The sequence below is a fragment of the Rattus norvegicus genome, chromosome 1 (genome assembly GCF_021556685.1).
Source record: "Rattus norvegicus strain SHRSP/BbbUtx chromosome 1, alternate assembly SHRSP_T2T, whole genome shotgun sequence".
NCBI lineage: Eukaryota > Metazoa > Chordata > Mammalia > Rodentia > Muridae > Rattus > Rattus norvegicus.
In genome coordinates, this window is record NC_141534.1 from 257087223 (window position 1) to 257209118 (window position 121896).

Below are 121896 nucleotides of genomic sequence, written 5' to 3' on the forward strand. Positions count from 1 at the left end.
ATTATATAATGTATTACATATATTAATTTATATATTATTATATTTTGCGCATACACAGATATTTATACATACATATAGTGGTGCACGCCTTTGATCCTGACACTTGGGAGGCAGATTTCTGTCAGTTCAAGGCCAGCCTGGTCTGTATAGTGAGTTCTAGGACAACCAAGACTACATAGAAAGACCAGTCTCAAAAGTTTAACTTAATTAAGTGTATGTGTGTATTAGGGGTATGTAGATGTGACTGCATTGCTCAGACGGGACAGAGAGGACATGGGATCTTCTAGAGATGGAGTCACAGGCAGTTGTGAGCCACTTGACGTAGGAGCCGAGAACCAAACTCAGGTCCTCTGCAAGAGCAATGCATGCTCTTGATGACTGAGTTGTTTTTCCGGCCCCTCCAATCTACTTTTATGTGTCTGTCTCAGTATAGCAGTTCAGTGGGTCTCCCGACTCCTCCTCCCAGCCTACCTCAAGTGCCAGTACAACTGGCCCAGGAAAAGGTATGCCAAGGCTCTGACATCTACTTTCCAACGGGGACCTGACTCAGTAGGTAGAGGCCCAGATCCCTATCCTGTAAAGGGACAGTTCTGAGGTTCAGCCTGCATGCTTCCTCGGAGCATGTCTGCAATTGTGCTTCAGCTGTCTGAGGCGGCAACCAGCTCTCGTCTGTTTTGTTCTTTACCCCTGCTCCCTGGAGACACCTCCCAAAGACTCTGCCTTTACCCAAGTCCAAGTCTTCAGCTCTGACTTTACGGAGAACCAAGTGGAGAGTGATTGCTAAAATTGGGCCAATCGCTAGCCTTCTTGGAGACAAGTCACCAGCGCCTGGTCACAGGTTAAAGTACTAATAATGACTTGGTATTCCAAGCCCTGAACAGCCCAACTCACTTTGCAATCCCATCCTCACCCTACACACCACCAGCTGCGCCAGATTCCAGTATGAACTTGACCATCCTCAGGCCTTCATGCATACTGGGAATTCGGAGCTCCACCTCCTGCCATCCGGAACTGATTCAAGATCTCAGCAAACTCCAACCATAGAGCTCTATGGGAGTTACAACTGAGCCTAGCTCCCAGCTGTGCCACGCTCCTGTTTTCAGGTTGCCTCTGTGCTGTCTGATTCTGCAGCATCTTTCCTGGTCTCCTTTTCTTCTACTGCTCGAATATCCACGACTGGTCCAGGCTTCTGCCCTTGACGCCTCCTTTTATTTGTTTGTCTTCGAAACAAAGCCTCAGGTGGTCCAAGCTAGCCTAGAACTTGTTCTGTAGCTAAGGATGACCAGATGACCGTGAATGCCTTTATTTATTTATTTATTTAGGGTCCTGGAAAGATGGTTCATCGGTTAACAGCACATGACTGTTCTTCCTTAGAAGAGTTCCAATTCCCAGCAACCACGGTGGCTCACAACCATCTGTAATGGGTTCTAGCGCCCTCTTCTGGCCTGCAGGTGTACATGCAGATAGAGCACTCCTACATAAAATAAAAATCATCAAAAAATTATTTACTTATTTTTATTATATGTGCATTGGTGGTTTTCGTGAATGTATGTCTGTGTGAGGGTGTCAGATATGGGAGTTACAGACAATTGTAAGCTGCCGTGTGGGTGCTGGAAGGGCCTCTGGAAGAACCACTGAGCCATCTCTCCAGCCTTCGACCATGACCTTCTGATCTACCTGTTTCTACCTCTCAAGTGCTGGGATTATAGGCCTGTGCTACCACAACCCACTCACCCCCTCTTTTGTGAGGAGACAGAGATTAAAGCTAGGGCTTTGTGTGTACAAAGCAAGCAGGCTACAAGCTCAGCCTCTTTCTCTCTCTTTACTTCCTTTAAAGAGTTATGTAACATTTTAATTGTTATTTTTTTTAGTGTGTATGCATACCTGCATGAGTGTGTGTATATTAGAGCAAGGTGCCTTCAGAGGCCAGCAGAGGGCATCAGATTCCCTGGAAGTGGAGTTGCAGGCAGTCATAAATCACCCGGTGTGGGTTCTAGGCCCTGAACCCAGTTGTCTGCAAGAGCAATAAATGTTTTTAACCACTGAGCCATCTCTGCAGCCCCTCTTTTCTTCTTTAAATGTTTTTTAACATTGACGGACAGACTGACTGATTGTGTGCATGTCATAGTATGCATGTGGAGGTCAGAGGACAGCTCTCCAGAATTGGTTCTCTCCTTCCCCTGTATGGGTCCTGGGGATTGAACTCTGGTCATCAGACTTGGTAGCAAATGCTTTTACCCACCAAGCCATTTCTGTCCCTTTCTTTTCACCCTCTGACCCCCAGAAGTTCACAGTCCTCCTTCCTCAGCCTCTTCAGGAATACAGACATGTACTACCATGTACTGCGCTGGATGTGCTTGGGTTTGGGGCTTGGTTTGGGTTGGCTTTGGGCTTTTGCTTGGACTTTAGTTTTCGATTTGTTTGTTTTGTTTGCAGAGCTAGGGAAGGAACCCAGGGCCTCATATATGTCAGGCGTGAGCTCTGCCACAGAGCTACATGCCCGCCTTCCTTTTATTCCTTGGTCGGCACACACTCCCACATTCCTGATGCCAGCCGTGCTCTTGTGTTTCCACGCTGGTTCTCTCTGCCGAACTCCAGCCCTGTATTTAGCTGCTCAGTGGACACATCAACCCTAACGTCCTAGTAACTTAGACGACCCGTGTTCAAGACTGAGTTGTACTCAGCCTCCTGCCTGCTCTCAAGCCAGTGAGCTCCTTTAAGGAACCACTGACTGCTTCTCTGTTTAGAAACTCTAACATGCGTTTCATCCTTCTCCCCTTCCCAAATCCTGCTCATTCTATTTAATCTAGCCCCTCTTGCCTCTTAGCTCAGCCCACAGTTTCCTCTCCCCTGCATCCTCGAGAGATCTTGCCTCTGGCCTTGCTCCCCCAACCCTGCTCCACACATCAGCTCAACCCATCTTTTTAACATGCATATCTTAGAGTTATTTCCTATTTAAAGTTCACCTTTTTTTCAGCACCATCAAGAGCAGCGGTTCTCAAACTGTGGGTCACAACCCCCTTGGAACCCAGTGACCCTTTCACAGGAGTTACCTAAGGCCACTGGAAAACACAGGTTTTTCTTTTCATAACAGTAGCAAAGTTCCAGTTATGAAGTAGCAACGAAAATAATTTTATGGTTGGCAGGTCACCACAACAGGAGGAACTATATCAAAGGGTCACAGCACTAGGAAGGTTGAGAACCATTGATCCAGAGTCTTGTCTGCTCCAGGATCTGCCCTCCTGAAAACCCCAGCTTCCTCTCAGGCTACATATACTGTTGGATCTGGCCACAGTGCCTACCTATCCTGTAGCCCATGTCCATAAATCCCTTCTCTGCACAGAAATTGTAGTGTCTTTGAAGCATCTCTTCTGAGAGCTTCCAGAATGGTGCCACCAGAGTAATCCGTACAGTCTATGGCATTATTTACCAGTCTCTTCTGTGGCACTTCGGACTTGCACATAAGGACCCCGACTCCTTCGTCTTCCTGCAGCTTTATGCCTGGTGCTGTCAGCAGTGCATTCAGTAGTATCTGTGCAGCTCCCTGACAGAGGGAAGCTCTTACCCACACGACGACACACATATAGTCACTCTGTTACTCATAGCTCCATGGGCTGTGACAGCCACCCTCTCGCACACCCCGGTTGCGGCATACGAGGAGTCTCTGACAGCCAATCACACGCCTCCAGCGTCGCATTCCTACAACAGATACCAGCCTTCACCCACATACCCACCTCCACATCAACCCACAGTCACACCCACGCAAACATGCCTCGTTACAAACTCCCACATAGCCAAATACACAAGCACACAGAGCCCTGCATCCACTGCTCCAAACACCTCGAGGGCACACTTCGTCTCCAATTGTGAGCAATTGCTGTTGGTTTTTATTAATCTGCAGACTCTGTGTTTGCCAGTCCTTCTGTCTCCCCCTCTCCCATTTCCTCTCTCTCTCTCTCTCTCTCTCTCTCTCTCTCTCTCTCTCTCTCTCTCTCTGTCTCCCTCTTTCTGCTCCAAGGCAGGTGAGCGCATCAATTTTCTCCTCGTCTGTGGCAGTTAAATTAAATGGAATCGGCCTGATTGCTGAAAATCAAAGGGAAGGCTGATAAAGCAATTAAATCCCTCTAATTCCTCGTCCTGAAAGGTGCAGTGGCTCTGAAGCTAATTAACTTCATAATGAAAATCCTTCTTCACCCTCTCAGGTTCTTCTCCCCGGGACTTCTCTCCTCTCCTTCTGGGGAAGAGCTGGCTACTGAGGAAGCGCTGGATCAGCAGCATTGAAAGTCAGAACCCTGGAGAGGTCTCCAAGGCCCTCTTCTGCTCCTGTATTCTCTGCTCGCCCCATCCTCACTTACCTGCCCCTAAACGCCTAGCACCCCTTTTCCTATACCTCGCTTGCCTCTTAAGATTCCATTCATTTCTAGCGTCACACCCAAGGCACCCAGCACTACCCCGACACCAACTCCACCCCTATTCTCAACCTACCTCCCCACCAGTCCTGCCCTTGCCCCAAACGCCGAGCCTCTTACATCAGCCAATCCCAGCCTAACACCCAGCCTCAACCAACTGAAGCCCATTCTCCCACCAGCCTGTGCTACTCTACCAACCATAACTCTGAGCACCTCTTATCTGGCAGGAGCTATAGAGAGGAGCAAACCTCAAGCCCTACCAGAAGGATTTCTTAGCCCAGAGGCAAAAACAGACTCACAGAAATGATAATCACTCTATGAGCTACTGGGGGCTTCCAAAGAGAAACTGTTCATTTATTCAGGGTAATATTACAAAAGGCCATAAACTCAGCGTCTTAGAAACAAAAATTGAGGGCTAGGGTTATAGCTCAATTGGTAGGGCATTTGCCTAGCATACACAAAGACTCGGGTTCAATTCCCAGCGCCATTTAAAAAAAAAACCCTAGGTGTGGTGGTAGTACATGCCTGAAATTGGTGGATGTAGGAGAATCAGGACAAGGTTAACCTAGTCTATATCAAATGTTTGAAGCCAGCCTGAGCAATGTGAGACCCCATCTAAACAAACAAACAAACACACCCTTAAAAAAAAAAAAAGGCAAGACTGGAGAAATGGTTCAGAGGTTAAGAGCTCTGCTCTTCCAGAGGTCCTGAGTTCAATTCCCAGCAACCACACGGTGGCTCACAACCATCTATAATGTGATATGGTGCCCTCTTCTGACTTGCAGGCATATGTGCAGGAGGAACACTGCAAACACAATGGATAAATCTTTTTAAAAAGTAAATAAATAAAGCAGAAATTGATTCCTCATGGTTGTGAAAGCTGAAAGTTCATGCTCGAGGAACCAGCAGCTTGTGGCTAGTAAGGGTCTGTTTTTTCATAACTGGTAACGTCTTGCTGTGTCCTAAAATGGTGGGAGGGGCCAGCTAAGCGGGAGTTCCTCTCCTGAAGGTTTTCCCAAAGGAGCTCTACCTGCTCACACAATCTCTATAGGGGTCAAGATTCCCACATGAATGCCAGAAGGCACTCATATACAGTCGGACCAATGCACAAGACCAGCAGAGGGGCCGTGGAGGCTTCTGGAGGCACCTGGGGAGTCTACCACATGGGAGTCCCTAGAGTCAGGTCATTGGGTCCTCTGGGCTGATAGGAAGAAGGAGATGGTGTCAAGGGGAAGAATGGAAAAATCTGGGAGCTGGAGGGAGTGAGGCTGAAGAGGGCTTGGAAGTTGGTTTGGAAAGGAATCATGAGGCCCGAGAGGCCTCGCTGAGGAGAAAACAGGGGCCAGCCAGAGCCAGGTCATTGAGAGCTTCAAGGGCCCTACCCAGGAGCCTTGGTTTCCTTCAGTACCGGGAGTTAGAGAAGGATTCGTAAGTAGGAGCAGGGCAGCGGAGAATCAGGCCACCTCACAGGCAGTCAGGAGAGTCCATAGCGCACTGAAGGAGTAGAGCAGAAAGGAACTGGGGGGGGGGGGGGGTTGGGGGGGGGAGGCAGTTATTCACCACAGCAACCTCCGACGATCTATCACATCTCTGTTGATTAATACAAAGAGAACTGGAACTCCCAAATCTGCACTCCCTGACCCAGAGCCTGAGATCCGCCACTGATCCAACATTTCCACGCGATGTCTCCCTGTCTCACCCAACATATTCAAAACCAAACGCAACATATTCAAAACTCAACCTTGGTCCTGATCCTTCTCCACCAAGTAATGAACAGGACCGTGTTTCTACTAAAGACCGAGGCTTCAGTCCTGTCTCTCTCTTCTCTTCTGCTAACCCCCACCCCCGCCCCCACTCCTTCCAGTCAGTTTCCGTTCCTCTTCATTCTGTCTTCCCTCCAGTTTCCCTCCCTCTTCCATTGCACAACCCCAGTAATTACCTTTCATTGTCTCACTCTGTGGGTTTTTTTAAAACTGATCTTCCTGCTTAGGTCCCGACCATCTCTCACCCACCCTTCAGAATCATCTGAAGAGGGGAATATGCCCACAGCAGTCACCTGCTTAATACCTCCCCTTCAAGATGGCCCATACACACAGTTTCCTTGAAGAGTGAACTCTTCAGTCAGCAGGCAGGGCCCGCAGCCTTCAGCTACAGCAGCAGATTCTTACACTGGAACTCACAAAATGCTGTCTGGACCCATGGTCCTCTATCTCTACCTGGAATGGTCTCTCCAAACTCCACTGCATCTGGTCTCCTCCACGGTCACACTCAGCGCACAGCATTCTACTCTCTCTTGGTCAGTGTGGTGACATACACCTTTAGTCCCAGCATTTAGGAGGTAGAGGCAAGCAGATCTCTGTGAGTTCAAACCCAGCCTAGTCTAAAATCCCTTGCCAGCTGGGCTACATAGTGAGATTCTGTCTAAATAACAAATTAACAAGCAAATGAAAATGTAAAACTCTGGCGGCTGGAGAGAGGCCTCAGCGGTTAAGAGCACTGACTGCTCTTCCAGAGGTCCTGAGTTCAATTCTCAGCAAGCACATGGTGGTTCATAACTATCTATAATGAGGTCTGGCACCCTCTTCTGGTGTGCAGGCATACATTCAAGCAGAACGCTGTATATAATAAATAAATAAATAAATAAATAAATAAATAAATAAATAAATAAATAAACCTACCTACCTTTAAAAAAATGTAAAACTCCACCATCTCTCAAGATTCTCTAAGACCTTTTTTTAACTTTGTAAACTTTATTTTTATTTTATGTATGTGTGTATTTTGCTTACATATGTATCTGCAATACCATGTACAGTGTGCCCAGGGAGGTCAGAAGAGGGTGTCTAATCCCCTGGGACCGGAGTCACAGTATTGAGCCAGTATGAGGCTGGTGGGAATCGAACCCCTGTCCTGCGGCAGATCAACCAGTGCTCGTAAACTCTAAGTCATCTCTTCCACTCCAATTGTTTCTTTAAAAGTTTTGCTTGAGTCAAGTATGACAGTGCATGCCTATAATCCCAACACTCCAAACGCTAAGGCAAGAGGATCCAGGGTTACTTGAATGACACAGAAGGTTCTAGGCCAGCCCGGGGAGCATGTTAAGACACCTGTCTCCAAAAACAAGCGATTTGGGGGTTTGGTTTGGTTTGGTTGGGTTTTTTTTTTGTTTTTTGTTTTTATTGGTTTGTTGTTTGGTTTTTGGTTTTGGGTTTGTTTTGTTTTGTTTGTTTTTTGTTTTGGTTTGTTTTTTGTTGTTTGTTGTTTGTTTTTTGGTTTGGGGGTTTTTTTGTTTTGGTTTGGGGATTTGTTGTTGTTTGTTTGTTTGTTTTGCTTTCAGCTTTTTCGTGCCTTTTAAGCATTCTAGTTGAGCAAGTATTTGTTTGTAGAAAAAAATGCTTTAGGCTGGGATATAACTCAATTGCAGAGCACTTTCTTAGTATGTGCAAGGTCCTAGATCTGATCTCCAGTGAAATGGGACAAGAAAAGAGAGGAATATATTTGGTGTTTGTTTCATTCTCCTTTTGTAAGAAAGAAAATTTTTTTATTATTTTTATTTATTTGAGTACACACTAGCTGTCTTCAGACGCACCAGAAGAGGGCATTGGATCCTATTTACAGATGGTTGTGAGCCACCATGTGGTTGCTGGGAATTGAACTCAGGTCCTCTGGAAGAGCAGTCGGAGCTCTTAACCTCTGAGCCATCTCTCCAGCTCCCAAAAGAAAATGTTTTAATGCAGCTGAGAACCCTCTTCTTCGAGGCTCTCAGCTCCCTTGCTGGTCCTCTCTCCCACCTCCAGGGTGAATGCCATCCTTACTCGCTTGCACACCTGTCTCCCTTACATAGTGAGGCCTTCCTGACGAGGACCTATAAGCACCATGTTCATGTTGCCTGGTACAGTGCTTGGCTCATCAAATGTGCCCTATGTTTTTCTTTTCCATTTGGTGCTGGGGTTCAAATCCAGGGCCTTTGGGAATTCTAGACCAGCCTCTACGACTGAGATACACTGCTATCCCATACCCACACACCCATGGCTACTGGGGGGGGGGGGGAGTTAATGAACAAGTGGCTTGAGAAGAAACTTGGAGTTTCTTTAAATCACAGCATCCTGTGGGGATTAGAGTGTTGGGGATACTTGCCCTTAGAGAAGAGGCCAGCAGCCACTGTGCCCACCCCAGCCCTGTCACACTCCCAGCCAACACCACTAGATCTTCCTGCCTCCTGATGGCTTGAAGGAATGATAAGAGGACTTCTCAAACGTAGAGGGCTATCCTGGGGGCCTATGTCCCCACCCTAGCCCACCCCTGATATGCACCTCTAGGGACCCTCAGAAGTCAGACACAAGGAGAGGAAAGCACAGGGGTGAGAGAGTGTGAGCAGGAGAGATGAAACGAGGGAGAGAGGCAGGGAGGGAGGGAACATAAGAAATGAAAAGACTGAAAGACTGTCCAGGGCAAGGTACCACGAAGCCACAGAAGGAAAATGGGAACAGTGGCAGCGAGACCCAAAGGGAGATAGGCAGTAAGACCGTGAGGCTAACACAGTAGTCTCAGCACACAAAGCCAGGGCTGGAGGAGTTGTGGGATATGGATCATGAGGAGGCGGGAGAGGAAAGAGGGCTCCCAACCCTCTGCAGGTGCCAGCCCCTATTTCCAGAGCCAGCGGGCATCACCCAGCAGGGGGTAGATGAGGCTGCAAAGTGAGTGATGGGCGCTGATTTGGGCCCAGATTCTTTGCTTGTGGGGGCTGGCACAGCTTTAAGACTAGAAAGGCCCTGGGTAAGCAAATCAAGCAGGACTGGTGATGGGAAAGAGGCAGGTTATCTCTGTGGGAAAGGCCCTGGCACTTTTCTATGAAGCACAGGGCCTAGAACTGAGTTAACCAGTGATTTGTACCTAAAGCCAGGAGATCTGAGTAGGGACACCGTGTAAAGCCTAAAGAAAGTGCTTAACTATACATTCCGGCACACATACACACAGCATTCCCCCAGACCAGCGTTCTCACCTAGAACCTTTAGGAGATGGCTGGCTTCCCACACTCAGGAATACTGTTTGAGCATGCACTGTTGTGTACAACAATCTGAAACCTTTGAACACTCAGCCATCGCCCTGCACAGCCCTCACCTTGTGCCCCCACCCCCCAGATCCACTATATACACACAGCCACATCTGCCTCATCCCTACCTAAGCTTAGACCCATTCACACCCAGAATCACAGCCTCTCCAGACCCAAGACATTGCCACCAGCACCACTCAGACCCTCACAGCTGCTCAAAGTGAAAGGGGATCTGCACAGACGTAACTTGTCACACAGGCACATGACAGTTTCCAAGACATTCTCCCATGGACCCACAAGGAGACACACACACACACACACACACACACACACACACACACACACACACACGAAGTTTAGCAAAAGTGACAGGATAGCCAGCCCCAGAGGTCTGGATCTTAGTTTTGAAAAGTACAAAAGTCACCACTGGGTTACTGAAGTCACAGGGTTAGCAGCATGAAGCGGTGATAGTGAAGGAGTCCGGGGCTCTTGGGGATAGTCCTTCTGTCCCCTTTGACTCAGGCCCCACCCACACTGTCTTCAGAAGTCTTCTACCCTGCCAGGGTCCGGTCCCCCCTTAGTCTGTACAGTCACCCCCTCCCTGGCCCCTTTCCTGTCAGCTCATTCTCTTTCCATCTGCAGCCTTTCTTCTCCCCCCCAAAGTCCCCCATCCCCACCCCTCCAGCCTTGGTGATAAAAGAGCCAGATTGGAGCGGGTGCCATGCAGCTTCATTCCCCACCATATGGGCCCAAAAGCCAAATCGTCAGCTAAGCGATTAAATCAAGTATGTCGAACAAAATGTTATGAACTGACATTATGGGTATATAATTTTATGCCATTTGTTGCCATCTGTTTATCTAAACGGCCCCCATTCCACACAGACGTACAGACTCACACCTTTCCTCCTACCCTGCATTCAGCAAATTCCCCACCCAACCAGGGCCAGAGGTCAGGGACAAGAAGACATGGCCACAGAAGTTAAAGAAGTGAGATATTTAGGATTCTTGAGAATCCAAGCGAATTGAGGGGGAGGAGGGCAGGTTCCCTGATTGTCTTGGGTAGAAGAGTGGGGGTCATTACTACTCGCTGACCTGAGGGGCAAGGCCCGTATATAGGTAGGGGTTGACATGTCAGAGGTTATGACCATAGAGACTACGACTGGGACCCCAGCTCGAGACTGTGGACGGAAGCCAAGGAATGTCATTGGCAAGCATCCAGCATGGCACGTGACACCTGTGTGGGAGTGTGTGTGTACAGGGCTGGCACAAGAGTAGCAGCTGTGCGGAGCCAAGGCTGTGGTCATTTCTCTGCCCTGCTTGCTCCGGACCGAGATTCCACCCAATACCAAAGCACAGCTAGGGGTCCCAAGAAACTTCAGCCAGATTCTTTAACTGCTCACCATGAGACCACAGGACAGGTGTCATGCCCCAAAACAGGCAGCACTTCCTGTACTCCCAGCCCCAAGTAGCTTTAATTAAATGGCCCCCTGATGACAGGTCTGTATTCTCTGTGAGCTTAAGCATGAATTCCTAGTCACGGATATTCCACCACTTTCTCCTTCCAACTTCTCTGTCCTCCACTGGAGTTTTTTTGCTTATCTATCCTGGGTCTAACACCCCCTCTGTCCTAAGTGTCTTTGACCGCCTGGACTTCTCGTTGGGTTTCGTCGTTTCTCAGTCTGCTTCTGACTGACTCTATGTTGGTGTCTGGCTTGGTGCAGACACAGGCCTTAGAGGGGGTGAGGAGCCACGATAAAGTAAAATGTTACACACAGGGACACAAGTGGTGAGCGATCAGGTGGTTCTGGGGGCATTAAAAGTCGTGGAGCTGTGCCAAGAGCGAAAAGGAGGGGTGGCTGTGAACCAGGAAGTGTGAGGAAGGTGCTGGAACCTCACTGTCCATATTGAACTTGCCCAAAGAGATGGAGGATAAAATCTCGAGCTTACACCACATACCACACACACACACACACACACACACACACACACACACACACACACACACACACACACGCAGAGCGGATCTCTGATGCACATCCATACCCACTCTGGAAGACCCATATAAGGACCCCCACAGCGATACCTTCCAGATTCACACTTCAGAGCCAAGGACAGAGTCACCAGTAAAAAGTAGCTCTGCTCTCTGACCCAAGCCCTGCCTCCCCAGGTCCGCCTTACAGGGAGGGCTATGTGCTGGTGTGTGAGCCCAGGCCTCCTGAACTCAGCCTCCACTTCCACACACAGGACCACAGGGTTACCCGGCATCAACAGAGACCTAAGTGTCCATCACCGCTATGGGAAGAGATTGGCATCAACCGGGAGAAAGCCAAAAGTGAGAGACAGAAGGCCAAGAATAAAGCAGATTCAGGCAAGAGAGGCCTGAGGCTGCACCCAAAGACTGAAAGAGAAAGAGTTGAGGAAGCAGAGGCACTGGCCAAAGGACAGAAGAACGAGAGAGACAAAGAGAAGAAAGAGACTCAAAGGCCAACCGGGAGAAAGAAGAACCGCAAGCCGTGCGAGGGACGCTGCGGGCGGGCGAGCGGGAGGGCGGGCGGGGGCGCCCGGGACGCGGGAGCCGGGCCTGCGCGGGTGGCGGCAGCGGCGGAGGCTGGAAAAGCTCATTTTGCCGGTAATTTACTCTCCTGCTTTTGGGCCGCTCCGCCTGCCGCTGCCGCCCGCCCGGGCTGCCTGTTCCAATATTAGATATAAACAAGTAAACTGTGTAATGGATCACATTAAGCAGGCCTTGCGTCTTGAGGCAGGATTTAATTTGCATGGCAGATTAGCTTGTCTTCCCAGCAAGGCACCCCGGGGCACCCCGAGCTGTAATAGGATCCCGCCTCTTAGAGCCCATTAAGTCAATTGAGAGCGCCTCCTAATCTCCCTCCCCGCCCTGCACCAGAATCCCCTCCTGCCGGACTGGGAGGGACTTGTGGTGGCCAGACCCCATCTTGTCACCCTGGGTGGTGCTCCATCACAGGCCCCACCTCGCCCTTAAAGTGACAACCCCAAATCCTATCCGCTGCCCCTTTCTAACCTCGTGCCTTGGCGCCTAACCTCCGAGAAGTTTCCCTCTTCACATTCCCAACATACTTGAGCGAAGGGACCACTCTCCTCTCACTTGGTCCACACTCCTCCAAACCTGCCCAAACTTCAAGCCAGCACCCCGACTTTCTTCCTCCCCTCCCTCTCCCCCATCCCCCACCCCCGCCCCCGCATGGCTTCTAAACCTTCCACCAAAGAAAAACAAAAACAAAAACAAAAAACTTCTGAACTGATGTCAAAGTCTACAGTATGTCCTATCCTGCTCTTCGATTTCTCACAGAGCGTCTATCTGTTTGAGGAGGCGCCTTTGCCTCCAGCGATAGTTAGCTGTCAAGATGGAGGTCAGAGGAGGACTCTGAACCTGCTTGGAAGCCAATGCACGAGTCACAGTTTGGTTCCAAGCTGGGGCTAAATTGAGTTGTGATGATAGCCCTCATCGGGGGCGGGAGGGGGGCGAAGGGCCTTTAAAGTTTAGAAGTAGGGCCCACACTTGACCATGAATCCTCAAAGGAATCCTTTTAAATCAACCCCACTTTGAAGATATGGCTACTAGCACTCGGAGGAGGGAAATGACTCGCTCGAGGTCACACAGATGGGAACGGACAATTCGGGACTCAACCAAGTCTCGAGACCCTAGTGCAGAACATTGTGATACACAGTGGTACAGGAATCAGCCCCGGGAGTCCAGAGAAGAACGGGCAAGTCTGAAGGACTGCATCAGGGTCTACACCAAGATCAAGCCGTCCACGGATGCCCCACTGTACAGCAAACCCACCCTTCCTACTGGATGGACTGGGCAAACAGCGCACCCCATGGACTCGGTTAACAAGAGATGCTTCTGAGTGGACTTATTGGACCAAACAGCTTGGGACTGGAGGCGTCAAAGGTGATTTGTGGTAGATGTCGAGAAGAACTTCCAGTCTGTGGGTGTACCCCACTGTCCCCACCCCTTAGTGCTAGAGAGATGCTGAGATGGATGGGCTGGGCTGAAGAGTAGGCTATGGAGACTAAGAGCAGGGAGTGATAGCCCAGGGTGTGTGGGATGGAGCCAGGCTCCAGGAGAAGGGTCAGCACGGCTCTGCTTGGCTCACAAAGGGTCCTTGTTGTGGGTAATGGGACTCCCCTGGCAGCTTTATTTGCTGTCAGTGGCTTTTATTAAAGTCTCCAGTTTCAGACCCTCCAACCTCCAACCATTGTATGCACTCCCCGTGGGCCCTGCCCCCCAGCCCCCAGTCCCTGGCTAAGCTGACTCCAAAAAGCCTCCTGCCCTGCCCTGCCCTGCCCTGCCCTGTCCTGCCCTGCCCTGCCTCCCACCTCTACCTCCCAGGGTGAGAGCAGAAAAGCTGTCCACTCAGAGGGAACATCTCAGCCTTTACCCTCAATACCGAAACTGTCTCCAGTCACCGTCTGTTGGGCTGGTACTAAAGGTAGAGGTGGCCGGAGAGAACTCACAGTGATATACTCATGCGTGCACATGTATGTGTGTCCTTGAGGGGTTGCGCACCCATGTGTTTCCTCAGCCTGAGTCTGCACGAAGTATGCTAGAATGTATACTGCTCAGGAATTGAGAAGGAAGTGAGCAGAGACGCTACAGTTTGATTCTCTTAGCATTTAGGGAGACCTGCTAGACATCTTGATTGGAGGAACCCACCAGACCCCAGATCAGTTCTGGAATAGAAACATTAAGGGTGTTCCAGTCCAGACTGCCATCTGGATCCCGTCTCCTGCTCCTTTCTTTCCTGTCATAGGGGTAGAAGGAAGCAGGAGGAGGTAGCCCCAGCCTTGACCTTGGGTAGGTAGGCTAGGCGTCTCAGATACACTGAACATCTGCTGGAAGTCTCCCAGCACTTCACCCAGACCCAGGAATGTAGTGTAGAACCCCAGGCTTGAATTCCCAGCCCAGAACCCAGGCAGCTGTGGGAGGCCTGGTCCTCAGTCTTCTAGACAATACACCTGGGATTTGAGAGTGAAGAGCCTTAGGCCAGGCTCTTCAGCAAAACCTCCTGAAGCAGAAGTTTGGGATGTACATGAGTCGTTGGTCCCAGAAAGTCTTTACAAAGCTGGAGAAACAGAAAAGTAACATGGAGGGAGACCCAAACAGTCCCAGGTGAGGCCTGGGGTGGGGGTGGGGTTAGAGTGGGGGTTGGGAGAGGTCTCGGGTCCCTACTGAGTTCCACTCTGCAGAACCAGATAGGGAGATGGCTATTTCTCTTTGTACCCCGCTATATGAGATATGAGGTGGACATTGTGCAAAGTCTCTTACTGTGTGTGCTGTGTGCTGCGAACCGTGGGCAATCTTGTAAGAATGTGCACGTGCGTGCATGCACATCCGTGTGACTGTGAGTGTGTAGGTGGGAGTTTTGAGTGTTTGGAATGAGTCAGGATGTCAATTTGCACACTAGTGTGTGTCTCTTCTGGGGGGGGTCCCGCTCCGGGAGGATCAGTGCTGTGTGTTTAAGTGGAAGGTATCTGTTTTGGAAGGTGAATACATGTGCTGTCAGCTGTCAGTTGTACATACGTTGGAGTGTGTCAGAGAGGGGGAGGGCCAGAGGATCTACAGCCCTCCCCAGGGTCTTCTAAGCTCCTGGCTCGACTTGTGCCAGGCCATTTGGGGAGCGCCCGTGCTTTATGGTGCGCGGGTGAAAAATGGAAATGCTAATAAGTAAGTCGTTAAGTTGTCTTGCAAAAATGTTAGATGATAAATTGGGTAATGTTATTGTTGAAATGAAATATGTAAAATAAATGAGTTATTTATTTCTAATAAATATTTTGTTTACGATATATTTGTAGGGATGTTAATTATTTTCCCCCTCAATCGGGGCAACTTATAAATTCTAATAAAGTGCAGGCTGTGGTGAGAACAGTGAGGGTAGTGTTGGCTCCTCCAGGCTGGGCTGGTCTTCCCCCTTGATAGATGTCATCAGGACTCTGCTGTCCCTGGCTTCTCCTCCGCAGAGCATAAGGGGGGGACAAAGAAGGAAGCCAGACTAGGTGAGGAACTCCTGTGAAGGAGCACTTGGGCTGCTGAGGCAGGAGGATAGTGAGTTTTAAAGACTGCCTATGTTACATAACAAGACCTTGTCTCAAAAAAAAAAGAAAGAAAGAAAAGAAAAGAAAAAGAAGAAGGGGATGGAGAAGGAAGGAGAGGGACAGAGAAGCAAGACCGGGAAGAAGATATATAAACAGGGTCTCCATGAACAGATGATTAAATATCCCCAGGCTGGGTCCTGCTCCTTGACTAGTTGATCAGGCTCTGGGCTGTTCTGTCAGCATGGGAACAAGCCTCCTGCAAACAACAGTAAATACCAACAGAAATCAAACAGTAATCCATGTCACTTACACCTACCTGTCAACAGCACTGAGCCCTCACACTAGACTAGGTGCCCTCAGTGACCCTCACTCTCCCTTGTCCCTGTCGGGGATGCCCAAAGAGGCAGACACTTCATCCACACTGTTTCAGACCCCCACCTCTTCCCAATTAAACTTTCTCTTGTCTTCCTTGGAGGAAGCCTACCCTCCCCCTTGGTCCCGCCTCTCCTCCCTCAGCCCTTTTCTTTCCACCCCTCCGCCCGCCCCCCCATGCCAGACTGTCTAGGACTGAAGGTGTCGGTGGCTTCTTCAGGGTAATCCTAGCTGAGCCCCTTGGAGAGCCATCTGACCAGAAATCTAGCAAGACCCAGGCCTGGCCCCTAAGGCTGGCCCTTGGGCATGGGGGTGGGGTTGCACATTCTCCTTCAGAACAAGCTGGCCCCTGCAGGCATTATCTCCCTGTGGGTAATAAAACTGCTGAGGCAGGACCACCTGGTGGGCAGGGACAAGCAGCACAGGGACCCGGTGGAGGACTGTTCTGTCCCTGCCCTAGGGGCCATCCAACTTTCCCTCCAGTCTGCTCACCCAACTCCTGGGGCTCTTCAGTGAGTTCCCACGATGAGCCTCTAGGCTGACCGGATAGACTCAACCACTTAGAATGTCTTCCTCTGGGGTAGGGAAGACTTGGTGTTCCTGAGCGTTCTTTAAAGTTGGGCCGGGGATTCATGCTTCCTAGACTGAAGTCCCCAATGTCTGTCAGAAAGGAAGACCTGTCACTCTCTGCCCACCTACCTCTGTACAGCCTGTGTACATGTATGTGCACATGCAAATGTATGTGCCAGGAGCCAGGTTTGTGGGAGGATAGAGAGACCTTTGACCTTGATAAAGAGAAGGGAAAATAACGTCAATCAACAGGCACATGTCACACACATGGCCACATTCACAACTCCCACTCGCAGAGACAGGCTTGTACACAGGACAGCTTTGTGAGTAAGAGTACCAGTGTAGTATGCATTCAGTCACAAAGCCCCAGTCCCATATAACCAAAAGTCCTACAGATGCTCCTTGTGGAGAAACTTGAAACAGGTCCAGGAGTTGGGATGACCAAACGAAAAGGATATGAAATCATTGCCAATCCACCGACATAGAGGTAGGGGGTGTTGACACTGTGAGAGGGCGCCCCCTGCTGGACAGAATAGCCATATGCGTTCCCTACCTCAACCTTTTTCCCTTAACTTCATCCCACTTAATACTGAAAGCATTTGTGTACTCAGTATACAAGTCCACCACACAATGGATGAGGTCCAAGCAGGCGCCATAACTCTAGGTTCTTTTCAAAATATGTAAAATGTTTGACCATCATGTGTTTAAACTGTATAAATAATCCACTGGGTTTTAATAGGACTCTTTTCTATGGATCGGCAACAAAGCATGAAATGTGGTATTTTCACCATGAGTAGCTGGGAAATTAGTCACCTCTGTCCATGAAGCTCCATGGCCAGAGACCCCCATGCCATCTTGCCTCTGCCTTCATTCCACCTCAAGCTACCCTGGGTTCTTCAGAATGCTACCCCTTCAGCTTCTGCCTTCCTTGGCTCTTAGAAGAGGGAAATTCCATGTAGCCCCTGACTGAGAGCAAAGGTAGGGAGCCTGTACTCCATTTCACACAGTCTCCGTCTGAGTTCAGAGCTCCTCGCGTCCTGAGTTCCAGGAAATCCTGGCCCCAAGTTTTAGATGAGCAGTTAGGGAAGTTCATCTGGGACAGGAGTGTTTGTTGGTTTAAGAATAGAAAGATTAAGGGGTTGGGGATTTAGCTCAGTGATAGAGCGCTTGCCTAGCAAGCGCAAGGCCCTGGGTTCAGTCCCCAGCTCCGGAAAAAAAGAAAAGGAAAAAAAAAAGAATAGAAAGATTAAACTAGTCGCCATTTTCTCCAGACAACCTAGGCTGTGGCACACCTAAGTCTAGGCACGGACAAGAATAAGACCCATGAACCTATAGAGGAGGCTTCTCAGCTCACTACCTCAGCTGACAGCAGAAGGTGCTGAGACAGGGGAACCACACTTGGATACAGGGGAGGTGGGCTCTGGGACCTAGAGAAGGCAGCCATCAAAGGCGGGCGCTCAGTAGATGTTACAGATGAAAGACTCAGAGAGGAAAGGTATGGGCCAGAAACTATCCAATGTCCAGGAAAGGCTTTCCAATCTACCTCCAGACATCTCCTGACTCCTGATCCTTGGCCCCACCTACCACCAAGCCCTACAACCCCAAAACATCTCTTCCCTGCCTCAGGGTCCTGTCTGGAAAATTGAACAGCCCATGCCAGTGACCAAGGACCTAGGAACAGAGCTAGTTGGCCCTGAGGCAATCAGTCAAAGCCTGGTGAAACTCAGCCTCCAAGTTGGGCATGGGCCATGGGGGAGGGGAGGTGGGCCTCCTTCCATCACCAAACCACTGTCCACGTGCTCCGCATGGAGCAGGGCCCCTTCCTTTTCTGCCCCCCTGCCCCTAGCCCTAGTTGAATAAAACTCAGGGGGTTAGGGGAGCTATTCATGGAACCAGAGAATGTGTGAGCTGCCTAGCAGCCCCCTCTCATTAGGGGACCCCCGTCAGGTGGCGCTCATTAACTTCAAGTTGTCTCTTGTTTTAAAACTTGAGTGAGGGGGCAGGGTGGCGGGCACATTGTCTGGCTACTGCCCCAAAGAGATTAGGCACCCAGGGGGAGGGGGCAGGCAAAGGCCCTTTAATTAGTTACTTTGAAAGGTTCCCTGTCCTCTTTCTCTCAAGGTCCCCCTCCTAACACCCCCCACCACGGCTGGGCCCAGCTTCGAGGGGGGACAGTCTTTTCTGCTTGGTAGAGCTGCCTGGTCACTGGGCTTAAATCCGTAGTCTTTGTTCCTGCCTGGACAATGGGCCCAGGACATCAACCACAGAGGCCAGAGAAGAAGCAGGACCATCTCCTATGAGGTTGGACCGGGCTGAGGCACTGTATCCTGGCACCAGGGCACAGCAGGAGCTGGACATCATGGACCCTTTCTTGGCAGACAGGAAAAGAACAGGCGGGACGGTCGGACACACACACACACACACACACACACACACACACACACACACACACACTCTTCAGTCTCAATGCCTAGCTTTGGCACAGAGTAATAGGACAGCCCTCAAGCCAGGGTCTTTTACATAAGGATTTTCCACGCAGGGCAGGATGGGGGTTCCTAGAACCAAGTTTGAAAATGGGGAAGTCCTCTTCCTTTCTATAAAACAGAAGCAATGGCCTGAGTCCGGCAGAGCTGTGTTCCAATTTTTCTCTGCTATCCCTTAAAAGGAGCTGCCCCAGCCTCTATTTCCCTCCCCATTAAATGAGAGCACTAGAGGCAGACACAGTGGCACACACCAGTAGTCCTAGCATACGGGATGCTAAGGGAAGGGTAGTGAGGCGAGGCTGGCCTGGAATATATAGTGATTTCCAGGACAAACAAACCAGGGGCTAGGAAGATGGCTCAGCAGGTGAAGGCACTTACCACTAAGCCTGACAACCTGATTTTGATCCCCAGTTTCGGGCTAGAAGAAGACCAATTCCTGTGAGTTGTCCTCTGACCTCCACGTGTCCACTGTGGCACATGACAAGGCCATCACGCAAAAAAAAATGTAAATAAAACAAACAAAAAAAAAAAAAACAGACAAGGGCGTGGGGTGTAGCTTAGTCAGCAGAGTAGCTGGCCCCTGGCACTCGGGAAGCCCGGGGTTCCATTGCCAGCACGGCATAAACCCAGATGTGGTAGCACACACCTGAGATCCTAGGACTCAGCGGTTGGAGGAAGAATCATTGGAAAGTCGAGGTCCTCAGCCTCAGTGTACATTTGAGAGTAGCGTGGGTGAAACGAAACTCTGTCTCAAAAACAACGTCAGTAGCAGCAGTTTTAAAAGATGTAGAGGAGGGGTTGGGGATTTAGCTCAGTGGTAGAGCGCTTGCCTAGCAAGCGCAAGGCCCTGGGTTCGGTCCCAAGCTCCAAAAAAAAAAAAAAAAGATGTAGAGGAAATCACACCTTCCTCTTATGTCCTGAATAAGCCGTGTAAAGGCATCTAGCCCAGTGCCAACATTAATATTGGATCGCATCCTTGTTTTCCCCATGTATGGTTCCCTAGCAGCCAGATTTTGACCCCATACCCTTGGCTTTAAGGGGCCACCTTATGGGACCCATTCTGCTTCTAGGCACTGGTGGCAAGCATGAACTAGACAGGCAAAATGCCACATTTGGAAAGGTTTGCAGGACAGGAGTAAAGGGGAAGGAGGAAGCAAGAGGGGGGTGAGCCAACAGAGGGGTGGATTGAACAGGAGAGTATTTCTGCCTGGTCAGGAGTTGTCTGGGGAGGGGTGAGGCTGAGTTGCAGGAAGAGACGGTGAATTGCCTGGGTCAGCAGATTAATGGTACTAACGAAGTTTCCAAGAGCATGGTGTGTTGGGGGGTTGGGGGCGCCCATGTGGAAAGGCACATGACAGGGGTTGATCAGGCTGTAGATGAAACAGAGAGAGCTTCCTGGGCAGCGGAGGTAGGAAATGCCAAACCCAATTATGCCCCAACCCTTCTGGCCTCCAGATCCCTCCTTCAGAGAGCCTGGAAGAGGCTGTGACCTCTCTCTGTGGGTGTGTGCTCTCCCTGACGCGCACACTACGTAGATAACGTAGATAATAGATAACGCTGCTCAGGAGAGTCGGTTATGTTCTGTGTGCGCAGGGGCAGACGAGTAAGGGCAGACATCCGATAGGGAGGGATAGCCTCAGGATGTTGCTAGCGTTAGCTTGTGTGCTATCTGCGCGCACGCACACACACACACACACACACACACACACACACACACACACACACACACTTTCGTATCCACATCATTTGCCTCTTCATTGTTATCCTCGTATTCCCCCCACCCTCCACCCCCACCCTCCACCCCCCCACCCTCCCACCCCCACACTCCCCACCCCCCACCCCCCGCTAAGCTAAGTGTCTTTGTCTGGCCAACCCCTGTGTCACAATGGAGGTAGCAGAAGAAATTGAGGAGTGGGGAGTCTCTCCTCCACACATCTACTTGGGGCCCAGCCCTAGGTTTTGTTCTGTCAAGCCATTTAGGTGACTAATTCTCCAAGCAGATAACTGAAAATCTATCAGCCTCTGGTTAATGGGAGTGTACCCTACTTTCGGGGAAGCCCTCGCTTACGGAAATCATCAATTATGCACTGGTTCCTTTCAACTGCCCAAGTTTGTTGAATGAATAAGTGTGGCAGGCTGGGCACCTGCTCCAGTCTAAAGACTCCACAAAGGATATCAAAGAAGCAGATCAAAGGGTGAACAAACATCCCTTACAGGACCTGGGGAAGCCCTTGGTTAAAAATCAACAGTTGAGAAGCGATTGAACATAAGATAAGGGCCTGAACTCATAACAGCAGCCGAGAGCAGTGGCCTGCACTCCGGGGTCCTTAGGGACGATCAGGTGAAATGGTGAACCACAGGCACATGAAGGCTTGGAACTGACTACCTCATGAAGAAGAGCAACTCCCTTACAAGGGGTGTGTGTGTGTGTGTGTGTGTGTGTGTGTGTGTGTGTGTGTGCGCGCCGTCAGCATCGGGACCTCCAGACACAGGACAGAATTCACGTCCTCTGCCATGTGCTGAGTGGTGTTGTTATACTTATTAGCAGTTGTGTCTTATCATAAAGTTACTTTTCCTTAAATATGTAAGAAAGGCCGCTAATCTTAAGAGTGAGTTCTAGCCAGCCTATTCTCCTGGGAAATGAGTTCCAGTTTTATAGCAGAAGAGTGTAAGACAAGTGCATGATCGAAGAGCCCCAGACATGAACAGGAGGCCCTGTTGGAAGTTCATCTATGACACAAGGAGCTACCACCATACTGCTAGGATCCACACAGTGTCCTTTTGTGGGATCAAACTCCAAAGGTACCTCCATGGTCCCCTTTGGAGAATCTAGGCTACTCCCCTTCAACACCACTCTCACAGATTCAGTCACTGGGGCTCCTGACTCTAAGATGGCTCCCTCTTCCCATGACTCCCCCCATAGCTACCCTGTGCCCCCACCTCAGTATGTCCATGAGGGAGACAGCTCCTCTTGGGGCCAGCAAGCTTTTGTTAACGTTATGTGAGCCTCTAGTGACAAGGGCCCTGAAACCCAACTCGGGCCAAACTCATAAAAGGGGTCACTGTCTCTTTAATTAAGGTTACCTGTTTGGAGGTTAAAGACAAACCCGTTTGATGGTGCAGGTGTGTAGAGGTGGGGGTGGGGGAGAAGAGTGGAAAGGGCTGGAGGGAAATGGAATTCTATCCTTGGAGGGAAGCAAGGAGGGGCCTCTGGAGGGGCAGACTGGCTGACTGGACTGGAAGGTCTGATGGGGGAGCTGAGGGTCCCTGGTGTCGGGAGGACCAGGAGGGAGGAAAGCAAGCAGGAGCAGGGAGCCTAGGGGCCCCAGGGCAGCTGGCTCTGAGGCTCCTCAAGCATGCATGCAGTCCAGGCCCAGTGCCAAGCCTGTGCGTACCACGGCGCATACTGTGTGCCCTCAGCCACCCCGCCCAACATTATGCCTCGCTGACCACTCCCCTTGCCCGCTCTGGGATTCCCCCCTCTCCCACCCCAAAAGTTCTCCTTTAAATGAGGGCCCAGGGCCTAATCCCATCTCCACACAGAAGCAACTCCATCACAGTTTAACATAAAAAGATCAGCTGGTATCGACCCGTAATTTGGACCCATGCCACGCTATTGGCAGGAAGACAGAATAAGTTAGGGTGGCCATGTTTCAAAAATTCTCTGTGTGCACTCAATCACAGCCCAGGGAAGGCGGGCGGGTGCGTAATAACCCAGCCGCTCTCTCCATTTCCCCTGTAGATCAATGCTAATACCGGGAGGCCCCGGAAGATGGATGGAACCGACAGGAACCTTGAAATCCCGACACGGGGGCTGGTGCCTCAACCGATAAAGGATTTCATTGCCACTGGGGCAGGGACATCAAAACCCTTGGGGTTGTGAGGGGACAGTCTGGTGGGGGACAAAGAAGCTAGAGAGGGGGCAGCCTCTCTCACTCACTCACGCTTACCCCATCACTTTCAAGCAAGCACACCAGCACTGGATACGCCTTGGCTCCCCACTGCCTGCCCAAAGCGCTAACACCTCAAGAAGTCCTTGGCTCTGAGGGGGCACTCATGAGGGGTCTCAGACTCACTCACACACACAGGTAGATCTGCTGCAGTGAGACACATTCACTCAGAAGCATCCACACCTGTCAAGGAGAGACACCGAAACGGCAAATGCCCCCACGCTACCGCCTTTTCTTTCTTCCTTCCATCCCTGCCTTCTTTGTGTTTCCTTCTGGTGTTGTTCAGAAAACTGCTGGTGGATGAGAAAGTGGAGGCCTTTCTAAGAAGTAAACTAGGAAAACCAAGGCATCCGGGCAAAAGCTATCACATGCTGAGGTGAGGGCAGGGGTGCCAGCTCCACCGGACATCTCAGTTGCAGACCTCTGGACCTGTTTCCCCATCTGTAAACTCAGAGGTTTGGCTGAGTCGTTTCCTTGCCCACTCCTCTCGGCCTTCCTCTTTCATTTTAAAAAGTTTCATCCTGTAACCCCAGGCTAGCCTGGAGCTCCCTATGTAGTCCAGGCTAACCTCAAACTTCTGGTGATCCTCCTGCCTCAGCCTCCTGAGTGAAGGGATTATAGGATCATGGTCATATGTCAACACTGCCAACTTCGAACATTTCTAAGGCCTTCCAGATCTGACTTTGTCTATACAGACACAAATACAATATCACCCACAAATACAGGCAACCCCAAAGCTGGCAACTTTTTTTTTTCCGGAGCTGAGGACCAAACCCAGGGCCCTGCGCTTGCTAGGCAAGCGCTCTACCACTAAATCCCCAACCTCGGTTTTAATTTTTTTTAAGTGGTAGATTAAAACATAAAAGTTGTACCTATTAATGTGGGGTATTAATGTTCAGTACAAGCATTGCTGTAAAAATGTTTAAATGCACGTTTATTTCCTCAAAAAGTTATCATTTCTATATGATGAAAAGGTGTAAAAATTGTTCTAGTTTTTTTAATGGAACATATATATGTGTGTGTATATACGTATATTTACTGCTACACTCATTAACTTTTTAGAATGGCCTGAAGACACACGTGAATGTGCACACACACACACACACACACACACACACACACACACACACAGTGGAGAGAGGGGATCCTTTTCCACAAGAGATGCTGGCTCCCTACCTTTCCCAGAGAAAGATGCCAATCCACCTCCACCCCTCAAGCCTTCTAGGCATCCGCCATCTGGGACAAAGAATCGGGAGCATGTAAGAGATACAAAGAATTGTCAAGAGTTGGAGAGAGAGGGAGGAGCCGAGGCTGAGACTGGTGCCCGACATTGGTGTCTCTGACTTGCTGTCTGATTTCCTTCCACCCTCTGCAGGACAGGAGCCATTTGTATGGCCTGGCACTGACATCTTGTGGCCACTCCTGAGGATTGCAGGCACCTCAATGAGGCCCTTGGTCACTGAGAGGGGAGCATGGTCACAGTTTGGTCAGGGCTGCAGGTCCCATCCCTAAGGGCTTTACCCCATGCTTAGCTCAGAAAACACACAGGGGCCTGGCAAGGACCTCCGGAGGGTCAGGTGACAGAACTGGAAGCTACAGTGAGGAAAGGCTTCACTTGGTAACAAAAGGGGCGGGCGGGAGGGAATGCTTATGGGAACTTCAATCTATGGCAGAGACAGAAACTGTGTCCTTCCGTAGCTGCCACGGAGCCAGGAGCGGAAGCTGAGGGAGTAGATGCGGCTTCCTCTGGGCAACCCCGCCAGAAAGAGAAGACTCAGCCCTGGCCTCATCCATGACCAGACTGCAGGGGAGTATTTACCCCACTTTCAGCCTTAACCTGTTGCAAAGTGAGACAGGAAGGCATGGCTTTGTCCTGGCAGTGCCTCTATTCCCGAGGAACAAAAAGACTCAGCTCCTTGCCAGTGTGGCCATCACGGCCTTCCGCTCAAAGCACTAGTCTAGAAATCTAAAAGGAAGCTGGCTTCTATCATCAGCCTAAGGCTGATGAGAAGGTCGAGGCGGAAAGCTGGAGTACAAAGGTTCCCGGGAACCAGCCTCCTCCATTCAGTGGAGATCTAAAGTAGGGACACACAGAGGTAGCCATGATTGAAGCAAGGTCTGACCAGGGACTCCAGAAGTCATGCTTCCTCCTATTCCCCAGAGCCCCCTACTGCCTCTGGAACCAAGGCTCAGGCACCTAAAAAGGTGACAAGCCATACCCAGGCAGAGGCCATGAGTTCCCGGCCACAGAACCCTGGAGGTGCTGGGGTGATGAGTTTGTTGTAAATTACAGACTCATTAAGAGAAGGTGTGAAGGGCTCAGTAACAGCTTTCGGGGGGCCACGTTTTCGATTTCTTGTTCAGTTTGTTTATTGCAATTGTTCCTGTCTCATAAGCTTATTGCAAAACCAATAAAAATGATCTATTCAGAGAGGGGAACTGCTCTTTTGACTAGTAAGCTGCCACTTAGCAGTAGACCCCACCCTTCCCCCTTCCCAATGGCTACAGACCTAGCCTGGTTGACCAGCTGTCTCCTGCCTCAGGGTCAGCAGAGGGTGCCAGATTCCTGCTCACCAGAAACTGTTTCCACCTGCCATGCAGCCACCCTGGGCTAACCTCGGGCCTCCAACCTGGCCCCATCACACCAATGACTGTGTACCCCAGCCCTGCAGCTCAGCTCAGTTACATGGGGGTGGGAGGTCAGAACAGGATCCAAGGACAGTCACGGGAGCTTAGAATTTCAAGTGGAATTTTGCTGCTTCCACACTGTGCCTCGGTGAACCTGTGCCGTTAGCATGAGCTTCCGTGCCATGAGCAGCCTTGGAAGCTAGTAGGGTTAGCTAGTAGGGTTCCGATGCTCCCTAAAATCAGAAGTTCCAGCTTTGACCTTGACAGAACCAAAGTCACAATTAAGGTAACGGATATAGAAACCTTCATCTCAGGGCTGGAGAGATGGTTCAGTGGTAAGAGCGCTGACTGCTTGTTCTTCCACAGGTCCTGAGTTCAATCCCAGCAACCACATGGTGGCTCACAACCATCTGCAATAGGATCTGATGCCCTCTTCTGGTATGTCTGAAGACAGTGACAGTGTACTCACACATATGAAATAAATCTTTAAAAAAAGAAAGAAAGAAAGAAAGAAAGAAAGAAAGAAGGAAGGAAGGAAGGAAGGAAGGAAGGAAAGAAAGAAAGAAAGAAAGAAAGAAAGAAAGAAAGAAAGAAAGAAGGAAACCTTCATCTGAGCCAGGCCGTAGTAAAGTAGGCCTTTAATCCCAGTTCTCAGGAGGCAAAGGCAACCTGGTCTACAGAGCAAGTTCAGGACACCCAGGGCTACACAGAGAAACAGAGAAAGCCTGTCTCAAAAAAAAAAAAAAAATCCAAACAAACAAACAGAAGAAAGAAACCTCCGTCCTAAGGTAATTGGTTCTCCCAGCTTCAGAAATGACATCTGTTGCAGTTGGTGACTATAATAGTCAGACACATCTCAGATTTCCCTGTATTGACGGTGGGGGTCGGGAGCGCCAGGGTACAGGAGGCTCAGAGAAAACCCAACAGACCTCTCCACCGCCTCACACAGAACTCTACTATGTCAGAGTGGGAGACTTGTACGTCCCCACCCCCCTCCATTCTGCTCTGTCTCAAGTTCAGAATCAAGGTCAGACCTGAAGTGACTTGGCCAAGGTCCCACAGTCAGTGGCAGAGTTAGGAGGGGACCCAAGGTAACCAACTTTTGCCTTGTTGTTCTTTACAAAACTCTGCTGTCTTCTACACCCTGCTTAGGTCAAAGAGTACGGTGTCTTTCCCCAGTCCCTGCAGCCACCACAGCCCCCGGACTGACCTTCCCTCCCACCAAGGAAGGACAAGCTTCTCACTAAAGCAAGATTGGTCTCTTTCCCCAAGGCCAATGCACTGTCTCTCTCCCAGGGCCTGGAAGAGGGAACAAACCTTGGGAGAAGCATTTGGACCGTCTCTACTACTCCAAGGAGATAGTAGACGTTGACCATTCTTTATCTCTCTGGTGGAGGAGGACATGGGGTGAAGGGGAGGCAATAGGCCACTGTTCTCAAAAAGCGAAGCATCTCAAGGACGTGGTATATCTTCAGAGTCCCAATAACATTGTCCCTTGACCTCTGTGGATTTGTTCATACCAACAAACACTTCAAATGGCCCTACTATGTTTCAGTGCTCATCTCAGCACATTACTTACCCATTTGTTAATTTCATCTTATGTGAACTGAAGCTGGGCGTGGTGCCACATGCCTGTAATAGCATCATAAGGAGGCAGAAGCAGGAGCATCAGGAGTTCAATACATGCCTTAACTACATGGAAAGTCCTAGGCCAACCCTGGGCTCCATGGCAACACCATGTCTCAAAAATAACTACTGTATGCACATTAAACCATTCAGTCCCCTGGAACTCAGTGTGGGGGGCAGTGGGGCAGGGACAGAGGACGATGGTGGGCCGCCTGTTCTATCTCTCTCTGCCTTATTCCCTGAGACAGGTCTCTCACTGACGCTCCACAGCTGGGCTGGTGGCCAGAAAGCCCTAGTTAAGACCAGAGGGGTTAAGAGTGCTTTCTACTCTTGTAGGGGACCTGAGTTCAATTTCTAGCACCCACGTGATGGTTCTACTTCAGCGGATGGGATGCCTCTGGATGTCTTCACGTGATGTCTTCAGCTGCCCTCCGCAGACACAAACATGGTACACACATGCATGTAGGTGAAACATTCACACACTCCTGCCTTGGCCATCTTCCTGTCTCTTTTCCCCACACACATACCTGAAGTGCTGGGGAGGCTTTTCATGTGGGCTCTGCGTATTTGAAATCATCAGTCTCTCCAACCCAATCTGCACCCCCCCACACACACACACCAAACCTTAGATTTTATGTGGCTCTTGTCCGTGTACCTCTAATACATCTGTATCTCTTCCGTTGGTGTTTAATGTTGGTTTACTTCCTAGACTAAAATATTGACCCTGCAGGGATGGGGTGAGGGAAATTCCCTCTGCCTCTTTATTAGCATGGTGGAGAAGAGACAGAGTGATTGGTTTTCAATTCCTGCTCAACCAGATCCTAGCTGTTAAGGCCTGGGGCGAGCTGTTTAGGCTCTCTGTGAGTCGGTGGGGCTAATAACAGTATCTGCTTAAAAGAGCAAGAGGCTTTAGTAACTCAATCAAATGATATAGCATTACTTAATAAATTAATATTTATCTCAATCCTCCTGTCTCAGTCTCCCTACTGATCAGGTTTCAGCAGAGTGCCCCCCCAACCCCCGTGCCCTTTTGAAATTTCTAGACTGTATAAAAGAATTGGGGCTCGGGGCTCCTGGTGGATGATGGAGTGAGCTACCCAAGAGTCAGGGAGGAAATGCTGACCGCTGATATGTTAAAAGGCAAGTAAAAATGTCTCAGGTAACAGCCCTCTCAAGAATGTGTGACATCCTGGGACCACAGGTCTCTGGGCAGGCCTGTAAACCACGACCTCTCCTTGAGCCAGATGAGGCAGATAAGGGAGTTTGTTTACTTTGCTAAGGGCTAATGTGGATTTCCTGTCTAGATGCAAAGTGCCCCAGAAAAGAACTGAAGTTCAGAGTTAATTCTCTGTCCTGCTAAGCCTCCAGAGAGCTGGTGGGAAGATATCTGCGTAGCAGGCTTTGGGAGGACACATTCCCATCGCCTGGGAACCTTCTCTTCACAGCCAGTACAAGGACTGGGGGCTGCCAGTGATAGGGAAGAAGGAAGATTCTGAACATTCCAGAGAGATACAATGTCTTTTGAGTCAGCACAATTCTTGTTTACCATAATCTGGGTCACCTCTGCCCTTGGCTTCTTCGAAACCCACATTTCCTACTTGAGATAGGCAGCCTGGACCTCAGATACCTCCCATTCCATTCCCATTTAGAGGAGGTTTTCTGCTTGGTTCTGGAAGCCAGGGGTGAGGGGATGTGGTGCCAAGAACCCACGGCCTCCTGGCTCCCTCCCACACAGCAGCCTGCACTGACGTCTCTGAGAAGGCCTTTGATTAAAGAGACAAGTGACTTTGCCCATTCTATTGATCAGAATAAATTACTAGGAACTAATTTATGGGCCTCCCCACTGCCGATGACATGGTGGATTGTGCGCTATTGGTCAGTAAATTGGATTGTCAGGCTAGATTATTGGTTCGTATACAGTTATCTCTCATAGCAATATCAGGCAGCTCAGGTAGAGGAGTGAAATCCTTTCTCTGCTGCCAGACGCCAAGATGTCAGGCAGGAGGCCTTCTCCTTGGCTGCCGGGGAGGGGCGGGGTGGGGCGGGGAGGGAGGGAAGAGGAGGAGAGGGGAGGAGAGTTGAGCGAGGCCTCTGTGCAGGATGCTTATTAATTAGTGCAGCATCACAGCATTAAAAGAACATTAGTGTGGAATCGTCTGCAGAGTGATGGGAAAATGACATTGTGGGCCTCCTCCTGATTCTCCAGCTACGGCTCTGCTGGGTAGAAGCAGGGAGGGGGTTGATGAGCAGACAGGGGGATGGGAAAGATAAAGGGTGAGGGGCAAAAAGGGCCACGGGGAGGGGAAGGGAGAGGAAAAGCCATATTTGCTGGGAGTTGCAAGCAGAGCGGATCTGCTAAGTGCCAGCGTCGCTGAGCCACGCTGGGGAAATGGAGCTGCCGTTCTGCTCAGTACATCACAGCCAACGATGAAAAGTTCTAGAGCTGGGATTTCTCAGGCAATTTGGCCAGTGATGCATGGGGCAGTAGATCCTCGCGCACTCTTCCGTGCTTCTGCCAAGCCAGCAATAACAAAAACTTATTTTTTGCCAGGGAAACGGGTATGAGTCAGGCAGCCCATCAGGAGTAAGGGGGGCTTTACCACGCCACTGCGATTTGTACCGCTCCACTGTTTCCCCGAGCTCTAAAGACCTGCCAGGAGGAGACAAAGGCGAGACAATTTCGAGTTCATAGTCCTGTGTCCTCGAAGCATAACAGCGTGCCATAGATGGGGACTTTCTGGGCCCGTAGGTTGCAAAGTCAGCGGTCTTTCCTTCAAGCCCACTGAGGAGGGAGAAAGTGGGGTGAGGGGGGTGAGCGGAGAGCTGGGGTGCGGCTACAGATTCCCCGGTAAAGGTTCACCCCCCAGCTCCAACCTCACAGGAGCGTGGCAGAAGGAGCCCAGAGTGCAAGAACGACCGGAAGAGGATGACAAGCAGGAAGGAATTTGGAGTATCAATCTAGCCATGATTGATGAAAGCATTACGATTTCTAGTTAAGACCATCTGTGCCCTCTCGTCACCACGGACTGCCAGGGTCTTTCCCACCCACCCAGACCCCTGAGCTATCCAGTCCCTGAAGGGCGGGATTGAAAACCCCACTTAGTTCTCTCTCTCTCTCTCTCTCTCTCTCTCTCTCTCTCTCTCTCTCTCTCTCTCTCTCTCTCTCTCTGTGTGTGTGTGTGTGTGTGTGTGTGTGTGTGTGTGCATGAGCCCTGAGGAGGCCTGTACCTCCTCTGAGGCATGATGGGGAACACAAGCAACCTGTTCCCTGAGCTTCAAGCCTCAGGGCAAACGGTCCTGACTTTAACTATCCCTCATCTGACACTGCCAGTGACCCAGCAAGTAAACTCCTGTGGGGCAGGGACCCAGGGTTCCCAGCTTGCTTGAGACACCCCCTGAAAACCGCCCGGAGGAAGACTCATTATTATCTACAAAGGCATCACTATCATTCCTCTTCTTGGTGCTGTTGAGCATGCTGGTTTGAGTTTTGAGAAGAGACTCACACCTTGAACCAAAATACTCTTCAGTTTCCAAAAAGATAGAGGCTTCAAAGGTGAAACCTGCTGGCTAAGCCCTCTGGGTGTCTTTTATGCCTCCCCCCTGGTTACTCTGCTTTCTGAAAGTTAAACTGTGGAGCCTGCCTGATGGGATGGCTCACTGGGTAACTCGCTCTTGCTGCCAAGCCCGATGACCTGAGTTTGTTCCCCACACAGTAGAAGAGGACCAATTCCCACAAGTTGTTCTCTGACTTCTACATACATATGCACTGAGTACCTCCTCAAGACCCGTGTGCGTGAACACACACACACACACACACACACACACACACACACACGTGCACATTAAACAAATACATTGATGTAAGTTTTTTGTTTTTTGTTTTTAAATTCAATTGTGGCCCTCAGTATCTCCAATATGAGTTCCTAGCCTAATTGTTCTCCTATTCTACCCTCTGGCGACAAACATGAAGCCAAAGAGGAAAGATCGTCTATGTCAGAAGAAACAGGAATAGATCCAGACTGGGACAACACCCCGTCCTCTTGCCTGACTCTGCTATATCTCAGCTTTCATTACAGCAGCCATACGGAAATGAGTTCACCAGGGCCCAGAGCACCCCAGCCTCCATGATGGAAGATTTTTACAAAGCTTGGAGAAAGAAAAGTAGGCCCACTGGCCGCTCTATAAATTAGAGACTCATTAAGAAGAGGCAGGAAGGGCTTTGGAGGCCTGAGCCTTTCGATTTCTTGTTGGGATAGTTTATTGCTATTGTTTCTATTTCATACGTTTATTGCAAAACCAATAAAAATTATCTATTAAGAGCAGGAACCTCATCTTTTGACTTCTTGGTGGAGGTTTCTACAGAATAAACTTTAACTGGTCCAGCATAGCTGCGGGAGAGAAGCAAACTCTGTGGAGCCACACCCTTCCAGAGGCCAGCCAGGCACAGAGCAGGAGTGTCCAGACCAGGGCTGAGGGAGGGGACAGACTGGGGAGGCCACACAATCAAGACTCTTCTACAGAGCCCCTGTCGGCCGGATATGTATTTACATCTGTTGCTTGGTGATCGCAACTCAACTCCGGATCTTCACAGTCCTACTCCCTCAGGAGAGGAAACCTCACTTGGAAGGAGGAGGTGGCCAAATGCTTAATTTATGGAACTCTTCTTGAAATGAAATTTTGTAGGGATGTTTCCAAACCAGATGAATAAGAAGATGTCCAAGGTTCCAGGAGGAAGTGAGAGCCGAGAGCTAGCGTCTGTTGTATCTTGCTCTGCCTTGCCAGGCTCTACGCTCCCACCCTTGCTTGGTTTACTTTCACACCCTTCATTAAGACCTTTATTTATTATTGGTGTGGATGTGTGTAGGCATGAACATATGGAGGTCGCAAGACAACTCTGTAGGGACGGTCCTCTTCCTCCACCTTTGTGTGAGTCCCAGGTAATAAACTGGTTCACCAGGGGTGTGAGTGCCTTTACCTGCTGGGTCATCTTGCTGGTCCCTGTACCTCCAATTTTTAAGAAAAAAAAATGTATTCTCTTGGGCTAGGGATGTAGTTCAGTTGGTAGAGAGCTTATGTAATATTCATAGAGGCTGAGTTTGATCCCCAGCGCTATATGAGCATACATGGTGGGGTGGCCTGAATCCCAGCACTTGGGAGGCTCAGGCAGGAGGATCAGAAGTTCAAGGTCATTCTTGATTAGGTAGGGAATTTGAGGACAGGGATATAGGAGACCTTGTGTCAAAATAAAAGTAAGACCTTTTTAAAATGTGTATGTTCTCTCCATGTTATTAAAAGGGACACTGAAGATGGCTGCATAAGAGATGTAACAAAAGACAATAGAACCCCCAGCCTGGGAACACTGGTTCTAGAAGTAGTGGCCACCTCTCTGTTGAAGGAAGGATAGGGCATAGGTATTGTCCCTGTGGGCCTCTAAGGATACCCTGGAAAAGGTTCACAATCAATTGAGGGGAAACCCACCCAACCATGACTCAAGTTCGAAGTGGCCTGCAGAGTTCCCAACACCCCTAAATCTAGTGTGAAAAAACCACAGAGGCCTTCAATAACTGCTCTGTCAGGTCACAGGATGGTGACTAATGGGCCTAGAGGAGGAGACTGTGAAAAACACTCTAGGAAATAAATTTGGGTGATTAAATTTCAAGGCAGTTCATGGAACAGCAACCTGAGGCCTAAACTAAGCCATCAAGTTACTAAGAGAATCAAGATTTCACTTCAACCACACAGCTGCCTGGGAACCAGACCTGAGCCTGCAGATTATTAGTGGGACATGAGAAAGGTCCTCCCACCAAACTCCTGGTAAACCGACACCTTCCAAACCTCCCTTCCAAAAGACCTGCTAGCAATAAGCCAAGTCCTTACCGCCTTCCATGGTTACCATGGTTACCGTGTCACCTTTAAAGTAAAAAAAAATTAAATAAATAAATAAACAGACAAATAAATAAATAAATAAAGTAAAAACGACTGCTCACCCGTGTAAGACAGTTAAAAGTGGGGAAGGAGGCTCCAAGTGGGCACATCCAGAGCCACATGCAAATTTCTGAGATACTCCCAGGTTACTAAAACAGCAGAGGAGGCCCACATTCTTCGACTTCTCTTCTGTTTCAACTGAATGCCTTGTACTCTGATTGGATCTAACCCCCCCCCCAAACAGTCATGGTCTAGCGGCAGGGATGTAATCCACCCCCACCCTCACTACAGCCCCAAGTGCTGTTAAGCCTTGCAAGTAAACATCGCCTGCCCTGCCCCAAGCTGAGAGTCCCACATCTGACGCTGTCCCCATCCAGTTTATAGCCCAGGGTGCTTCACTTTAAGTTATTTGCTGCTTTGTGAATAAAGCCAGGTGGGGAGAGCTGGAGCCCCAGCAGCCCCTGCGCTGGAAGGGCCCCAGCAGCCTCTGCGTGGACCGGTCCAGGCAGGAAGACCTTATCAACTGCAGCTGTTTCCATCTTTCTCTTTCTCAATTTTCTTCCTCTCTTGAGAGTTCACCTCTCTCTGCCCTGGCCCCACCAGCTGTTTCATGCAAATCCTGCTGAGACAGCTGCTAGCCCGGTCCTGCTAAATTTGCAGGGGCCCTGGAGCCCCCTCGGCTGTCTTGGCCCAAAGCTGGGCAAATCTCTGGCGTCCAGACAAGGTTGAGATTGTTCAGAAAGTACTTCAATAGGAAACCGGGAAGGGAAGGGGTGGGAGAGAGACAAAACCCCTGAATTACAAAAGGAGAGAAACAGACAGTGCACAGAGCACAGATTTTTTTTCTTCTTCTGAATAACTCTCATCGAGTCCCCGAAAAGTTTGCTGCAAGAAAAAGGAGGCTAGACTCCAAGAGTGGTGGCCCAGAACTGATATCCTGGTTACTCGGAAGGCCGAGGCAGGAGGAACACAAATTGAAGACCTGTCTGGGCTGAAGACTGAGTTCAAGGACAACGGCCTGGGAAAGAAACTTTTTCACAAGACGTCAAAGAGGACTGGGATTATAGCTCAGCCATAAAGCAATGGCCTGGCACACACAAGGCACTCGGTTCAGTCTCCACCGCCAACCTCCACCTCTGCCCTACCCCAGAAAAGGAGGGAGGAAAGGAAGGAAAGAAGGAAGGAAGGAGGGAGGGAGGGAGGGGAGGAAGGAAGGAAGGAAGGAAGGAAGGAAGGAAAAACATAAGGGTAGGAAAGGAGAAAAAAGAAAGGTAAGGGGTTGGGGATTTAGCTCAGTGGTAGAGCGCTTGCCTAGCAAGCGCAAGGCCCTGGGTTCGGTCTCCAGCTCCAAAAAAAAGAAAAGAAAAGAAAAAAAAAAGAAAGAAAGTGGATGTGTCAAAGTGGCAACCAAGGCCCATTAGGGGAGAATTGGTGGAGAAATTTAAAATCTCTGGCCTGGCTAAGGGATCACCCCCCAAAGAGCAGGTCCACCTTAAGCCATGCTAAAGAGATAGGTGGAGTAATTTACTCTTTCAATAAAATAACAACATACTTTTCTTCCCCAGAATCCCTAACCACTACCACAGTAGCTTATGCAGGGCCACAATCATGAGGCTGTGTTAGCTTGCCTGCCTTTTGAAATTATTCAGGGGGACGGGGAAAGTATATTTTCTTTTCTTCTTTCTCCGTTCTAAGCATGCTTTCCCTAAGACTCTGGGTTTCCTTACTCTAAAGCCTCCTAGCGAGTGGCTGTCTGGCTGACCTCTGCTTGCCTTCAGGAGCACGGCCTCCACCCTCCCCCTTCTCTCCTCTGTTCTCCTCTTCCTGGCAACTGCTGAGATTACAGCTTGCCTGCCCGGGGCTTCTCTTTTGTCCTCAAGCTACTGTCTGAGTCTGTTCTAAGTGATTTTATTAAGAACCTTAAGAGAGAGACCCCCAAGTTCCCTGGTTGTCATCTGGCAACCCAGATGAGACTCCCCATAATTCCCAGTAACAGATATTTTTTGGATACCCAGAATTCCTTGCTCCCCACTTTCAGTTGTTTGCGGCTTGACTACAGAGCATGCTCATACTTTAGCTTCAGCTAGAGGTCAACTCGATTGCTAGAACCTGCCATGCAGGCTCTTCTGAGGATCTGGCCCCAGGTCTGGGATTTGCTACAAGCCTGCTCTGTAGCCTGGGTGGGAGTATTCTCCAGGCCTCTGTAGAGAAAGGTACTTCTTTGTCCCCTTTCTCTACAGGCTTCTGTGTGTCTCTTCCGGAGTTCAGTGAACCTAATCCAACTACGCTGGCCCCAAGGATTTGTGTACATTTCCTTCCAATTAAGACCTTGGGTTCACGGTCTGCTTGGGTGCTCTAAAGGCAGCCCCTCTAATGCCTGTGCTGTCCCATTCAAATGCCCACTGAGCCAGACCGAGCTTCCTATATTCTGCCAGTCTCCTGGACTCTAGTATTTACTCGCTGCTAACAAGAATCCAAAGCCCTCCTCTCAGAGAAGCTACAAAACAGTGAGGCATGCCGGGTAATACTCTTGTCATCTCTGGATAGAGGCTCAGTCAAGTTCTACTTCCACATGGCTCTTATTTCTAGGAAACACCTTGGCTGGCCAACCAGCACCTCGGTCTCCTTTAGCAAAATGTTCCCCAAACCTGTCACCTGTACATTCCCAGACAACTAGATTCTACGAAGCCAACTTTAGAGTCAAACCGTGGTTTCTCTCATGTCTTAGCTGAATAGCCCCAGTCAAACCATTTTGAGGGAATGAATGTTAACCAGATTCCCAATAAGCAGACAGGGAGATGGGCCACAGATAGAGAATAAAGATAAGATGGCCAACTTCTGGCTTCTTCTTGACCTTCGACGAAGGCTTGGCTGGGTTGTTTGTTTGTTTGTTTGTTTCTTTCTTTCTCTCTTTCTCTCTTTCTTTCTTTCTAGGCCTCCTTGCTGGCAGATTGATCTAATAAGTTCAAGGCCAGACCAGGATATGTTTGCCCAAAAGTTGTACCAGGCTCCCTGGCTTTGTTTAAATTGAACAAACCTAACTTAGAAGACAAAGATCCCCTCAAAGACCATTTAAAGTCCCCAACCCTTGAGGAGAGACCAGATTTCAGGATTCCCCCCTCCCCTTCTTTTCAGTGGCTCTTCCTGTGTGCCATATTGTCTGTTTCTTTGTTCCTAACAAAGACTTTTTCAACCGCTGATGTATGTTGTGTCTGAGATTTTTCTTGCTGCCACCTGTTACATTCCAGAGTTTTTCTGCCTTTTTATATGGGGGGTGGGGGTGAGATAGGATTTCTCTGTGTGTTCCTCGATATCCTAGACCAGACTGACCTCGAAAAGTGGACCCTATCAAGACCTCCAGATGGTAACAATTTAACCTAAACTGCTTATAAGAAAATGTTTCCAGTTATTTTGTGTGCGGGAGTCAGAACAAATCTCAGAAGCCATTTCTTTCCTTTCTCCAGTGGGTTCCTGTGATCAAACCTGGGGTGTCTGGCTTGGTGGTGAGCTGCTTTACACACTGAGCCATCCTGATGCCCCTGAACTAATATTTTAATGAAATGTGATTAAGTGTTCTGTCTTCCTCATAATTGATGTGGGAACTTAAATGCCATCTTGAAAAATCACCTAGCATTTTGCCTTACACATAACAGGAAGATTAAAAAAAAAAGTTGATATAAATAATTTTTTTTTTTTTTGGAAACAGGGTTTCTTTGTGTAACAGCCCTTGCTGTCCTAGAATTCTCTTTATAGACCAGGCTGGCCTCAAAGTCAAAGATCCACCTGTCTCTGCCTCTGGAAAGCCGAGATTAAAGGTGTGTGCCACCAAACCTGGCCATAAATCTTTCTTAAACAAACTGGTGTCCACTGAAACTCGCTTATATTCTGTTTCCTGTAAACTCTGCCACCACAGAGCAAAGGCGATATCTTCATAGAATCATTGAGATCCAAGTGGTAGTCTCATGATAAGTCAGTAAATTCAGTGTTTCAAACTTGATTAATACTCTTTCACCCCTAGGACCGGGGCTGTTTCTTGTTGCCCATAAGATGCTTTCTGTCTATGGCCATACCACCTTGAGTGTGCCCGATCTCGTCTGATCTTGGAAGCTAAGCAGGGTCGGGCCTGGTTAGTACTTGGATGGGAGACCGCCTGGGAATATCGGGTGCTGTAGGCTTTTTGGACTCCCTTTAGGGGTTGGGGATTTAGCTCAGTGGTAGAGCGCTTGCCTAGCAAGCACAAGGCCCTGGGTTCGGTCCCCAGCTCCAAAAAAAAGAAAAAGAAAAAAAAAAAAAAAGATGTTTTCTGAGCGTAAGGTGGAAGATGTCAGACCTTGAACCAGAGAAAATTCTCTAAGTTCATGTAAAGGCTGAAGACGATTTTTCTTCTCTTCCAGCGACTATCTTGAGAGTTCACAGGGAGGCAAGTCCAGACCCTTGTCCAGAGAACCTTCCCAGATGGCTTGGCCACCATCCATATAGCATACTCGGTTTCCTCTAGAAGGAACATCCGGGATTTGCTGCCTGTTCTCCCGTTTGGAACTGATCTACACTGGGCACGGGGTTTACACATAGTGAAATTTAGGATCTACTCGTTTTGCTGCTGGGTGGGAGGTACAGGATTCAGTGGGTCACTGGAGATTTGCGTGTCTCTCCCAGGCTGGGGAGAAACAGCAGTGGCCTAGCAACCAGGGAATCTGCCTAGCAACCAGGGTGAGAGGCAGCCCCTGCTGGAATTGTTTGGAATGGCTGACAAATAAGCAGAGGGGAAGACTCTCCTGGATTTTGTCAAGCTGGGAGTCTGAAGCCAAGAGGAGAAGGGAGATCTCTGGGGATCCAAAGAGCTGTGGGGGAGGCGGGGCAAACATAGAATCCGCAAGTCTGGAGAGGTTACAGCCCCAAGCTAGAAAAAGCCGCAGTCTTTTCCTCGGTGTGCTTAGCAAAAAGGTGGCCTTCCCTCTGCTACCGGGAGGGAGGTGGCATCCGGCGTGGATACAGACGAAGAGTCTCCATCTCCTCTGTGCTCTGCTTTGCGAGGGCACTTACGACGTGTTCACGTGCGCCGCTGACCTGGAATTGTTCGACTCGGAAAAAGCACACATCCTTGGAAAGTGTAGAGACCTACATTCCTTACAATGAGCCCACAGGCAGCTTAAAGGACTTTCCAAACAGTCTGTCTGGTGAGGAACCATTAAGAACTCGAGACGGCTCTGGCTTCAATCATTTTGCCCATTCCTCCCAATCCATCCCAGGACAAGGGGCTGGACATGCCCCACTGTGAACTCTCAAGACGCTCCCCTGAAGAGAAAAATTGTCATCAGCCTTTGACCTGATTAATAATTAAAACCGCTGAGTTTGAACTGCCCCTAACAGTGAGGTGCTCCAAAACCCCAGAAAACCTTAACAAATAACCAAGCTGCTGGGGGGAGAGGAAGCTCTTTTCACTAGACAAACTGACAATTAGCCGCTATTGAAAATCCCCCTCCAGCCTTAGCATATTGGTTCTCCTTTGAAAGTGGCTCGGCATGGGGTAGAATTTTTGGCCTTGAGTTGGGAACTACTGTGCATAAAATCAAAGAATGGAAGCCAGCAGTTGAGAGAATAGAGGCTATTTGGGGATTAGTGATTTCGGGAGTTAGACTTCTAATAACTTGGTGAGTGGTGGGTTAGGAATGTCCTCCAGGAGCATCAGGCCGTCAACTCGGTGGGACATGTCCTCACGTTGAACTGGAAAGCGTGAGTCACTCACTACCCCAGAGATCCGAAATACAAAATGGCAGGAAATAGTTGCAACTCAGCGGCACCACATGTCAAGCAGCATTCTCTAACAGCTGCGGGCCACGTCTCAACGCTTGCAGTCTTGGGGTTACGTGTGAGACCCCCAAGTTGGGCTCCAAGTTTTCTCCCCAAAGAGCCACAAATATAGAGCATCCCCCCCATTAGGGAACACACTGATGGAGAACAAAGGAGAGGGGATGAGATGGGAGAAGGGGAAGGAGGGAGCAGGCATCCAAACTGCTCATTTTCCCCTAGGAAGCATAAGGCCCAGCCACTACGGTGGGTGAGCAAAGCAAATTGGTAATGGGTGATCCAGATTGCATTGCGGAGTCTTGCCTGCTTTCCAGGCACTTACTGAACTTTTATAACTCTTTTGGGGGTAAGGCAGAAAAACCCCTCCTTTCTTATTGACCAGTTGGGGAGAGGGAGTCTAAGCTGGCTGGCCCTCGTCTGTTGCTTCTCCACAAGGCAGCTCGCCCAGAGATTCTTTTTAATAAATGTATTAAGGGAGGAGGGGGCTAGAAAAATCAGCGTGTGATTAACAGTTGCAGAAGCTTCGAGACTGCAAATGCCCAATCTAGAAAGCACTAGAAAATCTGCTTTGTTTTGTTTTTTTGTTTTGTTTTGTTCCCAGAGAGAGGGAAAGCAGAAGGCAGGGACCACAAAGACCACTCATCGTCCTTCCTGATGGTGAACTTCCTTTTTATTCTCATTTATCTTGATTGAAATACTGCTTAGAACAGTAAAACAAAAGTTCTCAAGTCTAAGACTTAAAAAAAATAAGATAGCATAGGCCATCCCAAAAGGGGCCCTTGTCCTCTCGTGGCCAAATATGTATTCACCTTGCCAAAGGAGGAACTATTTTACCCTACACAGAGCAGCGGGTCTGACTTTGAAATTGAATAAGGGCAGTTACTAACGACTCTTCTATCTACCTTCCTGTGCTCAGCCTACCCGTGAGACTCATGTATGCGGCTGCAGGTATCCAAAGCTCATTCCTTTCCATGGTCGTGTGATATCCCACAGTACAATAGATATACCACTGTTTACCCTGCTTCTATTGGGACAGTAGTTTTTGCTTACTGCATAAAGCTGCTGTGAGTGTTCTTGTAGTATCTTGTGGTGGATATCATTACTCATTCCTTATATATATATAATATATACATATATATTATATATATATATACACACACACACACACATATTCATGAAGTAAGTACTCAGCAAATATCTTTGGAAATAATAAAAGAATACTGATAGAAAAATCAATTTTACCAGAATTAATGTATATATTTGATGTGATTTTAATTGGATAACAAGAAGATTTTTATTGGGAGGAGACAATGAATTAAATGATCTCAACGTTACATAGCAGAATAAGTGCTTGAGAAAGGCAAATAAAAATCTGGGGGGTGGGGGGGAGAGAAGAGTGAGACTTGTCTGCCCAGACATCAGACTGAACTGTAAAACCTCTGTAATTAAATCAATTTGGTATTGGCATGGGAACAGATAAATGGATCTGTGGAATAAAACAGAGAGCCCAGAAATAGAGCAAGTATACATATGAGAATTTACTATATGACAAAGTTGGTATTTCAATTCCATGAAAAAGAATGGATTATTTAATAAATGGTGCCAAGTCAACTTCCATCTAGGAGAAAATAAAACTGGATTCCTATTTTATACTACTTACAAGTATGAACTCTGTATAGATTGAAGACAAATGGGAAAAAATAAGACAATAACAATCTTAAAAATTTAGGAAGCTTCAAGCTCAATACAGAGACAGGGAGGGGTACTTAATCAACCAGGATGGGAAAGCCAGAAGCTATAAAAAATAGACATGTTTTACCTTGTAACATTTTTTTTAAAGTTTTGTATGGTTAAAAAAAATAAATAAGGGGGTTGGGGATTTAGCTCAGTGGTAGAGCGCTTGCCTAGCAAGCGTAAGGCCCTGGGTTCGGTCCCCAGCTCCGAAAAAAAAGAAAAGAAAAAAAAATAAATAAAAACAATAGACAAGGGACTGGAGAGATAGCTCAGTGGTTAAGAGCCCTGGGTGCTCTTCCAGAGGTACTGGGTTTGATTCCCAGCATCCACATGGTGGCTCACAACCATCTGTAACTCCACTTCCAAGACATCTGATGCGTTCTGGCTTCTGTGGACAATGAATGCACACGTTGCACAGACCAACATACAGGTGAAATGTCCATACACATAAAGTAAAATAAGATAATGTTTTAGACAAACAAACGACAAACTTGTAAGGAGAGATGGGTAGTTAAAAGCAATAAGGAAGGAGGTTTTCTAAGTAGAAAAAAGGCAAACAAACAACACAGTTGACAAACGAGTATCAGGCAGCAGCAGCAGCAGCAGCAGCAGCAGCAGCAGCAGCAGCAGCAGCAGCGGGCGCAGCCTGAGAGAGCACACAGGTGATCGTGGCACACAGGAGGAGGAGCTCACAACTATTAATCCTCATGGAAATACGAATCAAAACAAGATGCTATTTCATCCGTTTCGGACTGAAATTAAAGCGAGGGGTGTTTCGTTGCCAGAAGGGACACGCAGTTCTCACACCGATAGTAGACATGCTCATTTCTATCGCCCTCTGTGAACTGGCAACAGCTTCAGAAAGTGAAAGCATGTATTCTTTTGATCCATCGATCCCACTCTTAGGTACCTAGAAATGAAAACACTGGTGTGAAAGTATATGTGTGTACATATGTACCTCAGTGTCTTGCATGCACACATGCACACACACACACACACACACACATATGCACAATCAGTGTTAGTTGTATTAGTCATTTTTCTCACAACCAGGGCGACTGAACACCAATAGAGACTACGTAATCTGCTAACTAACGTTAAAAGAAAGTCCCCTTTAAAGATTTATCATTTTTTGTGTATGGGTGTTTTGCCTACGTGTTTGTGTACTGGGTGTACACAGCACCCACAGAGGCCAGAAGTGGGTGTCAGGTGCCCTGGAACTAGAATGCAGATGGTTATGAACTGTTGCTTGGATGCTGGGAGCTGAGGTCTTAACTGCTGCACCACCTCTGCAGTCCCCAGGATGCCATCTTTAACATCCAGAGATTTCTATGGTGTAAATCCTCCCATCATGCCTCGTGTCCCTGAAAACAAAACAAAACAAAACAACAGATTGAGACTAGATGTGACAATCAGTCCTAGGGTACTGAGACTCCAACACACCCATCCTGTGACTAAATTATACCCCAGCTGCATATGTGTTGGTCAGGCATTGAGAAGAATGAGCTAGTCCCTCAGAAGTCTTCTTGGTGACATCTCGAGGGGTCTGTTGAGTGAAAAAAGGCACAAAACATATACTGATAAAATTTGTATTTGTGTGCATATTCTCTTTGCACATACTTATGTGAATTGAGGAGGAGCTAAGAGAAAAGTTACAAAGAAGGCCATAGTTATGTATTACACAGGTGTTGTATACATTAAATTTTTTGTCTCAGAGAAGGTCTCTCTAGACAGCCCTCGATGGCCTGGAACTGGCTATACAGACTGTCACTAAGATCCGCCTCTGGGGTGCTGGTATTGAAGGCATGCACCACCGTACTCGTCTTATATAGAAATGTTGTGAGCTACGAAAGAGGGAAATAAACTATGTTGAGCCTCTTTCATCCGCCCAGTTCCTTATCAGCCTGTGATCGGCAGGCACTTCAGAATATAGGAACATGTGAGACATGGTTCCACACGTTGGTTCAGCTAGAAATATAAGAGCAAATTCTAGGAAATGTATTACCTGCAATTTGGTGTGAAGTAAATAGCAATATAGGGACAGATAAAATAAAGGTGGACATTTTGCAAACACTAAGCACACTGCTCCTCCTCAAGCCTCCTTTGCCCCAGGCTCGCTGTCAGGACGGACACACACACATACCCCGCTTCCAGAAAAACAGCTCTGGATCCAGCCCGCTTTCTTCTCACGAAGGAATGACCTTGCAGGCCTCTTTAGCTCCCTGTACCCTGCCTGCCCCTAAACATGTCTTTCGGCTGTTACTGCTTTGCCAGTAACTGATTGACTGCTAGTCACCATGGAAACGGGTAGAAAATGTGAAGGACAAAAACAGGAAGGCACACTGAGTAAAGAATTGTCCAGGTGGTGCAAGGCTTGGTCCTGGGGACTGGTTCTTCCTTTCTAGCATGGCTCCTGGAAGGTTTCTGTGGGTACTACCCCTCTCTGTCTCAGAGCCCCATGTTCCTCCCCATCTTCTCTCTCCTTGGGTGGTCTAGGGGAAGATCCATTATTTCAAGAGGGTTCAGTTCTTCTAGGCCTCTCTTTTACTGGGCTTTTCTCTTGGGATAGCACGTGGGAGAAAAAAAAGAAGAAGAAGAAGAAGGCAGACAGCAATCTGTGCCTCTGAGCCAGGGGCTATTAGCTAAATCCCTGTAAATCCCAGTTGGCCCCAGCAGCCTTTCTCCAGGAAGTCCCAGTCCCTGATGAATGCCCCACCCAGAGAAGCCTCTCAGCTGGTTAAAATTCCTCCTACCAATGAATAGCTCCATCATTTGAAAACTCTACTCTCCTCACTACTAGTAGGGGCTCACTGCCGGGGCTTAGCATTCAGTCACAAAACTGGTGAGCATCCTTGGCCAGAGAAAGGCTAGCTTACCTCCAAGTTTTTATTATTAATTATTTGTAATTATTGTTTATTGTTGTTGTTATTTATCTTTGTTTTGCTTAGCCTGTTTTTGAGACATGGCCTTATTATGTAGCCTTAGCTGGCCTGCGACTCACTCCGTAGAGCAGGCTGGCCTCAAACTCAGAGAACCACCTTCCTCTGCCTCCTGAGTGCTCCGATTAAAAGGCCTGTGCTGCCATACTGGGCTGTCTTGTTTTTAAGTCTTATTTATTTTTCTCTTATGTGTACGGGTGTTTTGCTTGTATACATGTCCTACACGCATTCAGTGCCCACGCAGGCAAAAAGATGGCATTGGGTCACCTGAAACCGGAGTTACAGATGGCTGTGAGCTGCCGTGTGGGTGCTGGGACCCGAGCTAGGGTCTTAGTGCTGATTCATCTCTCCAGTCCCCGATTTTGTTTTTGAGACAGAGTCTCATATAACTCAGGCTAACTTCACACTTAAGATGCTGTCAGGACTGGTCTTGAACTCCTAATTCTCTTGCCTCCACTTCAAGAGTGCTGGGATTAGAAGCAAGTACTATGATGCCTGGTGTTACCTCGAATTTAATCATGGCACTGTGTTTGGGGGTTGGGGGATGCACACAGTGTTTCACATGGGCTCCTGGGATTAAATTCAGGTCATCACGTTTTGAAGACAAACGCTTTTACCTCATGAGTCATCTCTCTGGCCCCCAGACTCACCTTTTTTTTTTTAAACTGTCTGTGTTGCATATATTTCATTGGTTATTTCCAAAATGTACATTTATTTAGCTCCTTTAGGCATTTATATAAAGTACTAAATTGCACCAAAAAATATCCAGAAGGATTGTTGCTGTGGTCCCCACGCCACCCCCACCCTGCCTCGACAGGGTTTCCCAGTGTAGCCTTGGCTGCCCTAGAACTCTGGAGCCCAGGCTAACCTCAAACTCAAGAGCTCTTCCTGCCTCTGTTCCCCAAGTGCTGAAATTTAAGGTGTGCACACCTCCGCCTGGCAGAAGGATTGTTTACAGAGACAAAAGACAAGGTGTCCTTAGTAGGCCCAAGGCAGTGTCAATTCCATGGGATCGGAATATGGAAAAGTAAAACAGGGAAGGTTGTTTTCCCTTCCCACTTTCCTTTCTTTGTCTTCTTTTGAGATGGGGGTCTCTACGGTGCTTGGCATGCCAAACAATCCTCCTGCCTCTGCTTCCTGAGTAGTTGCAACTATGGGCAATTTTTTTTTCAACTCAGAGTTTATAGTCTTACTAACCAGAATGCCAACTGAACCCAGACGGACTGGGCTGAGGGTGGTGATGGAGCAGCGGTGAGGCCAGAGGTCAGAGGTCAGAGGCGGCTAGGGAGACAGTGTGAGAAAAAGATGCCATCCCTGGAGAAATAGTGTGAAAAAACGATGCCATCCCTGCACTTGAAGCCTGAAACGGAGGTTAAGACCACACATAGAACCTCGCCGTAGAGTGGGCTATTCCTGGGCAAGGCCTAACTACCCAACTGCTGGCCATTTGCTTTTATTTTAATCTTCAGTGTTCCTGCCTACAAATATTCATCATAAACATATCAGAAGTCAGAGAAATAGGCAGAGTTAAAGTAGCCCTCCCAGCCCTCAGAGCCGTAACTCAATGATGTCCGAATACGTGCATCCAGATTGGTTTCTCTGTAGAAATGGCCACCTTTATATGCACACATTTGTAAACTGTAAATTGTTACAAATTTCCTATAGTAAAACTGTGACCACTTAGAGCAGCGGTTCTCAGTCTGTGAGTTGCAACCCCTTTAGGGGTTAACGACCCTTTCACAGGGGTTACCTGAGACCATCGGATAACACAGATATTCACAGTATAATTCACAGCAGCAGCAAAGTTACAGTTACAAAGTACCAGTGAAATCATTTTACGGTTGGAAGTCACCAAAACATGAGGAACTGTATTAAAGGGTCGGAGGGCTGAGAGCCGCTGTTGTAGAGTCTAAGCAGTCTGATGCCTGCAGTTAACTGTGCTCCATCATCTCACCTATGTATGCATTAAACATGCTAAGTGGGGCTGGAGAGATGGCTCTGAGGTTTAGAGCACTGACTGCTCTTCCAGAGGACCCAGGTTCCCAGCACCCACATGGTGGCTCAGCAACTCCAGTTCCAGGGGCTATGACATCCTCCTCTGTTCTCCACTGACACTACATGTATTCGGTACACAGACATATATGCAGGCAAAACACCCATAACTATAAAATAAAAAGAAATATGTCTTTTTAGAAATTCTAAACAATAAACAAGCAAAATGCTCGAGTTTCCACTTTTCCTCGAGTGGTGACCTCAGCGAACTCTTAGAGGATGCATTCTCTCAGAACGATTGCTGTTCTTCCTCCAAATGGTAGCCTGTCTGGTGCAAGCCTGGGTTTATCCCCAGCATCACAAATAAGCAACAGCAAAAGCTGTGGCTCCTCCCACCTTTCTTGGTGCCTAACGTATGTGCAAAGTGGACACTGTACCAAAGCACACGATATACATTACCCTGGAGTTTGGCTGCTGCCGTGTCTGTGTTTGGAGTTTTGGTCTTTGTTTTTTTTTTTCCCCCCTCACATAAGATATCTTGGACATCTGTCCCTGTCAATATATAAGCCTTATTGTGACTGGCAGGTGTGGAACCTCTCCAGAGGAAAACAGGATTCTTCCGACGACGTCAGAGCCTGTAGCCTCGGATTAGGATCCTGGGGGAGTTTTTATGCTTTAGTAAATGTGCATTACAACCACCAGTGAGAGGGTTTCTTCAGATGCTGAACTGGACTCACAAGCAACCGAACCGCCTTCAGTCCTTCACGGAAAGAGGTAAGATGAAAATTGACTACTTGATCATTTATTCAGAGACATCAGAGATGTTTTAACACAAGAGCCATGAGTTCTGACACCACAATTAGAAGTGAAGGTTAAAAAACAAAACAAAAAAAAACACAGGAACAAAGAAAATTTACCAGTACAAATTCTTCCTTTGTTACCTCTGTTAAAAAGGTATTTAAACACTCGTTATTTAACTCTTACCTAACGTGATACATTTGCTTAATTACTAAATCTATCACATTATAGAATAGACAGCGTTCTTTGTTCTTTGCATGCTATCATCTTTGGGTTCTCTCTGAATCTTGCTACTTTAACTTTTTTTTTTTTTTTTGGCAAATATTCTGCATGGGCTTGAAAAGAATGTAAACTAAAACTGCAATTTTGTCTACTCTTCTCACTGAAGGAGGAAATCAGAAGAGTTTGTAACCTAGCTACAGTTAACATCTCAGGCTAGGGTAGTAGCTCAAGGGAAGAACCTTCACTCAGCTGGCATGTGTGAGGCCCGGGGCTCTGTCCTCAGCACTGCAGAGAGAGAGAGAGAGAGAGAGAGAGAGAGAGAGAGAGAGAGAGAGAGAGAGAGAGAGAGAGAGATCAAGGAGAGAGGGGAAAGTGAGAGGAAAGGAGGAGGAAAAGAAGGAAGGAAATATTTTAAGATAAGTGGTTTCTCTAGATTCCACATCCACAGTTCAAGTCTCTTGTGCTTTTTGCACATAACACTTTAGGTCACTTCTAGAGGATCTGTAATACCTAATACAGTGTAAATGCTATATAATTAGTTGTAATATAGTTTAGAAGATGGCAAAAAGTCTGCATACATTTCCTCAAATATTTTCAATCCTCATAGAATTGATATTGTTATTTATCTTTATCTGATGCATATAAAGTGTTTCGCCTTCATGTAAGTATGGGTACTGTATGCATAACTGATGCTCAAAGAGGCCAGAGAGTGTTTTAGGCCCTCTAGAACTGGAGTTACAGCTGGTTATGAGCCACCATGAGAATGCTAGGCAGAACAGTCTGTGCTCTTAACCTCCGTCCCAACTTCATACAGTTGAACCAACTGAAATGGATGGCCCACTAAATATTGGACAACCTGAAATTCACCTTGTCGAAATCATCAAAGCCCTTTTAAAACAGAACTTTCTTCAACAGTAAAAAAAATGTTTAAATTTGTCAATCCAAGGTGCTGGAGAGTCGGCTCAGTGGTTAAGAGCTCCTGATGCTTGTGGTGGCTATTTCTGGTTGTCAACTTGACTACATCTGGAATGAACTACAATCTAGAAATGGAGGGCACACCTGTGATCCAGATCTTGAGGCTGGAAGATACAGGCTTCTGATCTGGATCTTGACATAGAGATCTTGAGGCATAGTGTCCATGAAGAGCTTAGGCCCAGGCAAGGTAGTACATGCTTTTAATCTCAGGAGACTGAGGCAAGCAGATCTCTGAGTTCAAGGTTAGCCTGGGACAAAGCAAGTCCCAGATCCAGGCGTGGTGGTACATACCTTCTACCAGAGGCCTACACAGGGACATTGGAAGAAGGAAGATTCACTTTTCAACTGCTTGCACTTACTTGTCAGCACATCTTCTACAGAAGAGCAGTTGAAACACCTAGCTTCATGGGACTGAGCAACTGCTAGATTCTTGGACGTCCCCATTCACAGTTACCCATTATTGGGGTAGTTGGACTGCAGACTATAGGTCATTACAATAAATTTCCTAATATATTGAGACATTCCATAAGTTCTGTGACTCTAGAGAAGCCCGACACTGCTCTTCTGGCTGACCCAGGGTCAATTCCCCACTCTCACATGGTTGGCTCACAGCCAGTTGGGAGAGACACCGAAGTCCTTTTCTGACCTTCTTGGATACTAAGGAAGCATTTACATGGTACACAGACACACATGTAGATATAATACCTGTGCACATTTTAAAAACTGGCAACGTTTGTAAATACTACAAAGTTGGAAGTAACAGCTGATTCCTCTCTTTTAGTCCAACCCTGGAGGGCAAAGTGGAGGTGCTGTCAACTAGGCTGTGTGCAAACAAATTCTGACTTAGGGTGGTTCTACTTCGTGGTTTTAGACTTTATGACAATGTCAAAGCAACACACATTCAGTGTTCACTGGGATTTTGACCTTTTCCCAGCCTAGCAAAATGCTACACGATACTCTCTGGCAGGAGCTGGGCAGGGGCTGTAAGCTGCAGCTCCTCATCAGCCAAAAGACACAAGCAGTGCTCTACACTGGACTGTGTTGCTAGACTGTGATGTATGAAATGCATTTCCCACTTTCTTTTTTTTAAGATTTTATTTTTATTTTATATAAGTGAGTACCCTGTCACTCTCTTCAGACACACCAGAAGAGGGAATCAGATTGTGTTGCAGATGGTTGTGAGCCACCATGTGGTTGCTGGGAATTGAACTCAGGACCTCTGGAAGAGCAGTCAGTGTTCTTAACCACTGAGCCATCTCTCCATCCCCATTTCCCACTTTCACTGGTTTCAATTCACCGAGTTTAGCAGGCTATGCCACCTCTGTCAGTCAAAGACATTACTTGTAGACACCACCCTTGTACATATAGAATATTTTAGTAATTATTACATGCCTGATCTTAAAGATAATACACAACATAGAAGGGAACTTCACTATGTGCATACTTTGGTACACTGTCTCTTCCCCCTTTTTCTCAAGGTATCTTTTATGTATCAGCACACTTGTACCTTCCCCGGTGTTTTTAATGGTTGTATGGCTGACGTTGTTCCATGAGGAACTTAACGATAGTCCTTTGATGGACATTTGAATGATTTCCAGCCAGCAGTTAGGAGTACTACCGCTACAGGCGGCTTTCCGTCACATGTGAACTTCATGGCTGCATTCCACCTTGCTCCAGCCTCTCCTACAGCGATCCTCATGCAAACCTTTCTTTCACTCTGCTGCAGACGGAGGTATTCAACCTGACTCCTTCCCTTTAGTGACTGCCACTTGTCCTTTGACGTCATCTACATCTAAGCATCACTGTCCCTAAGCTCTCCTGCCTGATGATCAATACGGGGGAGTGAAGGGGGGGAACACCAGTTTTAAGTCGTCCATGCTGTCACTCCACAATGTAAGCAGGGACAGCAAAACTCATGAAGTATGATTTACCTAGTAGGCCCTGGCTCTGGTTTCTGTCCATTTTGGGCAAGGGTAATGGAAATACCTATTTTGCAGAGTTCACCAACCCAAATTCTACCTCTAATACTTGGGAGATATCAGATTGATTCTTCCTCCCATAATATGCCTGCCTGTTGAGCCTGAGAGTGCTGTATTTTCAGAGAAATCTTAGTGACTGAGCACCCTAGATGTGGGATCCCCATTGAACAGGCCTATGTCCTTCCCGTCAGTTCTGTTGGCTCTAACCATGTCTCAAGCCAAGAAGTCCCTCTTAACTACTGTGCAGCTAGATGCTGCAGTGTTCTATGACCAACAGACAGCCTGAAAATGTCGGAGCCCAGTCCTGAAGGGGGCTACTCCTGAGCGAGCCACACCTAACCTCCAAGTACCTGTGACCAAGGCTGGCAGAGGTAAAATACTCAGGAGGCAGAACTTCTGGAACTCCGTGTAGAACCAGCATGTGTCCAGGTGGGGGAGGGCGTCACAAAGAAGCCAATTCTTGAGACCAATTTCATGAGAATTCAGTCTCAACATGAGGTGTGGGTGCAAGTATGCCAAGGGTTTGTACGTCTGCGGACACCTGTTGTTTCCCCATTTGCTCTGCTGAACCAGAGAAGCTCAGAAGCCCCCAGGCTGATCCCTTGACTTTCACACCTGTCCATGTCTAAGTGTTTTGTTGTGATTGAAGCCAGCAGCCAGGGCCTCTAGAAAATCAGGCGTAGCATTTCTTGGCTCTGCTCTATCACACAAAAATCAAGCTAATTTTTCTGCTACTGGCAGCTCAGAAGGCTGCTTTCTGCCTAGGTCCTAAGAACACAAAGTCAAAATTTTGTGCTTGGAAGGGTTCTGAAAGAGAACGTTGTGGTAAGGAATGTGTGAACCTCTGACATGGGAAACTGGATTTTGGAGGAACATTAGCCCAGATGCTTGGAGCTTGCCGCCTCTCGAGAGTTCAGACTCGAAGCCTGCTTCAAGGGTGAAGGCAGACTTGGTGAGTGGGATGGAGAACTGGGTTGGGGACAGTCCAGAGTGGCTGAGCAGGGTTTTTCAAATACAAAAAATGTTCCCAAGTTCCTTTGATACAGTGTGTTTTCCTGTGCCTCTAACTGTCCCTGATAGAAGCTAAGTGACCGGGATGGAGGGTCAAGGGAAATAGGCAAAGAACAAAATCATCACTGTCAAGAACCCCAGCCAAGAGTAAGTGACTCCTGGGTGACTCCTGGACCTTCAGCTGGGGAGGCCCAGGTGTTTCCTAGACTAGCACAGCTTCTGCCTTGGGTACATCTTCCTGCCAAGTGTCATCCATAATGATATAAATAAATGATAGCTATTAGTAACTAGTTAATAACAGTGATCATCCGAATGAAGATTTATTGAGCACTTACTAGATGCTGCCAGGCGCTATTACGAGCCCTTTATGTGTATTAACTCAATTAATACAAACCAATGAAACTGGGACTACTGTTATGTTCATTTCATGAGCGAGATCTCTGGGGCATGAAGGGGTTAAGTGACTTCCAGAGTAAGGAAGGTGTTTCAAACCCAGGGAGGCTGGCTTCAGAGTGTACACTCCTAGACTCTCTGCCATTTTGTCTCTTGAGACAATCAGAGGGCCCTGTCCTCCTGAAGCTTTCAATCTGGAGAAACTATTTCAGTGTAAGGTCACACACAGCACAGTGAACCCAGTGCTTGTAAGACTTGAGCAAGGAACAACCAGGTCTCTTTTGAGATAGGACAGGTCGAAGCCAAATGGCTTGAACAAAAGACCAGAAGCAGGAGTGAGGGTGGCATGCTCAAAGGTGTTCAACACCATTCCTGTGAGTGGCTCAATCTGAGGAGCGCCAGGAAGAATGGTGGTCTCCACAGAAGATAGCAAGGGATCAGATGGTATGAGACCTGGCGAGGCAAATCTTAAAAGCTGGCAGGGAGGTAGGAGAGCCATGACTTGTATGATATTTCATTTTGTTTTCTTGAGCGTGATAACCGTACGTGATGAATTCTTGTACCTGAAAGGCATGGTCAGATGGCTTAGTAGATAGTGGAGGCTTCAGTGTGGAAAGTGGGTTAAAGCAAATCGAGAGCCAAGGAGGCCACTGTGAAGCTGTTACAAGAAACTCTGAGGACTGGTTGACCTGTCGTGGTGCACTAAGAGGCAGGATTTTTGAGTATTCAAAATCTGGATTCTTCTAAAGCAAATTAAAATATTAAACCATTTAAAAGAACACAGGCAAAATATAGAAATATGTAATTAACAAAAATATTAGTTTCCCCCAAATATATACATAGATATAAAACCAAATAATTAAGGTTAATGTAAAATAAAATAGTGAAACATTGGTGGCTACACCTGGAAAAGTGATACTCTGATATGTTTCTGGGGAATAGTAAATTAATCCAGCCATTTATGAAAAGTGGTTTGGAAGCATACTGTAAACTTGAAATACACTACCCCACCATAGTCTAGTAACCCACAGAGGTTCTTGCACATAGACAGAAAGACAGGTGGACAGACAGAAGCATGGTCTGTCATGGACAAATAAAAACGCAGACTACTGATATATAATTAAAATATATTTTTCTTTTCTTTTTTTCGGAGCTGGGGGCCGAACCCAGGGCCTTGTGCTTGCTAAGCAAACGCTCTACCACTGAGCTAAATCCCCAACCCCTAAAATATATTTTTAAAGATGTACAGAAAGTAACCCTAAATATTCTTGTTCACTAAAAATACACGAAAGAGAGCCTTTCGGTTGACATCAAAGCCACAACAGTGGGAAAGAAGGGAACTGAAAGGGGGTAGCAGTTTAAAAACAAACAAAAAGACCAGAAAAGAAGTAGCTAGAGAAATGATTAACAGTTGAGAATGAAAACTAGTGGCTGTGTGTGTATATTGTTATATACACACATTATATTATTCTGTGTGTATCTATAGATTGTACACTTGTAAAGAACAAGAGGCGTCTATAAAGGTACTTGAGGTGCCAAGTCAGTAAGACTTGCTGACTGGTAACACAGTAAGGCTAAGACAGGAAGGCTAGGCAGTCATGTCCGTGTTAACCACAACACATCCTGTGCATATTAACTAGCTGCCTGGCTGTGTACTGTGTAACTAGTCAGTTTCCCTTTCAATGTTTTGCTACTGATACATGGCAAGAAATGCCATCATACATTCATTGTTATGAATGTTCCAGTCTATCTGTAAAATGGGGTCAGAGAACGGGAACATTTTGTATTTTTGATGGATATCGGTCAGTGGTCCTTGTAGATGACCATAGGTGTTGGTGCATATGGTACATTCTTTAAACAAGAACTCTTGGGGTTGGGGATTTAGCTCAGTGGTAGAGCGCTTGGCTAGGAAGCGCAAGGCCCTGGGTTCGGTCCCCAGCTCCGAAAAAAAAAAAAAGAACCAAAAAAAAAAAAAAAAAAAAAAAAGAACTCTTGAGGAACGGGGATGTAGAATGCTCGTAGCATAGAAAACCCTGTGGATTCCAAGTACAAACCTGGTGTGGGAATGCATGTCACCTTTGTTTACATAGGAGTTCAAGGCCAGCCTGGGATGCATGAGACCTTATCTTTAAAAAACAATTCTTGAGTAAGAATCTTGCCTACTCTCTGGAGCGTTCCTCCAGGAACCAAAAGCACTCATTATTTCTTCTTCTTTTGGCCTGGGCTAAACAGCGAGGTGTATGTGGAAGGGTGAACATGATCTCCTAGAAATAAACAAGTATCGGGGTATATACGAAACCACTGCTAATTGCCTGCTTTGACAGCACGCCTGTCAAGTCTCACTCACGGTGAGTTCCCCAGGGTTTGGTGCTGAGAGGAGAGGCACCAGACCCACATTCCCATGCAGAAATTATGCTCTGGAGACACCGCCCTCATTTAGTTAGGAATGTGCCCTCCAATGCCCTCTGTCCCACCTCCTTCCACTCTGAGGCTGAATACCAGTTACCATTTATCATCATGTTGATAGGGACACTGGAAAAGGACACCTTTTCTAATTTGTAGGAATGTGGCGAGTAAATGGCTCAGAATTCAGAAACTGCTTAGAACAGGATCTGATCCACAACAGGTCCAATGAGTGCTTGCTGTGGGAATCACCAGTGTTAAGGAATATTCTAGGACTCCACGTTTCTATAAGAGGTAGAAAAATAGATCTGATTTGATTTTTTCTTAATTCCTTTTATTTTATTTATTTATTTAATTTTTTTCTTTTGAGACAGAGTCTCACTATGTAGTTCTAGCTGTCCTGGAAATCATTTTGTAGAGCAAGGTGGCCTTGAACTTACAAAGCTCTGCCTGCTTCTATCTCCATAATGCTGAGATTAAAGGCAGCCATCCAGAAAATGTCTTCATTACCTACCTAGTCCCTGCAGGGCTAAGTGTAAGAACCTTGACTGTGCTATATAAAACAAAATCTAGACGTTTGTATAGGATCCCTTGGATTTTAAATATTTCTGCATGTCTTTAAAAAAATCACCTGGGGCTTGATAAAGTAATATAGGACTACAATTCTAACCCTCATGATCCTGAGTTTTAAGTCCTAGCACCCACACCAAAGCTCATAACCATCTGTAATTTCAATTCCAGGTGATTTAGGGCTCTTCTGGCCTCTACATATGTGTGGTGCAGACATACATACAGGCAAAATACCCATACACCCACACACACAAATAAACCTAAACACACACACACACACACACACACACACACACACACACACACACACAATTCCCAACATCACAGTTAGTGAGTTGAATTCAGGTAAGAGCATTGCAAAAGACTGAGATCGAATTATTATCCCAGAAAGTTCTCAACAGCTCCAGAGGAGTCAAGTTCTTCATGAAGGACAGCCTGAACAGGGGATAGATATAAGATCTCTTTCTGCCTGTCATTTTCCCTTCTCACCCATACCTTTCCTCCAGTCACTAGATTGCTTAAGACCCAGGACAGGTTACGTCAGCCTCCCCTCTGTCTAGAAGCTGTTACAGTATAGGAAGGAAAAGACACACTAACAGAAAACAAGACAGAATCAGTGTCTCCCAGTATATCCAGTGAATGTACTGTCAGCAAGTCAGCATTAACTCCAGGAAAGACAATCTGTGACTCAAATCAGTTCTGAGCTCATATGCCATGTGCACTGTACCAGCATTCTCTATGTCCCCATCCTCGGGCCATCGTTACTGTTTTAAGGTAGTCTGTGACTCATCACTCGGTTTCAAAACCCTCTGATGGCTCGCTAAGCATGTGTGAGGAATGCCTGACTGCAGGCTGTAGTCTCTAAAACCAATTAGTTCCCAATTTCTTTACATAGGTATATATTACAAAGGGAAAAAGGCCCATAGAAAACGTGTGTGTGTGTGTGTGTGTGTGTGTGTGTGTGTGTGTGTGTGTGTGCGCACGCGGTGGGCTATCTAGTAAGTGTTAGATGTCAAAAATCACATGTACGTTTTGAAACATTCCATGGTAGAATAAGATGAAGTTCGGGTCCTTGGCTTCAGACTTTGCTGTTTTACTTCTCAATTCCTAGGAAGTTTGGATTGCTTGGCATTGTATTAAACTTTGCATCTTCCAGGTAGCCAGCCCCTGAACCCAAACTGGTGCGTTTCCAACGCATTGCTCAGTACCACTGAGTGCAACATCTGTTTGTAAAGGTGGTTTCTCTCTTCCTTCCCTTCTTTCTTTCTTTCTTCCTTTCTTTCTTTCCTTCCTTTCTTCCTTTCTTTCCTTTTCTTTTTCTTTTTCTTTTGACTGAGTCTTGAGCCATGGTGAGCTCACCTTCCCTTCTTGAGACCCTCCTGTGGTCTGTTTTTCCTCTGTCAGGCTTTCAAGTTAATTATTTCCTGTTTCTCGGAGTCTGTTCCTTATCCCACCTCTCGGACCACCCTCTACACACTGCTACCCCCATCCACTCCCCAGCACATGGGCCTTTGTCTCTTGGCCTGCCCTAGGAGTACCCCCTGAGAGCCTTGGAGTTAATGTTGAAGAAGAGTAATCTCGACACAAAAGCATGCCACTCCTGTAAAAGCCAGAAGTTGCTTCGCATGTTTCCAGCTTTTTAGCAAGTCTTTGCTATGTACAGAGAGTCTCTTTATTCTCTTAACGTCTGAGTCCTGAGGTACTATGTGAGGTCACTTGCCCACAAAGTTTAGCAAGTCTTCATGACTGTTTGAGGTCTCTGGTATCCCTTATACAGTAAGCCTCTCAGGACTCCCACCCTGAGCCTGCCTGTCCTAGGGAAGTTGTTCCATTGTTTATGCAACAGTGTTTCCCTCAGTATCTCTCCCATTCCCTCTCATCAATACCAGAGCCTGATGGCTTTCTGTGGGCTGAGTTGTACCTCAAAATACATAAGCTACTGGGTGGGCAGGGCTAGAGATTTGGTTTAGAGCACTGGCTGTTCTTCCAGAGTTCAAGTCCCAGAACCTACATGGTGGCTGACAACTGTCTGTAACTCCAGGTCTATGGGACCCAGTGCTGCCTTCTAGCCTCTGTAAGCACCAACCTTATAAGTGATGCACAGACAAACTTGTGGACACAATACCCACATGTATAGTCCATAATTTTTAAAAAGCCACTCCAGGATCCCGGGACTTTGCTTCCTTTACCCATGCTCAGAAATCTCACCAAAGTAGCCTTTTACAGTGTGGCCTTCCTTTCTCCAAAGTCTTCTTCCAATACTGCCTGGGGATTTGTTTTAGCTCTCTCATGTCTTGCTGGTGCTGTTTATCATCATGTCTCTATCAGTACCTCAGGTTTTCTCTCCTGTCTTGTCACCCCAGGAGAGCACACATAAGCTCTTCTGGCAGCTTTTATAGTCTACGGTTTCCAGCCACCTATTTCCAGTCCACTAGGAAGTAAAGGAGGAAAAAACAAAAGAGCTCTCACAGAGCTGGGAAGAGCTTGCTTGCTTCACGTATATGAGACCCAGAACTCCAGTCTCGGTTCCTCGAAGAGGTACTGAATACAGGTTAGAATATAAGAGCTTGTGTATAGTGTATTGTATACATTTAAACTGAAAACACGAGTCTAAACACAGAGCAGAGGTTCAGTTCTCTCTGAGGGAAAGGAGAGTCTCAGGCAGCAGCCATTCTCTGTTCACTGTATCTCAGCCTGCAACCCAAATTTGATTGTTTTTCCTGTTCAGCCTAAGCAAAGAGAAGCCTTGATGGTTATTGAGGATTTAGGTAACTACTTCCCAGTTAAGAAGAGATTTTTTTTTAAATTGTGCTTTCATTATGACTCCATCTCTGTTTATCGATCAAGGGATTTCTTGCCTCACTTAACTCCATAATCTGCTGATCAGATTAAGAAAATGTGAAAACTCTTGTTTGGCAGCAGGAGCAGAGACCTAACAGTGATACCTGGGAGGGAGAGACTCAGATACTGTAATCCAAGAAAAGTGACTAATTGATGATGCAGAACAGTTTTATGCTTTATTTATTTATTTATTTAATGAAGCGAATCAGATTACAAGTTCTGTGGATGTACTCTGTTATAAGACTGGGAGTTCCTAGTGTAGAAATATCCAACACAAAGTACTAAGTCAACAAAGGGATAGGAATTAACGCACATTAAAAGGCATAAACATATGTCTGTCATCATTCAGTGTATTTTTTGGCACTTACTGTATTCCTTTTAAATGCAAGGAATAATACATAAAAGCAGTCCAGCAAATTCTCAGTTATGAGATGCCCTTGATTTTGGTGTTTCTCTTCTTACATTGTTACTACCCAGTACGTAGCTAGCTGCGTTCTAGAGAGATCTGCGTTTACTCCTTACCTCCTGCCTGCCAGCCTATTGGTCACTTTATTCTCATTAATTCTTCCTCTTGAGGGAAACCAGGGAGGAGAAAAGAGGTGAACTTCAGGTCAGTCTAGCGTGCTTAGCAACAGAAGCAATTCGATCTCAGTACAATAAATTTGGAAGACCTGTTCAATTTTTTTTGAGTGTCATTTAGGAATTTGCTTTATCCAACTGAAGGAACATTCCTCTCAGTTAAAGCCTGGACGTTTTTGAGATTGATAAGATTTTTTTTTTTTTTTTTTTTTTTTTGTCTCTGGGAGATTTTTATTTAGTTCCTTTGAGGCAGGATCTTGCTACACAGTCAAGACTGGACTCAATATCTATTTCTCAATATCTATTTCTCTCTTTAAAAATTATGTGTCTTTTATTACATTCATTTCATGTGTTTATATGCTGAGAGAAGTCATAGGATAACTCACTGAATGGAATCAGTTCTCTCCTTCAGCCATGTGGTCCCAAGTCATAAAAGCAAGTTCCTTTACACCTTGAACTATCAGCACAGCCACAGCCGCCATCTCTTGACCCTTCTACCTCAGCCTCCCAAGTGCTAGGAATACAGGCCTTCCCTAAAGCAACTGGCCAGTTACTGCAGGAAACCTGAAGACCAAAGGAAAGAGAACCATTTATACCAATTACATGAGAGAATCTAAACATTGCCGGGTTTTATTACTTAAAATTACCCAGAGAAGTGAGTAATTATACCCATTCTATACACATGGAAAGTGAGTTTTAAATTATTCTGACCAGTTTCTCAGTCTGCAAAGAAAATTTAGTCTAGGGCTGGAGAGCTAGCTCAGAGGTTAAGAGCATTAGTTACTCTTCCAGAGGTCCTGAGTTCAATTCCCAGCAACCCCATGGTGGCTCACAACCATCTGATGCTCTCTTGTCAACCAGGCATACATGCAAATTGAGCATCATATACATAAATAAATAAAATTTAAAAAAGAAACCCAACCTAACAGCCTTTAAAGCCCAAGTCCTTTACAAATATGGAGGGGGGGGCGGAGAGGCTATTTGTAGGGACTTCATGAGAGACCCTTTACAGATATAACGCTTTTACAAAATAAAAAAAAAAAAAATGTCTAATTCAAAGACTGAGTGCCCCCTCCCTTTAAAAAAAAAAAGATGTAACAACGATATCACAGTATAAAAGATCCCTCACAGAACGGTCACATTGTAAAAGTAGGAACATAGATGAAATGGTGACAGGATCATGGCCTTTTGGCCTAAGATGCTAAAGTGACTACATTTTAGCGCAGCTGTACTTCTGTAGCACAATCGTGACAAGTGTTGGCCATCCTCACGCAGACAGCTGCAGGCTCGGATTTTCTTCTGCAAACCTCACTCCTAGCCCTCGATCAGGCAGGCGGGTGTCGCCAGCTGTCGTTGCACCCGCCACAGCCTCTTCTTTCCCACTCCCACGCACCCGCCAAGGCCGACGCGGCCCCGACCAGGAGGCGCGCGCCCCAGGCGCACGTGACGGGCCTGGGGAGGGCAGTTTTCATTCTCCCCTCCCCCTTCCAAAAAACCCGCCCCCTCCTAGCAGGCCGAGGCTTTCTATTGCGCTACCACCAGAGTGACCTCTACGTCAGCCAATTGAGACACGGCACCTCAAGTAAGGCCCGCCCCCTGATGGTCCTCAGGTTCCTTCCCGCTCACACCGGAGTCACTTCCGAAGAGAGAACCGCCATGAAGAGAGTAGGGGGTGCCGCCCACCTCTGCACCGACAGCCTCCCCGAGTCCCAGCAGCAAGACGGCAACCACGCAACCAGCTTCTCCAGCCACAGCTCATGCCGCCGTCGCCAGCGGCGCCGACATGACAAGGCGCTGCATGCCCGCTAGGCCAGGTTTCCCCTCATCCCCAGCCCCGGGGTCGTCGCCCCCGCGCTGCCATCTGAGACCCGGTAGTACCACCCCTGCTGCAGCGGGAAAAAGAACAGAGAGTCCTGGGGACAGGTACCGTGCAGAGGGCTTGAGAAGGGGCCGGGTCGCGGGGGCACGGGTATAAGGGAGGACTGCGGACGGCTGGTCTTCAGTTCCCGCCATCCTCAGCGAGCTCAGGCCTTGATGTTCTGGGGCCTGCAAGCCCTTGCCCCGCCTCCGCGCGGTGGCTTCTGGGAGTTGAAGTCTCCTTTTCTGTAGTTGGGGTGTTGCTTTTGGTCTAAGTGACCACCAGCCTAGATGGCTGCGGGAGAGGCAGCTTTAGGTAGAAGGTTGTATTTCTCCTTTTCGAAGCGCTTACCCTGGGGCCCTCCCTACTTGAAGCCTCTAGATCGTTCTGATCCTAGTGGTTTCTACAGAGTTTAATTATGTAAGATGTGATAAGGAAAACCCACGAATTACTTAATAGTACAGTGTACACTACCATTGATTCTAAAAAACATTTTTGGAATGCGCCTGTTTTCTCTTTGAGTGACTTTCTCCCTCACCAACAGACCTTTTTTTCCCTTTTTCCTTTTCCTTTCCTTTTTTTTTTTTTTAATATATAGTAAAGATTTTTTGGGAGCTATGTAATGATGGAGAATTTAATCAAATGACATCCTCTGACAATAAAACATTCAGATTATCTACGAACTTGGTACTGTCTTTTTATTTTTAATTTTAAGAAGTGGTAACAGACATTTAAAAGCAAATTTATGTTTTAGTACTGTAGCACAGACTCACAATCCTCTATCTTAATTCTGAAAGCCAGAGAGCTGTGGAAAGCAAATGTTTTCATTAATTTTCTGCCACAGCATACTTGGCAGCCCAGGCCAGGCTGACCAGAAATAATTAATATAAGGTTGTGGGTGGTCTTTATTCTACTGAGTGTTGATAAGCTTTGCTGGAGAAATATTACTATTTTGACTACAGGTTGCAGCACCAGATCCTGCTGGGGGCTGTACATAATACACTCAAGTTATTTCCTCTCCGAAATCCAATAAATTGAAATTCCTAACACATTTGTCCCCAGAACTTCCAGATAAAGGTTTGTGAAGCTGTCATAATTTTTTTTGAACCAGTTATACATAAGTAATGGACATTTCTGTGTGCTTGAACTTAGAAAACAGTTATTTTACCTCTTCAGAATTCATTTATATTTCATGGTTTACCCAAAGCCATTTTTTTCCTTTCAGATGCATTGAAGAGTGGCATTAGGTTTAGTACTTTGGGGAAGGAATATGGTGTTAATATTTAGTAAAAAGATATGAGTGGATCTTGGTTTTTATTTGCTGCTTCTGGGTTCTTTTGCCCCTCTCCACTACCAGTAATAGGGCATCATTTGTCCCCCCTTTGCAGGTTAGCATGTCTTCATTCGCTCAGTGGTGGAGTTACTTTACCTAATGTAATTTGCTTTCTGTAAACAAATGCATGTATTCTCCCATAAGCTGTCACTCATATTTCTTATAATCATTCACATTCTCTCAGCATACCCGTGGCGTCTAGGTAAACAGTAAAGATGTGCATTGCTCTTCTAATGTGACCAGTAAAACGTACAGATAGAAAAGGAGGTCAGCCTTGGGTTTGGGTTGCTTGGGTTTTCCCACAGAGTACTGGCCTCAGCGGGAGAGACAACAGTAGCCTTGTGCTTGTTTGTTCTCTTTCAAAAAAAATGGATACATTTCAGGAAAAAAATTTATTTACTCTTTTTTTTCTTCATGTAACATCTCAGCGTGCATGAACAGATCAGAGTATAGGTTCTGGTAATAATTGTATGCCCGCATTTGGGCATACAACCTGTACACATTATTAAAGCTGTTTGGTTTGGGTTTTTGCTTGTTAACTGTCTGATTCCCTTTTTATTTTACTTAGGCAGTGTGCTGCTTTTGTAAAAATATAAGTATTTTACTTATTTTTATTTTATGTAAATGAATGTTTTTGGCTGCATGTGTATGTGCACCATGTGTGTGTCTGATGAGAGGAGACCAGAAGATGGCATTACATATCCCTGGAAACTCGAGTTAGTCATTCGTGAATAGCCATGTAGGTGCTGGGGAACCCTGGCTTCTTTGCAAGAGCCACAAGTGTTGTTAACCTTACTGAGCCATCTCCTCAGCCCCTTGAACTCTTTGCTTGTTTTTGTCCATTTTGTTTGTTTTGATTTGTTTTTCAAGACAGGGTCTCGTTGTGTAGCCCTTACTAGGCCTAGAATTCACTCTGTAGACCAGACTAGTCCTGAATTCACATAGACACACCTGCCTTGTCTCCTGAGTGCTGGAATTAAAAGGTGTGTGCCCCTGCACCTAGCTAATCTGAAGGAATCTTAGATTGAAAAAAAAAATTGAAACACAATTGTGGCTCCTTCTATTTTTGCTGTTAGTTTATAAAGAGATTAGTGTAAGATTCGTGAATGAACCTTTCTGCTTTTGCCTTGCACATTCCTTTTCAGATTTAATTGTTCATTATCCCATCTGCTGTTCTACTCCTGTTGCAAGTCTCTGTTAAGGTCTCTGATCTCTTACTTACCAGGTTTCTGTTTGAATGGTGTATCTCTCTAGTCATTGTTTATAACAAATACAATCAGATGTTTCTCCCCGGCATCTTCCGCCTTAGCTTGTTGTAGCCATACACAGGAGTCAGCACCCTGGATTCACACTTCATTTCGGCATTTTAGTACTCTAGATTTCATAAGTCTCAATTATGTTTATAAACTTAGTAAAAAATGGTTATATGTTTTAATTTCCTTGTGGTTTAGCAAACTAATGTTTTTAGAACCTGATTAGTTAAATTAGACGTTGGAATTCAGCCCACATTAAGTAAATCTAATTCACTACTTAATCTAAAACATTGAGGTTTTAATACTTGGTTTTGTGATGTCATATTAGTTGTGCTTTTATTTTCAGGAATCAATCAATCATAGATTTCTTCAAGCCAGCTTCAAAACAAGGTATGCATGTTAATGTATTTTTGATGGGTTGTTTTAGAGGTGAAGAGCCTCCAAACTTGATTGTGCTGTTCAGAATTGAGAAATGTCTTATAATGAAAATGTGCTAACAGTAAACCATCTCTTCTACGTTCTTTTTTTTTTTTTAAGATTTATTCATTTATTATATATAAGTACACTGTAGCTGTCTTCAGATACACCAGAAGAGGGCATCGGATCTCTTTACAGATGATTGTGAGCCACCATGTGGTTGCTGGGAATTGAACTCAGGACCTCTGGAAGAGCAGTCAGGTGCTCTTAACCACTGAGCCATCTCTCCAGCCCTCTTCTACATTCTTAACATTAAAAATATTCCAGCTTATAGTCATTATGTCTATTCTCTGGTAAAGTAGCTCACAAATAAAGCCACAGGGAGCTTAGATGACATAGCAGAAGGGATTCATGAAACTTCATAAAAGATAAACCTATTTCTTAATTTCTCTCTTCCCCCCAAAATATTTTATCACCACTTACTAATTGGCTTGAATTTTTAGTAGCTTCAATACAGTTAAAAGTTAATAGTTAGTATAAATAATAATGGACACATCAGTTTGTTTTTAATAATGTATGATTTATATGTGTTTTAATTGTGGCTGTTTTAGACAAACATATGTTGGATTCCCAAAAATCAGACATCAAATACAGAGGAAATGGATTATCCATCACTGGGACAGAGCAATTTGAAAGGAAATTATCTTCACCAAAAAAACCTAAACCCAAAAGGATGTCATCAGAAGAAAGTCCTATTTTAGAAGCTTTCATGAAAGGCGGGAAAGAGCACCACAAAGACCGTGGCGTCCATGAGTCACGTCGGCCATGTATGTCTCTAAGCACCAAATATTTACCCAAAGGAGCGGGCATCTATGCTCCTTCCTCTTACCGATTGCCCAAAGAGATCAAGGCACGGAAGAAAAAACACCGGTCTCCTGAGAGAAGGAAGTCACTGTTCATTCATGAAAGTAACAGGGAGAAGAATGACAGAGATCGAGGCAAGAACAGTGAAGACTCCAGAAAGCAAGTCCCAGCCACAGAAGGTGACATCTTCAAGAACAGCTCCAGAAGTGTTAGTAGCAGAAGCAGCCTATCTAGACACCATCCAGGAGAAAGCCCACTGGGGGCTAGGTTCCAGTTGTCATTAGCTTCTTACTGCCGAGAACGAGAACAGAAGAAGTTGAGAAAGGAACAAATGGAGCAGAGAATCAACTCAGAAAATTCTTTCTCAGAAGCAAGCAACCTTTCCTTAAAGTCCTCTGGTGTAGGGAAAAAATGTAAGCCAAGGCATGAGCACAGCAAACACAATGAGGCTGTACCTGGGAAGAGTAATCTCTCCAATCTGGTATGTATAGTGATTACTGAGGTGGCTTTGTTACTACTGTACTGTGCTTAGACCTAAGTCTAAAGATACTTAGTAACCCATAACATTTTTTTTTTTTTTTGATTCTTTTTTTCGGAGCTGGGGACCGAACCCAGGGCCTTGCGCTTCCTAGGTAAGCGCTCTACCATTGAGCTAAATCCCCAGCCCCAACCCATAACATTTAAGGGAATAACCAAGTGCTGGGATTAAAGCCTTGCACCACTACTGCTCAGCTGAATTCAGTCTTTACCATAATTTTTACAGACTAGGGGCAAAGATTTTTTTTCTTAACAATTTTTTTAATGATTCCTCTTCATTTTTTATATGCATTGGTGTTTTGCCTGCATGTTTGTCTGTGTGAGGGTGTCAGATACCCTGGAACTGGAATTACAGACAGTTGTGAGTGCCATGTGGTTTCTGTGAATTGAACCCAGGTCCTCTGGAAGAGCAGCCAGTGCTCTTACCCTCTGAGCTATCTCTCTGGTTCCACAAAGATCTTTTCTAATGAAACGTTAGAAAAGAATGAAACATTCTTTCAGGCAAGTGTTGTAATTTTTTTAAAGATTTGCCAAAAGGAGGTACTTAGGAATGGCAAATATAAAAGAGTAGGAAACAACTTAGAACAGTGCTTCTCAAAATGTCCTCAGAGCAGTATTAGCAGTGGCCCTTGGATTTGTCTAATATGCTCTCTGTCCCAGGAAGAAACAGAGGAGTCAGAGCACAGCCATCTTTCAGTTAAAAGGTCTCCAGATAACTGCCCTCGAAAAGTTCAAGAACCACTGTTTCAGATTATATGTAAATCTTCAATTTATTTACTTTATTTGAACCTATATGTAGAGGCCAAAAGAAGCCACCAGATCCCCTGGAGTTAGGATCACAGGTGGTTGTGAGCTGTGCCATGTGTGTGCCAGGAATTAATCTCAAGTTCTACAAGGGCACAATAACTCTTAACCCATGAACTTTTTCTCCCGCCTCATATGTAAATCTTAGGTAATTGATTAGGTATGGGTCTTAGAAACATACCTGATGACTTAGAAAATTGCACATAGTTTTTAATCCTATCATATTTTTCTCTTGAGTATACAGAATCAGATTAGCATTAACATCAGCTTCTTACTGCCGAGAGCGAGAACAGAAGTTCTCAAGTTGTTAATTTCAAATTTTATCTACCTAAAGAACAAGTAAGGTCAGATATAAAAAAGTACATACTTATAATTCTAGCACTTGAGAGGCTAAGGTAAAGGATTCTGAGTTAGAGATAACCCTGGCCTACATAGCCTAATCCTGTCTCAAAATCAAAAAGCACCAAGCTGGGAGTGCACCTAACTGGTTGAGTGCTTGCCAAGCATGTGAGAAGCCTTGGGTTGAGTCCCCAGCACTGCAAAGACGTGCTATATTGATTAAGCTACTATGAAAATTTCAAGGGCTGGAGAGATGGCTCAGCGGTTAAGAGCGCTGACTGCTCCTCCAGAGGTCCTGAGTTCAAATCCCAACAACCACGTGGTGGCTTGCAACCATCTGTAATGGGATCTGATGCCCCCTTCTGGTGTGTGTCTGAAGACAGCTACTGTGCACTCATATAAATAAAAATAAATAGTATTTTTAAAAAGAAAAAGGAAAATTTCAAATCAGGTAAATGAAAAATAAACTATAACATTCTAGGTGTGAAAAAAAGAAATCTCAGAATTATATATTACTAGACAGTATTTGTAAATCTAGAGGCCTATTTGTAATAAAATTGTACCTTCTGAAGTTGCTGATGATAATAGATGTAATATTTGGCCCATATACCAGTAGTCTTTTTCTATTGTATTAATTTTTTTTTTTTTTTGGTTCTTTTTTTCGGAGCTGGGGACCGAACCCAGGGCCTTGCGCTTCCTAAGTAAGCGCTCTACCACTGAGCTAAATCCCCAGCCCCGTATTAATTTTTTTTAAAAGATTTATGTGAGCACACTGTCACTATCTTGAGACACACCAGAAGAGAGCATCAGATCCCATTACAGATGGCTGTGAGCCACCATGTGGTTGCTGGGAATTGAACTCAGGACCTCTGGAAGAGCAGTCAGTGCTCTTAACCCCTGAGCCATCTCTCCAGCCCTACTGTATTAATTTTTGAGTTATAAATCACTGTTAGTTTATGAAACAGGGACTTCATTTTTGTGATTTTTTTTTTAAATGATAAGATGGCCTCATGAGTATGTGGTGTGGGGTATATATGTATGTGTATCTCCCTAATACTAGGTATTGCATTTGGGCCTTATGTGTCTAGGGAAGAACTCTACCCTGAGTCATAGCTCCAGCCCATACCCTTCATTTTAAGATTAAACTTTGTTTTTAAAGCTACCTCTGGATATAAGTGCTTGCTTTATTCATCTAGAAATCTGTTCAAGTGTAAGTTCATATTCTTTACTTCTCAGAATTCCTAATTTTCTTCTCCTTTTCCTCTTAGGAAAATGGACATCTCTCAAGAAAAAGATCATCTTCAGATTCGTGGGAACTTTCAGGTAGGTAGCATCAGACTTAAACAGAATTTCTAAGTGAGTTTGTATCTTTTTCATACCAGTTTTTAAAAAAAAATTTGTTCAAATATTCAGTTTCCTTCCTAGAATTAAATGTCTCTAATAGTTAAGCGTTTGATTAAAAACTACATCCCAAAAGAGTAATGTTCAGAGCTGGGTGTGGTGGCACACACCTGTAAGCTCAAGCAGTTGAGACAGGAGACTCTAGAGACTGAAGTCAGCCTGAACTACATAGAATAATACCTGACCTCAAAAAATAAACGCTTAATTTACTCTGCATAATCTGTTTTCTTGACCTCTCTGCCTTCTTCAGGAGTTCCTAATAGTGTGTTTTAACACTGCATTCTTTATACTGATATCTAGTATTTCACCTCTGAATCTTTGTCTATATCAAGAAACATAATCTTGATATTAGGCATGGTAGCACAAATCCACATCCTAACACTCAGTAGGCTGAGGGAAGAGGACTGCAGGTTTGGGGCTTGCTTGGGACAGTGGGATGCTGTCCTAGAACATATGAGCAAAAACATAATCTTGTAGTATTGGTGTACTGTTAAAGATGCTTTGCATTAAGTTAAAGCAAGATCCAAAGACTCCAAATACAAAGGTGCTTTTACATCTCAAGGACATCTCCAAGGTTTAATTGATACTTTAATCACAAATAGCTCTTAGCTCAGGAATTCTTTTTGGTTGGTTGTTTTGTTTTGTTTTGTTTGAGACAGGGTCTCTCTTTATAGCCCTGGCTGTCCTGGAACCCTGTGTACCCCAGGGTGGCCTCAAAGTCAACAAAATATATATGCCTCTGCTTGTCTCCCCAGTGCTGGGGTTAAAGGCATGCACAATCTCAATCAGCTAACTCAGTTCTTTAAGGTATCTTTTCTTAATCAAATAACAATATTAAATTGAACACCTCAAGAGAGCCTAGGAGAGCCTGGTTTATTGTTGTTCAAGAGTCTGGGAGCACCATTCATGTGTTAAATCTCTCTTGCCCACAGAAAGATTTGAAGCAACTTGAGGTTGTATAAAAAGATTTAAAGTAGGGATCCAGAACTAAAATATTAAAAATTGGGCTGGAGAGATGGCTCAGAGGTTGAGCGCTGACTGCTCTTCCAGAGGTCCTGAGTTCAATTCCCAGCAACCACATGGTGGCTCACAACCATCTGTAATGGAATCCGATGCCCTCTTCTGCTGTGTCTGAAGACAGCTACAGTGTACTCACATACATAAAATAAATAAATCTTTTAAAAAAATATTAAAAATTAACACTGCAGAATGTTATTCCTGAGGAAAGGAAAGGCTTCTAGAAATAATCTTATTCATCTAGTGTGTCAGCATTTTCTGCCATAACCTCATATGAGAAATGAACTTCACGGATTATTCCTACATTTGGGAAGATGTAGTGAACACAGCAATAGTTAATACTTAATGTAAACTTACTGGGTTCCTTGTGTCATTTATGTGATAATTTAAAATCCCTCTGTATGTGGTAATATGTGCCTGTAATTTAGGCATGAATTTCCATGCCTAAAATTTAGGCTGCATAGCAAGACCCTGTCTCAGAAACAAGATTAAGGGGCTAGAGAAATGGCTTAATTGATAAAGCGCTTGTTGCACAAGGACCATAGTTCAGATCTGTATTATCTGTGTATAAAACATGGCAGTGCTCACCTATAATCAAAGTACTGTGAAACAAATATCCAGCCGATAGACTGTCTAGGAAGTATAAAAGAACTGAAAATTTTGCCATTCCTTTACTTCCTAGAAAGTTTAGGAGTCTCAGACTTGGGCTGGGGGGAGGGAGGAGCACCACATTTAGCTAGCTTCATTTTTAAAATTGCATTTTCCAGAGTATATGTTCATAAAAGTAACCCCTAAGGTTATTTATTTTGAGGGCCTTTTGTTTTATGTTTTGAGACAAGGTTTCACTATATAGCCATGGCTACTCTAGCAATTTATATAGACTAGACTGGCCTTGAACTCATGGAGATATATCTGACTGTGTCTCCTGCCGCCATGCTGAGCACTTAGTAGGTAGAGGCAGGAAGGTCAGGAGTACAAGGTCACTCTCAGCTACATAATGAGTTCCAGACCAACCTGGAGTTCATAGGACCCTGTTTACCCCTCCTCCCCATCCCAAAACAAGCAGGCTTGAAAACAATTTCTTTGTCTTCCTGACCCTTAAGCATGGGCTAGACAAGTATTTCATATATGCCTCCAGTCTTCATGAATTTTAAATGAATGATTAAAGTATGAGTTAATGATTTTTTTTTTCAAGACAGAATGTCTTGTCTAGCAGTCCCTATATAGACCAAGCTGGCCTTGAATTTAGAGATGGGCCTGCCTCTGCCTCCCAAATGCTGGGACTAAAGTCATATGCCACCACAACAGTCTCAGTGAATTTGTTTTTAGCATAATGTAAATTTTAAAGACTGATTAAGCACATATAAGTGCTGGGCAAGTGTAGCATACGGCCTGTAACCCAAGTGCTCTAGAGGAAGAGACAGCATCCCCAGAGTACATAGGCAAACTAGGCTAGGTTAATTGGTAAGATCCATGTTCAGCTAGAGACCCTGCTTAAGTAAATGAAGTGGAGGGCAATAAAGGATGACACCCAATGGGCTGGAGAGATGGCTCAGCGGTTAAGAGCACCCGACTGTTCTTCCAGAGGTCCTGAGTTCAATTCCCAGCAACCACATGGTGGCTCACAACCATCTGTAAAGAGATCCGATGCCCTCTTCTGGTGAGTCTGAAGACAGCTACAGTGTACTTATATATAATAAATGAATAAAAAAAATATTAAAAAAAGAAAAAAAGGATGACACCCAACAGCAACTTCCAGCCTCTACTCAAACACTCATATAAACCAGAACTCAAAAAACATAGCTTTGTTTGTTTGGGGGGATTAATGGGGGCTGGAGAGATGGCTCAGCAGCAAAGAGCAGTGACTTCTCTTCCCGAGGTCCTGAATTCAATTCCCAGCAACCACATGGTGGGTCACAACCATCCGTGATGGGATCTGATATCCTCTTCTGGTGTGTCTGAAGACAGCAACTGGTGTACTCATATACATACATTTAAAAAAAAAAAAGCTCAGACTTGGGCAGTTCATGGGGTGTCAAGACAGGGTTTCTCTGTGTAGCCGTAGCTGTCCTAGAAATTGTTCTATGGACCAGGTTGGCCTTGAACTCAAGAGATCTGCCTGCCTCTGCCTCCCAAGAGCTGGTATTAAAGGATTAAAGGCATGCACCACCACTACCCAGAAAATATATAGTTATTAAAATGTTTCTGGTTGTATTCATTAATAAATACAACATCTGTAACAAAGTACCCTAGCTAGGATAGCTTAAAACAACAGAAATTATTACCTCATAGTTCTAGAAAGCTGACATCTAAAATCAGAGCATTGGTAAGGCCCCTCTGATAACTCTAGGGAAAGAACATCTTTACATCTTACAGATTTGGGCGTTTGTTAATCTTCAGCATTCTTTGACTTGTAACTGTACCGCTCAGGCACATGGTGTCATCCTGTAGTGCTGAAGGTCAGTACTTGAACATATTTGTGAAGACACAGTTAGTTAAACCCATCACAGCTGAAAACTAGAGACATGTAAGAATTAGTGATGGTCACTAGATGGAAATACTTATTGATTTGTTTTGGGTTTTTTGTTTGTTTTTTGGTTTTGGTTTTGGTTGGTTAGTTGGCTAAGGTTGTTGTTGTATTGAGACTGTATTGTCCAACCTTCCTATCCTCTTCTGGGCCAGGCTAGCCTTATATTCATGATCCTCCTGCCTCAGACTCCTGACTGCTGGATAGGTATGCACCACCATGCAAGATAGAATTTATTTTTTTTATTTATTTAGAGATAGGATCTCTCTATGTAGCTTTGACTGTCCTGGAACTCTTTATGTAGACCAGGCCAGCTTTGAATTAAATAAGATCCTCTTGCCTCTCTGCAGTGTACTAGGATTAAAGGCATGTGTTACCACCACCCAGCCCGATGAGTTTTTTTTTTTAATGTTATTTATCTGCCTCTTTATTCCTATATTTGCTTATCATCTAAAACCTCTACACCTATGGATATTAAAGTATTTCTAGAACCAGGTAGTCCAGTGTGTGGTGTCTAATGTTTTAGGGAGTGATACCTTTCATAAGATAGTAATCTAATAGACTAGCAATAAAACTGAGCATAAGTCATTAGCTTTAAATTTCTTGGACATCATTGTCAGTTGGTGTAAATTCTTTTGTTTTCATTACATAAATAGTGGATAATCTCAACCTAACCTTAGAATTTAAACATTTCTTCAGAGTGTTCTGTGAATAACCTTGATGTAGACAGAAGAGTATACTCACTGATGTGACAAAAATTAATTTTAGGCTCTAAACAGAATAAATTCTCCGACAAAAGAAAAAGGAACTCTGTGGACTCAGACCTGAAAAGCACAAAAGAACCTGTCATACCTAAAGCAAAAGAGTCCTTCCTAGAGAAGCGCCCAGACACATCCCATCCGAGAGAAAAGTTTATAAGACACATCGCACTGAAGACTCCTGGTGGTGTTCTGCGCTTGGAAGATATAGCTAAGGAACCTGATGACGAAACAGATCGCTCTTCTGCAGACTTGGCACCTTCAAATTCTGGCCACCATTCTTCCAAGAATAGTGACCAAGTCCACGCAGCAAGTACCAAAGACACCAAAACACAGAAGCCCCACTTGCCTTTACCTCAGGAAAAATCCACAGCTAAAAGAGCTAGCAACCTTCAGAAAAGTAAACCGGCTGGTTCTGTGACATCAAAAGAGACAAAGCTACCTTTACTTTCCCATGTTCCAAGTGCTGTTTCCTCTCGAGTACCGCTAAATGCTAAAAATTGCACTCTTCCAGTTCTTAAAAAAGATAAAGAGCGTTCCTCCTCGAAAGAACGTTCTGGGCATTCTGCAGAATCCTCCAAACACAAGGAACACAAAGCAAAGACTATCAAGGCTGTTTCTAATGAATCTTCAGGGAAAAGTTCTGGGGGATCCTTGCATTCAGAGTACGCCCCTCCAACAGCATCTCCTCCGGCTGCCTTGGAAGTTGTGCCGTGTGTCCCAAGCCCAGCAGCTCCTTCAGATAAAGAGAGTTCAGGAAATTCCAATGCAGGTAGCAGTGCACTGAAAAGGAAATTCAGGGGTGATTTTGATAGTGATGAAGAAAGTTTAGGTTACAACTTAGAGAGTGATGAGGAAGAGGAAACACTAAAATCACTGGAAGAAATAATGGCTCTGAACTTCAGTCAGACTCCTACAGCTTCAGGAAAGCCTCCTGCGTTTTCCAAGGGGCTTAGACCCCAGTCGTCAGACTACATGGTAAGTGGTTCTGTGATAACGTGTCTTCACTTGATGGGGGAAAGATGGATTAATTAAAGAAGATAGATTGTTAACTTACTTTAAAATTCAGTGCTTACTACAACTCATATTAGACTGACATGAGTGTGAATTCTTGTTTGGTAATGAGTTCCCCGTATCTTCAATTTTATATTTGTTAATCAGTGGTCTCCAAACTTTTTTGATCACATGTACTTTTTTATTAAAAGGAAACTTTTAAGCATGTACCCCAGTATATATATGTGACTTATATATTCTATACATGTACCACTATAATACTGTGAACTTTTGAAATAAAGTATATACAGAAAACAGAAATAGAAGGAAAAAGAAAACTTAAGTATTTCCTGTGGCAGTTACATAGAAGTTACTATAGATTAAGTTCTACTGGAGTTTCTATAGAAGTTCCATATAAATAGAAGTTCTATTATTTTCTTCCTGCACCCCAATGGATCACCTTGCACACCCCCTGCTTTGGAGACCACTGCTGTAAATGAAGGTAGAGTGTAGAAATGTTGTTAATTGTGGTGTGCAATTTTATTTATAAAGTGCTTCATTCTATCTTGGGAGTAAACTGTATTAATTTTAAGATTTCTGTAAAGTTTGGTGGGGAAGGTGTAATATTCCATAGTAAAACCTAAAAATTAGTAGTAGTTTGACTTCACTAAAATAGAATGCAGAAGCAAAGATAGGGTCACCACAGAGCCCTTGGGTGTTTGCATTCAGATCCTAAGGCTAGCAGGGTTTATTGGCAGTGTCTCTCCTCCTAATGGATATTGAGGTCAAATTGCCTGCAGCATAGAGCGCTAGACTTAAAGCATGATGATGAAATTTTTCCTTTAAGAAGGGTGTCATCCAGACCCAGGTTACTGACATAGAAAATAGTCATTAGTACTCTGAACAACTTTAAAATATCCCAGTTCTTCTACTAAGGTAAGTTATAAAGTATTTTTTCAACTTTCTTTTTGTTTTAGGAATATGCTCAGAGTGGAACTTATACAAACACCTTAGAGCGACTGGTAAAGGAGAAGGAAGACACACAGAGGTTAGTTTAATCTGTTAACATGGAACAAACTGCTCTACTGCGTGGTTGGCTTTAACTTACCTTAGAATGGTGTATAAGTGTATATGGGGCTGGGGATTTAGCTCAGTGGTAAAGTGATTGCCAAGCAAGCACAAAGCTGTGACTTTGGTCCCCAGTACACCAAAAATCCCAAGAGAACTGGAAATTAACATGCATTTTGTAGGAGTGCCATTATTCTAATTCTCTTGTCAACTGTTTTAGAAATAAGGTGTGTTTTCTTGTTCAAGAGACATCAAAAGATACAGGTTTTTACAGTATGCTGTGTTTTACATTATTAATGTAAATTCCTCTTTGTTACAACAGTATCTTACTGATATCCTTGATGCAAAGCATGAGTAGAATATATTTTCATTATGTGTGTGCACGGACAGTGTGTGCATGAGAGTGCTAGTGCATGTTTGCTACGGCATGCATGTGAAGACCTGAGGAGCCTTGGGTGTCAGTCCTCACCTTCTGTTGTGTTTGAGGCAGGCTCCTCACTGCTATGTATGCTAGCCTTAACTGACCTATAAGCTACATCAGAGAGGCTCCCTTCTCTGCCTCTCATTTCCCTGTGGGAGCACTGGGATTACAGACGCTTGTGCTATGCATCCAGTGCCCTATTTTTAGTGATAGGATCTTGCTGTATACCTGTGGCTGGCCTCAAACTTTCAGAATCCTGCCTGCCTATGCTTACTGGGTTTTGGAACTAAAGGTATGCACTAATACACCGGGTGTATGCATACAGCTTTATGTGGGTTCTGAGACTTCACACTCAGGACCTGATTCTCGTGTAACGAGAGCTTTATGCACTGAGCCATCACCACAGCCTTACATCTTATTCTTGGTAGTACAGGTTAAATTAGCACACTGACATCACCACCACCTAGCTAGCTCCAGAGTTCTCAAACTGAACTCCATGCCTATTCCCATTCTGCTCTGCCTCCTTGCCTTTGGCAAACCACCATTTTTATTTTTCTTCCTGTTCCTATGAAGTTGACTCTTAGGTATTTCATGTGAGATCATTTCTTGGTTTCCTTATTATATCTAAAGTATTGTAATTAGCATATCTTCGTTGTTTGTAGTGAAGGTTGGGTCAGAATTTCCTTCTTGATGTTGACTGTCCCATCTTGTATACATACCACATTTTGTTCTTTTATCAATTAATGGCCACTTGGGCAGTACCTACTTTGCAACTGTTGTAGAAAAAAATCCTATGATGATTTGTGCATCTTTCAGTTATTTTGAGTCTGGACCCATACCAGGACTTAGTGAACTTGAGGTAATTGTTGGGGTTTGGGACAGCCACCAAACTGCCTTCTGCAGCAAGGGTAATATTTTCCATTACCATCTGCAGTGCATGAGGATCTCTCTTCTCCACATTCTTTCCAGCACTTGCTATTCATTCATATTCATAATCTCCACCTTCTCTCCCTCCCCATGGCCATCTTAAAGAACATGAAATGGTATGGTTTCTTATCATCGTTTTGATTGACATTTTTAATACATTTTTGTGTGGTTTTAGGCCTCTTGATAATTTTGGAGTAATGTCTATTGAGAGCCCTTGCCTGTTTTTTATTAGTTTTTATTGTTAGCACAAAAGTAGGACCTTGATTTTTATGTTTGTGCTCACTTTGGCAGCACACATAGGAAAATTGGAACAATACCAGGAAGATTAGCTTGACCCCTGTGCAAGGATGACAAGCAGACTCATGACGCGTTCCATAATTTTAAAAAATTAGCAGCATTTAACTCAAAAAACTCAGTTTTCATAGAATATGGATCTAAACTAAGCAAGGAACCATAGTTATTCATTGTTATAAATGATTTCACTTAAGGAAGTAAACGTTTTAAAATCCAACCTTTTCTTTAATGTTTACCAGTTTCAGACATTTTATACTATTTTCTTGGGCTGGGGAAGGGTTATTTGCTTAATTAAGCATGATTTCAGTATACTGCTATGGTTGGCCTCAAAGATTGGATTCTTCTGCTCCCAGCCTCTCCAATTTTAGGATTACAGGTATTTGCCACCATGCCCAACATTAAGAACAAGTTTTGAAACCAAGATAATCATACATGTTTTTTGTGTCATTTTACTCTTTGGAGGAAATAGTTCAAAATGATAAGCAGCCCACTTTATACACACCAAAAAAATTAAGGGTCATGATTTTCCTAATGACATTTATGTGACAAGCTGAATATATTGGCCATTGTTGTAATTCAGGAACTTGGGAGATTGAGTCAGAAAGAGTGCCATGAGTCTATCTCAGTAAGTAAATGGCCAGAGAGATGGTTCAGTGGGTAACAGCACTTGCTGAGCTTAACATCCAGAGTTAATCCCTAAGACTCCAATGGGAAAGGAAAGAACTGCCCCTTGTGTTACCTCTGACCACATACACACATACACACACGGAAGTTGATGCAGTTTTGTTTGTTTACTTTTGTTTTTTTGAGGTAGGGTCTCACTATGTAGTTCTGTCTATACTAGAACTCACTGTGTAAATCAGGCTGAACTCAAACTCACAGAGATCTACCTGCCTCTGCCTCCTGAGTTCTGGGGTGAAAGGCATACTCCACTATGCTTGGCTTAAATATAATTTTAAAAATTAAAGCAAATAAAAATTTTAAACAATGGGCCTAAGGATATGGCTCACTGGCTGAGAATGTTTGCTGTGCTTCAAAAGGGCCTGAGTTTGTTTCCCAAAACCCAAGTCTGGTATCTCACAACCACCTGTGACTGTAGCTCCAGGAGCTTCAACACCCTCTTCTGGCTTCCATGTAAACACACACATATGTGGGGCACACATAATACACGTAAATTAAGCTTTGAGTCAAAAAATTATGTATGTGGTTGCAGACTTACTGTTAATGATACCAGAACAACATGTCTACTCATGTACTAGCCCAGAAAACTTCATTTAAAGTTTAGTTGTTGACTGGAGCAGGTGAGATGGCTCAGTGGGAAAAGCACTTGCCACCAAAACCTGATGACATGAGTTCAATCTTGAGAATCCCCGTGGAAGAAGGAGAAACATTCCTATAGGTTTCTGGCCTTCAAGCATGCACAGTGACACGTAGTTGCCAACTACCAACATGCTGTTTCTTTAGAAAGTTGTTTAGGAAGCTAGAGAAATGGCTCTTTGGTAAAGAATGCTTGCTGTTCTTGCAGGAGACTACAGTTGAGTTGCCAGCACCCACATTGGACAACTCACAACAGTTTATAGCAATAAACAGAGCGATCTGAAATCTTTTTCTAGCCACCACAGTCACACCTACATGAATATAAAAAAAAAATTAATTGTTAAGTAACTTTAAAAGGAAGATTAGATAACTGAATTACACAGAAGTTACAAATCTAACTTGTTAAACATATAACTATAGGAAATCTTCAGATGTTTATGTTAAAAGTTTTTCCCTCTGAATTTAGAGAAATTGTTTAAAATTAAGCCTTGCTACATGTGAAAATACACACACCAACACTTAAATTGAGGCATGAAGATTTCCGGTGTCAGGCCAGCTTAGAATACATCAAAAGACCTATTTCAACACACACACACACACAATGATATTGAGTGTTCTCAGACCAAAGTAATATTTGGTGTGATGATTGACCCGTTGTTAGTGAGAAAACAGTGAGTTTCTTGACCACTTATTTTCCTTTAATCTCACTAAGAGGTTGTGGTTTGGCATTCCATAGTAAGTGTTATATTTGGTGGTGATAATAATCATGTGACCATGATGAAAAAAAACCCCTAATTAACATTATCAGGGTATTGGTCTACAAGATATCAGTGAATATTAAAGATTAGAGAAGATAACCAAATTTGATCATTATTTATCATTTGATTTTTCTATTTCTGGTTTGGATAGGTCATTCTTAAATTTCTAGTTGTAAAGAAATATCCAAAGGGCTGGAGAGATGGCTCAGTGATTAAGAGCACCGGTTGCTCTTCCAGAGGGCCCATGTTTGAGTCTCAGCACCCACATGATTGCTCACAGTCATTTTTGACTCTTCTGCCAGGAGATCCAACACCCTCTTCTGGCCTCTGTGGGTACTGCACAAATATGCATTTAGGCAAAACACATGCATATAAAATAGAACTTTTAAAAAACTTTAATGTATTTTGGAGATATGATCTACCCTATATTATAACATAATTTGTTATATATAACAGTACTTGGTAATTGTTTTCCTTTTAGATCACAGCAGTTGTTTTTAAATAAATCATAAGCCTAGCCTGGTGTGCATGCCTTTATTCCCAATACTCAGAAGGTGGGTGAATCTCCGAATTTAAGGCGAGGCTGGTCTATATAGAGAGTTCCAGAACTACATAGAAAGACTCTGTCTCAAGAATGAATGAATGAGGATTATTTATATGGCATTCTTTTCAATTTTCAGGCTAGATGAACTACAGAAGCAGCTACAGGAAGACATAAGACAGGGCCGTGGCATTAAATCTCCTATCAGAATTGGCGACCAGGACAGTACAGATGATGAGGATGGCCTCTCAGAAGAACACAGGTAGCGTCTTTTTACACTATCTATAATCTTCTAGTACTTTTTAACCATTTTTCAAATTTGGTATTTATAAAACAGCTGGATCTTTGACTGGCTGTTCAATGACTGATACACACTTGAATTTTGTTGAAAGGCAAACATTAAAACCAAATTACATCCTAAGTCTTAACACTGAGAGACTCAGTGGTTTTCATTACTGAACATATGAAATGTGTAGCCATAAGGAGGACTGCAAAACATTCTATCTGTCTCAGTCAATCCCCCCACCTCCCTCTCTTTCTGAGACAGGATTTTTCTATGTAAGAGCACTGACTGGCCTGGAATTCTCTGTAGACCAGGCTGGACTGGAACTCACAGAGATCCACCTGCTGCTGCCTCTAGAATGCTGAGATCAAAGTTGTGTACCTGGCTAAAATACTCTTCAGTCAGTCTTACAGTCTGACTTAATACTTTACCTACTGAGCCATCTCCGTACCCTGAGTTAATCAATCTTTAAAATTTATAGTATACCAAAAAGATGTTCATTGGTTCTATCGCATTAGCACATGCCATTAATTCCAGCACCCAGGAGGCAGAGAGAGGCAGATCTCTGTGAGTTCGAGGCCAACCTAGTCTACAGAACAAGTTTCAGGACAGCCAGGACTTTACAGAGAAACCAAAAAAGTACACACAAAATGCTGTTTTGTAAGAGTTTGCCAAGTGTTATGTATTCATCTTTTAAGTACAGAATCATATATGTCCTAACTCTTTAATATTCAATGATCCTTGTATTTCAGGGAATTTCTAAAGAAATTTTCAGTTACAGTTGATGCTATTCCTGATCATCATCCAGGTGAAGAAATATTTAATTTCCTCAATTCTGGAAAAATTTTCAATCAGTATACCTTAGATTTAAGAGACTCTGGTTTTATCGGAGAAAGTGCTGTGGAAAAGCTTATTCTCAAGTAAGTAAATCATAAATATTTGGATTTTTTTTCCTGTATAAATATTTGTTCTAAGGGCTGGAATAGCTCAATGGTTAATAACACTTAACTGCTCTTGCAAAGGACCCAGGTTCAATTCCCAGCATCTACATGGTAGCTCAGAACTATACATAACTCTAGTTCCAGAGGTTCTGACCTTTGTGGACACCAGACATATATGTAGTACACATACATGCATGCAGGTATAGTAGTCAGGGTACACTAGAGCAGTGTAACCTGAGTCATGACCCCTTTAGGGATTGCCTAAGGCCATTGGATAACAGATATTTACAATACATAAAGTTGTAAAACTACAGTTAGGAAGAATATATAAGAATAATTTTATGGTTGGGATCACCACAACATGAGGCACTGTATTAAACGGTCACAGCACTAGGAAGGTTGAGAACCATTGAACCATACAAAGTGAATTTGTATATATAGAAAGAGGGGATTTAGTAGAATGGTTTACAGGCTATGGTCCAGGTACTCTGGCAGTGGCCAGAAGAAAGGCCAGAAGTCCAGTTATTCAGTCAAAGAGGTTGGATGTCTCAGCTGGTCTTTAGTATACTCTGGAATCCTGAAGAAGTAAACTCTAATGCCAGTGAATGAATGAACTTCCTAGGAAAACGAGCCAAAGCAGGGGCAGGGGCAGGTAATCATTCATCTTCTATGTCCTTTATATAGGCTGGAGGTAGGGAGTGCCTGAACCTTTAATCCCAGCACTGGGAAAGCAGAAACAGGCAGATCTCTTGAGTTTTGAGGCCAGGTCTACAGAGCGAGGTGCAGGTCAGGCAGGGTTGCAAAGAGAAACCCTGTCTCAAAAAACATAAGAAAAAGAAATGGGTCTTCCTACTTCAAATGGTTTTGTTAAGGGGAAAAAAAAATCCCAAACAGGTGTAGAGAGATGGCTCAGCAGCTAAGAGCATTGGCTGTTCTTTCAGAGAACCCAGGTTCAATTCCCAGTACCCATGTGGTAGCTCATGACTGTCTGAATTCCAGTTCTAGGGGATCTGGCACCTCTATGTAGACATATACATGTAGGCAAAACACCAATGCACATGAAAATAAATCTTTAAAAAGAAATGAAAAGAAAAAACCCTTATGGGTGTGCCCACCTATTTGCATTTTATAGTCAGACTGACAATCAAGAATATCCATCATGGAAGCAAAATACCCATATACATAAAATAAAATCTGATTTTCAAAAGTTGCTCTTAAAAGTTTGTGACTGGGGCCCAGTAAGACTCTGCTGCTGCCTTAGATGAATGTGGACTGTCTGGGACTGTGGCCTGGTTGGTGAGTGATTATGTAGCGTATCCAGAGCCCTGTTTTGCTTCTTACACCACATGAACCAAAAGTGGTAGCCTACGGCTGGGTAAGTAAAGGTGAAAACTTTCCAAGTTGTCTTCAGTTTGCAAGTTTTAAGCCTGCTGGGCCATAAGAGATATTATCTCAAAGTGGAGAACTGATTATGTAAAATCCAGCCATGGCAGTTCACAGCTGTAATCCTAGAATTGCTGGGGCAGGAAGATCGCAAGTTTGGTGTCACTCTGAGCCTACAGAGCAGGACCTTTTCTCCAAAAACATATTCCCAGTACCACAAAAGGAAAGGGTCACCGGTGACAACAGTAATAACAGTGGCTGTCAGAAGCTGGAGTTTGACCAAGGTTTGTTTTGGTTTTTTTTTTTTTTTTTTGGTTCTTTTTTTCGGAGCTGGGGACCGAACCCAGGGCCTTGCACTTCCTAGGCAAGCGCTCTACCACTGAGCTAAATCCCCAACCCCTGTTTGTTTTATTCATGGCTAGAGAGTCCTGGCTCTGGTCTCTTGTTTTGCTGTGTTTTTCCTCCACTAGTACTGTCTACTGCTCCATTGTATTGCAGTGCTCGCTTCCCGCTCAGATTCGCAGAAAGCACATAGAGCTGGAGCTTGCCTTTGCTTGTGGCTGATTGGGTGAACTGTCAGCAGTAGCACATATAGCAAGTGATTTTGCCCAGCTAAAAATCAGAACTTCAGTACCACTGAGAAAGACAAAAAGAGATACTGGGATAGATAGTTCTTAGGCTCGCTCTGTCCAATGCCTGACTAGGATAATTGTTCTGAGTGTGTGGCATTTCAAGTCTGTAAAGACCATGTGGACTCTGGTGCTGAGTTTTAGGAAAGTTCACCCCTAAAATGGCAAAAGCTCGTGTCCTCAGACTTGGTAGTCTGAGCACTGCATACAAATGTGCCTCTGCCCACAGAGGAGTCAATGGGCATCGGTTACGTGGGAACCTGCTCCATGTCAGTGTGGAATCCACCCCATCAGCTGAAGTTTGCTTCCTCATTTCTCTGATTATGCCCAGTGTGTGTGCAAGAGGTTTTTCCCATGGGTAACCATCACTGATTTTCTGTTTCCAGATCAGGAAAAACAGATCAGATTTTTTTGACAACACAAGGCTTCCTTACCACTGCATACCACTACGTCCAATGTCCTGTACCTGTGTTAAAGTGGCTGTTTCGGGTAAGAGAATTGTTTGGGGCTTATAGTGGGTACCTACTGTGTTTCCTACTCAGTAAACTCCTAGGGTCTAGCAAAATAGCTCAGGAGTGAAGGCGTTTACCACCAAGCCTCACTACCTGAGTTCAGTGCCCCGGCCCTACACGGTAGAAGCAAAGAACCACCTCAAGAAAGCTGCACTCCGGCTTCTAGAGATGATGCGCACCCCATGCACACTATTAAGTGGATAAATGAATTGTTCTCACTTTAAGCAGAAAAAAAAATCCATATTAAACCCATGGTTCCTAGGGGAATAAAATGAGGCAGGAAGAGCCAGTGCTCCTTCTCAAGTTACAGCAGTGCTTGTGCCTGTGTCCCTATTCACACGTATCTACGTGGGAGTCTGTGCATGTGATGCAGGCCTGTGGAGGCCAGAGGTGTCAGGTTCCTTGAAGCTGGCATTGTAGTGACTGAGTCACCAGACATGTGTGCCAGGCACTGAATTCTAGTTCTCTATAAGAGCAGTACAAGCTCTCACTCTGAACCACTCAGCCATGTCGGCAGCCCCCATGTATGTTTTTATGCAAACTCAGCTGGCTGTTTCTCTTCCATGTCCATATTAATGCTTAATTCATTTATATGTCCTTGTTTCTGTTTAAATGATGTAGATTTTATATAGTGCTTTGGTGTTCCTCTAGATATGTTAGACATGAGTGTAGGTGTTTATTGCTCTGGGCATATCGAGAAGACAGTAATTTAGTATATAATACAGTGGATTTTGGCCCTCTCTAGGGCTCTTGATGTTACGCTAGGTTCCCTGTTAGTAGTGCCCAGTTAAGGTAGTATTCTCCTTCCAAGGACACAGTTCATGGCAAGTTTTGTTGCTTGTTTGTTTGGTTTTGGATTTTGAAGACAGGGTTTCTCTGTATAGCCCTGGCCAGCCTGGAACGCTGTAGACCAGGTTGTCCTCCACCTCAAAAAGATCCAGGTGTCTCTGCCTCCCAAGTGCTGGGGCTGCAGGCATGTGCCACCACTGCCCAACTCCTGTCAAGTTTTTCTTAAAACTACTGGAGTGTTCTATTTTAATAAAATTCTGGATTTATAGAAAATAGTGGTTAAACCTTTTTTAAGTATAAAAGGATATTTTGTACTATGCAAAAATCTGCCCTGTAGGCAGGGGAGATGTTTTTGTGTAAAATGCTTACTGCACAAGTACAAGGGGCCTAAGTTCAGATTCTGAGGACCCATCTGCAGGCTCGGAGTGGCAACACATCTTGGCAACTCCTGTATATAGCTGAAAGTATATATGGGAAGATCATAGGGGCTCACTGGCCAGTGATTGTAGCTCCAGGTTCAGGAAGACCCTTTCTTAAAGAGTAAGATGAAATGGGCTAGGCAAGATGTCCAGTTGGAAAGCGTGCTTGTCACCAAGCCTGACAATCCAGATTCCGTCTCCAGGAACCAGATGGTAGGAGACAGCAGACTCCTGAGGTTGTCCTCTGACCTCCACTGGCTTGCTATGGATGTGTTCTCTTCCACAGCCAATAAGTAAATACGGTCATAGTGATACAGGAAGACTACCAGTGTTTACCTTCGCCTTAGCAGGGGCCTATGTGAGTGATTATGCCTTCATGTACATATATACAATAGTCTTGCCCTAGAAATCCTGTCTCCTTTTAAACAGTCTCATTATATAGCCCTTACTGGCCTGGAACTCACTGTGTAGACCAGGCCTCAAAGATCTACCAGCCTGTTCTTAGATGGTCTGGGTAGGATGACTCAGCAGATAAGAGCGCCAGCTGCTTTTGCAGAGGACCCAGGTTTTATTGGTATCAGAAAACTCTATTACATGTTGTCTTAGTCAGTGGTATTTTGCTGTGATGAGATACCATAACTACAGCAACTCTTATAAAGGAAAATGTTTAACTGAGGCTTACTTATAGTTGAAAGTCTGGTGTGGAAGTGGCAGCATGCAGGCAGCTAGAATGCTGGAGAGGTAGCCAAGAGTTCTACACCTGGATTGGCAGGCAGCAAGGAGAAGTGACCCCGGCCTGGCTGGAGCATGTGAAACCTCAAAGCCCACCCCCACTGACACATTTTCTCCAACGAAGCCACATGTCACACCTAATAGTGCTACTCTCTATGAGCCTGTGAGGATCATCATACTTGTGAACTAAGATTTAGGGCAAAATATGGCATTTCTACTCTTGACTTTGGGAGTATATCAGGAAACCTGTTTAAAAGACTTTAGAGACAATCTTCATTATTGTCATGTGGTTTACTTTCTAGTATTCTTTCATTATTGTCATGTGGCGGCAGGTGGAGGGTGTTTTGGGTTTTGTTTTTTCCAGACTGGTTCTCTGTATAACAGCCCTGACTGTCCTGGAATTCTCTCTGTAGACCAGGCTGGCCTCAAACTCACAGAGATCTGCCCCTGCCCCTGCCCCTGCCCCTGCCCCTGCCCCTGCCCCTGCCCCTGCCCCCCAAGTGCTGGGATTGATTAAAGGTGACACCATGCCCAACTAGTGGTTGGCATTTTTAGTGTCACTGTGCAAGGTACTAGATGAAACACCACAAGAAGCCTACTTTCTAACACAGAAGAGGTAGGAAAATGTAGGAATGTACAGTAGTTTTTTTTTTTTTTCTAAAGAGTCAAGTACTGTGAAGAAAAGTGAGGGAGGCCAGCATGGGCGTGGGAAGTAGAAGAGGTAAGAGGGATTCTTGTTTTAATTTACCTTAATGTGGTGGATTGGGGTTTTTCTTTTGTTTTCTTGGCTTTTTTGAGACAGGGCTTCTCTCTGTGGCCCTGGCTGTCCTGGAACTTCCTCTATAGACTAAGCTGGCCTCCATCCACCTGCCTCAGCCTCCCACCACCACCCTGCAGTGAGATATTTCTATTAAGGTGAAATCAAAAGAATGAAGTTGGTTGGGACTGGAGAGATGGCTCAGTGGTTAAGAGCACCTGACTGCTCTTCCAGAGGTCCTGAGTTCAATTCCCGGCAACCACATGGTGGCTCACAACCATCTGTAAAGAGATCCAGTGCCCTCTTCTAGTGTGTCAGAAGACAGCTACAGTGTACTTATATATAATAAATGAATAAATCTTAAAAAAAAAAATGAAGTTGGTTGAATGGGCCCCCACTTGTCCCCATATAAAAAGATATAGGTTCCAAGTAAGGTGTTTTCAGCACAACTCCTACCAAAGAAATTGATGAGTAAGCTTCATGCTGTGTGGGAGAGGAACTTTGTCCACAGTAACAGTGGTAGTAGAAAGACCACGGAGCAGCACTTGCTGGAAATGGTTAACAATTTTGATCTGCTGGTATTAATTATCTTTTGTATTGCTCCCACAAGAAACTTCATCTGCCTCAAGTTATTTTAAAGTAACTCATTCTCCTTCTCCTCCTCCTCCTCCTCTTCCTCCTCCTCCTCCTCCTCCTCCTCCTCTTCCTCCTCCTCCTCCTCCTCCTCCTCAGTCTTTCCCGTCGGTCTCCTTGATGCCTGGGTGCTAGCCCTGAACAGGCTTTAGCTTGCTAGTGTCACCTTACAGTGTGCCTCTCATCAAAATAACTGTACATATCTGAAGATAACTCTGTCTGCCCAGCAGTTTTCAGCGACACTTCTACACATCTACCTCGCCTGCATATTTGTATTTCTAATTTTATTTATTTATTTATTATTTTTTGGTTCTTTTTTTCCGGAGCTGGGGACCAAACCCAGGGCCTTGCGCTTCCTAGGCAAGCACTCTACCACTGAGCTAAATCCCCAACCCCCGTATTTCTAATTTTAAACTTGACTGTCATACTGGGGTTTCTGTAGTCCCTGATTACATATTTTTCTTTATTTTTATGTCGTTGATGTGGACTGTCGCACATAACAAAAATACCTTTTCGCTAAGCAGATTTTTATACCTTTCTGAATCATTCTTTGAAATTAAGGTACTTTCTCTGGGTAAGCCATATTTTCTCATCTCTAGAAAAACCTTGACTTTTACTATTGGCAAATTAGATAAATTTTAATGTTAATAATTCTAACTGTATTGGATTTTTTTTTTTTTTTTTTTGAAGACAAGGGTCAGGTTGTATAGCTCAGTGCTGGGTTATACATTTGTGCCACCATACTCCACCTAGCTTTGTTTGCTAAAATGTAATAAAAATGAGCTGAGCCAGGTATACTGTTTTGTACTTCTAATAATGGCGACTGCAGAGCCTGAGGCAGGAACATCTCAAGTTCAAAACCTTTTCATGCTGTCTAAAGAGTTTGAAACCAGCCTGAGCTAAACATTGTGAGATCCTGAAGGAAGGAAGGAAGGAAAGAAGGGAGGGAGGGAGGGAGGAAGGAAGGAAGGAAGGAAGGAAGGAAGGAAGGAAGGAAGGAAGGGTGCGGTGTGAAGAGGTGACCTAGTGGTTAAGAGCACTGCCTGTTCTTCCAGAGGATAAAAGAAAAAAATTAAAAATTTGCTTTTTATTTATAGAGGCAGGGTCTTATTCGCTCTGGCTGTCCAGGAATTCTATATATATATAGACAGGCTGCCCTCAAACTACAGGTCCAACTTTCTCTGCCTTATGAGGACTGAGATTAAAGGCATGTTCCATCCCTGCCCAGCTTGGCTTTTTTTGTAGTATCATGTATGTTCAAATGTCGTAGAAAGAGTTCACTACTTAAGTTTTATTTTTTTGTTTTTTTCATTTCAGAGAGAATGTTTTGTTGTATAAGATTCAAGTTATAAAAAGCAGACTAAATTTATTCCAAGTCTTTATTTCCACCTGCTATTGACATTGTGGTCAATGTTTTCTCGGTGGTTGTCTGCATACAAAATTAATTAATGACTTGCCTAGAAAGCATATTTGATCCAGCCTTGAATAAATTGAACATAGTGCCACATGCCTGTAATTCCTGTGTTCAGTACCCAGAATCATGTTCATTGAGCATAGAGCATGTGCCTCTCATCCCAGCACTTTGAAGAGGTAAAGAGTCAGAATTACAAGGTCATGCTTAGATACAGGCCAGTTGTAATTATCTGAAACCCTGTCTCAAAACAAACAAATTGACTATGAGCCGGGTCTGATGGAATATGTCTGTGATCCCAGTTACCCCCGGGGTCAGGCAGGAGGTCATAAGTTCAAGCCAATTGAAAATGAATGTGAGCTGGAGATGCAGTTTGGAGTACTTTACTAAATGGATAGGTCCTGTCCTAGGTTCAGTCCCCAATACTGCAAAAGAAAAAAAACCAAGTCAGTAAGCATAAATGGAACAAGTCCATTTGCTCTGTAGATTATTCTGATAATAAATAAGTGAGTATCTTCCTTTCAATATACAACTATCGTCCTTTTTAATAGCTTTGTTGTATTTTTTCGGTTTCTATATTTTGATTTGTTTAAACCAGCCTCTAACCATAGGCAGTCTTATTGTATATGTGCTTTTCTTTTTTAAATTCACTTTATATCCAGATCACCGCATCCCTTCCCCCATCCCCTACTCCCACTCTCCTCTGAGAGGTGGAAGTCCCTCTGGGTATCCTCCCACCCTGGTACATGAGATCTCTGGGGTCCTAGACACATTCTCTCTCACTGAGGCCAGAAGGCAGCCAGCTAGAACATATCTCACAGACAGGCAACAGGTTTTGGGATAGCCCTCATTCCAGTTGTTAGGGACCCACATGAAGGCCAAGCTGCACATCTGCTACATATGGGCAGGGGGCCTACGTCCAGCCTGTGTATGCCCTTTGGTTGATGGTTCACTCTCTGAGAACCCCAAGGGTCCAAGTTAGTTGAGACTGTTTGCCTTCCTATAGAGTTCCTTCAGGACCCTCTTCAGGACTCCCCTTCAGGGCCCTCAATCCTTCCTCCTATTCCTTCCTAAGAGTCCTCAAGCTCTATCCATTGTTTGGCTGTGGGTGTCTGAATCAGCTTCTGGGTGGAGCCTCTCAGAGGACAGCCTTACTAGACTTCTATCTACACACGTAACAGAGTATTATTAATACTGTCAGGGATTGGTGCTTGCCCAAGGGAGGGATCTCCAGTTGGGCCGGTTATTGGCTGTCCATTCTCTCAGTCTCTGCTCCATCCCCGTCCCTGAATTTGTTGTAAACAGGGTAAATTTTGAGCCGAAAGTTTTGTGAGTAGGTTGGATTCCCTCTCACTCACTCCACTGAGGTTCCTGACTACAGGAGTTGGACTCTTCTTTCTCCAATGTTGTGAGTCACAGCTAAGGTCATCCTCATTGGTTCTAAAGCACCTCTCCTATCCCAGGTCTCTGGCACCTCCTCGAGATGCACCCCACATCCCCACCTATGTAGAACATGTCTTTGAGTATTACATTCTCCTGGTAGGAGAGCTTAACACAGATACAGCCAAGACGTTCTTAAAGTAGATTATTTTTTACATTAAGCTATGTATCTGGCTGAGCAGAATTTGGGTTATTCCTTATAGTTTAGATTTAAATTTATTGTGGTTAGTCTGTGGTTCTGGGTAGAAGAAAAGGATAGCAGTTGAAGTAGTGTATGTTCTACAAACATTTTTACAGTTGGGTTTTTTGTTTTTGTTTTAGTGTGTGTGTGTGTGTGTGTGTGTGTGTGTGTGTGTGTGTGTGTCTCCATGCGTGTCCATGCGCGCGTGCCTTCTGGGTTCCAAAGAACCAGTTAGGCCCTTGTGAATTTTCTGAGACAGGAGTTTCACTACATAGACTAAGCTGCCCTCAGTACTGGTCCTGAGAATGTGTACCACCATCCTCATCCAGTTTTTTTAGCTTGGATTATTTGTCTTGGGATTTAAATTCCTATATTTTGTTAAAAGGTTGACTAGATCAATGGTTCTCAACCTGTGGGTTATGACCCCTTTAGGGGTCCTTTTCACAGAAGTCGTTGCCTATGACCATCTGCATATCATATTTACATTCAGATTCCTAACAGCAAAATCATAGTTATAAAGTAGCAAGAAAATAATCGTATGATTGGGAATCACCACAACATGGGGAACTGTATTAAGTGATCGCAGCATTAGGAAGATTGAGAAGCACTGGACTAGATAAAAGTACAATGATTTCACCTAAGTATCAATAGACTTTAAATTTTTACTGAGTTACTAGTCATTCTGAACGTAAGACTCTTCGCTTTTCTAATACCCTGATTATTAGAATAAAACAGTACCTTGGCTGGTGGCAACCAAGGAATGCCACAGTCACATTATGCACCATACCTAGTGCAGGAGGAGGAGGAGCAAAAGGCTATTTCAGATTGGGGGCATCAGACAGAGAGGGAATGAGAGAGGGAGTGCCCCTTGATACCCAGAAGGACTTTGGGAGCAATAGTAGAAATGCTCCAAATGTATTGTACCTGGCAGCCATTGGGCAATGGCATAAGCTCCTGCCGTTGGAAGACAGGTTAGAGGAGCACCCAGTTTATACTACTAATGAACATTGATTGTTCTATCTTTTGTGCGGGGTTGGGAGTGGGTGTTTAAACACTGGCTGTCCTAGAACTTACTCTGTAGATTGGGCTAGCTTTGAACTCAAGAGGTCTGCTGGTCTCTGCCTCCAGAGTGCTGTTTAAATGAGTACGCCACTATCATCTGGCTTTCCTATCCTGTCCTTGAAGGCAGCTAATACCTAATTACTGTTCTTCCTTTGTCTCTGGTGACAAATAAACATCTTTGGTACCTTAGTTGTGCCTGGGGAGATGGTTTAGTGGGTAAAGTGCTTCCTTCACAAGCATGCGGACTTGAGTTCAGATCCCAGCAGTCACCTAAAAGCTGTGCAGAGTGGTGTATGTCTGTGATCCCAACAGTGTCAGCAGGAGGGCAGGGGCCAGTAAATAGCTGACTACTCAATCTAGGGGGATAGTGAGCTCCTGGTTCAGTGAGAGCGCGAGCCTGGCCTCTCACTAGGATGATTTCAGCATGCGAATTTGAACTAGAAAACACGAGACCCTGTCTCAAAAAGTAAATGACTGAGTGCTGTTTCATGAGTGTAGGTGCAGTGTGACCAACCAGCTGACCTGCTTCAATGCCTTCTCTAGTGATGGGATGATCTCCTAAAACTGTAAGCCAAGATAAGCCCTTCCTTAAAAGAAAATTGGAAGGTGGCTAGGTATGGCAGTTCTACCTATAAACATATCCTTAGGAGATGGAAGCAGGAGGCTCAAGAGTTAATCAGTTTTAGATGCATAGCTAGCTGGAGTCCAGCTGGGGCTATATGTACCCAGATTCTTCAAGTCCCCTCACCTAATTAAAAATGTATGGGTATATTATTTATCTGTAAGTCAGTTTCTATTTTGTGTATGAGTGCTTACATGTAGTGACAACTGTAAAAAAGGAAACCATCTCATTGGAGCTGACTTAACAAGTTCAGAGTTTAGTCCATCGTGGCAGGAAGCATGACAGCTGTCTGGAGAAGAAACACTTCTCCATCTGAATTGGAAATTCTATATTTAGATTGGCAGGCAGCTGGAAGAGAATGACTCTGGAGCTGACTTGAGCTTCTGAAACCTCAAAACGCACCCCCAATGACACACTTCATCCAAAAGGCACCTCCTAACTACACTATTCCCTATAGGCCTTTGGGGTCCATTTTCATTAAAATCACCATATTCAGCAAGTTATAGGAATTCACCTCTTTCAGCCTTACTAGTATCGTGATTAAATACACATAATACCGCACCTGGCTTCTTTTTTTTTAAACATAAGTTCTAGAGATTGAACTCAGGTTCTCTTCTTGAACAGCAAACACCTTACCAATTATGATCATCATAGAAGCACTCTTTATTTATTCTTTTTCTATTAGGTCAGATGGGCATGTGTATGCATGTGTTGGCTTGGGATTAACAAGCGTGTCATCAGTTGCTCTCCACTTTATGTTTTTTGAGACAGAGTCTTTACACTATTATCTAGTGTGAGCTCCAGGATTTCTTCTGTCTCTGTTTCCCCAAAGCTGGGAATTAGAAACGCACGCGCGTGCGCACACACACACACACACACACACACACACACACACACACACACACACCTACCAGGCTGAAAGACAGCCCACTGGTTAAGAGCACTGGGTGCTCTTCTACAGGACGCAGATTCAATTCCCAGCGTATACATGGCAAAACACAACAACCTGTGGCTGGCCCAGGAGATCTGATGCACTCTTGGCTTTCATGGGAACTGCATGTGTGTCATACACAGACATAAATGCAAATACTCATACACAGGAAAATAAAGTCTTTTGAGATGATGTTTCACTATATAGCCCTAGATGGCCTGAACTCTGTAAACCAGGCTAGCCTCCACTCAGAAGAGATCTGCCTACCTTTGCTTCCCAAATTCTGGGATTAAAGACATGCACACCATGACCAGCCATACTTGGGTTTTCGTTGGATACTAAGGATGGAGCTCAGGTCCTCATACTTGTTACTAACACGGTAACAACTCAGTCATCTTCCAAGCCCCTCCTTTACATTTAATTTTGAGTGGTGCTGTTGTTTCAAGTGTTATTTACTTATTAATTACAGGTAGAAGTTGTAAAAATAGGAAACAACAGAAACCAGGTAGCCTGTTAGAATGGAAAGAGGCTTGCAACTAGACCTGTGCTCAACCCCCTGTTTATCTACTTTTGTATACCCATTGGTAAGGGGTTGGTCTGCTTGCTTGCCCATGTAATGAAAGCCCTTTTTAGTGGAGTGTATGAGAAACCCTTTGGGGAGTGGGATGTCGCTGCTTTGCCCGGGCTGGACTTGAATTCACAATTTTCCTGTGTTAGGCACCTAAGGAGCTAGAATTAAAAATATTTAAAACTGCATGTGGTGGCGCATGCCTTTAATCCCAGCACTTGGGAGGCAGAGGCAACCAGATCCTGATCTACAAGACAGGACAGCCAGAGCTACACAGAGAAACTCTGTTTTGAAAAACCCAAAATGGAAGGAAGGAAGGAAAGAAGGAAGAAAAAAGAAAAGGAAAGTTCTCATGACAAGACTCAAAATAGCTTCACATGGACCTAGCAAATACTAAACTTTCCTTTCTAATACCTATTTTGTTTTTGACAGATGATGTCGGTTCACACAGATTGTATTGTGTCAGTGCAGATTTTAAGTACATTGATGGAAATCACTATTAGAAATGGTGAGTATGAGTTTCGGAGTATGCACTGTTGCTTGTTACATACTCTCATTTGGTTGATGTTAAAGTTGTGATTTTGTTTGCTTTGATTTTTGTTGGTACTTGGGATTGAACACAATATTAACAGATGACAACCCTTCATCTTTAACACGTGAAGACTGGAGAAATGGATCAATGGTTAAGGACCTGGGTTCAATTCCACATGGCAGTTCACAACTCTCTGAAACTCAAGTTGCTGGGGGTTCATGGCACCAGGCACTCATGTGGTTCTAACCCTCAAAAAATATATAACGGGTTATTTTATAGGGCCAGTAGAAATAGTTGAAAATATATCTATGTGTTAAACTACCCAATTAAATTATTATTATTTATACTTAAGTTTTCTTATTGTTTAACATAGTCTTGTGTAGTTATCCTCAAACTAATTTTGTCACCTGAGCTGGCTTGAATTCTTAATCCTCTTCCCATCATGCCTCCAAGTGCTGCTGGGATTGTAAGGATACACTACTGGGCTCAGCTTCAGCCAACTGATGTTAATTGGCATTAATTGGATGAGCCAAGCATATTTAAGCCACCACATTCCATTCCCTGGCCCTCATAGACTTCTTTAAACACATGAGTCTATGGGGGCCATACCTAAACATAGCATAATTCAAATTGCATTTAGTCCAGCGCCCAAAGTCCCCATAGTCTACAGCAGTCTCAACAATGTTAAAAGTCCAAAGTGATTCATCCAGTCACTTAACTGTAATCCCCAAAGCAAGACAGGAACCCAGCAGGACAAACTCCAGACTCTGCATCTCCATGGCTGATGTCAAAGTGGTCTTTAGATCTCCAGCTCCTTTTTCATCTGTGTTGACTGCAACAAACTTCTTTCTCCTGGACTCATTCCACTCCCCGACAGCAGCCTTCCTTGGCAGATGTCCCACGGCTCTGAAATCTCTAACATCTTGGGGTCCCCAAGGCAACTTCAGCTTCACAGCTTCTTGTTTCAATGTCTGGGATCCACACATGATCTTCTGGGCTCTTCCAGAGGGCTGGCCATCACTTCTCCAGCTCTGCCCTCTGTAGCGCTCTAAGTCAGGTTGATCCACTCCACTGCTGCTGCTGTCCTTGGTGATCATCCCATGGTACTGGCATCTCCAATACTCTGGGGTCTTTAACTGCATCTAGGCTTCACCAGTAGCCTCTCATAGGCTCCCTTCATGGTGCCAAGCCTCAACTCCTCTGCATGACCCCTTTAGTCCTGGGCCACCTACTGCAACTCAGGCTGCACCTTCACCAATGGCCTTCCATGGCCTCTCTCAATCCTCAGCTGGTCTTCACGACGCCTCATGCCTTCAAAACCAGTACCACCTGGGTGACTCTTAACATTACCAAGTCCAGCTGCAGCATGAGGTAAATCTTGGAATATGAACACAATTTCTTTGTGCTCTCAAAAAGCACTTCCCAGAGTTTACTTCAGTGTTGTTGTAAAAATATAAAAATAATATAAGTATTGTTTTACCTCGCTAGATCCAGCACCGCGGTGCCCCGAGATATCTGCTAGATATCTTGGCGGAAATACATCCCAACTCCATGGAGGCCCAGTGTCTCCTGCCACCTCACACTTTCCTACACTCAAACCGTCACATAAAAGAACACACAGCACAATAATCTTAGATCCAATTGGTAAGATATAATTGCCCACCTAAACATACATAGCCCAGTACCATCCATCTCTTAAGAACATTAATAACAACCTGTAAATACACAGAGCAGAATCTTAACATCCCCTGCCATGGCTTCTTTCCCTCTCCCTCTTGTCTCTTCCTCCTTTCTGTCCCAGTCTCCTCCCCTTCCTTCAAATCTCTTTGCGGCCCATCCTTCCTTCTCATCCAGTGACAGGCCTCCTTCTATCTTGTGCCTGCCTCACCTATGACATCATCCTACATTTCACCCTTTTTGTCTAATTAAAAAAAAAAACTTTTCTCTCAAATATAAGCTGAGCACAACTATTATCATTTTGTAATTAAGAGCACAAACTATATCTAACACCCAGTCCAACACTATATCAGTTAAACAGAGCATTTAGTTATCCATTCCAGGTTAAGAAGGGCTTAAAATCTGTATTATAATCCAATAAAATATGTATATTTAGAGTTAAACAGCCTGATAGACTATGAGACTATAATGTCTTCAACCCCGTCAGAAATCTGGGAATGACCAAATATCTATACACATAGAAAGCCTAACATGGCTTCCAGAACTGAGAGGTTGTAGAGACAAAACTCCACTAGCACAGTCCACTGTTAGCAACACGTAAGCACAAGTCTTCAGCCTTCTGGCCCAAAATCAACTGACAGACTCTTGAAATGCAGATTTCGAAGGGCTGATCACCCTGTTTTGGCAGGGTTTATCAGTCAACTATTCTGCATAATTTGTCCTTTCCTGGACAGTATTAGTCTGCAGATGAAACAGGCAGTTTTGTCCAGTGGCTGCCTAGTCACAAAGTATCACCTCACCTGGAGGTAGAGATGTTCACATTCTTCATTAAATCCGCCAAAGGGGAACTGTTAGGAGCAGATATGTCTCAACAAAAGATAAATAACTTGGGGTTGGGTAGAGCGCTTGCCTAGCAAACGCAAGGCCCTGGTTCAGTCCCCAGCTTCCAAAAAAAAAGATAAATAACTCTTAAAGTCTCAAATTTTGTGAATACCTGACATTTTAAAAAAACATCTATCTATATAAGGTAATCTGAACTGTTGTCTCCATATCCTAAATTTTATCTTGAAAGTACTCTCCCAAACTCAGAACCATGACTTTGCTATTTGAATCTTAACTCACAGGTGTAATCATCTCAGAAGTTTGTAATGACAACAACAGAAGGACTGGCTTGTACTTTTAAACTTTTTTGACAAATAAATTCTGTACCCAAACAAAGATATGATTTAAGCTTAGTTACCAAATGAGATTATGGCTGTACAATTCAATCTAGCTAATTCCTCCCTGTTAAATTGCAACCAATTTTAAATTCCTCATAAAAACTTTAGAATAACCACTTTCAGCCCCCCCCCCCAAAGTCCAGGGAATTGGGGCGACGACTCCTCCATAACTTCTTCAAGCTGTACATGGGCGTTGAGATATCCTTGGGGGTAGGAGGTAGGAAGAATGAAGCAAATTCTGTAGCTGATGTGTCCTGACTGAACCCAGCTGAAAGTCCTTGGGATCAGGAATCCAAGTAGGCACATTCTGCAAAATACAACTCTCAAGACAAAAGTTTAGAATTGAGATATCTTTTTGTTTGATTCTCCTGAATCAGTTTTTCAGGCGGTCTATCAAATCTTATTGGTATGACTCTGTGAGGTTTCCAGAGCCTAATCACACTTTTTTTTTTTTTTGCAGTCCGGGTCCTTTATTTCCTTTGTGTCCATTAGGCCATGAGTCCGTATGGACTGGGCTCCAGCAGCTCAGGCTCCTTCCCGTTAGTCCTCACAAAGTGCGCTTCTCTGGGTGGCGCCGGCTGGCACTTCAGCTGAACCCAGGTGCCCTTCTCTTTGGCTTCCTCTTTCTTCTGATCGTTCTCCTTCACCCGATTCAGGAAGCTGTCTCTGCTCTTCGACTGCTTGATGTGCTCAATCCGCACATTGATCATCTTGGCCAGAATCTTGCCTTTAACTTGCTTGTTTACAATGATGCCCACGGCATGCTGGGTGACATTGTAGACTCTTCCAGTTTTGCCGTGGTAACACTTCTGGGGCATTCCTTTTTGAACAGTGCCCATTCCCTTGATGTCTACAATATCACCCTTCTTGTAGATTCGCATGTATGTGGCCAAAGGAACGACTCCATGTTTCCTAAAAGGTCTAGAGAACATATACCGAGTACCCCTCCTCTTTCCTTTTGTGTTCGTCATTTTGGCGACTTACTGGAAGATGGCTGCCCCGGCGGAAAGGCCCTAAGCACACTTTTTAAAAACACAAAGACAAAATCTTTCTTCCAAAATACTGTGTTCCTTAGTATGAAACCAGAAAAGTTTGTATCTTGAACTCTCTCCCAGAGTAATAATATAACCATAAAACTCAAAGTCACACCCATTATGAAGACTAAACAATTTTTTAAAAAGGAAGTAAGCTAAACAATGAGCCTGATAGGCTTTTGTACTCTGTGTTATCAGGAAATGAACCCAAAATTCCCGTGGAGCCCACATTAAGAGAATCTGAGCTTCCTGTTGTGGCAAATATCAAAAGTAACCACAAACCCTCGCTAGCCGGCATCAACCATATGGCCTTTAGCAGGGTAATTCATAAAACAAACCAAATACCTTCTATCAATTCCAATATCAATAAGCAACATATCAAACCAGGACTTTTGCCCAAAATATCTCAATCTGTTAAGCTCTCTACCCGGAGCCACATTTTTTCTTTAACCTTAATAACTTCTACAATATATGCCTGCATTCACTCTCCCTGGTGTTACAGACATTCATCACAAAACTCTACTTGGAGGTAGTGACTAATTTTTCCCTATCTGAGTTCTGAACCGTGGATGAAAATCCCCACCTGATTCAGGTAATCTCTTTACTCTCTTCTTTCTAAAAACAAACTTACTCACCTTTTAATACCTGTGATTAAGAGATAGCTTGTCTAACTAGGATTTCAACCCAAAATTCCCGTGAAGCCCACGTTAAAAAGAATATGAGTATCCTGAAAGACTTTCTAAACAACTTTCTTTAAAAAGCAGCTTTTAATCTCTAACTCTCTGAGCTGCCATTACTTAATACACAGTAGGGGACCTACAGCCTGCCAGCCCAGGCGGCTTCCTCATGAAGTTGGGCGCCATCTGTTGTTGTAAAAATATAAAAATAAATAAAGTAGGGTTGTCTTTTATCCCGCTAGGTCCGGCACCGTGGTACCCCAAGGTATGTGCCAGATATCTTGGCGGAAACACATTCCAACTCTGAGGCGGCCCAGTGTCTCCTGCTGCTGCACACTTTGTTACACTCAAATCGTCATATAAAAGAACACATGGGGTTGGGGATTTAGCTCAGTGGTAGAGCACTTGCCTAGCAAGTGCAAGGCCCTGGGTTCGGTCCCCAGCTCTGAAAAAAAGGAAAAAAAACCACACACACACACACACACACACACACACACACATATCTTTGACCCAATTGATAAGATTGCCCACCTAAACATATAAAGATACCATCCATCCCTTAGGAACATTGATAACAACCTGTAAATACACAGAGCAGAATCTTAACGTCACCTGCCATATTGTCCTGCCACAGCTTCTCTCTTTCCCTCTCTCCTGTCTCTACCTTTCTGTCCTAGTCTCCTCCTCTTCCTTCAAACTTCTCTCCCGCCCTTCCTTCCAATGACAGGTTCGTCATCCAATGACAGGCCTCCTTCTATCTTGTGCCTGCCTCACCTGTGACATCATCCTACACCTCAGTGATAGTGGTCTCTTCTTAATCACCACTAATTTCTTAGCTACAGCTAACCAGCATCCATTGTCTCTTCTATTCTGGACTCTAAAGCCAGAGCCTCATGGCTAAAGCTGCCAAGTTCTGCTGTTTGCTGAGGCTGCAACATGCCCCTCACCACATCCCTGCATTCTGTTATCAGCTTTCCATTTTTCAATTCCCTCACTGCCTAACCTTGGCTGTCCTGGAACTTGCTCTGTACATAGACCTTGAACTCAGAAAACTGTATGGCTCTGGGATTAAAGGTGTGAACCACCATTCGTGGACCTAAACTTAGCTGGGTGAGGTCTTGCCCCAAAGTCAACTCCCTTAATCTGCAATCTCCTTGAACATAGGATTCAGCTCCATTCTACTTCTTGGTGCCCTTTAATACTTGAACCATATATTTTGTATTTCTTCTTTCTCAGATTGCTCCTTTTCATTAAAGTAAGAGTGCCACTCTAATAGTGCCACTCTAATAGTGCCACTCTAATAGTGCCACTCCCTAGGACAAGCGTATTCAACTACCTCAGATGGATTATCACTATTCAATGTGGCTTTAAGACTGTATGGTTTGAATAAAAATAATTCCTTGTGTTAAGCAGATACGTTCAGTGACTCTCCCGTTTGGCCCTGGATCCCATCACTGTCTGATATAGCAGCTGTATTCTTCAACATGGGTGTTGGTTTTGGAGCTTTGTTTCCTCTGGAGACTCTTCAGCCAGACTTTAATGAGGACAGTCTAATGTAAGTTTTCTTCACATTGTAAATACCAAAAAGATCTTTTGGGTATTTTTTGTTTTTGTTTTTTTGAGATAGTATCTTAATCTGTAGTCCTCCCTGTCCCGGAACATGCTCTGTAGAACAGGTTGGCTTGAATTAACAGAAACCTACCTGCCTCTGCGCCCCTCTGCCCCTCTCTGTGCCCCTCTCTGTGCCCCTCTGTGCCCCTCTGCCTCTGCAGTGCTGAGATTAAAGGTGTATGCCACAAAGCTGGGCTCAGAAAGATTTGTAATGGTTGCTATTCTTTCATTGTCATTATAATTGATTTAATAAATTCAGTATTCATTCTCAACTTAATAAATTCAAAGCTGAAATCAGTCTTGAAATAGCCTACATTCTTAGTACCTGCACTAATGTAAAAGTCACCATCATGTTTAATGAGGAAATAGTAGAAACAATCCTATAAGGAGTTTTAAAGGCTTCTCGTTGTTATTTAACCTTGTTTTGCTAGGCCAGCAAGATATAGTTCCCATGCAAGCCTGATAACCTTGCCCCAATAGATAACCTATACCTACGAGTATTACCTGACTCCCAAAGCTGTCTATATCAGGGCCTTGGCACATATATCCAGACTCACTCACTGCCCACCTACATACCCTACTGCACTCTCAATAAATTTAATTTTTTAAAAAATCATATGTAGATATTTATTGGTCAAAGCAGTTAGTAAGAGAGTAGGAAAGCCATAAAAATTGGAAAGAACTTGGTAAAAAAATAACTTGATAAATGATTCAGTCTATGCATAAAGGCCTAAGAACCAGCTGAGAGACTATGACAAATAGACTTTGTATGGATACGAGGGTATAAAATTTAGAAAGCCAAGCCAATAAATAACCTTTCTGTATCTGATCAGGAACTAGTTAAAAGTATGCCACAGAAAGGGACTTTCTTAGTGACAGGAGGGGAAAACTTTCTAGAAATAAACCTAACTAGAAATGTGTATATATAAATCACTAAAGGCAAAACGATGGCAAAGGAAAGTCTGCTGTGCATTCCAGCATGGGTGCTCAGGTCTGGGGCAGAGCGTCAGCAGGGTTTGAGGTTACTGGAAGGAATTGGACTGTGCAACTGATTGGAAATGCATAAAAATCAGAATTATGAGGGAAAACTGTCCTCAGCAGATTTTTACCAAATGGGAAAAATATTTCCCAATGATAAAGGTCTAAAGAAGTCACAAATACACACCGGTGCTTAGTATATACTAAAGTTGTAGCTTAGGAGAGGGTGTTTTCCAGGGCCTTCAAAAGCTCAGTAGCCATTTAGGGGGGAAATGGACTCATTCCTCAAGTTGACAGATCATGGATTTCAACATACTCAGTGAAAGTAAGTAATAGAAGAAACTGCAGAATTGTTTTATTCTAGAAGAGAAGATGGTTTTATGTGTAAAGTAAAACCCTCTATGAAAGGAAACGAGAATTTGATTACATTTTTTGAGGTTTTGATGGCAAAGATGATTTTAAGTAATGTCAAAGAAAACTTTCAAAATGGAGGGGAACAAAAAGATATGGAGTGTGGACACAAGTAAGAGCAAGAACCAGACTGGTCACAGACAAGGGCCAAAAGTAAATACCAGCATTCACTCTAAGATGGGCAGAAGAATGAACTGACTGCAGGAAATGAAGGAAAAGCAAATCTTTTTTTTTTTTTTTTTTTTTTTTTTTTTGGTTCTTTTTTTCGGAGCTGGGGACCGAACCCAGGGCCTTGCGCTTCCTAGGTAAGCGCTCTACCACTGAGCTAAATCCCCAGCCCCAGGAAAAGCAAATCTTAAATTACAAGCATGCACTCATCTTTGCTCATAAGGAAAACACAAATTATTATAACATGGTGTGTCCAAAATTAAATTTATTTCTGCATGTTTTTTTTTCCCCACCAAAAGTGGACCCCCTTGTTACTTAGGTGAACTTCATATCAAAAAATTTGTTCAACAGCAAAATTGGACATACTCCAATAATTTAAATAGAAGAAACAGTGCCTTCCTCACCTATCCAAAAATCTCCTTATATTATTAGAACTTTCTATTTGTGGTTTGAAACAATAGGGCTTGATCAAATCCTCCTGCCTTTGACTCCTGAGTTATGGGGTTGTAGGTATGTCCCACTACACCCAACCACCTAAATACCTCTTTCCACGCACCCACCAACCCCCCACTAACCTCCCTAGACAGGGTTTTACTCTGAGGACACTGGCTGACCTTGAACTTGCTGGGTTGACCAACTGACCTTGAAATCACACAAGATTTGTTGGTCTCTTTGTTTCCCAAGTGCTGGGTTCAAAGGCATGCACCATCACCACACCCAGGTAACTACCTATTTAAAAATACTTAATCCTTCCAAATAATACAAACAATTAAAGTGCTGAAGTGATGTTAAGAGTCTGTACTGCTCTTATAGAGGATCCAAGTTTGGTTTCCAGGACCCATGGTCATTGACTGACAGCTGTAACTCCAGCTCAAAGGGAATCGATGTATCTCATTCCTGTGACATATTTACACAGGGATACACTCATCCGCACAACAATAAATACATATATAAACATTTTAAATATCAACTACATTGTTTTTAGTAAACTGAACAGTATGTAGTAATTTTATATATCATATACATATGAATTTTTAATTAATTGTAGTAAGCATGTACAATAGTACAATTGAATAATTGCATTAATATAAAAACGTGAATAATACTTAGCCATGTAATTTGGAGGGGTTTCTAGAGATCTGGCTCTGTGGTTAGGAGCACTTGCTGCTCTTACAGAGTTCCTAGGTTGAGTTGCCAACCTTACGTGAGGCTCTTTACAGCCACTGCTCCAGCTCCACACGATCTAGTGCTCTCTTCTTGACTTTGGGCACTGCGCCCACATATACACGTAACTAAAAACAACTTCAAAAGTACAGTCTTGATTGTTTGACTGTGGTTGAGGAACTAGACAACGGTTCGTCGTGGTTGGGGAGATGGAAGCAGGTGAAAAGCATGCAGTGTAATGAAGAGCCAGCATGGCGCTCAGAGGACTTTGAAAAGCTGGCTGTTCTGCCTGAGCCTTCTACATACAAACTTAAAACCTGAGTCCTGAGAGCATTCTACCCCGAGCACTGATGGATACACCTTTAATCCCAGCACTTGGGAGACAGGCAGCCTGGTCTACAGAGCTAGCTCCAGGATAGCCAGGGCTAACCTGGGGGATGGGAGAGGATATATCTGCCATTTTCAATTAATTGTCTCATAGCTATTTCTTCTCTAGCATTTTTCTCCAAAATTCTTCACTGTTAGAAGAAATGTCTGTGCATATACATCATATATTTGAGTTTACAGTGTTACTGATCTATTTTTATTTTTCCTATTCTTCCCCGTCTCGAGACAAGAATCATTGTTACCTCAGTCTAAGCTCACACTGAGGTATTCCAACGTAAACTTAAGAGCTGGAATTACTAGGCCAATGACCAATTTTTTATGTTGTCCTCTAGCCTTTTGTTGTTACCAAATTGATCTGCCTATTTTTCCCATCATTGCATCACTGGGAAGTCTTATATTGTACCTGCTGTATGTCAGACAGCTGAGGGTTTGATACAGTATCTTTCTTTTTTCTTTTCTCTTTTTTTTTTTTAAGATTTATTTATTTATTTAATGTATATGATTACACTGTAGCTGTCTTCAGACACCAGAAAAAGGCATCGGATCCCATTACAGATGGTTGTGAGCCACCATGTGGTTGCTGGGAATTGAACTCAGGACCTCTGGAAGAGCAGGCAGTGCTCTTAACCGCTGAGCCATCTCTCCAGCCCCAGTATCTTTCTTTAGTTAACTACAGATATTACTAGTAGTTCATTCCCATTTTACAAGTGAGTTAGGAATAGAAAAATGAAGCAATTCTTGAAAGTTATATAGAGTTGGGGAGGTGTTTAAGTCCAGCTTAGATAAATAGTAATTTCCAGGATAGCCACTGCTATAGTTAACCCTGTTTGCTTTCTGGTTGTTTTGTTTATTCTTTTTTGTTTCTCTCTTTTTAAAGTTAACATGGTGCTTCATGTTTGTAATCCTAGCATGTGAGAGAGTAAGGCAGGGGGATCACCACAAAGTATAGAGACTAGCCTGAACTACAGAATAAAACTATCTCAAAACCAAAAAGTGCTCCAAAGCCCAGGGACTGTGGCAGATAGAGGACAGGAGTGTGAGAACTAGAGCTTGGGAAGAACCACTGAATCGCTGTCTTCTGGGCTTGCTGTGGTTGTCGTAGCTGTAAACGTAGCAGTGCTCTTGCCTGTGCAGGACTCACAAGGACCTGCCTCTCCTGGGGAGTGGTAGGCAGTGTATGATTGCAAGGAGACTCCTCTCCTTTGTCATCTTACTCTGTGTGGCCGCTGGTAACGGCTTTGCCCAGGAAGTAAACCCTGACTCATGCACATGCAAGTAGCCTCTATTAAATAAAGTTAATGGGTCACAGAAGAAAAGAAAGAGAAATTGTTTACACTAGGGTGTGGAAGGGGATTAAAGGTACATTGCTAACAGGTAAGTGGCATTGTGAAAGGATGAATGAACGTCCTATTCTGACACCAGATATGTTGAGTTTGCCACCTACACAGAGGCCTGAATTAGAGGTCTGATCTCCTGGAGCTGGAGTAAGAGGTCGTTGTGAGCCACCTACTATGGGTGCTGGGAAACAAACTCCAGTCCTTTCTTAGAGCAGTATGCACCGAGCCATCACTCCAGTCCAACTTAAGACTTCGAAGTAGCATTATACAAGGATGGTGGATGAAAACATTGGCCATTTGATGATCAATTTGATCTCTAGACTCTCTGGATGGAACTTAATTTTTAAACCTCTAATCACAGATTAAGTTATGGTTATCTTCATGAGTCACCTTATCTGCATGAAGAGAGTTTCATTTGTTAAGAGCACTTGTCGGGACCTAGTCACAAAGACAAGATACATGTTCTCAAAGCACAGGGTCATGTTCACATTTGCTTTTTATACATAAAATGTTCATGGAAGGAAGGACTGAAGCCAGTCCTTTCACAGTAGTAGCTGTGGAAAGAGGAAGCAAGTGGCTAAAAGAACCCACTTGGGAGGTCAAAACTTTTAATACATTTTAATGGGTTTTTTCTTTCTTTCTTTCTTTCTTTTTTTTTTTTTTCCTAGCCCAATGAATGTTGTTGGGTAGTGATGGTGGTTGTTGAGGGTTTTTTTGTTTTTGTTTTTTAGCAAAAATATGTCACATAGTCAAATGCAGAGTCTACAGAGATGGCTCAGTGGTTAAGAAAGAGCACATAATCTTATAAAAGACCTGAGTTTGGTTCCCTATAGTCTGCAATTTTATCTCCAGGAGTTTCTATGCCCCTTCTGGCCTTCATTGGCATTGTACCTGTGTGAACAAACCCACACATACACAAATAACTAAAATAAAAAAGCCATGTTCATGCATTTTCTTTTTTTAGGAACCTTTACTAAATTCAGATGTGTAAAATTAGTACGTGTGTGTACTCAAAAGTGTATGTATTATTCTTTGTGTACACATGCACATTAAGTGTGCCTGGACCTACTCCTCTGTGCATGTGCATGCAGAGGCCAGAGCAGGAGCTTTAGTATCTTCCTCTGTAACTTCCCATTGTGTTGCCTTAAGGAACCACTGAACCAGAAGCTCATCCTTGAGCTAGGCTGGCTAGTGAGCTCCTGGCATATGCCTGTTCTCATCTCTCAGTGTTGGAATTTCAAACACGGCATGCCTGGATTTTTACATGGTTGTTGGAGATTTGAACTCAGGTCTTCTTGCATAGCACTGACCCATCTCCTATACTTGTTTCCCTATATCACTTTGGTAGTTTATTTAGGTCACTCATAGGATCTGTAGTAATCATAAGGTTATTACTGTTATATTCACGCAGTTTTACATAGTTTTCTGACACCCAGAACATTAAGGAACATAACCTTTTCAAATGACAACTAAGCTAGGTACAGTGACATGCATCTGTAATCCCAGTTTCTCCAGAGGCTGAGGCAGGGCGAATGTAAGTTTGGGCCTTGCCTGGGCTGCATTGTTAGAACATGACTCAGTGTAGCTGTGCAGAGTTTCCTACAGTGAGTATTGACTCCATACTGCTTTCTCAATGATCCTGAAATACATGCTTTATTTTCTTCTCAATAGTTCTGAAACACAGAAAACACTGGGGGGAAAAGGAAGTGAAGATTCATCTTATAATCCAGTATTTTCAGCTCTTCCTGAAACCAACATTTTAAATGTGGTTAAGGTAGGAGAGAATTTGTATATACTTAGCAAGGGGCCAGAACCAGTTTTGTGGTTAATTGTTTGAAACTCCACTGGTTTCTTACCAGGTGAAATGTCTTTGCAATTATTTTTCCATTATACATGCATTTTTCTCTTATTTTTGTTTTAATACAACAAAAGTGACCTTCGGGTCAGAATTTTACAGTTAAAGTGTTAGAATGTAGTTTAGTAACCAAGTAATTGCAGCGTGCAACATTTTAGTTGCTGAATTCAGTCAATAATACTGAAAATGGAGAAGAAAATGCTAATCCTTTCATTGTTTTATTTATGTTTTATTCGTGCCTTTTGTAGACATCTGATACTTGTTATCTGTGTGATCCTTTTTTGAATTTCTGTCAAGAATATAATCTAACTCCTGAGGTAATTTTGTTCTTTGTCCATTTCTGGCAGTTCCTAGGCTTATGTACATCTATACATCCAGAAGGTTACCAAGATGGAGAAATAATGTTGCTGATTTTAATGCTGTTTAAAATGAGTTTGGAAAAAGAGCTTAAACAGATTCCATTAGTAGACTTTCAGAGCCTCCTGATAAATCTCATGAAAAATATCAGAGATTGGAACACAAAGGTAATGTCTCTCAAAATTTAGATGTTGCAGCCAAGATGGTGGTGTGGTGCATACCTTAGATTCTAGCACTTAGGAGTAAAGACAGGAAGTTGAAGAGCTAATGGGGTCACCTTCAGCTACACGGTGGCTACAGGACGATCTACAAAGCCCTGGGTGTTAGGGTCTTGTACTGCATCACAGTGTTTTCATATGCATTCAGAATTCAGGGATTCTAAGCTCAGTTAAGAACGATAGTGAGGAAGGCCCTGTTGGCCAGAACTGTTTCCCATTAAATTAATAACTGGGTTCTTTTTGTTTGTTTGTTTGTTTTTTTGTTTTCTAAAAGCAGCTATTTTTGTTTTTCAAGACAGTTTCTCTCTGTGTAGCCCTAGCTGTCCTGGATCTGATCTAAAGACCAGGCTGGACTTGGAACTCACAGAGATCCACCTGTCTCTTCGTCCCAAGTGCTGGGATTGAAGGTGTGACCCACTACCACCCATCAAGTAACTGTCATTGCAACATTTTTGGAGGGATTTACTGTGTCTCAGCATTTACAGGTTCTAGCAACCCAATCAATACCTTTGTCCATGTTGGGCTGCCTTATCATTCACTGTAGATGTGGTAACACTTCAGGTTCTAATTAACTATTTCAAATTAAGATAAAGGGTGGCCAGGGAGGCATGACTAGCATAGCAGGGCTACAGTGATATCATCTGAGGCCTTCAAGGATGGCCTTTCTGAAACAGCCTCTAAGCATGACCGACATGATTGCCATACCTGCAGCCAGGATTGAGTTGGACATAATTAGCCATGTGGGGGCTGCACATAGATAATTTATTAGGCCTTTTTGTAGGTACATTTTTAGACCAAGGTTTGGTTACACTAGAGCCCAGAAAAGTGCTGACCAGGCTCCAGAGATTACCAGGAGATAACGTATCTTGTCTGACTACATCCAGTGCTTACTTCCCTTATCATTAGCTTATTTTGAAGCAGCTGTTGTTTCTCATAATTAAGAGAGAGTTCGGTGGTTGCATACTTGCCCAGTAGGTATAAGGCTGGGCTTTGTCACTAGAAGAAAAGAAAAATACTATAACAGGATCCAAGAGTGCAAGAATTTTCAGGTCATGAACATATCTGGTCTTGTGTATATGTTATTATATACACATGGGAAAACTGGGATTAGAATACTTAATTCTTTCAAGAAATACTACCAAGTACAAACGAAGACAAGGTTTGGCAACAACATGGGAGTGACATGGCGTGCTAGTAGAACATACTACCAGTTTACAGTATTATGTATTATGGTCACTGTAGTAGGTTCTAAATGACCTGTGTTTTTAAAACTCAGAAATCTTTTTTAGTGATTTATATTAAGGCAAGAAGTTATGTAGATCTGATTCTGAGCTGGTTCTCTTTTTTTCAGGTTCATGAACTCTGTTTGGGCATAAATGAACTTTCCAGCCATCCCCATAACCTTCTGTGGTTGGTACAGCTAGTCCCTAACTGGACATCTCGTGGAAGGTATTGAAAAGTGAGATAAATGTTAAACTGTTTTATAATGCTGACCCTAGTTAAATGAGTTCTTACTTTGAGTCAGGTTCTTACTATGTAGCCCAGTCTGGCCTCAAACTCAACAGTCTTTCTTCCTCAGCCTCCCACGAATGTTAAGTTTACCAGCCTAGGCTACCATGTGCACCTTGGGACTTTTGTTTCTATTCATCATCTTTTCTTTTTTTTTTTAAGATTGATTGATTTGATTGATTGATTGATTGATTGATTTTTGGTATGTGAGTACAGTGTAGCTGTCCTCAGACACACCAGAAGAGGGTATCAAATCCCTTTACAGATGGTTGTGAGCCACCACGTGGTTACTGAGAATTGAACTCAGGACCTCTGGAAGAATAGTCAGTGCTCTTAACCTCTGAACCATTTCTCCAGCCCCTATTCATCATTTCTTTGAATGTTCTTTTATTGAGGGAAAGGTGTAGAAATCCTGATTGTGATGGTTTGTATATGCTCAGCCCAGAGAACGGCACTATTAGGAGATATGGCCTTGTTGGAGTAGGTGTGTGTGAGTGAGTGGGCTTTAAGACCCTCATCCACTAGCAGCCTTCAGACGAAGATGTAGAACTCTGAGCTCTGCCTGCACCATGCCTGCCTGAATACTGTCATGCTCCCACCTTACTGATAATGAACTGATCCTCTGAACCTGTAAGCCAGCCCCAATTAAATGTTGTCCTTTATAGGACTTGACTTGGTCATGGTATATATTCACAGCTGTAAAACCCTAATAAAGGAAGACAGAAGTTGGTACCAGGAACTGGGGTATTGCTGTGATAGGCCTGTCCATGCTTTTGTTTGGAAGAATGTGGACTTTGGGACTTTGGATATGAAAAGCAGTAGAATGCTTTAAGTGGGGCTTAATGGGCCATCCTAGTAAGAATAAGGAAGACTTTGTTTCTGGGGGTGATTTGAACTGTGGAAGCCTAGTTTTAGAGATTTCAGAGAAGAATTTTAGTATATGGCCAAGAGACTGTTCTTGTGGCTGAGGAATTCTTTGGTGAAGAATGTGGCTGCTTTTTGCCATTGTCCAAAGAATCTACCCGAGGCTGAAGTGAAGAGACTCAGATTTATTGCATTAACAAAGGAAGTCTCAGAAATACCCATCATAGACTTTTTTCTCTGGTTCAGTCTCATACAAAGCATTTTAAACAAGCATGGCAAGCTAAGAAAGGAAAGATATAAAGTACCAAGGAGTAAAATGGAGCTGAATCCTGTGTTCAAGGATATTAAATTGAATTAAGGCAGTAATGACCTTGGGGCAAGATTCTACACAGCTAAGTTTAGATCTAGACGTGGAAGTATGTCGCGCGCCCAATGTCCCGCCAGCAAGAACGACGCGCGGCAACAGGATTCTTCTGCGAGCAAGCCTTTACTGTGTTACAGCTCTTCTCAGTGTTACAGCTCTTCTGAACAGGGACTCCGAGCAGCAAAATCGCTCGGCTTATATAGACAACATTATGCTAATTATCTCTCAGGGATTGGTGGGGCTTGGATCACCCCACTACTTGTCCTCCAGGGATTGGCGGAGAATGAATCACCTCATTAGCATATTAACGGTCAACTGACACCTGGTGCATAAACCGCACATGTGCAGTACCGCTGTTCACCACTAGAGGGAGCCCTAGCAAGGGGACAAGCCTGCACATGCGCAGTAAGTCGTTTATATCCAGACAAGGCTGGATGTTGGCGCCATCTTTGTTTCGCCGCGCCGCTCTCTACAGTAGTACAAGCCTTTAATCCCAGGATACAAAGACAAGATCTCTGATTTTAAGGCCAGCCTAGAACAGAACAAATTCTAGGTGAAGAAAAACTTAAATCTAGGTTTGGTTGACCACAGCTTTAATCCCAGTGCTTAGGAGACAGGCCTATAGATCTCTGAGTTCAAAGTCAGTCTGCAGAGCAAGTTCTAGAACAGACAAGCTTAGGCAGTGAGAGAGTTGGAAAACAGAAAGTGATAATGTAATAGAACAAGGAAGCCATGTTCCAGCCCCAAAAAGCAGCAGAACTTTGCAGCTTTGGCCATGTGGTTTTGGCTTTAGAGTCCAGAATAGAAGAGACTACTTGGGACAATGGATGTTGGTTAGCTGTAGCTAAGAAATTAGTGGTGATTAAGAAGAGACCAGTATCACTGAAGTAAACTCTGGGAAGTGTTTTTTGAGAGCACAAAGAAGTTGTGTTCATATTCCAAGATTTACCTCATGCTGCAGCTGGACTTGGTAATGTTAAGAGTCACCCAGGTGGTACTGGTTTTGAAGGCATGAGGCGTCGTGAAGACCAGCTGAGGATTGAGAGAGGCCATGGAAGGCCATTGGTGAAGGTGCAGCCTGAGTTGCAGTAGGTGGCCCAAGACTAAAGGGGTCATGCAGAGGAGTTGAGGCTTGGCACCATGAAGGGAGCCTATGAGAGGCTACTGGTGAAGCCTAGATGCAGTTAAAGACCCCAGAGTATTGGAGATGCCAGTACCATGGGATGATCACCAAGGACAGCAGCAGCAGTGGAGTGGATCAACCTGACTTAGAGCGCTACAGAGGGCAGAGCTGGAGAAGTGATGGCCAGCCCTCTGGAAGAGCCCAGAAGATCATGTGTGGATCCCAGACATTGAAACAAGAAGCTGTGAAGCTGAAGTTGCCTTGGGGACCCCAAGATGTTAGAGATTTCAGAGCCGTGGGACATCTGCCAAGGAAGGCTGCTGTCGGGGAGTGGAATGAGTCCAGGAGAAAGAAGTTTGTTGCAGTCCACAAAGATGAAAAAGGAGCTGGAGATCTAAAGACCACTTTGACATCAGCCATGGAGATGCAGAGTCTGGAGTTTGTCCTGCTGGGTTCCTGTCTTGCTTTGGGGATTACAGTTAAGTGACTGGATGAATCACTTTGGACTTTTAACATTGTTGAGACTGCTATAGACTATGGGGACTTTGGGCGCTGGACTAAATGCAATTTGAATTATGCTATGTTTAGGTATGGCCCCCATAAACTCATGTGTTTGAGCAAGCCTATGGAGCCAGAGTGTAGAAAGGGACGGTTTGTATATGCTCAGCCCAGGGAGTGGCACTACTAGGAGGTGCGGCCTTGTTGGAATAGGTGTGTTATTGCGGGTGTGGGTTTTAAAACCCTCATTGTCTAGCAGCCTTCAGATAAAGAGGTAGCACTCTCAACTCTGCTTGCACCTTGCCTGCCTGTTGTTGCCATGCTCCCACCTTGATGATAATGAACCTGTAAGCCAGCCCCAGTTAAATGTTGTCCTTTGTAAGACTTGACTTAGTTGTGGTGTCTGTTCGCAGTAGTAAAACCCTAAGTAAGGAACTGATTATTTCAGTTCACAACATGATTATTGTTGTCTTGATACTTTTAGTATATAAATCAGTATTGACCGGTGCTTCTCAACTTTCCAAATGCAGTGACCACTTAATACAGTTTCTATTTCTGGTGACCCCCACCATAAAACTATTTTTGTTGCTACTTCATAACTAAATTTTTACTGTTATGAATTGTTATGCAAATGTCGGATATGCAGGCTCTCTGATCCGTGATCCCTGTGAAAGGGGTGGTAAACCACAGGTTGAAAACTGCTGGTAGATGATCCATAACACAAAAATGAATTCACTTTTATCCTTTAATAAGATTATTTATTTCAAATAGGTTGGTTTTCTCTCAGTAAGTCAACAAGATTAGCAACAGAGGCTCTTAGTGAGCTTTAGGCAGTTTCTTTCGTGGTGGTGGTGGTGGTGGTGGTGGTGGTGGTGGTGGTGGTGGTGGTGGTGGTGGTGGTGGTGGTGGTGGTGGTGATAGTGGTAGTGGTAGTGGTGGTAGTGGTGGTGGTGGTGTTTGGTGGTGTTTGGTGGAGGGAGCTGGAGGAAAGTTGAAATAGTTTCTTTGAGTAGCTCTGTCTATCCTAGAACTCTGTCCTCCAACTGGGCTGGCCTCAGATTTGAGATACCCGCCTGCCCTGCCTCCCAAATGCTAGGATTAAGGTCGTTAGCCATCACACTCAACTTTCTTTTCTGTTTGTTCTCAGTAGCTCAAGCTAAGTCTAGACTCGGCCTGCGGTGGCAGCTGCTCTTGCGCTCCTGGTGTTCCCGTGAGCACCAAGATCACAGGCATGCACCACACCACTTGTGCCTGCTAGCCAGCCATGCTACCAACTGAACTGTAGCCCCTCCAGAGGCAGTTCTAACTTGGTGTGTATGTTTCCTACATGAGTATACTGCAGCTCTGTAATAGTTGTTTCTTCTATAACCCTGGGAGATGAAGACTTCTCTGGACTTAACTACGTGCCTGTCAGCGGTATTGCTTAAACACACTATAAATGCTTTTCATTTCTAATTCCAGGCAGCTGAGGCAGTGCCTCAGTCTGGTGATTATTTCAAAGCTTTTGGATGAAAAACATGAAGATATTCCTAATGCCAATAATCTTCAGGTAAAAATAAATATATTTTTGTTTCTAATGGGAGAGTTAGTGAGATGTTGGGAAAAATAAATTTATGAATTCTGAATCAGATGTCCTGATTAGCTGGGTGTGGTGGCTCATGCTTTTAATCCTAGCACTATGAAGGCAGAACTAGCCAGACCTCCAAGTTCGAGGGCAACCTGGTCTACAGAATTCTAGGACAGTCAGTGCCACACAGAGAAACCTGCCTCAAAAATGTCCTTATTAAATTCAGCTTTCAAGCATGATACTGTTGTTATAATCTTTAGCATGATACCTAATAAAAAAGTTTCAGTTTATTTTTTTTAATCTGTAATGGAGATGGTATAGCCGCTACCCTATAGGACAGTTATAGACTGATGAATTAATCTGTAAATAAACTATTTAGCAGTTATGACATTGAGAATTTATCTACTGTCCCAAGATTAGCAGTGTGATGATCGATTAGAAGTTTCCGAGCTGTTAACCACATCTTATACCTGTTTATACAGGTGGCCTTTATAGATCCCAGAGCTTAATGTGGTTTGCCACCACTTGTCAGTAGAGATGTATATGAATATGCAGAAGTAGATCATACAGAAATTTCACTCAGTTCTGGTGACTTTGCAAAGAGTGGTAGCAGCGATAGCGCTACCTATCGTTGGATCTGAAAAATTACAAAACTTCATCTGGGTATGTCTGTATTGTTTGAATTGCAATTCACTGTAAGGTAATAGGTTATGTCCTAGAAATAAATGAAGATATCCTAATGCCAATATTCTTCATGTATGATACTCTACTCTTGGAAACGTAATCTAGTCATATAAATCAACGTATAAGAATATGCACAGGATGCTATGGGATAAAACTGACTCCCACCCTAGTCAGGTGGACATGGATATGATTATGGCTCCATTCCTGAACCATTAGGATAATTAAAAGACCTCAGTGCATTAGTGATTATTTATAGCCATTAAAGGATCCAGGATAGCATTTCTGCTGTTGGTTTTACTAACATCTGTCTTGACTATTACATTTTTCTTTTAAATCTGTATAAAAGAGAACCAAATGAATACCCATCAGGCTTAGTGCTCAGTGTCAGCCAGACTGCCACTCACTAATAGCCCAGTCAGCCTTAAACTCGCAGTGATAACTTCCTGTTTCAGCCTCAAGGGTTGAGATTGCAAGTCTGAGCCACCACATTGGATAGTGCTTCCTTTTTAGAACTCAGTGACCGCTACTATAATGTCATTTGATCTTGTCCTGGGCATTTATGTCCCGTTTCTAAATGTAACATAAAATACCTTAAACATTTAAGGACTTTAAAGTAAACAGAAAAATGGGTAATCATAGAACTATCAAGCCAGGAAAAGGAGCGGGAATGAGAGTGGGCACACTGGAATTAGCTCAAGAGTTGACTGGTCTCTTCTCTTCATAGATCCCAGTCCTACATCGCTATCTAGTACAGATGAAGCCTTCTGATTTGTTGAAGAAAATGATCTTGAAGAAAAAGGCCGAACAGCCCAATGAAACCATCGATGACAGTCTTCATTTAGACCTTGAAAAGCAGGTATCCAGAACAGAAGCTCGGAGTATAATACAAAGGGCATCCAGTAAATCCTGTTTTATAGTTTATTGCTTTCTGACACTTGTTAGAACAGAGTGAGAGTTGGGGTGTGAGGGTTGTTGTTACTAATGTAATACGCTCTACTGCAGACCAGGGCTAAGCAGCTGTAAAAAGAAAGCACTTAGTTTAGAAATCAGAAAGTCTGGTTTAAATACACAGCTTTCCTTCCTCCCAGACTAAGTGAAATCCTTTCTTTCCTGAGTAGCTTTGCTACTCTGTAAACTGGGATGGTATTTCTACTAGCCTTTTCATGGGTAGTAATTTCCTTCTTCTCTCTAACAGGCATATTACCTGACCTACATTCTTCTCCATTTAATTGGGGAAGTTAGTTGTTCTCATTCTTTTTCTTCTGGACAACGGGTAGGTAATATTTAGTATTATTATAAGTAGGTGATTTCACTTGTGAAATGGATGAGCATGTGTGTATTAGAAGAAAACTTACAAGTTAACTGGTTTTGCTCTAGAAGTCAGAGTGTGCTCTGGAAACTGGAGAGTCATGGTACCCTTCAACTATTTCTTAGTGACAAGAATTATTTGTCAGAGATGGCTCAGCGGTTAAGATGGAGATAATTTTTTTTTAAGATTTATTTATTTTATGTACATGAGTACACTGTAGCTGTCTTCAGACATACCAGAAGAGGGCATCAGATCCCATTACAGATGGTTGTGAGCCACCATGTGGTTGCTGGGAATTGAACTCAAGACCTCTGGAAGAGCAGTCAGTGCTCTTAACTGCTGAGCATCTCTCCAGCTTGAGCCTTGCCTGTTCTCCATAATGAGTTCCAAGATAGCCAGGGCTATATAGTGAGACCCTTCTTAAATAATGCAGTTAAAAGCATAAGAGACTGGCAAGGTGTTTTAGCAGGTAAAGGGCTTGCTAAATAAGCAAGCCTGATAACCTGAGTTCACATCTTAGAATCCATGGAAAGGGAGGAGAGAACCAACTTATAAAGTTGTCTTCTGACCTCAACCCATGCACCATGGTATACACACACATGCACACACATACATTCCTTCATGGAAGTGTGCACACATGAGTGCACATGCCCTTGAAGACCCCAAATCCATTGAAGCTATAGTTAACATGATTATAAGATGCCTAACATGGATTCTAGAATCAAAATCTACTGAACCATCTCTCCAAACGCAGTAAAGGGCAAGCATGCAGGTATTCTTCTGAGGGAAGAGCAGAGAGCACTGGCACAGGCCTGTAGCTGCACTGTTCTCTGCAGTCAGGAGGTGGAGAAAAGGGATAATGAATTAAATTGTGAGCACACGAGTGCTAAAGCCCATGCGACAGTCAGTGCTCATTCCACCTTATGAGGGCTCAAGTTTAAATTAACTAGCAGTGAATCATAACCATTATGTTCTTATGGAAGTCAACACCTTTCATAGATGGGACTCTGTTAAGTAAGTTTTAAGCAATTTAGTTTTTCTTTAACTGCATAGTTTGTTGATTTGCAAGACTTCAGAATTGTTTTCATCTATTGCATTTGTTTTGTTTCGTGTAGAAACACTTCGTGCTGCTTTGTGGGGCTTTGGAAAAGCATGTTAAGTGTGATATTAGGGAAGATGCAAGACTTTTCTACAGAACTAAAGTAAGTATATTATTTGTGGTAGGTGTGTAGGCATACACGTGATGTGGTGCACATGGGAGGCCTTGGGACAGTTATGAGCATCAATCACTGCTTTCTTTTTTTTGTTTTTGTTTTTGTTTTTGTTTTTTGTTTTTGTTTTTCACTTTTATTAACAAAGTTTGTTGCTCCAACTTCTCAGGATTTGCTTGATCACACCTAGAATCACTGCTTTCTTTATACCTGATTTAAAACACAGTCCATTGGCCTTAGAGCTTCCAGTCATTACAGATGTGTGCTGCGACAGCTGGTCTACCCTGATTCAGTGATTCACACTCCAGTCTCAGGCTTACACACACTTTGTCCACTGAGTGCCCAGTCAGTATATTGATGGTGATCCCAGCACTTGGGAGACTCTCTTGGAGTGGGGCGAGGGAAATTGTCTCTGTGTGTGTGTGTGTGTGTGTGTGTGTGTGTGTGTGTGTGTGTGTGTGAGAGAGAGAGAGAGAGAGAGAGAGAGAGAGAGAGAGAGAGAGAGAGAGAGAGAGAGAATAGCTTAAAGCCTACTTAATTGGAAACTCAGCCAGATATGCTTATTTCAGAAGAACATAAAAGGCCTTTTTAAAGTAAGGACAGTTTCATTATATGGCCTAGGCTTGGTTTAAGCTCCTTCTTGTTGTTGTTTTTGAGGCAGGGTCTCACTTTGTAACCCTGCTGACCTGGAATTCGTTGTATAGAGCAGGCTGTCTCTGAACTCACACAAATCCACATGCCTCTGCCTTCCAAGTATTTATCACAGGTTTCTACCACTGTGCCTGACTTTCCTCGAGCTTTTTTGTTTTGTTTTGTTTTTTAACATTCATTCCTTCATTTCCTGGGTGGGGGTGGGTATGCACAAATTCCAGTGTATGCATATTGGTTGGGGTATATCAGTCACAGGAAAACTTGTAGGTCTTGGTCCTTTTATTCAGCCATGTGGATCCTGAGAGCCAAACGTGGTTATTAGACGTCATGGCAAATACCTTTAATTGTTGCTGTCTTGCCTCAGGCTCCTGAGTATCAGGTAAGTCACTCACCGCTCTGAGTTAGGAGGTGGGTAGCGAGTCAGCCTCTGCTGAGTGCTTTGCCAGCTCTGTTGAAAGCACAGGTAACAAGTAATCTCAAGGCAAATATATTCTTTACTTTACTCTTTGTTCTAAAATTTCAGACACTCAAAGAAAATTTCTTTAGCACTATAGGGACTTTTGTCTTTGTCATTATACAAGTTAAAGCCCTTACACAGGGTATAGTCAAGTGCCTGCTGTACTAGCATGAGCACCCACATAAATAGGGGTGGAGCCTGGTGCTGGGGCAGGGGCAGAGACAAGCGGGGCCCTGCTCACCAGTCAGCATCTAACCAGTCTGTGGATGCTGTGAGTGCTGTTGTCTCAAAGACTGTGGTTGAGAATGATGAGGACACACTGCTCCACACACATTTGGTCTCAGACACAAAGCCCAAGTGTCAGAAGTATATTCTGGAGTGTGACACGTTGGCAGCCTACACACGCAGCGCTGTTGGCTGTTGCTGACAGACATCCTCGCAGGGACCACTAAGGCTTAGATGTCATTCTTTTTTTTCCGTATTTAGGAGATTGGTGTGTTTGCCACATTGCTCATGCAGGGGTCATAGGACAACTCACAAGAATGGGTTCACTATTTCCATGATGTGGGTTCCACAAGTGGAACTCAGGCCACCAGACTTTTACTCAGCAAGTGCTTTTATCCACTGAGCCATCTCACTGACCTGGGTTTTGTTAAAGCTGTCCCGGCAAGGCTGGCCCAGAGCCTCTCTTAGAGAGAAGCAACTGGCCCTGTAAACTGCTGCAGACATGGTCTTCTTGAAATCGGTTAGTAGCTTCCTGCTTCTCCAGACCTTCTGTAGACAAGTTATTATTCTGTAGACATTGTTATTAAGACAGTTTTCTAAACTTTACATAGTGAGAAAAAGTGGAAATTTTAACTTTGGTTTTGAGGCAGGGTTTCTCTGTGTAGCACTGGCTATCTCAAGAATTCCTCTGTAGACCAGGCTTGCCTCAAACTCAGAGATCCACTTGACTCTGCCTCCTTGTCTTCCTGACTTATGGCCAGGAATGGTGGATCACTTCTTTCAAATCAGCATTTGGGAGACAGGTAAACAGTTCTCAGTGAGTTCAAGACCAGCCTGGTCTACATTAACCAGTTTTAGGCCACAGACCTACATAGTGAAAATATGTCTCATTTTTTCTGGCTATTTTAACTAGCTTATTCTAGGTGAGGTAGAGCATGCCTGCAATCCCAGCACTTAACAAGTGGAGGTAATAGGGGAAGCCAGTCAGCCACAGCTACGTGGGGAAATGTCTTTGAAGGCAGATTTGTGGTTCTCTGGACCATCTTTAGTAACAGGAAATCAGGCATGGTAGTGCATTGCTATAGCCCCTGTACTCAGGAGGCTAAAACTGCTTTAAATTAAATGTTAGCTGGGCTGGCGATGGCTCAGCAGGTAAGAACACTGACTTCAATTCCAGACGTCCTGAGTTCAATTCCCAGCAACCACATGGTGGCTCACAAGTATCTGTGTGTGATAGATACAGATTCCATCTGTAATGGGATCCGATGCCCTCTTCTGGTGTGTGTACAGTATACCCGTATACATTAAATAAATAATTTTTTTTTCTTTTTTTCGGAGCCGGGGACGGAACCCAGGGCCTTGCGCTTGCTAGGCAAGCGCCCTACCACTGAGCTAAATCCCCAACCCCAATAATTTTTTTTAAATGTAATGTTAACCAAGGCTACATAGAACAACCCTATCTCATAAAATAATTTTTAAAAAGGAAATTTAGTACTGGAGAGGTGGCTTACTGTTAAGAGAACTGACTGACCTTCCAGAGGACCGGATTAGATTTCTAGCACTAACATGGTGGCTCACAAGTATCTGTATGTGATAGATAACTCCAGTTCTAGGAGATCTGAAGCTCTTTTCTGGCCTCAGTGAGCAATGAACAGATGTACTTGGGGGTAAAACTCCCATACACATAAAATAAAAGAAAATTAAGGATGAGTGAGATGGCTCAAACCTTTTAATCCTAGCACTAAGGAGGCAGGAGAAGGTTGATATCTTGAGTTTGAGGCCAGCCTAATCTATATACAGAGTTCCAGAATAGCCACAATTATATTGAGAGACTGTCTCAAAAAGCAAACAAGAAAATTAAGTAATATTTCACATTTTAGATTATAAAAAATATAAATTATGGTAATAAAGAAAATATCATTTTGACAGCCTCCCCAAAAAGATGCTGCCTTTTACTGACAGCAATCAAACAGAATTGTTGGGTACAGGCCTGTGATAGCTCTGGGATATGTGTGGGTTTGTATTTAACTTTGCTGTTTTGTTTGGTTGGAGCAGGGTCTCCCGAAGCTGAGACTGCCCTTGGACTTGCAGTCCTGCTGAGTGCCAGTGCACAGCCTGCACCTCCACAGTAGGGCTGCCACTGCTTTATGTCATGCTAGATTGATTGTACTTAAGTGCAGATACTTTGATCTGATACCTCTCTCTCTTTGTTATTTTTAAGGTAAAAGACTTGGTTGCCAGGATACATGGAAAATGGCAGGAAATAATCCAGAACTGTCGGCCTACTCAGGTATCATTTTATTTATTTACGTTTTATTTATTATGAAAACTCCTGCATGATGTATGATTTGTGTCTGAATTTTAGAGTTTGTTTTCTTTCTGTCCATTATTTTCAGAAATGGCTTGCACACATCTAAAAGTGTCACAGAGAATCAAACACAGGAGCTGTCTCACGAGTACTTCTAATAGTTGTTAAGATAAACACACAGGGCACATTTCACCACACTTTTTCTGTAGTCGCTCCCTGTTCCTCCACCACCTTAAGGCCTCTGCTCCCCTTAAGATGCCTGTCTGTCTTCTGTGGAGGTTTTCCTCTTGTGGATATTTCCTGCATGTGAATAAATGATGTGGTCTTTCGTGATCAGCCTCTCTTACCGGACAGTGACAAATCTATATTGTAATGTGTATACCCTTTCTGTTGCTAAATGACATAACATTTCATTTATCCACTTACAAAATGAGCACAAGGTGGTCCTGCTTTCTGACCATTAATAATGATTTCCCCATGAACATTTATGTACAAGTATGTGTGAGTGAGGAAAACATCTTGAGCATATTCTCTGGTAGAATCCTTTTTTTTACCGAATGTCAGTGGTGTTTTGCTTACAGGGTGGTCTGTAGCCAGGTGTAGTAGAGCGCAGTGTTACCTCTTCCTCCACTGCTAGCGTTAGAGGCGTGCACCACCGCCATTCACTCTGAACTGAGGAGCAAAGCCAGGGCCCTGTGCATGCTTGGAGGACTCCTATCAGCTGAGCTTGGGGATGTCCTCGAGCTCTCTGCAGTGTGGAGCCTTTTGTTGTTGTTTATTAAGTATTTTATTTTGTGTGTGCGGATGGTTTATGTTCATGTTTGCCTGTGCCACTTCTATGCCCAGTAACCTTGGTGGCCAGAGTAGTATGTCAGGTCTCCTAAGATGGGAGTGAAGACATTTGTTGACTGTCACTCAGTGCTGGGAGTTAAATTCAGATCCTCTGGGAGAGTAGTCAGTGCTCTTAATTACTGACTCATCTGTCCAGTTCCTTCAGTAAAATTTTAAGGCTAATTTGCTGTGCCAGTGTGGCATTAATAGCAAAACTTGATCATCAGTCTAACACATTAATCTTCTTAAATACATCCCCTTGTGGGTGTGCCCATGAGAGAAAATACCCTCTACTTGTATTATACTTGTATTATGCATTTTTACTGGTAGGTCACAATATAAAGGTTATAAAATCAGAAGAAATTTTCAGCTGCACATGGTTGCTTCATGCTTTGAGTCCTAGCACTTGAAAGGCAGATGCAGGCAGGTGTCTGTGAGTTCAGGGTCAGCCAAAGCTACATAGTAAGACCCTGTCCCAAGAAAGAAGAAAGAAAGAAAGAAAGAAAGAAAGAAAAGAAAGAAAGAAAGGAAGGAAGGAAGGAAGGAAGGAAGGAAGGTAGGTTTGTTTTCAGAGAGATAGAGAGATAGATAGATAGATAGATAGATAGATAGATAGATTTTATCAACTTTCATTATCAAATCCTGCTGTCCAGTGATTAGTAGTTTTAGAAGGATTAATTTATAATCTAATTAAAATTTTCCTTTTTTCTTTTTTTCCCCCCTTCTCTAAGGGGCAGCTTCATGACTTCTGGGTGCCAGATTCTTAACAGAAGTTACAGCAGCAAAAATACAAAACGAGAAGGGCCTTTCCAAGGGGATTACTGTGGGATCCAGCAGATGCTAAGGAACACGGCTGTGTGCATATGCAGTGTGAGGCTGGTGATGAAGACTTTCCCGTTTCTGAAGGAGATACGAAGTGCCATCTGCAGCTGCCTGTAGAGGAAAGGGGGGAGGGTGGAAGCAGCTGGTAGCTGCGGACCCAGCCTGCCCCTCCTAGCACCTCCACCTCCTGCTAAGTCTTCAGCAGTTATCGTGTAAGGGGCTGCATAGCACTTGGATCATCAGAAAGTCAGGAAGAAAAGTGCGGGCCAGCCTGAGATGGACGCAGAACGGAAGGTTCAGCTGCTTTTCATTTTCCTTTTGGTTATTCTAGGGTGGAAAGGGAAGGCTCAGAACAGAGCCCTATAATTAGAAGTGTTGGTCTCTTCTAAAAACCCATAAACCATAGGCAGTTTCAGCCCATATATATCCTTTAGTATTCAAGATTATAAATCTGAGATTTTTAAATATATTTAAAATCAAGGAACAGACATCTGGTATATTGTCAGACTGCCCTTAGAGGAAGAGATTAAGCTACAACATAGTGACTGTTTTTAAAATGCCAGAACATTCACAGGCAGTTTGTTTAGGGTTTCTTGTAATGCATATATTTTTAAATACTGGTTTAATCATAAAATCTCAGCTAAGCTAGAATTCTGGCCATTGGTAACTATATTACAGAAGTCTCTATATAAAGGCTTAACAATCTGGAAGTTTCCAAAATCCTTGTTTCCACAAGTATATAATTTAGCAGAGGCCTTGATGGTGTTTATTTTGGGGACGTGTGTGTGTGTGTGTGTGTGTGTGTGTGTGTGTGTGTGTGTGTGTGTGTGTGTACAGGTGCACGTGTATGCGTGCTCATGGCACACTCAAGTCTGTATCTTGAAGTTGTTGCACTTGAAAACCACAGCTGCTCTAAATTCTTTGAAACACTGGAAAGCCATCCTTTAGTTTAGATGTAGAGGTTAGCAGAGGCGCACATGCTAGGTTGAGCCTTACTCCCTTTGAAGACTTTGGTAGCGACACTCCTGCCGACTGCTGTCAGTTTGCAGAGTTTGCTTCCTAAAAAGGATGCCAACTGCTTATTCTTTGAATGTTGGCTGGAGCGGCTTGCTGTCTCCTGAGCATGCTAATGTCTGTGTGGGTCCAGGGGAGAGGGGTGGAGAAGGGAACTGGGCTCAGTGTTATGGTTTGAGAGGAGAAAATAAGTTCTGAGAGCTAACTTTCTACCTCTAAACTGAGGCTTAGGAATAAAAACCATTTTATCTTAAATCCATCATTTAAAATAGCGTTAGCAACTTTAGAGCTCGTGTCAAGCATTGGGCAGTTAGAGATTCTATAGGGAAAACTACACAAATCACATTTTCAAGAATTAAGGCTGATCCAGGCTCCAAGAGTCAGACCAACAAAAGTTTTATTCTGTGTTGAGTTTACTGGTAAGAATATTGTCTTGATGCTACCTCTCAAGGGTATTGTTACAAATGCCACTATGGTTAAAGAGATAGATACGAAGAGTTATATTTGACTGAAGCTTGAAACTCTGGCATCTATCTGCCCAACAGTGGGGCTTTCACTCTGTAATTTAATACCTTGTAGATACATTATTTGTGTGTAATTTTATAAGTGTTCATATTTTTCTCATTTTGCATTGTGTAAAGTGTACAAAATCTCAAAGTATAAAAATCTGCTTATATTGCTTGTAATTACAGTGTGTAAATATTTTCTATTGTGTACATTGACGGGGACAAGTGGGTTATTCAGGTTTTTAAGTGATCCTTTTATATTGCAGTTTCAACCAATAACCACCCATCAAATTTAAAACCACTTTGATACATTCTTATTTAGCAGTTCCAATAAGAATAAAATCTCTATTTTCAATTGTCTTTCTCCATTAGAGAAAATTGCTTTATCTGTCCCTTTAAAATAAATGGCCAGACATCAGTTCAGGCCTTTGTATTTATGACTCTGGTAGCAGTCTTCAGTCTCCAGGTCATAGTCCAGTCAGTATTTACATTTAGGTTCTCGTAGAAATGTTGTGATTCTATTTTAGCACAAGTAGCTCATGGTTTCTCCCAAATCAAGTATTTTCCATCTCCTTCTGAGTCCCCATGCGTTGTCTCCCTCTGCCTGTTGTTGCCCAGAAAATGGGACGGTGAGGAGGGAGGAGATGCTTGTTGCACAGAGACTGTCAGGCCATGTGTGGGACTTGGCAAACAAAGCTTGCACTGAGTGGTGGTGTGTTTGGCAATATTACTGTGCCAAAAATAATCCTTGTCTACTTTTCTGGATGTGTATGTCAAACTTTTTACCCTTACTGCAAGCTGAAAATTAAAGTTCTTGTGTTTATGCTTTTGTGTGTAACTGCCTTTTCTGACCTGCTTTTCTTGTTACCTGAAAATACAGTTCTGTAATTCGTGTTAAATGAAGAGGCTTTTTGTGCACAAAATCACCTGTGTAGCACTGAAGTCAGTGTTTGTGCATTGTTTTGTCTGTGTCCTGATGGCAACGGTGCCTTTGTCACCTTTCAGAAGGTTGGCTTTTTTTTTTTTAATGCAAGTAGTAGCTTGCTTTTGACTTCACAAAAAAAAGAAAGAAAGAAAGAAAGAAAGAAGGAAAGAAGGAAAGAAAGAAAGAGGAACAAAGAAATATATACATATCTCCCTGGTAATGATAGATAAGATAGTTACCACCCAGGCGCTGTTGAAGCATTTGGGGGTTTTTTTGTTTGTTTTTTGTTTTGTATTTTTTTCTCCCCCTCTCCCTCCAATCAGAATAGATAGAGTTGGTGGGGTCAGTAATAATGTGTGGAGTCTTGAAACCAGGAGGATTTTTAAATTTAAAACCTGACTCATTGACAAGCAGCTGAGTTGGAGGACTTACTTGGCTTGTCTCTCAGGAGGCAGGGGTAAGGTATAGTTGGGTGCGAGAGTCAGCAAAATTCGATCTTATGAGGACGCCTACTCTATGGTGCAGGTGCACCTCATCTGTGCCTCAGTTTCCCCGGGGCATTCTTGTCAGCCAGTTAATCTACTAGCTCTTAGGCAGTAAATGCAATGGTTTTTTCTTTCCTTTAAAATTTTATACTGTCTTGTTTAAAAGTCTTCTGAATGTATGTGTATGTGTTATTAAAACTTTTTCTCAGCTTAAACGTGTCTTGTAACATTTGATTGAGTAGTAGAGGTGGTTGAGTATCGAAAATACCCTGTTTGAAGCTTTTTTCCCTTTAGCTTGATGCCTTTTTTGTATCTGTGGAAAACAAAGCCACAGTTCTCCACAGTTCATGTTTACATAACGCAATTAATAAATTTACTGTGTACTTTACAGTCAGGAATTTAATCATCTCATTCTTTTTTTTTTTTTTTTTTTTTGGTTCTTTTTTTCGGAGCTGGGGACCGAACCCAGGGCCTTGCGCTTCCTAGGCAAGCGCTCTACCACTGAGCTAAATCCCCAGCCCCTAATCATCTCATTCTTACCTCATTCTACACATCCATTTGGCTGCTCTTACCCACCTCCATGTTAGGGTTTAGTAGTGAACAACGCAAAATCATGACTCTTACCTGCTGGTATCCGGGAAAAACAGACAGGATAGGAAAAAATACCCTTGACCTGGGTGTCTCCCAAAAATCCAGAACCCAGAATCAAGGAAGGTGATGTCACGAAGTGCAGGAGGGTTCCAAGCCACCTGTGACCTGGCAGGCAGGCAGGCCTGCGCCATGCCAGTCATGGAAAGGAGAGACTTAGGACCTCCTAGTGGACTTAGGTGTAGCTGCCAGAGCCATGGTGCTACGGCTGTTTTCT

The 121896-nt window shown here is 44.2% G+C and overlaps 1 protein-coding gene, 1 long non-coding RNA gene, 2 other non-coding genes and 1 pseudogene across 5 annotated transcripts; 3 read left to right on the forward strand and 2 right to left on the reverse strand.

The window, feature by feature from the left end:
- Positions 1-14732: 14732 nt before the first annotated feature.
- On the reverse strand, positions 14733-24175 carry LOC120100041 (uncharacterized). The gene is made up of 3 exons (XR_015655458.1): positions 24086-24175; positions 16399-16566; positions 14733-15790 (listed from the first exon to the last, which is right to left on the reverse strand). It is a non-coding gene; the product is annotated as an uncharacterized LOC120100041 (long non-coding RNA).
- A 12969-nt stretch (positions 24176-37144) lies between these two features.
- On the forward strand, positions 37145-37263 carry LOC120100110 (5S ribosomal RNA). The gene has a single exon (XR_015656118.1). It is a non-coding gene; the product is annotated as a 5S ribosomal RNA (ribosomal RNA).
- A 21709-nt stretch (positions 37264-58972) lies between these two features.
- On the forward strand, positions 58973-121434 carry Slf2 (SMC5/6 complex localization factor 2). The gene is given in 18 exon segments (NM_001134612.2): positions 58973-59255; positions 62123-62166; positions 62805-63538; positions 66006-66060; positions 70451-71418; positions 72411-72481; positions 76899-77021; positions 77795-77962; positions 80382-80484; positions 90485-90560; positions 96606-96747; positions 102920-103022; positions 103451-103627; positions 105030-105127; positions 109498-109585; positions 111012-111143; positions 112712-112820; positions 118050-121434. Coding segments are annotated over 18 exon segments (3405 nt in total). The 5' UTR covers positions 58973-59115; the 3' UTR covers positions 118124-121434.
- On the forward strand, positions 74125-74231 carry Rnu6-588 (RNA, U6 small nuclear 588). Its single transcript, XR_015655658.1, has one exon. It is a non-coding gene; the product is annotated as a U6 spliceosomal RNA (small nuclear RNA).
- Positions 91233-94495, reverse strand: LOC134484062 (large ribosomal subunit protein eL21-like; annotated as a pseudogene). The gene has a single exon (XR_015653418.1). The product of XR_015653418.1 is annotated as a large ribosomal subunit protein eL21-like (transcript).
- Positions 121435-121896: the final 462 nt, after the last annotated feature.